Source organism: Schistocerca gregaria, chromosome 2 (genome assembly GCF_023897955.1).
Source record: "Schistocerca gregaria isolate iqSchGreg1 chromosome 2, iqSchGreg1.2, whole genome shotgun sequence".
NCBI classification, from domain to species: Eukaryota; Metazoa; Arthropoda; class Insecta; order Orthoptera; family Acrididae; genus Schistocerca; species Schistocerca gregaria.
The window spans coordinates 736,584,097-736,721,538 of NC_064921.1; the positions used below are offsets into that span (position 1 = coordinate 736,584,097).

The following is a 137,442-nucleotide window of genomic DNA, read 5'->3' on the forward strand; positions in this document are numbered from 1 at the left end:
ATTTGGACACAAAAAAATAGTTATCTTCATTTAAATGTATAAATTGAAACTCCCGGCACAAAATGATAATTCTAATATCTACACAACCATTGAATTCAAAAGTGAGGTGGTGGTGACAGGCACATAGAACCCACATAGAACCCCACAAAACAAATAGGGGAACAGCTGGCCACAACAACTCTCCTACAGTAATCATTTAGACATCCTTATCAATATTATTAAGGTCAGTTGAGCAGGGCTGTTCTCTTGTAATATGTAGGTTGTTACATGTGAAAGAGAGGTGGTATGAGTATAGGACAATGGAAATATGATGTAATGAAACTGTATTACACATTCAACTGCATACTGCTGTTTAAAAGAGGAGTTTAAACTGCTAGCTGTGCTTGGAAGCTCAAAAAGGCTTTAGTGAAGTTGCAAGGTATTGTATACATATTTGACCCTAAAAATATACACAAAATATTCAATCTACTCCTTTTTTTGTAAAATATTTTAGAAATATAATAAATGCAATCAAACAGAAAGCTGTAAGAAAAGGATTAAATTAATATAGTTTATCTTTAGTGCAACATGATCTTTATAAGTACTCACCATTGCTTATTCTCTTTCCCCTTCTACAGTGCTGAATAGTTCTCTCTATCTTTTTCTTTTATTAGTTAAAAAAAAATCACAGCTTAGCTCCAAGTTTGTACACACATGTGCTGGAGAGAGAGAGAGAGAGAGAGAGAGTGTGTGTGTGTGTGTGTGTGTGTGTGTGTGTGTGTGTGTGTCAGAGAGGAGCAGGCAGGGGTATTTATCTATCTGTTGTCCACTTTTTAAATAAAATAACTGTAATTACTGTGTGTTGTGTTGAACAGAAAACAAATTTGATGGAACTATACAGCCAAAGAACTAGAGAAATGAAAAAAGCACATACAGATGAGACTTGTAAATATTCAATACCTTATTTACTGTACCATTCATACTTTATAAAATGCATGCCACTTATAATGTGAAGGAGTTAAAGTAAAAATAATTATTAATATAAAGTAAGAATTTAAAAACATTATTAGTTACCCAGCCACCCATTGTTAAAACATACTTTGTTCACAAGGTAGGAAGCATCAAGACTAAAACATTTTTATAAAACAGCGTAAGGAAAGGCAAACAAGTCAAACATTAAAGCTCCAATGATTTATACAGAGCACTTCAGCAACACTAATAAACTTAAAATCTGCAAAATGGATAATAAACTTTGACATCTCAGAAAGTAGAAAATGGACAATCACAATGTTACTTCCAACTTCGACATTAAGTTTTGCATCTCTTGATCCACTTTTTAAACATACTTTTTGTTTAACTTCTAGCTCCCTTACATTACAAACTTCTTTTCTTTGTTTCTTATGGTTGTCTTGTCCTGGCAAACAAACTGTTATAGAAATTCCACCTTCCAGAGGTCTGTTTAGGTTATTAAATTTTATGTGTGTGTCAGCTGCACTACTGTTCTCTTTCAAAGATAGTATATGTACATTCATGATGGTTACCTCATACTTAACAATGGTTCTCTTTCTAAGGCAACAAAAACAGACATTGACAATGAAAATATGGGCATCTTTATTTTCTCAACTTAAAAGGAGACTCTGCAGAATACTTACAGTATGATATTCACTTAACTATGTTTCTTTCATAAAGTTTTGTGGTGCTAACTGAAAATCATAAGATCTAATAGTTTTAAATTATCTCTTGCCTGCAATAATGCACACAATTCAGAAAACACTTCACAACATGCTTCTCAAACATTCAGTTAAAAATTAAATAACATATTGCATAAATTTCTGTCAGTCATATGTTTTGTACAGAAATTTGTGTGGTAGTCTGAAGACATACTGAATCTTCAATAATACCTGTTGCAAGAACAAAACCTTTAGATCACAATGTGTACACATCTCTGCATTTTACAATTACTTTTATTACACTCAGCATCTCTGACAAATGAATCATTTCTTAAGATGCTAGACTATCTCATACTTTTCTGTGAAAAACACTGTTTCTGTTGAGAATTTCACTGGTGAGTTATCATCAACCAAGTGGACTTCAGTTATCTGAAAGAGAAACAAGATATTATAAATAAAGATATTATAAATATGTGAGAACACTACAACATAATAATAAAACTATGACTTATTGGTATTCACAACAGATCGTTGCCACAAGGTATGCAAAATAATTACAGAGATAAACATGACCTTCTCAAAGTATGAAAAAGAAAATTACTAAATGGGAAAAAAAGAATGAATGCATCCAGCTCACACGAAGTCAAGAGGTGATTCAAACATGGGAACAAAATAAAATAAATTTGTGAGAAGTAAATAGTAATTTGCACAGTAGATAGAAGTGTGTATCTTATGAAGCAAGTAAAATTTGAGCAGGCATCATCATCATCACCACTTAAGACTGATTATGCCTTTCAGTGTTCAGTCTGGAGCATAGCCCCGTTATAAAATTACTCCATGATCCACTACTCACTGCTAACATTTGTGCCTCTTCTGATGTTAAACCTATTACTTCAAAAAATCATTCTTAACCGAATACAGGTACCTTCTCCTTGGTCTGCCCCGACTCCACCTACCCTCTACTGCTGAACCCATGAGTCTCTTGGGTAACCTCGCTTCTCCCATGCGTATAACATGACCCCACCATCTAAGCCTGTTCACCCTGACTGCTACATCTATAGAGTTCATTCCCAGTTTTTCTTGGATTTCCTCATTGTGGACATGCTCCTGCCATTGTTCCCATCTACTAGTACCTGCAATCATCCTAGCTACTTTCATATCCGTGACCTCAACCTTTTTGATAAGGTAACCTGAATCCACCCAGCTTTCGCTCCCATACAACAAAGTTGGTCAAAAGATTGAATGGTGCACAGATAACTTAGTCTTGGTACTGACTTCCTTCTTGCAGAAGAGAGTAGATCGTAGCTGAGCGTTCACTGCATTAGCTTTGCTACACCTCGCTTCCAGTTCTTTCACTATGTTGCCATCCTGTGAGAATATGCATACTAAGTACTTGAAACCGTCCACCTGTTCTAACTTTGTTCCTCCTATTGGCACTCAATCCGTTTATATTTCTTTCCCACTGACATTACTTTCGTTTTGGACATGCTAATCATCATACCATAGTCCTTACATTTCTGATCTAGCTCTGAAATATTACTTTGCAAACTTTCAATCAAATCTGCGATCACAACTAAGTCATCCGCATATGCAAGACTGCTTATTTTGTGTTCACATATTGTGTTTTCAACATATGATCCATAAATAATATGAACAACAGTGGAGAGAGGTTGCAGCCTTGTCTTAACCCCGAAACTACTCTGAACCATGAACTCAATTTACCGTCAACTAACTGCTGCCTGACTATCCATGTAAAGACCTTTAATTGCTTGCAAAAGTTTGCCTCCAATTTCATAATCTCGTAGAACAGACAACAACTTCCTCCTAGGAACTCTGTCATATGCCTTTTCTATATCTATAAAGCATAGATACAATTCCCTGCTCCACTCATAACACTTCTCCATTATTTGCCGTAAGCTGAAGATCTGGTCCCGACAACCTCTAAGAGGCCTAAACCCACACTGATTTTCGTCCAATTGGTCCTCAACTAATACTTGCACTTTCCTTTCAACAATACCTGAGAAGATTTTACCCACAACGCTGATTAAAGATATACCTCTGTACTTGTTACAATCTTTTCTGTTTCCATGTTTAAAGATTGGTGTGATTACTGCTTTTGTCCAGTTTGATGGAACCTGTCCCAACTCCCAGGCCATTTCAATTATCCTGTGTAGCCATTTAAAACCTGACATTCCACTGTATTTGATGAGTTCCGGCTTAATTTCATCCACCCCAGCTGCTTTATTGCACTGCAATCTATTGACCATTTTCTCCACTTCCTAAAATGTGATCCTATTTCCATCATCATTCCTATCCCATTCTACCTCGAAATCTGAAACTTTACTGATCATATTTTCACCTACATTGAGCAACTCTTCAATATATTCCCTCCATCTGCCCAAGGCATCCACAGGATTCCCCAGCAGTTTTCCTGACCTGTCCAAAATACTTGTCATTTCCTTCTTACCTCCCTTTCGAAGACTGCTAATTACACTCCAGAATGGTTTTCCAGCAGCTTGACCCATGGTCTCCAACCTGTTTCCAAAGTCTTCCCAAGATTTCTTCTTGGATGCTGCAATTATCTGTTTGGCTTTGTTTCTTTCTTCAACATAACTTTCTCTGTCTACCCGAGTTCTAGTATGTAGCCATTTTTGATACGTCTTCTTTTTCCTTTTACAGGCTACCTTGACTGTGTCATTCCACCAAGGTGTTTGCTTCATCCTACTTTTACACACTACTGTTCCAAAACATTCTTTAGCCACTTCTAGTACTGTGTACCTGTACATTGTCCATTCCTTTTCCAATGACTGTAATTGACTACATTCAACTACCTGATACCTTTCTGAGACCGCTGTTATGTACTTGTGCCTGATTTCCTTATCCTGAAGTTTCTCCACTCTTATCCTCCCACATATGGATCTAACCTCCTGCACTTTCGGCCTCACAATCCCAATTTCACTGCAGGTTAGATAATGATCAGTGTCATCAAAGAATCCCCTGAATACACGCGTGTCCCTCACAGCCTTCCTGAATTCCTGATCTGTTATTATATAGGCAATGACAGATCTGGTTCCCCTGCCTTCCCAAGTATACCGGTGAATGTGCTTATGAAGTAGAATCTTGAGCAGGAAATAAATCACAAAACTAATACATAAATCATGGGGATTTGCAACATGTATGTGTAATTGTGGTCATTATTTTTACACCATTTTATTCCAATCATTGTATTTTATAAAAATGTGAAATACATTCTTAAACTAAAAACTTTTAATAACATATCAAGCTTCACAACCAGACAAAACAATCCCAATGTTTAGAGTTTTTTATTACTGTTTTATATAGACAACTGCTTATGTTGACTTCCTCTACACTACTGTTTTATGTTTGCTTTCTTCATAGGTCCCCTTTTTGAATACTTACATTATACTTTCTACCATATTTTCTCAGCTATTGGGAAATGCACTAAAACTGACATGAAGTAGAATCATTTGCAGTGCCATTTAGGAATATGATCTGTAAACGTTGTCATTAAAAACAAAATTTCATGCTAGACAAAAACTGAAACTGCAGTTTAGCCATTTAAAACTCAACTGTCTGTTCACTTCTTCAATTGAGAGTAATACTAATAACAATGATTATAAAAAATAATGTAAAAAAAAGTTGCACACAATTTTCAAGAATTCTACTGTATCAAGTCACAGTGCCACAGACTAGTACACAGTTCAGACCAAACAGGCGAGGAGTGGAAGTGAATGCCTCGAGTGTGCAATACAGTTTAAATAATTGATCTATTTTTATCAAAGACTGTATCCACTTGAATGTGACCAACAATTTCTTATGCCCTTATACAGGATGTCTTTTCTAAGAGTCATCAGTTGCTTTTTCTCCTATCACTGTCTGTTTTGGCAGATATTTGTGATTTATTTTTCGAGATATGTAGTTGGAGTCTGCCCAAACAAATACTGTTCATCAAGTCTTTCATAAAATGCCGCATGCTGACAAAACGTGTAGGTTTGTGCCCCATTACGAGCAAAATGATTTTTAAAGTGGGATTTTATGTGCCAATTTGATTGAGTGGTCTCAAAGTAGTCTAGTGCAACATCCGTTTTATCGATCTCTATTAAAAGCAACAGTAAAACAAGAAGAATAACCAGTCCTCCAGCAGCGACAGTACCACCCAGGCCCATACTTGCTAGTACTGCCACACAGCAATGCTGCTCAGACACTGCTGCTTGCTAGTACTGCCACACAGCAATGCTGCTCAGACACTGCTGCTGGAGTACCAATCATTCTTTGTGTTTTACTGCTCCTGTTAATACATATTCATAAAACAGATACAACGATAGCCTAATTTGAGACAGCTAAATTGAATGGGCACATAAAATTTCACTTTAAAAATCACTGTGCTGATAACAGAATGCAAACCGACACTTTCCATAGGCATGTGATGTAGTATGAAAGACTTTATATGCAGTATTTGTTTGGGGCAATTCCAGCTACACATTGCAAAAAAGAAATTGCAAATATCTGCCGAAACACCAGAGAAAGTGCACCTGACAACTCTTTGGAAAGACATTGTGTGTAATACTTCATTAAGTATCATGGAATAGTAAGCATGGGTATGCATGTGAGGGAGAGGCGGTGGGGGGGCATGTTAGTATTAAGAATGTACAAATACTAACAATTTCGTATATTATAAGGTGCAATAGGCAGGTATTTTTCTCCTTCTGCGATTATGAGGCTTCTATGGCATATTTATCTAGAAACAGTATTAAGGCCTCCACAAGTCAAAAGGAAGAATGGCAACACACTTTCATATTTTTGACTTCTATTCACCTTTACCTGAAATAAGCTGTAGCTTTTTATTTATTGTCCATTGAAACTTACAGCTTTTTTAATAGTTTTCACTGGGGGGTGGGGGGGGGGGGGAGGGGGGAGGTAGAATCATAAAATAAGGGCAGTAGGGGAGGATGCTCAAAAATTTTAATGTCATCTGCAGCTAAATTGTCAGTATAAATTTTATACCACTTATTGTGTGGCATTGACGGCTGAAACGCCCCATCTGGGGAAGTTCAGCCACTGAGTTGCATGTCTTATTTTATTGCAGTTGACGCTATATTGGATGATTTCTGTGTCAGTGATGATGAAATGATGGTGAGAACAAAACACCACACCCAGTTCACAAGCAGAGAAAATCTCCAACCTCGCAGGGGAATCGAACCTGGGCCCCACTGCATAGGAGGCAAACATGTTAGCCACTCAGCTAAACAGGCAGAGACTGACTCTTGAAGAAAGAGACAAGTTCTTATCTCTGACTCTTATGTTTTTAGTAAGCATTCCAACACGTCACTTTTCCTACGCTAAACGCAAAGAAAATAGCCACCTCTCTCTTCTTGATTGACAAGGATTTTTGTATGGGGAAGAAAGACTATGGTTTAATGTTCTGTTAAGATAATTAAAGATGGATCTGAAAGGAATCATTCTGGCATTCACATTAAGAGATTTTGGGAAATCATTAAAAGACCTTTATCTGCATGGCTGGACAGGAACGTGAACCCTGCCTCTCTCTAAAGCACGTCCACAGTGTCTTAAGCACTATGCCACCTTCTCACATCAGGAATCGCTTAAGATAGGTCTTCGACATTCAAACAACAGGGCATCAAGTTAAGTAATAAACTTGGCTCAAGACTGAATCTACATTGCAAGAATGCAGAAGCAGTTGGAATGCAAATGCCAATATTCTGCACTCCGCTCAGTTTTCTGGATTCTGCTGGTGAATACTGTGCTCCTGTGTGGGAAAACTGCAACCACACAACAAGGATTTATATGCAGCTAAATGAAGCCATGAGAGTTACTACTGGGACTGTTAGATCTACCCCCTGGAGTCACCTGTCCTAGTTGATATTGTTCCACAAGATCTAAGGACAAAAGTGGCTAAGATAAACTTGCTCAAAAGGTCACATCTCATAAAAACTCACATGATCCACCAACATCTTGTCTGACATCATGTAAACCACCTAGGGTTGATTCAGAAATGGCCACTTCTTTTGACGTGACCTCAAAGTGTCATCAATGGTGGAATGAATATCAACCCAGTAACGTTGACCGGCTTCAAGATCGAAGAATGATGGTTAAGAGATTTGAACTATAGTGCCAAAACTGATTGAGTGTGAACTGCATTAGGATTGGGTAAGAGAGGTGTGGTTACACCTTGAAGTTGGGTTACCGCTCATCTACTGACTGAGGGTTACCGCTCATCTACTGACTGACTGTGGAAGTGGAGTCAAAAATTATAAAATACATTTTTAAGAAATGCTCACTGCAAGCATTTGACAGTGATTTGGGGACTCTACACCATGTGACTCCTAGTCCTCTGGATAGGTTGTCCCATATGAACATTCTCATTTGGTCATAGATACTTATGTGCACTTGTAAAACAATACAATAAATAAATAAACATCAGGATTTTCAAGCTGCCAAGGTGAAACTCACTTTTGCACCTTTAGTCGTGTGCTTCCTGTTTATGGATTGTTGGGACATTTTAGCAATAAAGCCAGGGCTCATTATTTGTAACATTGCTAATTACATAGAAAAATGCAACTTATTCATCCACTTTGTGTTATGAGGTTACAAGTACCATATAATTTTCTTTGTTTTCAAAACAAGACTTTCACAGCTACACCACATTTTTATTTTGTTTATCTATCTTTCGTTCAGTGTGACAAGTTATGGAGGCAAAGAACATTTCTAGTGCAATCATCTCTACTGTCAGCATTGTTGTCAAGCTGCAATCCAGATCCTCGTTTTAGAATAGTGTCAGTTGCTGTTCTGTACAGAATGTTAATCAGTATTAAGGGATAAGTCATCTCATTCCTTATAACTCTCACTGGAGGCAATCATTATCATCTTCAGCTGAGCCAGTAGTATTACTTCTTAATTACAACTGGTGAACTTTTTATTCTGTTGAGTTGATTTGTTCTTCAATTTCTTGGTTTTATAAACTATCACATTTACCCACTGTATGGATGGGTAAACAGTCTTCACCTCATAATCCATCCAATCTAAAAATATTTTTAGTACATTTTGTTTCTTCTTCTTCTTATTATTATTATTATTATTATTATTATTATTATTATTATTATTATTATTATTATTGTTACAAAGTTATTGACAGTATGACTGTAAGTGAAACAGAAACAGTCTTAAACAATAAGAGAATAGAAGTTTTCGCAATATGGCGCTACAGAAGAATGCTCAAGATTAGATGGGTAGATTACGTAACTAATGAGGTGTGTTGAACAGAATTGGAGAGAAGAGAAATTTGTGGCACAACCTGACTAGGGATCGGTTGATAGGACACATTTTGCAGCATCAAGGGATCACCAATTTAGTACTGGAGGGAAGCGTGGGGGGGGGGGGGGGGGGGGGGGTAAAAATCGTAGAGTGAGACCAAGATATGACTACAGTAAGCAGGTTCAGAATGATGTAAGTTTTAGTAGTTACTCGGAGATGAAGAGGCCTCAGGATAGCTGCATCAAAGCAGCCTCTGGACTGAAGGCCACAACAACAATAACAACAACAACGACAACAACAAAAGTAGTCATCACACACCGGCTTTGTACGGGTCAACGTTTTTGCAATAAAAATAATATTTCTAATCTATAAATAACACCGAGATGAAATGACTGATTTTGCATTGAACAAGCTAGAAACAGCACAATTTCAATCTGTCTTTTCCATTTACAAATATTGATCTTTTCAAATTACTGTTATAACATTTAGGCTGGGTGAGGCTTTACAAAATATAGAGTGGTACCTCCCAAAAATGCACCAAAGATGCCAAAAAAGCTTTCTGGATTCTATAACCCACACCAAATAACAATTGATTATCCACATGTAAAAAGACATAAATAATATTTCTTTGGAACTTCTAAAATCACTGGGGGAAGTGGCTACCAAACAACTATCATGCACTCAGTCCCAAAAGAGAGCAAAGGGGAGGTAACTACAGAACTATCACACAATCAGCATAACAAATGATGCTTATAATTTGCTAATAATAATAATAATAATAATAATAATAATAATAATAATAATAATAATAATAATATGCAGAATACTGGAAAACAAAACTGAGCATGTGTTACTTGACTATTAGTTTTGCTACAGGAAGGTAAAGGCACGAGAGATGCAGTTCTGACATTGCACTTGATAATGGAAGCAAGAATTAAGAAAAAATTCTGTGTAAAGTCAGAAAAAAAAAACAACTTTTGAAAATGTAAAATGGTGCAAGATGTTCGATATTCTCAGGAAAGTAGGTGTAGGTTTTAGAAAACGACGAGTTATACACGCCCCAGTCACATTAATGTGACCATTGCCTATGTGTGAAGTCAGTATGCAATAAGCACCCACAGGCAGCGATGGTAGCAAGAGCAATGGAGGGTATATAAGGCGTGTTTGGGGGGGGGGGGGGGGGGGATGTGGAAAATAGAGCAGTCATTGTCGTAATACGGAAATAGAGTGATTCATCCGACATCCAAAATGTCATGGTCATTGACATTTGGAGCAAAAGTGGTAGGATTTTTGAAATGGCCACGTTTTTAAACTGTTCACATGACACCGTGGTTAAAGTACACTGTGCATGTCAAAATGTTGCTATCCAAAATCAACACTGATCCAACTGTGGTGCACCATAGGCCATGGATGACAATGGTGAAAGATGGCTGCGGAAATGTGTACAGGCGAACAGATTTGCAACTGTTGAGCAGCTGACCAACCGGTGAACCAAGGGGCTACAAACAATGTCTCCTCAATGACTGTTCAGCAAACATTTATGCATTAGGCCTGCACAGCAAGCACCTGGTTCATGTGTCCATGGGGACTGCTGTACATCAGCAATGATGGTTGGAATTTGCATGCCAATACTGCAGCTGGACATCCACTGAGTGGAAATAGGCGGCCTTTTCAGATTAATCATGTTTTATGCTGTGTACAGCAAGAAATGTCTGAAAGCAAGCACTGTGCAACATTTATCAGAAAGGTCCAGGCCATAGGAGGGAGCATTATGGTCTTGGGAATGTTTTCATAGCATTCCCTGGGTGATCTCGTCATTCTGGAAGGCACAATAGATCAACACAAGTATGCATCTATCCTTGGGGACCACATCCACTCCTACATAGCAGTTCGTTAGCCTCAGCACAATGGCATCTACCAGCAGGATGACACATTGTACCACACAGCTTGCAATGTACATGCATGGCTCGAAGAGCATCATGATGAGTTTAACATACTCCCGTGGCCACCAAACTCCAGCTGTTCATCCCATGGATTCTCAATGAAGAAACCTAGTGCTGCTGGTCATGGCAATGGTGTTGGCATGGATTCACAACTCTGCCAGTACTTTCCAGAATCTTACTGTTTCTCTTTATGCATGTTCTGCAGTGGTCTGTGCTACAAAAAGGTCTTTATTCAGGCTTCTGACAGGTGATCAGATTAATATGTGTGGACAGTGCAAATGACACGTACAAGAACTAAGAGGGGTAAGATAAGACCAAGAACAAAGTGCATGAACTGAGGGACAAAAGTAATGAGTAGTAGTAGATATGAGTTTAGCGATAAACTTAACATCAAAATGGGGGACCATAAAGTAGACGATTCTGTTATTTTGGAAGTAAAAAACCACATGATGGATGAATCAAGGACAGCAAAGGGCAAAGTAGTACAGGCAGGGAGGGCACTGGCCAAAAGAAGTTTACTACTACCAAACATGGCATTAATTTGAGGAATATATTTCTGAGAATATAAGTTTGGAACATGGCTTTGTATGGAAGTGAATCACGGGCCACGAGAAAACTGAAAAAGGAGAATCAAACTATTTGAAATGTGCAGGTATATATGGATGTTGAAAATCAGATGACTTGAAAAGATAAGAAATGAGGAGTTGGTATACCGAACAACACAAGGAAAAAATTAACAGAAAGAAGGCATATGACAGGATATGTTTTAAGATATCAAGAAATAACTACGACGGTACTAGAGAGAGCTGCAGAGGATAAAAACTGCAGGAGAAGATATAAAATACACATGTATCATTTAAATTCCTTTTTTACGTTTCTAATTATAAAACCAGCTCTGCAAACTGACCCTGACAGGTCGTTCATTATTGACTGACAGCTGCCTCTGCCAATGACACCATTTTGATGCGGCATGGTGTCAACATGCCACTCTCCTGGCTGTGAAAAGCAGTCAAATGCAAACAAGAAGACAAGAAGATGGAAAAAAGTAAATAAACTGCTTATTCAAAAGTAATCACCACAAGTGTTAATACAATAGAAAATTTATCCCACTGCGAGACAAGGTGGTCACTGCCTCCATGAGAAAACATTTTCTGTTGCCTATGGAACCATGATCCTCTTCATTCGAAGTGAATCAACAGCCACAAATGTCTTCATCTAGGGCTCCAAAAATATTGAAACCACATAGGGAGAGATCTGTGTGGACAGTATGGCATTTGATGTTCCTGTGGAAAAGTGTTTCACCATAATGGGGCTACAGCTTCTCATGTAGTTTTTGGGATACAATTGTCATTTATACCTTTTGCAGTGGATGCACTACCGGCTCACTGACCCCCATATCATCTATATCATTGTCAAATCAAATCTGTGGCATGAATCATGGTTTGTAAAAATTCTTGCCATGATCTGCTTATGTAGATTTTGATAATTCACTATGTTTTGCTTGTACCACTCTCCATACTAAGAGATTTTCAGGAGCTCTATCACAGCAAAGTCTTTACCATACTGTCCAATTTTCCTTAACAGAATGGCACTTAGTACTGCCACAAGCTATGTCGTATGCATTGTGTTGTTTGGTTAGCATCACTGGCTGGAATGTTGTGTGTCACCAGTTCAGATGTGATCACCAGCAATTATTTGCTATTTGCTGCGTATCATTTCTGAAAGTTTCTCAAAATTCTTCTGTGTTATGGACTATTCAATATTTGTATAAACAGCAGCACATACTGTCTGATTCAGTTCTGTTCCTATTGTGTGATAGTGCTTGTAATAAATGTGTTTTCACTGTGAAGTGCTGTACCTCACTGAGAACCCTGCAGCTTTAAGATTTACTGAATCTGTTTACGCCATGACAATACTACATCATGGCATTGACTGACTGTCATACTGAAAAAGGAAAGAGAGACAGGTAGAGTATGTCATAAATAAGTAATGACTGTAACACTTAGCCTCTTAATACATGATTGTTAAAGTTTAAAATGCACCTCCTATATGGGTAGCAACTTGGGATATCCTTGTGTCAGAAGCTTCATTTCCTCCACATTGGTTCTGTATCACTTTGGAATAAACAGCACTTTGAGAAAAATTTTCTGTTAATTACATTGTTGTGTCTTCTTTCTATCACAACAATAATATCCAAATAACTGGAGGAAGACCAAGTTTGGGCCGCTTTCTTTGGTAAAGATGGTGCTTTTGTATGTGAAATGATTATCTCTGTAGTATTTGACACTGACGACTTCTACTCTGCTCCTGTTTTTGGACTTAATCTTTCCCATACTACTGATTTTCACTGAATTTTTTTGATGAAGTTAGATTCTGAGACACTAACTCTGAGCTGTTTCTGAATCCAGCACATTGACTTTTGAATTGTTAGTTTGGTATTTTAAGCACAGGAAGAGAATGTGTGATGCCACTGACATGTGTAAAGACTTTCCAGTGGAAACATTCTTACACTACGGAACTGTTTGTATTGTCGTCATTCATTTCTACTTGTGTAAAGTTATTGGTCTTAAGCATTTGCTGTTTAATGAATGAAGGAAATCAGATGGCAAAAGACGGTGGGTGAAGTGCGTTAAAAGCCTTTTTGTCTTAGTGTAAGGGATCACTTTATTGACTTATTTCTTCAATTACTCATTAATATCTTCCACGTGCCAAATGGCACAGCTGCCAGAACAATTAACATGTGAGAGACTGTTGTTTTTATTATTCAAAGGGTGGCTCTGTCTATTTACTACAGAGTGGTTTACCTTTGTATGCTGAGATTACGTGGTCATAATTATGGCAGTCAAAACATCACATCCAATTTTTTTATATATGACTGCAATTTCAATGAAGATGAGTATTGTTTTCATATGCTTCAAGCAGCTCTTTATGAGTCTCAGACCCCTTTATGAAAAACATGCTAATGAATTATTTGAACAATAACCTCTTCAGTGTAGCATAATTCAGTTTCCAAAGTAGAAGTAGTACAGTATCAGTCATAGCAGAGTTTACGAATGTGATACTTGATGAACTACATGAGGATGTGTGTGTCACAGGTATATTTTTAGATCTATCAAAGACCTTTGAAGGTGTTGCCCATAAAACTGAGTAAAAATCAAGACTCATTAAGAGTAAGAGGAACTGCCAAGGACTGGTTCTGATCATGTCTGAGAAACAGCGTATGAAGTGCAGAAACTTTAAATTAAGCAACATTTACCAGGTCCCAAGTATACTAACAAAGGACGGGACAGCATCTCAGGACCAATTGTTTTTATATACACCACTGTCTATCTATAGAACATTAAAAAGGTGGGAGGGGGGTAATTAATTAGGAATTGATATTGACTATCAACTGATGTGCAATTAAAACACAGTCTTCAAGATGCAGAAAAGAGACATTAGAGTAATAACTACAAGTAGTAACAGAGCTCCCTGTGGCAGTCTGTTTAAATGGCTGAAGAATTTAGCTGCACTAAGTGAGTACATCTAGCAATCTGTTATGTACATAGAGAAGAACATCAGCAATTGTTTTGCGAACAGTAACATTCAGAGTCATAGAACAAGAGCATTTTCTACAAGAGAATAAAACTGTACAATAAACTTTCCACCGAGACTAAAAAGAAGACAACTAACATCCAAATATTTAAAAAGTCAGTTAAAGCATACCTCTTACATGATTCTTACTACGAAATCAAGGCCTATTTAACGAGACAGAGTAGGGAACTGCAAAAATTAACATTATTTTTAAAAATAAATGTCATTCTGCAGTAAAGCATCATAATCAAATAATTCTTGCTGTAAAATCCTATGACCATTATCTTTGATGGATAATTCTAACCTTTTCCCATTGTGTGTGTGTGTGTGTGTGTGTGTGTGTGTGTGTGTGTGTGTGTGTGTGTGTGTGTGTGTTACCCTTTCAAATTATGATGATAAATCTGGTATCATTTTGCAAGTGATCAATGGATGAATAAACTAACTAACTAGCTCTCACTCAGTCACTCCCACTGTGTGTCCTTGCTTGAAGAGAGAGTACTATGGAGCATGACTTTTGATGGACATACCTTCAATGAAGAGCACTGATGTTCATACAGTTTACGTACAGGAGCCATAAATGCCTAGGCAAGCCTACTCTAACTGAGGTGTAGCTGGTGCCACGGAAGTTAGTCTCTGTTGACTGCCACTTCCTGAAACCTGTCCAGTGCTACAACAATACAAGATTAGTAGCACTTTTCACCAACTGAATTACGAGAAGTGTTCACCACTTGGCATAAATCCACAAGCACACAGATATTACCTAAGGCTACAGATGTTGCAAGCACTTCTCACTCCATATGTGAAAAATTGTGGTTATGGCTGTCATCTTTTAGCCAAGATGTTTTCACACTGAAATATCCTGATCATAATGTAAATGTGATGAGGTTTCCAGATTGCAATATAAATGCAATGAATTAAACTTATCAATACACACTTTGTGCAAATGTCAATTTACATCTCATAAAACTGGTAGAAATTATTACAGGGGAACGGTACCTTGATATCAGCATATGGACGTTTTGACACAAAATTTATGGACAAGGGAAAGAAATCTCCAGGTGTAGCAGTAGCACTAAACTCAAGGAAACCGGATTTATTTGACGAGTCTATTATGGGAAGAGTCCACAACAGCACATTCTTTCGAGGATCATGAGTGTATTCACCATCACACTCGTTAACCACCGGGGTACACCCAATCCTGGAAGAAGTAAAAAAAGTATTATTCTAAAAGCAAAGCATTTTGCAGTAATTCAAAAAGTAAGCACATCATAAAATGAAAAATTTACGTACGGTAATGGAATGGTTATGCAGACATCATTCAACTCCTTGTCTTCTGATTCTAGTTCATACTCAATATTCACATCACAACCCCCTTGTCCATTTTCAGATGGCCAACAGTTAACTATAACACACAACAACTATTACAATAAATCTGACAAAGTTACACACACATTTGTTGAATTACAATATCAGCTACATAACTTTGTATAAACTCACTGTTGAAATTTTGATTACTATCATTGGTAGATAGAAATGAAAGGAACCATTAACTATAAAAATAAATAAATATAAAATGTGATCATAGAGCAATGAAACTCAAATTATCATGTGGAGCCACATATCAATATATTTATATTAAAGCACTTCACATCAAAATGACAAAAGAAACTGAAAATTAAAGCTAGAAATGCATTCTGCTGATATTCTCAGAAAAAATGCATACAAAATGTCTTCCTGATGAAGCTCTTACTAGCTACTGCCATCAGATGCACAGTAACACTATTCTGGCAACGTGACAAATTATTCTGAGACAATATCAACATATGAAAAGCCTGTGTTCATTTCAGGTACATGCACAACATAAAAATTCTTTATTAAGATACCCCCTAACAATTAATTCAGCTAAACATCAGCTGTTTTCCCTCTGTTTACTTGAAGCTCTGTTCCAACTTAAATGTGCACTGCAAGTACAATGCCCAGAACAAGAAACCTGATTAGGAAAAAAGGGCTGCAGTGATTGACAATAAGTGGTCGCACTGAAGTGCTGTTCTGTGCAGTTCATGGTAGTTTGTTGAAATTTGCAATTTATTTATGTCATGACGTTATCTGCTCATTACTGACACCCAAGAAAGTGTTCATGATTAACACTTTTCCCAGTTAAGTAACATCTTAAAAAATTAAAGAAAGAGTGGTGTGTGTGTGTGTGTGTTTGTTTTGTTATTTTTTATTTATTTTTTTAATTGGGGGGGGGGGGGGTAGAGTTTTGTCAGGACTGGCTCTCCCAAGGCCGTCAGTAGTTCTAATGGAATGTTGTCTACTCCCGGGGCCTTGTTTCGGCTCAGGTCTTTCAGTGCTCTGTCAAACTCTTCACGCAATATCATATCTCCCATTTCATCTTCATCTACATTCTCTTCCATTTCTATAATATTGTCCTCAAGTACATCGCCCTTGTCTAGACTCTTTATATACTCCTTCCACCTTTCTGCTTTCCCTTCTTTGGTTAGGACTGAGTTTCCATCTGAGCTCTTGATATTTCATACAAGTGGTTCTCTTTTCTCCAAAGGTCTCTAATTTTCCTGTAGGCAGTATCTATCTTACCCCCTAGTCAGATAAGCCTCTACATCCTTACATTTGTCCTCTAGCCATCCCTGCTTAGCCATTTTGCACTTCCTGTCAATCTCGTTTTTGAGATGTTTGTACTGCTTTTTGCCTGCTTCATTTACTGCGTTTTTATGTTTCCTCCTTACATCAATTAAATTCAATATTTCTTCTGTTACCCAAGGATTTCTACTAGCCCTCATCTTTTTACCTACTTGATCCTCTGCTGCCTTCCCTACTACATCCCTCAGACCTACTCATTCTTCTTCTACTGTACTTCTTTACCCCACTGCTGTCAACAGTTCCCTTATGCTCTCCCTGAAACTCTGTACAACATCTGGTTTAGTCAGTTTATCCAGGTCCCATCTCCTTAAATTCCCACCTTTTTGCAGTTTCTTCAATTTTAATCTGCAGTTCATAACCAATAGATTGTGGTCAGAGTCCACATCTGCCCCAGGAAATGTCTTACAATTTAAAACCTGGTTCCTAAATCTCTGTCTTACCATTATATAATCTATCTGATACCTTTTAGTATCTCCGGAATTCTTCCACGTATACAACCTTCTTTTATGATTCTTGAACCAAGTGTTAGCTATGATTAAGTTATGCTCTGTGCAAAATTCTAACGGACAGCTTCCTCTTTCGTTTCTTACCCCCAATCCATATTCACCTACTATGTTTCTTTCTCTCCCTTTAAAAGCTTCTGTATATGCTATAATTATTTTAATCTTGCCTTTGAAGACCTTATGGGAGCATTACATAAGTGGTTGCAACACATTTCTAGAGTCCTCACTTCACGCTGGTTCTTGAAACTTTGCAAGGGGGCTATTACAGTATAGTTGTTACACATCTTCAAGCACCTGCATTTAGATTTTTTATTTCTAAAACAGTCTCCCATGAGTCGAAATAAACCTATTACCATTCAAGCTGTTCTCCTCTATGCATGTTCAAAATTCTTATTAGTCATATTTTGTAAGGGCTCACATTTTAGTTACTTTTTAAGACGGCTCATGCAAAAGTTTCTTTAAGAATCTACTTAGTAGTCCAATTGCATTTTCCCAGTATTTTACTAAGTCTGCCACCTGCTTTACTCACAACTGGGCCTATATGATTCTTTCATTTGGCCTTAAATTGCAACATAAAGTTGTTGAACATATATTGGTCAGCTAATCCAGCTTTTCACATATCCTCATGGAATCTTTTGATCCTTCAGGGTTTATGATATATCCAATCAAGATGAAGCACCCTCCAGTTTTTAGCCTCTTGTGTTACTGACAGGATGTCAATGCCTTTATGGGCTCAGCCAAACCTGACACTGTTTTGTAATGTCAGCATGCTTTTCAATGTTTCACAAATACATGTAATTTCCCTGTAGTTATCTGTTCTGCAGTATAAGGCTCGTGAAGCATTAAGTCTCTTTTCATTATTGCTTAGTTTTCTCTTTGCATTTTAATAAATATTTTCATGTTCATGAATTTTATACTAATCTTGTTGGTGCAATGGTATGTAAGTCAATAAATATCACTCCAAGCCTTATGTCCTTCTTCCCATCCCAGTTCCCTCACCCAGATCACAGTTTCTGGTGCATTTTCATCTGTACACCCTCCTAACATGACACTGCAATAGTCTCATTTTTATCCTGCATACATGTGGTGCATTATCTAACAAAACTACAGTGGCTGTCCCCTCTGTAGTTTTCATTATAGGCTTAACGATGTCAGCATGTATTAATAATTTTTAAAGTGTACCTAAGAATTTTATATATTTCACGTAATTATTTCTTCTATAGTGTTAGATTTGACAATGCTCTACGTTACTGGCTCTCATCTGTATGAATTTCAATTGATTTGTGACTTCCCCAATATGCTCCCCAAGTCATCCCTTTCATACCCTTCCCATCAGCCCTCTAAATATTAATCACACAATTTATTAAATATTTTTCTAATACTATTTCTGTTATTAATATGTCCATCTACTTTTAATGCAGGCTTTTAATGAAACTACAGTTATACAACTACACTGCCTGGTGATATTGTCACAGAAGGAAGGAGCAATGTTGCAGAAGAAACCAAGCAGCACTGTGGTGTAGTGGGTATGATACTAAACTGTTGCATGAAGGGTCAAGAGTTCAAAACTCGCCTGAACTGTAAAATTTTAATATCTATATTTGGTTCAAGAACATTCTAGAAGTGTCCACAACTGGCAAGAATCATTTTACTGGAATGTTCTGTAGCTGTATATATACACTGTATGTTTTCTGGCCAGAGGCAGTTCGCTCCATACTACTGTATGTGCAAGTGCTGAATAAACCTTCATTAAGTGACGTTAGTGTTTGTCACTCACCTAATTAAGCCTTCTTCTACATGACATTATTCTGGTGAAGACGTTGGGTTATGGAACTTGTGATGGTGCACATTATCGATTACACAGTGGCTTCCATCAGGCTACGACAGAGCCGTCGTTTATGTGGCAAGAAACCCGAGTTCGAGTCATATTCAACAGATCGCAATCTATCGGAGACATAAGAAGAAGACGACGTTACAATGACAGCAATTGTGTGCCACCACATGAGACATCCTTCCGGGTTTTCTGGTGGTGATGGCCAAGATCCAAACAAGTGACTAAAGGTTTATGAGCGTATAGCCAAATTTAACAAATGGGATGACACCGTGTGTTTGGCTAATGTGTTTTTTTACTTGGAGGGCACTGCCAAGCAATGGTATGAGAAAAACGAGAAGTTCACAAGCTAGGAAGTATTCCAGGCGGAACTGCGCAAGAATTTCAATGACACACAACAACAGAAGTGCAAGGCTGAAGATAAACTAAAGTGCAGGGCACAGAGTCCAGGAGAAACTACCGCATCCTACATTCAAGACGTCTTGGAGCTGTGTAAAATAGTGAATCCTAAAACAAAGGAGGAAGATAAGGATTCACAGCTCATGAAGGGTGTTACTGAGGACATGTATCAAGCCCTTCCTGAAGGTGGTTTTGACAGCAGTTGTCTTCATAAAGTGGTGCCAGTATATCGAGACAATGCATCAAAAAAGAATTACATGCAACAAGTTTGAATGGCTTCCAAATGTCGTATCAATGCCTGTGATGGAGGAAGCAAATGATTTCACAAGTGTTCTTCATCAGATAGTGAGAGAGGAAGGTAAAAAGGCACTTGGATTGCACGGCGAGCAAAAAACCGAGACACTTCAAGAAGTCATAAGGGAGGAAGTGGTAAAGGTATTGAACCCAATTTCTCATCCTTCATTTCCCTTTAAAATGGTGGAAAAGTTGAGACCCACGCAGAGTTACGTTCCTACAATGGCTTTCCACTGTGGACGACTGGGACATATGGTGCACTACTGTCGAGAAAGGCGGCGGGTATTTAATGACGGTCGTGACAGAAGACAGCAGACCAATCTTAGCTGACGCCAAGTCTGGGACGACGAAGATGAACAAGAAGATGTGGGTGCCGGACGACATAGATCACTTGCCGCAAGCTAGCCACTGGAGCGTACGCTCCCCAACACATCAATCAAGGTCTCCATCGCTGTTTAGAAGCTCCCGCCAATCACCTAGCCACTACAACCCGGAAAATTTAAGGGTATGACCTTCCTTGGAGGTGAGGCCGCTGAAGAGAAAAATCCTCCGCCGTCGATCACTACAAAAATAATAGGAAACTATGTCGATATCATCATGGATGGCCAATCAGTCCAAGCTCTTGAGGACTCTGGAGCATCATATTCAGTCATTTCAGAGAAGTACCATTGCCAGTTGCAGAAAACCGAATTTGTCGACAACAAAACATCTCTGCTGAAGGCGGCTAATGGGAAATATGTAAAACCTACAGGAAGATGTGTCATTCATGTGGGTATAAGTGCCATACACAGCCCTTAGAATTCATCGTCTTACAAGAATGTAGTCATGACATCATTCTCAGATGCGACTTTTTGAAAGCTTCTCAGGCAATTACAGATTGCAGTCGCTCGAAGATTATGCTAGAAGAAATGAGATACTGTGGACAGGAAGCTGCGCATCCGAGTGTGTGGAGACCATGTGTGCTGGATAAAATGATCATTCCTGCAGTCAGTGCTTGAAAGGTAACGGTCACATGTCATGCCATGCATCAACCCATGGATCTTGTAGTGGAATGTAAGAGAAGCAAACCACTAAAGAATAACTTGGTCATCACAGCCTCTGATGTCTCATTTAAGAATGGATTCGGTGAACTGCTGAAAGTTAACTGTCGCCGAGTACCGCAGATCCTTCCAAGACGCGTGTGCGTAGGAAACACTGAGCCGTTAATTGAAGAACAGATGAGCGTCATAAATACCTCCCCTGTCTGGTCTGTGGGTGAAATTAGCGCTACCAATAAGAGACAAGATCTTCTAGCTCGACTGTCACCAGATCTCACTAAGGAACAACAGCAGAAGGTACTTGCCATTCTTCAAGATTTCTCTGAATGCACCGGATTAGTACTGGAGACCATCAACCAATAAGCCGGAGATCATACTGTGTGTCAGCAATGGAACATCAAATAATTTGCAACCAGGTGGAGAAAATGATGAAGAATGATATCATTCGGTCTTCGCAGAGCCCATGGTCGTCACTAGTGGTCCTCGTCAAGAAGAAGGATGGTGGTTGGCACTTTTGTGTTGATTACAGAAAGCTTAATAAGATAACTAAAAAGGACGTTTACCCTATTCCACGAATTGATGATACACTAGATTGTCTGAAGGGGGCTAAGTGTTTCTCAACCTTGGACATGTTCTCGGGATATTGGCAAATCAAAGTAGATGAGGCTGATCATGGGAAAACTGCATTCATCACCCCTGAGGGTCTGTATGAGTTTAAGGTAATGCTGTTTGGTTTGTCTAATGGCACCAGCAACTTTTGAATGGATGATGGATAATCTTCTGAGGCAACTGAAGTGGACAATGTGTGTGTGTTATTTAGATGAAATTATAGTGTTCTCAGACACATTTGATGAACATATAAAAAGACTGGAGGCCGTTCTTAAGTGTCTCCAACAAGGCAGACAAACTTAATCCAAGAAAGTCTCTCTTTGGAGCAAAAGAAATCAAAATACTTGAACACCCTGTATCAAACGAAGGTGTGCGGCCAGACCCAGAAAAGGTGAAATCTACAACGGAATCTCCTGTTCCTAAGAGTATTAGATATGTGAGAAGCTTCTACAGATTATGTTCTTATTACCGTCATTTCATCAAAGACTTCTGTATCAAAGCCAGGTCACTCAAAGAGTTGTTAAAAGCTGATGTTAAATTTATCTGCGGTGGTGCTCAATAAGATTCTTTCGATGTGGTGCGAAAAGCTCTGACAAATGACACTGTATTTGGTCTGTATAATGAGAGAGCACCTACAGAACTACACACAGATGCCAGCGGGTATGGGATCAGTGCTGTTCTGCTGCAAATTTCAGATGGAAAAGAGTAGGTTATAGCCTATGCTTGTAGGTCACTTACAAAAGCCAAGAGAAACTACTCAACTACAGAAAAAGAATGTCTTGGTGTGATCTTGGCCATGTGCAAGTTTCGACAGTACCTCTATGGAAGGCCATTCACAGTTGTTACACACCATCATTCACTTTGTTAGTTGACATGTGTTAAGGATCCAACAGGACAACTCGCCAGGTGGGCACTATGTCTTCAAGACATATACTGTACAAAAGTGGAAGAAAACACCAAGATGCCGACTGTCTCTAAAGAAACCCTGTGCAAGACCATCAAGACTTTGATGAAGATAATGTCTGTCTCACTGCACTCCAGGGTCTCTCTGCTGAGCAGGAGGAGGACACCAAGATATCTCAAATTGTACTTGCATTAAATTGGCCAGAGGATGTGAAAGGGCAATTTAAGGTACTTAATGGATTACTTTGCAAGAAAAACTTTGATCCATTTGGAAAGTGGTGGCTACCAGTGATCCCTATACACATGCACTTAGATATTCTACATAAATTCCATAACACACCTAAGGCCAGACATTTAGGATTTATTAAGACATATGATAGGATCCGCAAGAGATTTTTCTAGCCAGGTTTATTTAGGAGTGTCCATCACTATGTGTCGCACTGTCGAGAATGCCAGAAGAGAAAGGCAGTTCCTCAGAAACCACCTGGCCAACTCCTACCAACTCTACCAGCTGAAATGCCTTTCCAGCATGTTGGGATTGACCTTCTCAGACGATTTCCATCGTCTGCTAGTGGCAATAGATGGATTATTGTTAGCACTGATTATCTGACGCGCTATGCCATTACAAAAGCCTTGCAGACAGCCGAAGCATTCGGGGTAGCCAAATTCATCGTGGAAGACATTGTATTAAAACACGGTGCCCCAAGGTCGTTAATTACGGATTGAGGAAAAGTTTTTCAATCGAATCTTGTGACAGAGATAAACCATCGGTGCAACATTACTCATCACATGACTACTGCCTACCATCCGCGAACTAACGGGCTTATTGAACGCCTTAATAAGATCTTGGCCGACATCCTATCAATGTTGAGCAGAGCAACTGAGATGAGGTGCTGCCTTTCGTGACATTTGCCTACAACACCGAAAAACAAGACACCACAGGATTTACGCCATTTTTCCTGTTGCATGGGCGGGAGGCGACTAAGATGGTGGACAATGTGTTTCTGTTACATCCTGATGACGTGGATGATGACTACATTGGTCAGGTGTTAGCTCGACTCTGCACGCTGCAGGCTCAAGAAAACGATCGCCAAAGGTATGACGCGTGCCACAGCCCTGTTGTCTACCAACCTAATGACCTTGTCTGGATCTTCACTCCTGTTTGGAAGGTTGGTCTCTCTGAGAAGCTCCTCAGGCGATTGTAAGACAGCTGTCTGATGTTACTTATGAAGTTGAAGATTTCAACCCAGACACAAGGTGACGAAAGATCAGAGCTACGATCCATGTCCTTTGAATGAAGCCCTATAAGAGTCCTGCAACTCAGCGTAAATTTGAAGCACCAGTGACTGGCAACAAGTGGAAATGTGACGAAGAGCATAGTGGCAAAAGTAGTTGTAAGAAGATCACCACTAGGGTGAGAATCAATCATTGAGAGTCGGAGTATGCAGGACCGATGACTCGTTCTCACACTAAGAGAATGTAAAACTGAGACACTGTTCTCGTAAGGAGGGAGCAATGTTGCAGAAGAAGCTGAGTAGCACCGTGGTGTAGGGGGTATGATACTAAACTGTTGCATGAAGGATTGTGAGTTCAAAACTCACCTAGACTGTACAATTTAATTTCTATATTTGGTTTGAGTGCATTCTAGAAGTATCCACAAATGGCAAGAATAATTGTACTGAAATTTCTATAGCTGTGTATACAATGTATGTGTTCTTGCCAGAGGCAGTTCTCTCCGCACTCTTGTATTGCAAGTGCTGAATAAAATTCATCTAATTACACCTTCTTCTACAAGACCATATGTACCGGCAGTTATACTTTTTGAAACAGCCAAAGTTTATCAATAGTGTCCAGAATGTAATTATATGACAGAATACTATGCACTTAGGCATTTTGTACGGTATGTAAACTTAATTTCAAATGTTGTTGCTCTTAAATGCCATGTATATGTTGTGCTTGCACTTTTATGGCAATTATGTTTCATTTGGAATACGTTCTGACGATGGGCTACACCTGAAACCTGTCAGCAAATACAATTTTTAACAACAAGTGATCTGTTGATTTTAGCGACCTAAAAAAAAAAATAGTGATATGGACCACCCTTAGACACTCCATTTTATATCCCTGCAAATTGTTACACTCAGGTATTTGTATGAGTTGACTGATTCAACTTGTTACACATTACTATTGTAGTTAAAGGATACTACTACGCTGTATTTTGTGAATTGCACAATTTTTCAGTTCTGAATATTTACAGCATGGTTGCCAAGACTTCGGTTCTTTAGCCATGCCTTGGCCCGTGCGCCGTAGCACTTAGTTGAACAGCACGTTTCCCACTACTGGCACGCCGCACTGTCTGAGTGGGAAGATAGTGAAGAAGGGTGTATTTAACTACAATGCTGTTGTCCTGCGTATAGCTTTGTTTCATATTTCTCAACAACATACATCACAAATGAAACAAATTTTCAGTACTACTTCTTCGTTTGGCACACTGAAGATACCTCATAATTTTTATCTCATAAAAACAATAGGCATACAGATGGAGACAATTTCACAGGCTTTTGCACACAGGTTCCCATGCAATGGTGACTTATTTAGTTTCATAATCGAAAAAAGTCTTTCACACACATATTTTGATAGAAATATTTTATCCCATTTGCAAAATCATCGTGGAGATGTGGAAACTTTACCTGAGGAAAACAATGTAGTCACCCATGACAGTTTTAACATAATAGGACTTGTCTTTAAAGCAGGAATTACACTGCAAATCAGACAGTTATATGTGCCTGTGCATAGGGGCACTTTCAATTAAATCAGCAAACAGTTCGAAAACAGATGTAAGGTTGGTAGTGCCCTTAAAAACGGTTGGCCGTGTCCTTAAAAACATTTAGAAAACTATCCTCATAATTCTTTCAAACCTCGCATTTTCTTTCATGCGTATAAGCTTAGGGAACTGGATTGTGTTTTTTGTCAGAATTTCTCTCTTATACAAAACGATTTTCTTTTTAAATGCAAATGCATCAAATGACAAATAAGTTTATTTCACATCCCAATGTCTTACTATGGGCAGCATGAAGTCTTGTTTACTTAAAATGTGAGGTCTGCAATCCATTCCAGATGTTCTAACTCTTGTTTCTGCACTACTCCTTCCTTCATACATTCAACAGTAGCAGGCTTTAAATCGAAGAATCATTCCAGACACACCCCTCATTTTAACCAACATACTTTGCAGTGATATATAAAGTCTCCATACTTTTAATTCAGTTACATCAAAAACTGTTGCAACAGACAGTACAATAATGTGACTTTAGAAGTTCAATTTAATTTCTTCACCTGGCCCACACCTGCAAATTTGGCACAAAGTACTACAATGAATCCAGCCTGTTGATTGCTGTAATTTCTTTCTTTTTCATTGTCAAATAAGTGTTTTAATTCTTTCTGTACGGTTTTCTAATGTCCTTTGCAACTGCATAATAGATACTGGGAGTTGTTACCCCTCTTTTCTGTCCTTCACATTAATTTTTAATGATCTGTGTTGATATGTTGCTTGACTGCCTCTTTTCGTGCAGACACTGGACCTGTGAATGTCCATCATACCATCATGATACCATGAACAAACAGCAAAGGGTAAACAGTGCTGACACCATGATTCTGCTGAACTTAAGAGAATCGTGCCAGCCGAAAAATGTTGCACCGCAATACTAAATGAAATGTTGCGCTGTACTGGGTACTTCCCAGAAGGAACGAGCAAATCTGGGACAGGCCGGGCCTTGGCCTGCCCGTGCTCCCCACACACTATGTCCCTGTGAAGTTTAGCCCACCGAGACCGGCTCTCATTTAAAGGAAGTTGCCAATCTTGGATATTGGATTGCAGCTTTGCAGATTACTGTTGCTACCACCCTTCTTTTACACACTTGTGGCTAAAATGAGGCTCAATCTGCTGCAACTTTTCCATAGAATCTCATTGTTTCTATCGGTCTGTTGGCCTTGTTCAATTTTACCAATTTCAGTTTTTTCTTAACACCACTAATACTAATCTATATATTCCTCATATCTGCTGTGGTGTATTAACTAAAGTGGGGCAGTGCTCTTCTATCTTGAAAATGAAGTTCTGTCTTCCTTTTTAAATGAACATTTGAAAATACAGTTCTGCATTTGTTCTTTCACTTTGCTAATCTCAGTTCTGGTTCCTGTGTCATTCGCAAGTATATAGCGAGAATACAGTATCACTGATAGCCTTCAAACATAACCAGAACTTCTGTTTCTGATAAGGTTCCGATACTGAAATCACTGAAGCGTTCATGCATCACCCTTTGGCAACCAAGCACATTTCATTCAGTATCTCTTTATTTACAATTCTATGATTTGTTTTACACCTACTGTGCTAATTAATGTTTACAATGCCATGTTTTGCACAAAGTGCATTATACATATTTAATGTGAATGTCAAGGTTTGTGACACAGTGCAGAGTTCTCTCCAATATCTGCTGCCTAAATACATTTTTCTGACAATATCTGCGTCCTTTTTGATCATTTTCCAACCCCTTTTTAAGAAAAATTTCTCTCCAAATCTTAACATGAATCTCATTACTGCAATCTGTTTTTCAATAGCTCGAGTGATATAAAAAGAGGAACATTTTCATTACAAGAGAACTAGAAAAAAGATAGTTGCCACAACAGCTCATTGGTAAAAAGTTATGAGCATCGGATCGTACAGCAAGTTACTTGTTTCTTTGTATATTGTCTCTTGTCACAAACCACCTTTTCATATCCCAAGTTATTTGTGATCTGTCTAGGATGTCCATGTTTTTTATCAGGCATCTTGCATACAACTGAAGCATGTTTACAAGTTCAACAATCTTTTTTCCTTATATATTAGATATTATTCTCATTTCCAGAATGAAAAGAAATTGTTTTACAAATACTAAGCTAATGAGATATGCTAATAATCATGGGAGATCCATATCACATTTAATTTCAGAATCTCAACTCAACATTAAACTATAAGTGATACACGAAACATTAATAAATGTAAATACAGCAAATGCAACAACAAATTGATCCTTACTGGAGAGTGGTATGTTGCTTTCTTCCTGAGACTGGAATCTCCATTTGAGAACACCAACATCCGTATGCAAAGGAAAAGGCTTAGAGGGATTCTTTAGGCCAATCTGACACTTGTTCTTGAACAACTCTTTGTCCAAATTGGGATGAGTCTACAAGGAAAAAAAAGTAAGTTTCATCATCTTGTCATTAGAGACTTTTTTCATACATCTTAAATATCACTTTCTGCCTTGAAAGTAACTCTTCTGCCATGCATTAATGCAAGCACCACCTCACACATTCAAAATGCACAATTTCACTACATCATGTCCTTACTCAAGCAATGGAAAAAGTTCATGCTGCTACTTATGTCAAATATAGGTAGTTGAATTAAGGCCTCAATATCAATAAGCAACATGTAAATGTGTATGGAACAACATGATAAGAGTTTATCAGGTTGCCACCATGTGACATTTCACTTAAAATGTATTTAAAATATATCATCAGCCAACAAAGAGAAGAAACGCAAAGTAGTAAAAAGAAAAGGGAAGTTCAGCTGTTAATGCCCCAACAATGGCAAAGTCATTAGAGATGGAGCACACACTGATACTGGGGAATGTTAGGAAGAAAAATTACCGCCTTTTTTTCCTAAGGAACCATTTCGGCACTTACCTTAACACTGAAACTTGAACTTTTTGAATATCTATAACCGCAGTGGAGGCCAAATTAACTGTAGTGGCAGAGCTACCCTTTCTTCCATTTTAACACATTGTTACACTCTAAGAAAAACTTTATTTATAAAAAGAACATTCAAACTGACGTCATACGTTATTTTCATTTGTGACGGGATTTATTTTAGGATAACAATACCATAGAAAATAAAATTATGTTTTCTCATAACCACGATTGCCAAACACAAACAACGTGTTCATGTATATCAAATGCCCCCTTTTTGCATTCCGACACAATGCACTACTGTCTACATTTCTCACTCACTGGTTTGTTTTCATTATTTGACACACTGCTGATCACAGCACAGGAAACACATTTTTGCATGTATTATTCACTTGTTCATGTCTTAGACCCTGATTCAAATCTTGTAGAAACTACTTACAGCTGATAACTTTTCTTGTAATTGCTCTGAAGTGAATCTATGAATTTATTTCAACCAAGTCCAACATTTTGCAAAATACTTATACTGAAGCTGCTATCGTAGAGTATTTTCCAGCTATTTGGTCCAGTACATCCATTCCACATCTCATTTTATTAAAAATGTAGGCATCCCAAGTGTACTGAGAGCAAGAACATATTTATTTTTCTTTGCCTTGATAAAAAGACAATACTGCATCTCCATGATTGATCACAGCAGTTACGAACAGTGAAGCTTCTGACATGTTACTGATGTACCTCTCTTCTCAAACGTTTTACTGTATCCACTAGGCTTATACCCTTATCTTTCAATATTTCAGTCATGTGCAAAGACATGAAAAAAATTATCTGATCTTACATTCCTTCCACTTCTAAAGAATGGTGTCATAATCTTCAGGATGATGTATTCGGAAAGAGTTTGATTCAGTCATCAATATTCATCCTTTGCCAGACATGGAAATCAAATCACCAAATATATGGTGTTTACATCTGCTGCCAACAAAAAGCAATGCTAAATTTATCTGGATAACTAGCCATGTACTGTGTAAATTTTGAGGCTTTAGTGGGGAAAGAGCTGTTTATTAATTGTGATGTTCTGTCCTGGACTGTACTGCAGCATACAATTTTCAATTAAATGAGTCTTTACTTCAGACACCAAAGTAAACTTGTCAGTTATCGAAGCGCAAAAAATTCATACACTCACTCTCTCTCTCTCTCTCTCTCTCTCTCTCTCTCTCTCTCTCTCTCTCTCTACTGCATTGTGAAAGAACTGTTGTCCCCAGCCTTTTGACCATGTGACTTATCAATTTCTAGTTCCTCCACATAAAGAAACATAATACACCACCTGTTGTTTCCAAGTTGCCACTGGGCTCCTCTCTTTGTGCACAGCTTTATAGGTTTTAGCATAGTGTCACATTTGAACAGCTGGTAAGAACTAGCAGAGTTGTGAATTTTGATGTTTCTCTTCTAAAAGTGGTGTTGATCTGCTGTCTGTCACAAAACCTTTTGCTTTTGCAGCCTGTAAGGTGCATTCAAGATTCAATTCAAAGCCACCAATTCTGACTCGCCTCTTCCAAAAAGTCAACAGAAAATGGTATAGGTAACTGCCAACTACCTCTTCCACTGTTTTCCTCTGTTGTATTGATTAACACACCTTCTGAATGACATGCTGGTTTTGGCGAAGGTATTTGTCTTGCTTCTATAAAAGCACCATCTTAAATATCATTATCACTGCTAGTTTCTGCTTGCCTTTCAATTTCACCACCTTTCAACTACCTCTGATGCCAGCTGCAGCTGTTCTATGTATTTCATTCCTTCCTTATCTGACAACTTAAAAGCCATTTTCAATATGTGCTTCATGACTTGCACATGATCAAGCATTCAGGATGTAGCAAGACAGAATAATCAACTCAGAAGCTTCAGACTAACAAAATTCTAAAACTTTCAACTGAACAATTTCTGCATATCTAGTGTGAAGAGATTTCGGAAAACCTAAGCTTGTATGATCTGAACCATCATCCTCCCAGTGTAAGTCCAATATTTTCATCACTGCACTTCCACTCATTACACAGTAGGAGAGGGGGAGAGAGGGGGGAGGAGGGAGAGAGGGGGGAGGAGGGAGAGAGGGGGGAGGAGGGAGAGAGGGGGGAGGAGGGAGAGAGGGGGGAGGAGGGAGAGAGGGGGGAGGAGGGAGAGAGGGGGGAGGAGGGAGAGAGGGGGGAGGAGGGAGAGAGGGGGGAGGAGGGAGAGAGGGGGGAGGAGGGAGAGAGGGGGGAGGAGGGAGAGAGGGGGGAGGAGGGAGAGAGGGGGGAGGAGGGAGAGAGGGGGGGAGATAGATAGATAGATAGATAGATAGAGAGAGAGAGAGAGAGAGAGAGAGAGAGAGAATTTTTTCTCTCTTGTTCCTGCTTTTGTGCCACTACTGTGAATATGGGAAAGGCACAGCTTGGTTACAATTTGGACACTGATGTGACTTTCAAATACTAAAAGTTATTTATTCTCTACTATACACAATGTCAGTATTACAAGCTTTTGAAAACACTTGTTTCATTTGAACAATCTATAACACCACCATATTCACACTGCTAACAGAAGCAGAGTGTCCAAAATGCGAGTAATGGACCCACAAAAAATAATAATACAAAAATACTGGCAGAAGTAAAGCTGTGAGTACCGGGCATGAGTCGTTCTTCAGTAGCTCAGATGGTAGAGCACTTGCCCGCAAAAGGCAAAGTCCCGAGTTCGAGTCTCGGTCGGGCACACAGTTTTAATCTGCCAGTAAGTTTCATATCAGTGCACACTCCGCTGCAGAGTGAAAATCTCATTCTAATAATAATACAGTTTATTTGAACAGTAGCACACTGACGGAAGATACTCTAATTCTTTACACATTAATTCTGATCCAAGTTTTTACATCTCAAGTCAGCAATTGGAGTTTACCATTTTCAAAGCCCTTGCATCTGCATATTCATAAAAAACGGATTCTTTGAATTTTGCTGCAAAACAAGTTTTTTTTTAAATTTCAGCTTTTTAATACAAAGAAGATTCGCCCTTTCCTTACATATTATAGCTGATTACGAGTACAAAAAACTATTCTGGGGGAGAAAAAGCTACCAAAATTACTGTAAAGGGTAATGTGCATCCATACAGTTATGAACATTCGTTAAAACAAATCCCATTTATCAGCATATTCCTTTCCTCTGATTATTTTCCATTTTTATGAGTGAAGAATTTATCTATATGATTTGGTTTTAAAATGGTAATGATTCAGTTAATCTGCTATCAATAAGCGAATATGGAAAGATGTATTACATGCAAAAGCTGTACTGGTGGTAAAAATTAAGATTACCCCCCTTTGAAATGGATATTTTCTTCCCCCCAGTTTCAACACTTCGTTGACAGTGAACCTGCAACTTTATTAAATTACTTAAACTGTTTGTTAATGATTCTGTCAACAGTTGCAGTATTTATATTCAGTAACTATTTTCAAACCTTGGATTTTTCTTTTCAAGCCTCGCCTACTGAGGCTGCACTGACAGAGCTGCTGTTAATAATAATAATCATCAAACTGACGATATGAATATAATAGAGGGAAACATTCCACGTGGGAAAAATATATCTAAAAACAAAGATGATGTGTGTTACCAAACAAAAGCGCTGGCAGGTCGATAGACACACAAACAAACACAAACGAACACAAACATACACACAAAATTCAAGCTTTCGCAACCAACGGTTGCTTCTTCTTCTTCTTCTTCTTCTTCTTCTTCCCCCCCTCTCCTTCCCTCTTTCCTGAAGAAGCAACTGTTGGTTGTGTGTATGTTTGTGTTTGTATGTGTGTCTATCGACCTGCCAGCGCTTTTGTTTGGTAAGTCACATCATCTTTGTTTTTGGATACAATCATAAAATTGGCAACACATGCTTTATAAATGTTTGAGAATGAATGCCACGACCAACACATGCCTCTTAGCAAGTCAACATCAAACTAGAAATATTGTTTAAAATACAACAATAAAAACAAGAAATTAGAACAAAATGTTCAATTTACTGAATTAAATGGATGTTAAGACACAAATGCTTATTTCCCGGTGTACATCCACTACAATCGAAACAATAAAGGAAAATTTCTTACCTGTAACTGAATGCCATGTGTATCGTTGTTTTCTAATTGAACTCTTATGCGTCCATATTTTTCATCTACAATGCGCAGGGTTATCAGGCCATGAAGCTCAAAACTTTGCAGACCACCATCACGTCCTACCCTCAACAATAGTCGTTCCTCCTGTCGCATATGTACGCTGTAAATAATGCAGCAGATGGAATTTGAAAACTTAATTTTATTATTATTATTACTAAAACAACTTTCTTATTTACAGCTATTGTCTTTTTATTGGGCGGGGGAGGGGGGGGGGTTGCAGGTAAGGAGGAGGTTGAGGGTTCAGAATGTAATTCAATTGTAATCTATTGCTTTGTATGGCTCTGAGCACTATGGGATTTAACATCTATGCTCATCAGTCCCCTAGAACTTAGAATTACTTAAACCTAACTAACCTAAGGACATCACACAACACCCAGCCATCACGAAGCAGATAAAATCCCTGACCCCGCCGGGAATCTAACCTGGGCGTGGGAAGCGAGAACGCTACCGCACGACCACGAGATGCGGGCCATTCCTTTGTAGTTGCACTTATTAAATGTGTAGTATATCTGCAATTAAGAATGAGAGCTCTGCACTGGCATGAGGCAAATACTCTCAAATCAAACAATCACAACATAACTAAATGATAAATCTACGTAAAACTGTTAGCCTCTTGCAACATTTCAAGAAACTGTTTACTTGTCAGTTTCAAGTGCTGCTTTTTTTTTTTTTTTTTTTAAATATGCTAAATCCTTTTTCTGACACTATTATTTTAACTCACTTTCTTTCTGACGGATAATTCTGTGTGTGTCTGAGAATTATATTGGAAGTTACAGGTTTGCCATGAACAAATGTAAGATGAATGGAATCATTTTAGGCTAGAACAACAGTACAGGTGAATAAAATGAAATATTTTGAGGAGTTACCAATTTCTCATTCTGCTTGAAACACCTCTAGCATAAGAATGTGATGATTTCAGTTGGCCACTAACCCAATAAGTATTTACCTGACTCTTAGGTTTCTAGTTGGAAGGCTATTATTTCGAAGTTGAATTTAATTTGTTGTTACTTGCAGGTTACTTTAAGTACATCTACACTTACAACTACACAGAAGCTACACAAACCACCGTACGGTGTGTAGCAGAGGTTACTCTGTACAACTACTAATTTGCTTTCATGATCCACTCGCAAATAGAGTGAGGGAATAAGGACTGCCTATATGCCTCTGTGTCAGCCCTAATTTCTTGAATCTTATCTTCGTAGTCCGTATGTGCAATGTATGTTGGCAGCTGGAGAATCATTCGGATGTCAACTTCAAATGCTGGTTCTCTAAATTTTCTCAAAAGTGTTCTTCGAAAAGAGCATCACCTTCCCTCTAAGGATACCCACTTGGATTCCCTAAGCACCTCCGTAACGTGTTGTTTGAACCTTCTAGTAACAAATCTAGCAGCCCGCCTCTGAACTGCTCCAACGTCTTCCTTTAATCCAATTTGGTACGGATCCCAAACACTTGAGCAGTATTCAGGAATAGGTTGCACCAGCATCCTACTTGTGGCCTCCTTTACAGATGAACCACCTTTTCCTAAAATTCAACCAATAAACTAAAGTTGACCATTCGCCTTCCCTATCACAGTTCTCATGTGCTCATTCCATTTCATATAACTTTGAAATGTTACAGCCATATATTTTAACAACATGACTGTGTCCAGCAGTACACTACTAATGCTGTATCCGAACATTACAGATTTGTTTTTCCTACTCACCTGCATTAACTTACATTTTCCCACATTTAGAGCTAGCTGCGACACATCACACCAACTAGAAATTTTGTCTATGTCGTCTCGTATCTTCCTACAGTCACTCAAACTTACCATACACCACAGCATCGTCAGCAAACAACCACAGAATGATGTCTCCCCCCCCCCCCCCCCACACACACACACGCCAAAAGATTTATGTACATATGTGTGTAGAGGACAACAGCAGTCCTTTCACATTTCCCTGGGACACACCCGATGATATCCCTCTTTCTGATGAACACTGACTGCCGAGGACAATATACTGGGTTATATTGCTTACGAAGTCTTTGAGGCACTCATTAACTTACCTGAGAATTTATTCTATATGCTCATACCTTCATTAACACCCTGCACTGGGGCACTGTATCAAATGCTTTCCCAAAATCTAGAAATATGGAATCTGCATGTTGCCCTTCATCTATAGTTCACAGTATAACATGAGAGAAGGGCTAGCTGAGTTTTGCACGAGCGATGCTTTCTAAAACAATGTTGACTCATGGAAATAAGCTTCTCAGTCTCAAGAAAATTTATTATACTTAAACTGAGAATATGTTCAAGGATTCTGTAACAAATCCAAGCTACGGAAATTGGTCTATAATTTTGGGGTTCTTGTATACAGGAGTCACCTGCACTTTTTTCCAGTCATTTGAGACTTTGCATTGGGTGAGGGATTCACAATAAATGCAAGCTAGATAAGGGGCCAATGCCTTAGTGTACTCTTTGTAAAACTGAATTAGGATTCCTTCCAAACTTCTTGACTTATTTGCTTTCAAATCTTTTAGTCGTTTCTCTATGCCAGGGAAACTTATTACTATGTCATCCATACATAAGCCTGTCTGATGGTCTAAATGACAATACGTTTGTACAACTCTCCTGTGTGTGCGATTTCTTGAATGTGAAATTTAAAACTTCAGCTTTCCTTTTGCTATCTTCAACTGTCACACCAGACTGTTCAACAAGGGTCTAAATGGAAACCCTAGACCCACTTAGCGATTTTACATAGGACCATAATTTTCTCGAATTCTCTGCCAGAATTTGCTAAGCTATGACTGTGGTGGTAGTTGTGTGCTTCACACATAGATCTGTTCACCAATGCATATCTACTAACCTTAGCGTGTTGAATTTTGTGTATTCCCTTTCGAATCAACACTGCAACAGCCTCTGCTTCCTCAGCATCTTCCAGATTTCATTATTAAACCATGGGTGGTGGTCATTTCAATCCTTTATCCATTTACTGGCAGATAACTCTCCAGACCACAATTTAAATCTACTTGAACTTTGCCCATAATCCCTTTATGTCTATCTTGCTTGAACTCTCTAAGAGAGATACTAACAATTACTTATCTGTTCTACCTAGAAGAAACACTCTCCTAGCGTTCTTACTGATTTATTAACTTTTGTAACCACAGTTGCTATAATGATATCATGATCGCTAATCCCCATTTCAACACTGACATTGTTGATAGGATAGGGCCTATTTGTAGTTACAATGTCTACGATATTTTCACTGCATGTGGGCTGCTGAGCTAGCTGCTTAAGATAGTTTTCAGAAAAAGTGTTCAAAAGTATTTCACATGACTGCGTCTGCACCCCTACAATTAATCCAAAGACATCCCACTCTACCCTTGGTAGGTTAAAGTCACCTCCAACTAGTATTGCATGATCTGGTTATTTAATTGCTACTGACCGTAGACTCTCTTTGAATGACTCAGCAGAACTGGGCGGCCGCTAAAAATATCCAGCAATTAACTTGGTTTCACCTACACCTGTTATACGCTGAAGCACCAAAGAAACTGGTATAGGCACGCGTATTCCAATACAAAAAATGGCTCTGAGCACTATGGGACTCAACTGCTGTGGTCATTAGTCCCCTAGAACTTAGAACTACTTAAACCTAACTAACCTAAAGACATCACACACATCCATGCCCGAGGCAGGATTCGAACCTGCGACCGTAGCAGTCGCACTATTCCAATACAGAAATATGTAAACAAGCAGAATATGACACTGCGGTCTGCAATGCCTATATAAGATGACAAGTGTCTGGCACAGTTGTTAGATTTGTTACTGCTGCTACAATGGCAGGTTATCAAGAGTTGAACATGCACGAGCGATGGGACACAGTATCTCTGAGGTAGCAATGAAGTGGGTATTTTCCTGTATGACCCTTTCATGAGTGCACCATTAATACCAGGAATCTGGTACAACATTAAATCTCTGTCATCGCTGTGACCAGAAAAATATCCTGCAAGAATGGGACCAACAATGACTGAGAGAATCGTTTAACGTGACAGAAGTGCAATCCTTCTGAAAATTGCTGCAGATTTCAATACTGGGCCATCAACAAGTCAACGTGCAAACCAGTCAACGAAACATCATCAATATGGGCTTATGGGGCCAAAGGCCCATTCGTGTACCCTTGATGACTGCATAACACAAAGCTTTTTGCCATGCCTAGACCCATCAAAACTGACATTGGATTGTTGATAACAGCAAACATGTTGCCTGGTCAGATGAGTATCATTTCAAATTGTATTGAGCGGGTGGACATGTACGGGTACAGTGACAGCCTCATGAATCCATGGACCCTGAATGTCTGTTTGAGCTGGTTGAGGCTCTGTAATGGTGTGGGGCTTGTGCACCTGCAGTGATATGGGACCCCTGATATGTTTAGGTTCGATTCTGACAGGTGACACGTATGTAAGCATCCTGTCTGATCAGCTGCATCAATTCATATCTATGGTGCATTCCGACGGACTTGGGAAATTCCAGCAGGACAATGCGACACCCCAGACATCCAAAACTGCTACAGAGTGGCTCCAGAAACGCTGTTCCAAGTTTAAACACTTCCACTGGCCACCAAATTCCCCAGGCATTAACATTATTGAGCATATCTGGGAAGCCTTGCAATGTGCTGTTCAGAAGAGATCTCCACCCCCTAGTACTCTTAAGGATTTATGGACAGCCCTGCAGGATTCATGATGTCAGTTCCCTCCAGCACTACTTCAAACATTAGTCAAGTCCATGCCACGTTATGTCGCAGCACTCCTGTAGCTCATGGGGGCCCTACAGGATATTAAGCGGGTGTGCCGGTTTCTTGGGCTTTTCAGTATAAGTGACCAGATAACTTCACTGTCGCACCCTACTTCGACCTCAATAGGGACAATATTTTTGTCAGCTGCAATGAACACTCCCCCCTCCTATGGCCTCTAATCTTTCTTTCTGACATATGTTCCACAACTCGATAAATATTCAGGGCTTTCCACTTCAGGTTTCAGCCAAAAATAATTTGAGTGCGAGAGTTTTCCTGGAAGGCAGTAAATTCAGGAACTTTGCTACGAATACTTCGACAAAAAGAAAGGATCTACTCAGAACTACACTTTGTTGTTTAAGCCTGTATGCATGTGAATGTGTACTAAAGTTTAACATTCCATCACATCAATGACTTCATTTGACATTCTTAAATGTAGATTCCTTACAAAGTGTGGAGCTGGTGATCTTGTGTGCATGACGTGTGCTTGCTTGTGTGTACGAATGGTGTGTGTTTCTCTTTAGCTGATGAAGGCTCTGGCTGAAAGCTTTATGGAAGTCTCCTTTAATTGTGCCTGTCTGCAACTTAATTTTAACGATAAGTAGCAGCCTATCTTTTTCTATATTTGTGTCACCATTAATTTTTTTATGATGATGATGTGGACCTAACAATGAGCAATAATATCAGACTGAAAAAGCATACAAGTCAGATTTTTCCCCACACAATTCACTGAACAGCAATGAAATTATGGTGAATAAATAAAGCAGAAATAGAGAAAGAGAGAATTTAAGCTGTGTTCGGTGTGTGCCATGCTCATGGAGTGCAACAGATTTCATAATGAAATTATGTTCACTCAGCAGTGTGTCGAATCTATGGTGGTGTAAATGGAGTAATACTGGAAAAAAGGTGAATAATTTGAAGATGTGTTCAGCAAATGTCTTACTAATATAGTGCTAATAATAGTTTGAAGATTTGACATCTCCTATAGATTTGGTTTCCTAAGGTGACAGAGGCATTATCATTCACAAGACCCACCACAACACTTAAAATGAAAACTGTTTATGTTGAAAAGTGTTACAATAATACATCCACCTTTCGCTTCAAATGTTTGAAATTTCCTGGAAGATTAAAACTGTATACTGGACTGGGACTCAAACTTGGGACTTCTGCCTTTCAGGGGGCATGTGTTTTACCAACTGAGCTATTCAAGCATGACTCACAACCAGCACTCACAGCATTACTTCCATCAGTACCTCTGTCTTACCCCCCACCCATCCTCCCCCCAAAACTTCGCTCAAGTTCTCTTGCATTCCCTGTTGAACTACACTCCAAGATTAAAGGACACAACGAAACAATGGCTTATCCACAGCCCGGGACATTGTTTACAGAAGATTCGAAACTTTGGGGCAAGTTAAAATTGTATGCCAGACTAGTATTCAAAACTGAGACCTTCGCCTTTCACGGGAAATTGCCCTACAGGCAGAAATATCCAACCACGACTCATGACCATCTGCACAGTTTTAATCTGTCACAAAGTTTAAAATCACCAAACATTATGCTGTACAGTGAAAATTCATTCTTTAAACAATAACATAGCCTGTGGCTAAGCCTTTTCCCCACTATACCCTTCCTTCCAGCAGTGTGAGTCCTACAAGTCACACATATGAACTTATGTGGAGTTTGGAAGGTAGGAGGTGACGAACTGACAGAAGTAAAGCTGTGAGGATGGGTTGTGAGTCATGCTTGTATAGCTCGGTTACTAGAGCACTCGACTGCGAGAGGGAAATGTTGCCAGACCTGAGTTCCCAACTGGCATATAGTTTTAATTTGCTGATAAGTTTCAAATATGTGCACACTCCGTAGCAGAGAATCACAGTGAAAAATTCACTCTGTAATTTAATCTTTAGTTTGTAAATAATCTTATTATATACCATGTCAGAATAGTTATTAATACTATTCTGTTATCACTCCCACCAACATAATTCCAGAATATTTGGTTGCAAAATTTGGGATTCGATTTTACACTACTGACTCTTGTATGGCTTCTTTCACATCGTAATTACAAACACAATGTATTGAGGTTGTGCACTCATTAGTCCACAAAAAATTACACATCATGAAAGGGCAGCATAGCAAAAATATTTACTATGTTTGAGGGTACTGTACAGTTTCGATTACATAGGGGCACAAAGAAATAAAATTTATTTCAAATAACTACGAATTTTGATGCAACCCATATGTTCCACATTTTCTTTGGACTGGTGGGGAGAGAGAGAGAGAGAGAGAGAGAGAGAGAGAGAGAGAGAGAGAGAGAGAGAGAGAGAGAGAGGAGGAGGAGGAGGAGGCTATTACTTAAATTAGAAATACTTAAACCACTTTGACAGAGAGGATATTGAATGTGTAGATAAAGCTAAACCAAGAAGAGGAGAGAAATCAGCCATCCACAAATAAAACAGAATCCTGGAATGAGACTTATGAAACTTCCTGGCAGATTAAAACTCTGTGCTGGACCTAGACTCGACCTCAGAACCTTTGCCTTTTGCGGCAAGAGCAGGAGAGCTTCTGTGAAGTTTGAAAGGTAGGAGATGAGGTACTGGCAGAATTAAAGCTGTGAGGACGGATCGTGAGTTGTGCTTGGGTAGCTCAGTTGGCAGAGCACTTACCAGCAAAAGGCAAAGGTCCCAAGTTCAAGTCTCGGTCCAGCACACACTTTTAATCTGCCAGGAAGCTTCAAAACAGAACCCTGTTTATCCAGTCTTCAGTCTTCCATATGCCGTATGCTCAATTAATACAATTTTTTTATAGTACAACAACTGCAGTGTATCTAACATTTCAGAAGTTATAGTGGCAATAAATATTGTGTTGTACAGTAATATATTGTAGCATTTGTCGAAAGTGAAAAATAATATTAAATAGATGTCCACAGGGCAATAGGGTAGCTTTGAGAGATTGAACAGTGAAGGCAGCAGAGGATCAAGTAGGTAAAAAGATGAGGGCTAGTAGAAATCCTTGGGTAACAGAAGAAATATTGAATTTAAATGATGAAAGGAGAAACTAAAAAATAGCAGTATATGAAGCAGGCAAAAATGAATACAAACGTCTTAAAAATGAGATCAACAGAATGTGCAAAATGGCTAAGCAGGGATGGCTAGAGGACAAATGTAAGGATGTAGAGACATATCTCACTAGGGGTAAGATAGATACTGCCTACAGGAAAATTAAGAGAGGCCTTTGGAGAAAAGAGAACCACTTGTACGAATATCAAGAGCTCAGATGGAAAACCAGTTCTAAGCAAAGAAGGGAAAGCAGAAAAGTGGAAGAAGTATATAGAGGGTCTATACAAGGGCGATGTTCTTGAGGACAATATTATGGAAATGGAAGAGGATGTAGATGGAGATTAAACAGGAGATATGATACTGCGTGAAGAGTTTGACAGAGCACTGCAAGACCTGAGTCGAAACAAGGTCCCGGGAGTAGACAATATTCCATTAGAACTACTGGCAGCCTTGGGAGGACCAGCCCTGACAAAACTCTACCATCTGGTGAGCAAGATGTACGAGACAGGCGAAATACCCTCAAACTTTAAGCAGAATACAATAATTCCAATCCCAAAGAAAGCAGGTATTGACAGGAGTGAAAATTACCTAACTATCAGTTTGATAAGTCACGGATGCAAAATGCTAACCTGGATTCTTTACAGACGAATGGAAAAACTGGTAGAATCCGACCTCAGGGAAGATCAGTTTGGATTCTGTAGAAATGTTGGAACACGTGAGGCAATACTGACCCTACAACTTATCTTAGAAGATAGATTAAGGAAAGGCAAACCTATGTTTCTAGTGTTTGTAGACTTTTGGCAATGTTGACTGAAATACTCTCGTTCAAATTCTGAAGGTGGCAGGGGTAAACTACAGAGAGTGAAAGGATACTTACAATTTTTACAGAAACCATATGGTAGTTATAAAAGGCAAGGGGCATGAAAGCGAAGCAGTGGTTGGGAAGGGAGTGAGACAGGGTTGTAGCCTATCCTCGATGTTATTCAATCTGTATATTGAGCAAGTAGCAAAGAAAAATTAGGAATATGAATTAAAATTCATGGAGAAGAAATAAAAACTTTGAGGTTCACCGATGACACTGTAATTCTGACAGAGACAGCAAAGGACCTGGAAGAGCAGTTGAATGGAATGGACAGTGTCTTGAAAGGAGGATATAAGATGAACAAAAGCAAAACAAGGGTAACGGCATATAGTCAAATTAAATCGGGTGATGCTGAGGGAACTAGATTAGGAAATGAGACACTTAATGTAGTAAGTGAGTTTTGCTATTTGGGGAGCAAAGTAACTGATGATGGTTGACATGGAGAGGATATAAAATATAGACTGGCAATGGCATTTCTGAAAAAGAGAAATTTGTTAACATCGAGTATAGATTTAAGTGTCAGGAAGTTGTTTCTGAAAGTATTTGTGTGGAGTGTAGCCATGTATAGAAGTGAAACATGGACGATAAATAGTTTAGACAAGAAGAGAATAGAAGCTTTCAAAATGTGGTGCTACAGAAAAATGCTAAAGATTAGATAGGTAGACCACATAACTAATGAGGAGGTATTGAATAGAATGGGGGAGAAGAGAAATATGTGGCACAACTTGACTAGAAGAAGGGATCGGTTGGTAGGACATGTTCTGAAGCATCAAGGGATCACCAATTTTGTATTGGAAGGCAGCATGGAGGGTAAAAATTGTAGAGGGAGACCAAGAGATGATTACACTAAACAGATTCAGAAGGATGTAGGTTGCAGTACGTACAGGGAGATGATGAAGCTTGCACAGGATAGAGTAGTATGGAGAGCTGCACCAAACCGGTCTCTGGACTAAAGACGACGACGACGACGACAACAACAACAGTAGGGCAACAAGTTTGATGCACTGCTTACAATAGATAAGGTAGAATTGTTGAAAAAATTGCTGCTGAGTTTGGTGCTAGAACTTCAACTGTGTCTGACTGGAACAATAGCTGTAAATAAAATAAAGACTCTTGTTTCAAAATGACGACACGGAACAGTATAGAGAGTTGCAGGACAACCAAATAAGCAATTTGTGGAACAACAAAAATAAATGAATAAATAAATAAAAATAAGTAAAAGAAATGAGTTGCTAGATGACAAACTTTCCATGTGGTGAAGTAAAGAGAGGAAGAGCAACGTTCTGATTTCAGGCCAAATATTGCATGAAAAGGTGATAAGTTTTAAAAAGTAGCTTTCCAGTCATGATCCTAACTTCACAACCAGCAGGGTTGGTTAGTAGGGTGGAAAGGCTGACACAGAGTATGTCAGCTGTCAGTGACTGACGAAGTTGATGTATAATCTATAGACATTGTGACACAGTCAGAGGTAACAACAAAACTGGAAAAACAATGGTCCATTTGACTGGCAGGATGGAACAACTTTGGCCTAACCAATGCTGGTGAAATACCTGTGAGATTGTGCTGTACATAAACACCACCCAAATCTGATTGAAAAGAAACTTACTGATTATTTCAGTGTGTAAAACTCCCCTTTTTCTCAATATCTGCTCAAAATTTACATTAAAATTATGTATAATTTGTGTGTTTATGCTTAAAAAATACAGCATTTAGTCTATGTCATTCCATTTTTTCTTGATTTCCAGATCATCCGGATTTTTGATAATCCAGATTACTTAAGGTTCCACCTAGTCTGGATAAAAAAGGTTCCACTAAACTTCCTCGACAATGATGGGTCAGGTGTGCATGTGCCTGAGTCTACATACAGCATGTTTTGTTGCAAACAGGCTTACATCCATGGGAGTAACTGTCACCTCCAGCAGAAAATGTTTCGCATGTAATACGAATGTACAAAATGCAGGCAGCAGTCAGTTCAGTAGTAAGCAATGAGAACTGTAGTACAGCAGTTAGAAAATACACAGATAACTGTAAATGAATACCAAAATATTTTTTTATATATATATATATATTTTAATTTTCTTAAACAGTTCCAATATTAAATCTGTGTGTTGTGGCTCAGGGTTGCTGAGAAATTTTTCTTCTCTCATTATATTCACACTAAAATGTATTATTTACACAAAGCTATTAATAACTACTTCCATTAGTTCTCACTGGTACCTTATATACTAACTATAAACAATCTCTTTTCTCCTAATTACAATGTCAACTACCATAAGAAACTTCCTGGCAGATTAAAACTGTGTGCCCGACCGAGATTCGAACTTGGGACCTTTGCCTTTCGCGGGCAAGTGCTCTACCATCTGAGCTACTGAAGCACGACTCACGCCCGGTACTCACAGCTTTGCTTCTGTCAGTACCTAGTCATATCAGCGCACACTACGCTGCAGAGCGAAAATCTCATTCTGGTCAACTACCATATTTTGCAATATCTCTCTAGCGACACGCGTGACAGAAGAAAAGCATTCATCAATCAGCTGCCGAAACAGGAAGAAAGCAAGAGTTCCAAGTGGCTTGTTATTGGGATTTCATCAAGGCCTACACTAAGTGTGTGCACAGGATGAGTATGTCATACTTCTTACGGCATGGCATTATGTCAAAGATGTACAATGAGTGCCTAGATTTAGGAAACTGCTGTCACAAAAGTCAACTGCCATAAAAAATAACATGTTGATTACAGAGGTTACCACCAACTATTGTGGAGTATCACAGTGAAAAGAAGGACTGTGCAGTGTTTACTGACCCGTACAATTGCACATCCAAGATAAGGGCGTGTAACCAGAAGAAACGCCACAGAATTCGACAGACACACCCAGAAATTTGACAATCATCTGAGGTCATCACTTGGGGATGCATGTGCAGCCTCTTGTCTGTTCATCTACCAGCCAATTGATAGCTTTGAGAGATGGACCCGGCCAGCTCCAACTCAGTTACATGTTTACCTCAGTACATGTATTCCCGGACTGCTATTGTGAACCACTCCATAGCTAGTTTACTCAAGTTGTTTTCTAGACTTAATCCAGTTTGTTGTGTCAGTCATCACATGGTTTTCTTTTGTAGGTGAGGAGTAGGATTGTATCTTCATGCAGATTTTGTTGTGCAGTTGGATTTTGGATTTAGTCACGCCACTGAGACCTTGATTCACACATTTGTATGGTACCAGGTGAACCTCATTATGGTCATGCAACAGGCTTTACCAGCATTGCTCTCCAAAAATTCATCTCCGGCTCCATTTCCTGCTCAGTTCTCGCTGTTCAATGTACTGTGCTTGGGCCACAACCCTCCATGGCCTTAGTCACAAGTGCCATTTTGTCACGAACAAATCAAAAGAGTCATATGCAGATGTCATGGTTTGTGACGTTATCATCTGCTCCACCCTGGATAAGGAAGTCTGGCAATGGGCCCTCCTGTTAGATAACATCCCCCTCAAAGAGGTTATATCAATTTCCCACTTGTATGAGCCGCTGGTCAGCAGCTTGAGGCCTGGTGCTATGTCATGGCTGTACAGCGTGGCCTGGCTGCACCCACTGCATCTGGCGATGACGTCGCGGCACAGCAAGCCAGCTGATCCAGCAGCTACTGCACAGTGCATATAAAGCATTACAGCCACTGTTCCCTGTTGCCATTGTGTTACTCCATATCTGACAGATCAAGGAGTCTCCAGTGTTATGCCATCTGTCATAAGCGTCGGAAGAATGGGCAGCACATGCAATAATCTGCCGCTCAACTGCACAGAATGCAGCATCAGAGACCATGTTCAGGAAGTGTCTTCGTCAGAGCTGATTCCCGATGATGATTTCAACAAGCTTTTTATCGCGGTTTTAGTTCTTTTTTGACAGTTGCATCTGGAGGTGGATATCACTTTGGCAGTTTCCCTGCCTAATGCCCAAACATATTACGACCTCGGCTCTCTGCAGTTGTTGCAGGTAATGAGGTGCCTCAGGGGATATGATAAATAGCAAATCCCCTTGCTTGAGCAGTTCACGAAGGGAGTCATCTATAAAAACCAGCGACTCAATCTATTACCTTCACTATCGTCCACAACACTAGTGCAGCAACTTTTTGGGTTGGATGTCTTTCAGGCCTTTGGCGTTTTGGTCACTGACTCTATACAGTTGGTATCTACCAAGGTCCCCTATCAGTCTCTGGAATCTCTGTGCTCAGAATTTCAGGATATCTTTATGGAAGGCATAGGGTGCGCCGCAGACCTTTGAGCCCACATAATCTTGAAGCAGTGGGTTCACCCTAGATTTTTCATGCTAGGAAAATTGCCTTGGCTCTCCGCTCCAAAGTCAAGACAGGGATGGACAGGTTCACCTCTCTTGTGGTTGTGGTTCCCATTTCCTCTAGTTTATGGGCCACATCCCCTGTCATCATTAAGAAACTCTCTGGTAAACTGCGCCTTTGTGGTGATTTTAAGGCCTCCATGAATTCAGTCCATGCTCAACATGTACCTAATGGCACTTCCTTACAAACTCTTCACATGCTTAGTATGGGAACAATTCTTCTCCAAATCTGATCTTTCGAAAGCACATCACCAGTTACACCTGGATAAATTGAGTCCAAGTGTATCATAGCCATTAACACATAATTCGGCCTTTATCAGTGCCTACAGTTAATTTTGCTCCCACAATTTTTCAGCACTATTTGGAAAAAGTCATGTGTAATACTGTGCACCGCTTCAATTACCAGTATGACATTGTCGCATGAGCGACCACTTGCACAACCTTCAGGCCCTTTCTCAAAAACTCCAGTTCTGTCTATGTTGTTATCTGCAGAAGTCAAAATTTTTCCCATCTAGTGAGTTATCTGGGCCATGTCTTCTCGAGGCAAGACTTGTGACCCACGGAGAGCTTTGTCAGGGCCATCACGGACATGCCACATCCCTTGTTGTTTTTAGGCAAAATCGCCAATTAGCACTTTTTCATTCCCAGGGCATCCACCATCACACATCAACTGCATCTCCTTCTATGCAAAGATGCTCCCTTTGTCTGGTTTCCAGCATGCAACCAGTCCTTGAGCACACTAAAGTAACGTCTTCTATCGCACTGTGTCTAGCTACTTTTGATACCAACAAACCATTGGTTTTGGCTATGGACGCTTCGCAAGATGGCGTGAGATCAGTCCTTGCCCATCAGAATCCAGATGGCTCCAAGCAGTCACTGGCATTTACATCCAAACTCTCAGTCCAGCACAGGCCGAGTACCCTCAGGTCACGAAGGAAGCTCTGACCATTTTGTATGTGGTCATCAAATTTCACGTTTTCTGGTATGGCATCAAATTCCAACTACTTACTTACCGTGAGCCATTAATTTGGTTATTTAGTATGTCCGCTTGCATCCCCAATAAGGTGGCCCATAGGCTGCAGTGGTGGACCTTGCTCCTCTCCAAATACAACTATGACATTCATTTTCCCCTCGTGGGACACCACGCCAATGTGGGCGCCTTATCTCAGCTGCTTGTTGGCACGGACCCCAAGTTCAATCGGGAGGAGCTAACTTGGTTGTTTTCACCTAGATGTTTCCTCCCAACAAGTGGTAGATGTTTTCTAATTGCTAGATGACTAGTATTCATGTCACAAAGAGCGGCTGACCCCATCCTCAGGTAGGTAGACAGCCTTGTCCTCTGGGTCACTCGTCCAATTCACTTTGTGACTACTTTGTCTTGCCTCATCGTCTCTCTGTCTTAGATGAGGTTCCCCTTATCTCCATGGATGAAGTAGCTCCCAGAGTGGTCATTACTGGGAGTTTGGGGCAGGATGTTTTACAGCTGTTACATGAAGAGCACAAGGGTGCTTTCTGCACTGAAGTCTACGCTCATAAATTGGCCCAGCCTCGACCAAGAGCTGGAACACTTGCATTCTGTGTGTCCCCAGTGTGCTAGCCAACACTTGGCTCCCACATTCTCGTTTTCTCCATGGCCTTCAGCAACACAGCAATGGGAACGCACCTATAGCAATTTTGTGGGTCCGTTTCTGAATGAGTTCTGGCTGATAGTCACCGACACATTTTTGTGCTTTTCAGTGGTCCAGTGCCCTTTAGCACTATTCAAGCACTCTCCAATTTTTTTCTGAGGAAGTCCTTCCTATTACCCTCATTTCTGACAATGGACTCCAATTCCTGTATCAGGCTTTTTTTTATTTCTGTCTATGGTTAGGCATTTGTCATGTTCGCTCCCCTCTCTTTCAGCCACAATCTAATGTGGAAGCAGAGCGCATGGTTCGCACCATTAAGACCCAAATGAAAAAATATCTGCAGGACTTCGATGCCAAACAGGCATTTAATTTTTTTTTTTGTGACGGCCTACCAGATGACTCCTATTTGTACCTGTGGTCCAGTGGAACTTGTCCATGGGTGCCAGCCATCCCCGTCCTGCATCTAATCCGCAATCGCATTCCAGCCTACTGGGTTTCACACTGGTGACAGCAGTCTCGGAACATGGTTTTGGTTGGAGCCCCAGCTGGACACTGGCAGTTGTCCAGCACCAGCACAGTCACTGCATCTACACTAAATGAACAGGGAACCAGGAGGTCTGATGCCACTGAAATCAATTCCGCATCTGGATGATTAGCGTCCCTCCCCAGTCATAGCCATAACACTGCATTCACCAGTACCCCAGCAGCTGGGTGCCGCCTAACTGCTCTTCCACTGACAGCAGCACCTCCATCCAAAGAGCTTACACCTCTGCAGACTCCAGTACAGTGGTGCTCCAGCTGGAGTGCATACCCCTTGTTGGTTCAATATCACAGGAGCAGTCTCAGACTGTGCTGGTGGCACCTACACAGTCCACACTGCTGGCAGATGTCACCATGGATACTAACTTGGATTGCCAATTACCAGTTTTCTTGTGCTGCAACAGGGGCATTGGGGCTCTCCTTGTGCTGGCCAATTTCGCTCATAACCCCAGGTATCTGGCAACCGAGGGTTGCATGCTCCTCTCAACTTTGGGGCCTCCATGGACATGGATGTCATATTCACATCACGGCCATTCACAACTCGCCCTGGGGATTAGCAATGACCCCCCCCCCCTCCCCAAGGGAGGAGGGGTGTAGTGCCACCCATAGATCCACATCCACATCCACACACGAGATCCAGGCATGCAGTTTTAAGGCACACCACATATGTCGGCAGACGCAGCTAAAAGTTCAACAACTGCCAAGGCTGCCACTTATGGATGTGCACACAGCCTCTTGTCCACACACACTATTGGCCGGCCAACAGCTTTTGGAGGTGAGTCCAGCCAGCTCTAACCCCACAACACATTTACCTGTGCATATATGTTATCAAGCTGTTATTCTGAGCTAGCATACCCATTATCAAACATTGTTTCTAGACTTAATACAGTTTGTTGTGTGAGGCACCAAAAAGTGTTTGTGGGATTAGAACAAAGGCATTGCTCAACTGACTAAGATGATGCCAGGATCGTTTGGACGTAAGACATCAAGGTCTTTAGCTACCGTATTAAAATATGATGAGACAAATGTGACTAAAATGGTTTGAAGTTAAAAATAAACTTGTATGGAAATAAAAAGTAAACAATGGGAATGTCTCTACTGTCGATAACCTTTTAAGAACTGACACATTAAGAAAAAGAGATAAAAAAAATAATGGCAGACATACGCAGCTGCCAATCTGTAGCATACTAAAACCTCCAACCTCAGGCTGGAGTCGGAACGATGCATAAAATTATAAAAGATTATAACAATCATCACACAATTAGTTAAAACAGAGGGCTGGTCCCCATTTACATTAGCTTCTGCCCTTTGGTTCGAATATAAAATGCCCTCTTAACAGAATCTGGCTTACACTGAGTCATTCGTCACAGGCATCACAGGCTAAGGGGAACGGGGGTGTCTTCTCATCAGAGTAGGAAGCAATGCATTAAAGGATAGTGTCCTATGTGAAGGTAGGGCAGATGACAACTGGTAACCAGCCGTATCACCCAGAAACACCACCTTACTATATGGTGCAGAAGCCATCACATCCCATGTCCACCTCTGCTCACGACACATCATGGGGCACAAATATTTATACAAGTACAGAAATATTATCACTGGACACTCTATAAAAACTGAATCAGGATGCCTGAGCTGAGGAGCTGTAGTACATGTTGGTACATTCCAACAGCAAGATATAAGTACAGCATATGTGTACTACACCTGAGTCACCATATTACAATTGATGACACAGAACTGATCAGGTAGATGGTGGAGGCATTTAAACTGTGCCTCTTATACGACAGCCATCATCTCTAACCAGCCAAGAATACAAGAATCTACTCTCCAAGCTTAAACATCCAGTTATTTGCCTAACCACCAAAGTAACTACAGTAACACAATGCACAGTACCACGGCATTTCATCAGTCACATATCAGGATGGTTTACCGAAACCTTCATTGTCTTATGATACATTGCTGTTGTTGTCAAGATTAAGACAGGTGCTACCCCTACCATTTTCTTTATTCTACATCATTCTGTGATCCCATTAAAATCCTGGTAATGTATTCTAGATACTTGACATTTTCATTCATTTGCTACAAAAGTGGGAAGGAACACCACCTACAATTTTTGTCCAGTGGAAACCCAAGTCAACCATTACAAATTTGTAACAATAGGCTTGAGAAAAGAAACTCAAAGCCTTAAGAATGAAAGGGTCAGGCAGTGGCAGGCATCTACATGATTTGTGCAGACTGAGACTTACTATCATTTTACAAAACTATGTACCATTCCTGAACGGCTACTGCTCTTTAACATCTCAATTCTTAAAATGCAATACTTTTTAAAAAAATATTCTACACTTTAAATGCAAAAATGTCAGCTAAAACCAAAGTGCTAAATTGTAGCTCTACTAAAAACAAACATAAAAAGTTATACAACCTGAAATGACAACAAATTCTACCAATATCAGAGGGAAATGGAATACAAAGAAAGAAGTACTTATATCAGATGAAACTGAAAACAAAGTACAAACCTTGAAAAAATGACATCCTTCAATGAGTTACAGCTGAAAAATACAAAACCAGATGCCTAATACTGTCACATATCCAAAATAAATATCACACAGATACCAAGTAATTGATAACAAACAAATTGCAATAAACTATATCACACATGCATTCCAAATGCACCATATACATATGTCGACAATATAAAGTCAATACAAAACAGAGAAATTAAGTGAAAGCAAGCTATTCAATACAGAGAAGTTTGTAGTTTTCGGATGCAGAAATAGGATTAAGTTGACTTTTAAAATCATAAGGAGAGAGATGGACTGCACCGTGGTTACTTTCAGAAGGAACAGCTCACATTAAAGCTGACACAAACATTAAAATTGGTAGTATTCCTAGCTTTTGCAATGACAGGTCCCTTCTTGAGGAAGTAAGAAAAATGAGCAAAATCTCAGTTACACACGGCACCTCAGCCCTCGAACACTACTACTATGAATCTCCATAAGAAGGGTCCCAAAAATATTTTTCTCTGTCACCATAGCCTATTTCATCCTTAGCCATAGCTACTTAGGGCCAGATACAAAAACAAAACAGGAAGACATCTATAGGAAGCATGATAGCCTGTCCAGCACCAACTTTTTCACTGGCTGCATGTATGAACCTTCATTCAGTTCCCAGAGGCCCTAGATAAGCAAATATGAATTGATGATATTTGCCTGGACTTGAATCATGATGAAGAAGAATTAAAACACTTTCTTCAACAGTTCTATTTCTCAAAAATTCATCTGTTCTTCATCAAACCCCAAGTCACTTTCCTGGACACTAATTGTCTCACTGAAGATCACATCCAAACTTCAGTTAACATCCAACTAACAAACAAACATTCTGATAGCTGCCACCCCTTCTGTGTCAAACATGTCCTTCCCTACAAACTAAGCTTGCCTTGTAAATGCATGTGGTTGAAAACCAAATCTCTGAACATCTATACCAATAACCTCTGAATGACTTTCCCATTCTTCAATTGGCACCCCTTACCTCTTTCACAAATAAACTGAGAACAGAAACAAGATAATTTTGCCCTGATACACTGCCCTTGATCCAAACTACATCCAACCAGTCATCTTCAGTCACCCCTTCAATGTTCTCACCAAACTCCATGACATTCACAGACTACCATCCCTATCCCAAGAACCCACTTCTGTGATCGTCTCTTTTCACTCAAGTAAATACAAGCAAAATGCCTTGTCCTTCACGCACTGTACTTTCTTAGGAAGAGTTTGTAGGGCTTATAGGGGAATCTAAACAGGCAATACACGTTCCATGAAACCTCCCTCCCCCTTTCAACCTACTGACACCCAATACAGCTTCAGCACAGTGAAAATGTGTTACAGTAGAGCCAGTCCTCAAGCAGAGCTGCTCAAGTCATTTACTTGAATAGGAAAGCTGTAGGTGAATGTCTAAAATCAATCATTTGTGCTTCCCCCTTCCCTCATCCTACCACCTTGGAAGTTCTTTCACTTACAAGTTGCTCAGCTTTATTCAGTGTGGTAACAATGAAGACTTCCTGTAATTGCTGAGTGGCCATTAACTTATTTGTAAAGCAAAGTTTTGCACATAGTGATGACTTATCCCTTTCCTCTCCCACAGTGAGTGGCTCTCAACACAGCAAGTTTTGTTTTCCAGTCTGATGTTGAGCCTCGATCAACATGATTTTATGTAGCTCACACATTCCCCATTCTTGAATCTGACTGGACTAGGCATGCTGCATAATAATGCCATCTAGAAAAGCCTGTGTTAACTCTTTTCGAACTGTAGCAGTCGTGTTGGGAGAAAGGTTCTAATTATAATATTCAAGTTAGAGTGGAGAGCAGCTATGAAGGGGGTCAGAGTCGGATATGCAGAAGCATGCGGAAGTGTACCATGTGACTCACAGCCAATTGCACGCCAGTGACATTCTTGTCTTCGTTCTGTGCGGGTTGTGCTGTGTTCAGAAGTTCTAACTGTGTATTTCAGTCATAGTGTTCCATGCTGAGTGCTGACTGCCTTCAAAGCATTCATTATGAGTGATGGTAAGCAATCACGCCAAGTGCTACACAAACAGGCACAAGGAATAGTGTTCCATGTGTGCAAATACTTTAGAGAGACAATCTTCCACTGAATCCACATTGGCACAAGGCACGGATCATACCGTTGCCAAATGCCATGAGCAGACAGTTGAAGCCTGTGATGTTGGTTTGAGGGCTGTTCAGAGAATATTCAGCGAAGCTAAGATGCCTATCCAAGCCCACGGCTCAGATGTTTTCAAAGCACCAGTGAAACAACACAACTGCAAAAAAGAAGTGGGCGAGCTAGAAAATTTCATGAAATTTTTTTTTCCACGCATAGTGTTCAGCATGTATGCTGAAGGGGAATATCCAACAACAGAAAAACTAGTTTCTCATATGAAAGAAGCTTAAAATTTTAACAGAAACGAATGGACCATGTCGAGTATACTGAAATACATGGGGTTCAGGTATCAGAAAACGAATGATAGTAGGAAATTATTAATGGTATAAAGCAATATTGTAGCAGCAAGGACTGTGTTTTTGAGAACAATGCAGGAGATCAGAGAAGCTGGCACATCTTGAATTTATTGCTTAGATGAAGCCATGTAAGGGACATGTGCTGGGAAATGAGTGATGGGTACTGTGGATTAAAAATTGCTGTTGGTACGAGTAACAGAATTATAGTGCTTCATGTCAGATCAGCAGATACTGGCTTTATTCACCAGAGCAAGCTGTTTTTTAAGGCGTTAAAAGCTAAGAATTCTGAAGATTGCCACTCTGAAATGATGTCTTCAAAAGGTGGTTTACACAACAATTATTGCCGCATATTCCTGTGTCTTCAGTTATAGTCAAGGAGAATGCGAGCATCCACTCAGTCCAAGTGAACAAAGCTCCAAATACAAACCCCAAATAGGCAGACATTATCGCATGGCTGTCATCTAATGGACTACCTCCTAACTCATCACATACCAGAGCAGACTTGCTGGTTCTTGTCAATCAACACAAGCCTGCATACAGAAATTATGAAATAGTATGGACACCGTATCATTAGATTACACCCATACCATTGCCATTACAACCCAGTCGAACTGGTATGGGCTCAGGTGAAAGAATATATTGCAGAGAAGAACAATACATTCCAAATTGCAGATGTTGAGAGGCAACTGACAGCATCTCAACTTCCGCAAGGGCGGTTTGCATAAGGCACGCAGAAAAACTGCAAGATGAAGATAACAACAGGGAAATTGGCAGGGACACGGTTATTAAACCATTCATCATAAATCTTGCAGAGTCTGATTCATCTGTATCAGACAGCAAAGATGATGGTGTGGATTTCTTGCTGTGAAATATATAAGTACCAATTACTGCTTCTTAGACTTCATTTGTGTGATTGTGCCTGCAGCTGCATAAAAAATTAATAGTAGCTCAAGTTTCATCTTTGACCTCGTAACAATGCTGTTTTCATCATAAAGCATATTTCGTTCAATAAAGTACACGTACTATAACGCCATAGCAGGTTCCATAATGAAAGAAAATTAGCTTTTAGTAACACATTAAACAATCTGTTGCTGATATCCTTACGGTCACAAATTATTAAAATCTGAAAATGCTTTAAATGTATTCGATCACTGAGGATGCCTAATGTAAGCAATGGAAAAATTCATTTGATTAATGAAACAAACCGTTGTCATTCAAAGGACGGAACATTAAACATTGACATTATTTAAAGAAAGACTGAAGCTACATCATGATTACTGGCAAAATAGTGTGATAGTGTATGTATCAGCTTGAGGTTGAAGCTCTTCTGTCTGTGTTTGCTTTACAAATAAACTGGTCTTTTGGAAGGGATCCGCCTTGAGCAAAAAACAATTGACAATTGTTTCTTTTTGTGCTTTCATCCGGAGATGTTTTGTTGAGGTTTCAGCATCATCACTGGGCTTTCATTTGCTTTCTGTTATACAACAGGAAAAGTATTCATTATTGCTTACATACATATAAATTAGAGTTTTTAAGAAAGTTTTTACGAATCTGAAAACAGCATAAAGTTTTGCATATATACCTTGTTACCAAATGCAGTGGTTTTCCTGGTTTTTTATGTTTTTCTTTACACCTGTTTTACTTTCAGAGACTGTTGTCTTCAACTATATAGAAAAATTATTTATCCCGATATTTTATACGACCGGGAATGTTGTGATTTAGTTCAACATCAATTAATCCTTTGTGGAAGGTTGTGGTTTTGTGTGTGTGTGTGTGGGGGGGGGGGGGGGGGGCGGGAACGCGCGTGCGCAAGGATTCTCGTTACTAAGACTGCAGTTCTTTAAAGTTCACTGTGGAAAGATGTTTATGCTAGCACGCCGTCAGTTGTCTCAGAGTTTGAACTGATAGAAGGAAATTGGCAGCATCGCAACTTATCTTCCCTCTCTCCGTGTGCAGAACATGCAATGAACCCACCTTCGTAGCTGCTCTCCATTCTAGTAGGCATGAAATGCCTAATTCTTCATGCATAGTCCGTTCTGAGGAAGGGATTGCAGGGCTTTTAGGTGAATGTTTAAGTACAAACACAAGTGACAATGATTTTTATCACAATGATTTTGTTGGTTACACAGATTAATTTCTAAGCAGTTTGAGTTAAATATGATGGAAACAGTCCACCCTGAAGAGTTTCAACAAATATCACAAAATGGAAAGTCAACCAATGGAAAGCCCAGGTTGTATCAATAATATTATGATAAGGACAGATTGCTATTTACCATAAACATGACATGCTGAGTTGCAGACAAGCATGATGAAAAGACTGTTAATATTAGCTTTCTCTGACCACTCCATTCAGAATACAACAGAAATGCATTGAATGGAAGCAACAATCTGGATCCGGGGGGGGGGGGGGGGGGGGGGGGACAGAAGGGTACAAGTTGGGGAAGAGGCATCGGCAATACCTGGCAAAGCTTGCAGGGGCTAGAGGTGGCAGGACAGGGCTGACACATACAGTGTCAGGAGTTGTGGGGAAGGGAGAGGGGCAGGGAAAGAGGGAGCAGAAAGGAGAGGAGCAGAGATGGGGTGGATGCACAAGCAAAGAGCAGTGTACAATAAGAGTGTGCAAGCGAATTAAATGCGATGAGGTGAGATGACAGGACAGAGGGGGCAGAAAGTGTTAAGTACAGGGTACGAGTATGGCAGGTTAGCATAGATTGGTTCCAGGAGTGGAGAATGTGTTGTAAGGACAACTCCCACCTGTACAGTTCAGAAGGGAGGGGAGGATCCAGATGGCCTTGTGTTGTGAAGTAGCCACTGAAATTAAGTACACTATGTATAGCTGTTTCTTGTTGCACAGGGTGGTTTACTTTGCTCTTGGCCACTGTTTGGCAATGGTTCTTCATCCTTGTGGACAGCTGGTTGGTAATCATACCAATATAAAAAGACGAACAATGATTGCAGCAGAGTTGGTATATAACATGGCTGCTTCCACATGTGGCCAGCCGCTGATGGGCTAGGATAAGCCCATGATAGGACTGAAATAAAAAATGCTGGGTGGTTGAGTTGGGCAGGTCTTGTGGCCTGGTCTTCCACAAGGATATGATCCCTGTGGCATGTGATTGGGGCTGGGAGTGGCATAGGGACCATCTAGGATGTTGTGAACATTAGGTGAATAATGTAACAACACTTTTGGAGGGGTGGGATGGATCTTGGATTGGATGTCCCTTATTTCAGGGCAAAATGATAAAATAATCAAAGCGTTGATGAAGGATGTGATTCAGCTGTTCCAGTCAAGGTGGTAGTGGGCGACAAAGAGGGCGCTCCTATGTAGCTAGTTCTGGGGAAAAAGGGGGGGGGGGGGTGGTATGCCATAACAGACTAGGTCTGAGGTTAGTGTCTGGCTCTGAAAGCCTTGTGAGACCTTTAACATACTATACAAGGGAGCAGCTCCTGTCACTGCAGATCTACCATCCCCAGGCGGCCAGGCTGCCGATGCAGAGTGTCAGCCCACCCCTGCCACCTCTACTCCCTGCATGCACCCCGAGGCATCACTCATTCCTTTCCACCCACCTGTACACTGCTATCCCTGCCCCTTCCTCACCCTGCTCCGGATTGTTGCTCCCATTCAACAAGTTTCTGTTACAGTCTGGTCAGAGTGGCCAGAGGTAGCAGTCGTGTGTGTGAGGTCTGCTTGCTTGAGTGAATGTGTGTGAGGTTCTGTTTTCTGAAGAAGTCTTCGGCTGAAGGCTAATATGTAACGGTGTTTTCACCATGCCTGTCTGCAATCCAATGTGTAATTTTTACAGTGAATAGCAGTCTATTGTTTTCATAACACAATGAAAAGTTTTAAGTTGTAATGCCTATGTAAATATAGCTGAATGAAAGCACAGTTTGATTTAATGTATGCACTAATTGTTGGTCAGTTTGTTTCTGCAAAGAGATTCGAGCATTTCTCTGTGGCACACTCGCCGCCCAAGTGGCAGTGATTTAAATAAGATTGCATTGAGAAACTCTGCATCTGCCTTAAGGAGTATGACTGTTTATTGCCTTGAAATGATCATTCCGTACAACTATTAATGAAATAGGGGAAGTCAACCACTTACCAGAAAATTACTGATGTTTAGTGTACACACACACACACACACACACACACACACACACACACACACACCTCTCTCTCTCTCTCTCTCTCTCTCTCTCTCTCTCTCTACTAGCTTTCAAGCAACCACTCTTTTCTAATGTATGTAGATACTCTTCCACACATAATTACACATTAACCCAAACATTTTAATGCGCCTGGGCATGTACTTCAACACTATTACATTTATTTGTCTCTGTCCCATCAGTCAGCTACACGTGAGACGCTGCCTTTCCTAATTTTTGTTTGTTTTGTCTTCTCTACCAGAATTTCCATAACTGCAGCCACACAGAACTAAAACACTTACGGTCTTTACTGACAAATATGCAATGTAGACGTCCGTCATTGGAATTCATGCATCAAAGACAATTTGTAACGTCAAATTAAATCTAATCCAACTGACATCAGAGTACAAAACATTATTCCACAGGATTCTGGAATGAAACAGGCAGGGCAGGAAGATGTATATAAAATTAAACAGAATAGAAAAGCAAGAGGTAAGACATAATAAATGTGGGATACAATCAAACAAGCAATAATGTTGGAATAAAATACCAAGAGACAACTCATTCAATAAAGAAAGTTAGAGTTATCACGAAAACACACTAGATGTACGTGAATCTTTTCCCATATCTGTTATCCCATAGATCTGTCTTCTTTTTCAGTCTTTTGTACACTACCAAAGAAACACTTGACTCATAAATTACAAGAAGAAATCTGTCAATATTGTTGGCAGTCTGAAGGAAAGTGAAGCTGAAGCCATTGACATAGTTACTGAAGTCAAAATAGGTAGTTGATATCAGATGCATTAGCATGTCAAGGTTAAAACTATTATTTACAAAATATTTCACTAGTTCGAAGTTCAAAATGTTTCACCAAGTGTATCAACCCTATATTACAGATCACGGAGTACATCACTGATGCAAGAGCTTTGCTGAACTGGCACACAGCAAAAGTTCCTACACAACGTCTTGACATTTAGTGCTGCTAGAGGTCACTTTTGTAATCATCCCATCGCCGATTGCAGTTATGAATACATAATTTTAATAAAAACATGATTACTGGTACACAATTATGAAATTATTTTGGTAGCAGGTAGATTCTAAAATATTTTCTAAAAACAGGAGGAAGTATGTAACTATGTAGAAGTAAAACCGTAAGCCGAAGAAGACAACTTGTTGTTGAGATTAAAACCTAAGTCATACTCCAAAACTCTGTTTTTGGAACATATCAGATACTAGAAAAATAAACACACAGTTAATGAACCCTCTGCCAGGCACTTAAGTGTGATTTGCAGAGTATGCATGTAGATGTAGATTCACTAACAACATGCTTGCACAGTGGAAAACTAGTTGATGACGGGATTGCCCAGTATAGAGCCCCATATATACTGGTAGCTTATTATATAGGTCATAAAGAGGCAATCCTGCACTAAGCAGTTTTAAAATCAATGCCCTCAGCACACACCTGCAGAGGCAAATACATCACAGAAGGTCACTGACGCAACAACATATGCTCAATTTACCATGATACGTAGCCCGAGGGCTACATATGATTTTGGACTCTCAACAACCATTACAAAGGGAGAACATTAAAATCTCAAAACCACAAAGATAATATGACACCAGTGACAAAAAAAATTCACTAAGGCCTAAAAGATTTTGATAAAACAGGGATATAATCATAAGTCTGATGTGAAATTAAGCAGTATGTTGTCCTTGGGTATAAGCAAGGACAAAGGTATGATGCGGGTAAGAGGTCATGGCAAAATAAATAGCCTATGCATATTCCAGCATAAGACGGGTGAGACAAGATGATGATCAGTTCTGACGTGACGTTAAATGTCGAATATTTAACCCAATTCATTGCTCATGGTCTGCTTCTGATGACACTTGAAACCAGAGAAATGATATGTATACAACAGCATTTCATTAATATTTTTAGCAATATTATCTGTAAAACATAATAAAAGGAGCTAAAACCAAAAAATTGCAACTACAGTACATTGTGAGACATTTTAAAGAAGTTGTTATGTGTAAAATCTATCTGGTTGTTAAGGACATTATTGCTGTTTTCGTTCTGATGACTATTTATTTGTAAACTTTCAAGAATATCAAACTTCTTGCCTTTAGGTGTGTTGTGAAGAATCTTCACACTGTGGTTGATGCTGGTAATGTTGTGCTCATTAGAGTCTTGCAGACGATAACCGAATACTGTGTCTTTATGTTTCCCAATATGTTCTCTGTATCTGGCAAAAGAAGATCATCATGTTTGACCTATATAGAATCCTTTGCATAGTCCACATTCCAGCTTATACATACCAATTTTTTTTTTTTTACATCTGTCATTATTTTCTCCAATTGTCATGATTTATGATTATTAAGTGTTGTTGGCTTGAAAAGCTACTGAAATATAAAATTTATAGAACTGCCATTCAAATTTGTCATAAATATTTTTGTTTATAGGCCACTTTTATTAACCCTTTGACTACTGGGGATGTGTAAACTCGTCATGCCTCGCCCTTCCCCTGGCACGGCTGACTTGTATACACACGGCCTTGGGTCTTCCCTACAGTGCTAAGGACGAGTTTATGCGTGCCATGCCACCGGCCTTCCCACTGCTAGGGACGAGTTTGGGTGTGCTGAGTCACAGCTAAATGAGCACTACAGACGTGTAAACACACAGAGCTCTCTTTCCGCCCTGCTCTTCCACTAGCTGTTCAGTGGTCCGACTGTATAGTTAAAGAGTGTATATAGGTTTGTTGCTGTGTTCCCTCTTTGCAGAATTCGACTTCGATCCCTGTTTTTGTCAGTTTTCTTGTTTTCTATGTGATAAATGTTACTTTGCCATGGTTGCACAGATAAAGAAATCCTGGATGTGCTCACTAAGAGCGACAGTGAGTGTGAATTATCTGAGGTTTCTAACAGTGATGAGTCTTCAACAGAATCTTGAAGCTGTAGTCCTCAGCCCTTTACATCAGAGGGGAGAGCAAGAATTACAGTCAGCAGTTCTTCTGAATCCTAAGTGAAATGGTTCGGAAAAGAGCGCGCTTAAGTGATAAATTTGACTGGAAAGAAACCGATTTCCAGCCTTTAAACCATTACTTTGATGACTCAAGTTCGACACAAATGTCAGTCAGATACTGACCCAAGCATTCTTTCATTTTTTGTGATATTTATGTCTCAAGAACTGTTGCAATTTATTGCAGACAAAACAAATCATTTTTACATTTACACCAGAGAAATTACTACAGAATCTGTGAATTCTCGACTGTCAAAGTGGAAAGACACTGTATTTGAGGAAATGTATTGTTTTATTGCTGTTTGCCTTTTAACGGCACAAGTTAAGAAGTTAAAATTAAGTCAGTATTGGTCCAGAGATACAGTTTTGAACACAATAGTTTTCAGCGAAATTATATCCTGAGATCGTTTTTGTCTACTTCTGAGAATGTTACACTTCAGTGATAACTCTGCAAGTACAGTCTATTTAAAATTAGACGATTGTTGACAAAATTCGAAAGACGTTTCTTAATTCATTTCACTCACATCACTAGCATTGTACACATGAAAGTCTCTTGCTGTTCAAAGGACGATTATCTTTTAAGTAATTTATTCCAACCAAGTGAAGTAGATTTGGAATAAAGACATTTGTATTGTGTGACTGTCAGAGTGGGTATATTTTAGATTTTATTGTATATACAGGCACAACAACAAAAATTGGGTTCCACAGTTTGGGAAAAAGTGGCGACGTAGTGGCAACTCTTAGGACCATATTTGGAACAGAGTCATATTCTATATGTCAATAATTGGCACTCCAGCCCGAACCTGTTCCTCTGGCTTCATAACTGTGGAACAACCGCATGTGGCACTGTTTGTAAGAACAGGTGCAACATGCTAAAACTGCAGAAGAAATTAAAACAAGGAGGAACTGAGTTTAGGTCCACTGACAAGGTACTCGCAATCATGTTGACCACAAGTCACACAACACAAATGACTGAAACAGAGAAGACTGACAGAAACACTGGCGAAAAAATAAAGAAACCGCAATGTATTGTCGATTACAATCAGAGTATGGGTGCACTTGACCATTGTGACATGTCACTGAGCTCAGTGGGATCAGTGCAAAAGACTGTGAAATGGTATAAGAATTATATTTTTCACATTCTGGATTTATGCATTCTAAATGCTCATGCTCTCCACCAGTTGGTAACAGCGCGAAAAATGGCACTCACAGAGTTTCACCTTTCTCTCGTGAGAGAGATTGTAGAAAAATAAGTTACAGAACGGAAAAAAGCTGGTAGGGGAAGGCACTACGATGACGACAATCCTCTGCGATTCACAGGGAGACATTTTCCAGCTGTTATTGTGAGTGAACATTCGCAGAAAATCACGCTAATGCGCAGATGTGTGGTATGCATGAAACAGAAAGTGCGCCGGGAAACTAGATACCAATGCAAAACTTGCAACGTTCCATTATATGTTGCACACTGCTTTGAGACTTAACATAAAAAGAAGCATTATTAATCATTGGGAACTATATTGTATCTATTATTGATGCTTCTGAATGAATTACCAAAAAAAGGAAAAATGTAAAATTATTTTTAACTTTGCCAGTGCAGGCCCAAAGCCCGGATTGAAAAAGAAGGATGGGAAATAGATGCAACAGGTGTAAAACTATTCAAACGAAGCCCGACTTCTTCATATGTAGCAGTTTACTGGCAAATGAACGGACTTTGTGATTGAGGTGGCGCAGTACCTGTACTGTGGCAAATGTGATTACGCCGAGTACATTGTGACAGTATAACAAAACCCATATATTAATCTGCAGACAATACATTTAAATTATTAACACATAAGAGTTATATTCTTTTACTCTTAGTAGTACAAGTGTAGATCACATTAGGTCTACTTGTACAAAGCATGTTTTCCATACCTGATTTAAACGTCTTTGATCAACAAGAAACAACATGCCAAAGTTAAAACTCTTTTCTCAGTACGATTTTTCTTGCTACTTTGCTTCTGTTGCTAGCCAATATTGAAAATTAAACTCTGTTCTGGGGAGGGTGGGGGGCTTAAAATTTGTTGTTTGAATGAGACTGGCTTTGAAGCATTAATAGAAAACAGTATTTGAAAAAGAAGTATCGAATACACCCTGCTTTCATCTTTTCATAAAAATCAACAGCTTTTCGACTAATTTGTAGATTATTGGAAAATAAAAGAGGAAGAAATTTTTTTATTCCTTATTGTTGTGCAGTCAATCTATTGCACTCTACATTTCATTTTCATCATGTGTTCACACTACTAGATATGCTAACCCAAAGTTTACATTGTTTTTGGTCCTGATTTTCATGCCCAACTTACATTCCAGTTGTACAGCTTGGTATGTTTTACAGAGCATTGTTTTTTAGCAAAATCAGAATGAAAATGCCGCATTTTTGACGTTTTTACAAAATGTTCAATTTTGCTCTTCATTCATTCAGTACTGAAAAGTGCTAGGGAAATGAAACTTTATATTTAAGAACCTTGTGTTGTTAGATTACTACATGCCAAGTTTCACGTTTGTCACAGCATTAGTTCAGGAGATGCAAGAAGCCAAACACTGAAATTTTTTCAGGTGCCTATTTTTTTGGCCAATTTACCTACAATTTTCAGGCTCAATATGGCTCGTAAAATTCTTTTAATTATTATTCTTAAGAGAATGCATAAAGTTTCACAAGATGGCCAAATTTTATTTCTTTACAAAAACTATTGCCCAAAATATTACAGCTCAAACTCACCAAAAATTCATGCTGACTCTGTGCGAGTCGTATTCAGCCAAGAATTATTCAGCACAAGGCGGGTTGGCAGCGCTGGCCAATCCGGTCCCAGCGGCAGCTCTGAGGGACAGGCACGCAGCGCAGGAAGCCAAATTACGCCACAGGCCAGGGCACCTCAGTGCGCCAAGCAGGTGGCGTAGCTCCAGCAGTCAAAGGCAGTTAAAGGGTGCAGAATCTTACTGCTATTCTTGTTCAGTTTATTTTTCAATTTTTTTTATGGAAGTCTCGACTAGTTGGCTATTATATCTGTTGTTTACAGCAATCTGCTTCAAGGTGACTGAAATCTTGTTCTAGTGATACGACCTATGATTTATGGAGTTGAAAAATGCATGTTTATATTGCAATGGGTGACAGGAATCTGCCTTTATAATGGAATCTGTACATGTTGGTGCGCGGAAAATGCTGGCCTTATGCTTGCTATTTACTCTTTTAATAGTAAGATCTAGATAATTAATAATTCCTTCTTTTTCTATTTCCTCAGTAAATTGAATATTCTTATGAATCCTGTTTAAAGCCATTAGGTAATCTAGCACTGCCTCTTTGTCACCTTTAATGAGGGCAATCACATCATCTGTGTGTCTCATACATATACAGTTTTATCTTCACAACTTGTATTGTTATTAAAAAATTTACTTTCTAAATTTTTAACAAAAATGTCAACCATGGTGCCTGCTAGGCTATTTTCCACGATCAGGCCTTCATCAAATGAAAAATAAATATAATTCCAATAATTCAATCAGTTCCTTAACTTCAGCCTGGCTCAATTTTTGGTGAGTTAAATTTTTGTTAATAATTTCTAGGCATTCCTTAAGAGGAATGCTGTTATATACATTCTTAATGTCGGATGATACCTATGTGGAGTCATTAGGAATGTCAATGTTTTGTAAAAATGATGCAAGTTCCACATTGGTTTTTATACTGAGTGAATTTTCAAAAACATAAATTTCTTTTAATTTCTGACATAAAAATTTCTTCAGTTTGTAGTTAGGCACAAATCTCTCGTCAACGATCGGTCTAATGACCTTTCACATTTACATGCCTCGACATGGGAGCATAAGGCAGGAAGAGCTAAGTTCATCACCTTCAAACCATGTTTTCCTTTACCATCCAGGATTAAATTGCAAGCATCTATTTTCTTTTTTTAAATTTAATTGAATTTATTGGTTGATTTTTAGCAATGCTAGCAATACTATTTGCAGTAAAGAATTTTTCAGTTTTTAAAATGTAATCTTGATCGTGTACTACCATGACAGTAGTGCTTTTGTCCGCCCTGATCGCAATAGCTTGATTACCATGCAATTCTTTGTTAATAGAATTCGAGACGATTCTTTCATTAAAAGTTTGTGATAATACATCAAGTTCATTACTTATATCATCAGCTGAATTAACTGCCACTGTTACGATCTTTCTTTAGTTCATAACAGAGGAATGTACATAATTGTGGTATTAGTTATTATTTCTTCCACATCTTCCACTTTACATTTATTTAATATACTATAGTGCAAGCTCTTTTCTCATAATTTTTCTTCTGCACCAGTGAAACTGAATATTACAAAGATTTTTAATTTGATTGGCAAAAATGAGTACATCATCTGGAGTAAATGCATTAGTTCTAAAGGCATATGACACCAACTATTTCAAGATTTTACTGTGTCTACTCTTAACTTGATCTAACAATATTTTTAATTTACTTTGGAAAAATTTAACGCATCCTCAAATTGTGTTTTGGTAAGCTTATTTTTAAAAATACCTTCTACCTTAACTACCTTAGTTTGACACAAGTGAATCATTTTATAGAAATCTCTTGCCTACATTTTGACCCACATAATCTGAGACTTACTTGCAATTTTAAAAGAGCTCTTTATAAAAATTATCTGTTGAAGAGGACAGAAAGGCTAAATTTTGTAATTTTCTTCTTGTATACATGACATTTCACACTACCTCAGAGCTAAATGTCATCTTGTTTCACCTATCTTTAGCAGGATCATGTATGGGCTATTTATTTCTCTATGACCTCTATGTAGCTGCATTGTGGATTTGTTATTGTTTATACCCATGGGCAACACACTGCTTAATTACACCTCAAACTTACAATTACATCCCTATCATATCCAAATATTTTAGTGTCTTAGAGAATTTTCTTTGTCATCATTGTAATATTACTGTTGTGGTTGTGAGATTTTAATGTTTTCCCCTTATAATGGTTGCTGAGAGTCCAAAATCATATGTAGACCTCGGGCTACGTATCATGGTATACTGAGCAGGTGATGTGTCAATGATCTCCTGTGATGTGTTTGCCTCTGCATGTGTGTGCTGTGGACATTGACCTTAAAACTGCTTAGTGCAAGAATGTCTCTTTTTCACCTGTATAATAAGCTACCAGTACATATGGGGTTCTATGCTGTGCAAACTTAATCATCAATTACGTTTCCACTGTGCTAGCATATTGTCAATAAATGCTACTATGTGATTATTTTTCTTGTATCAGACATGTTGCAAAGAAAGATTTTGGATTAAAACTTTGTAGTCTTAACAAGTTGTCTTCTTCAGCTTACTGTTTTACTTCCACATGGTTACATACTTCATTCTATTTTTAGAAAATATTTTAGCTCCTATCTGCTAATGAAATAATTTTATGATTGTATACCAGTTATCAAACAATGGAAAATCAAGGACGGAATGTAACAATATTATAAAAAGGATGGTTGCTTCTCACCACATAGCAGAGATGTGGAGTCTCAGAAAGGCACAACAAAAAGACTAAGTTCTGACAGTTCTTGTTGTGCCAGTCTGCAATTCAACATATACCAGCTATCACATTTTTATTAAAATTACATATTTAGATTTTCAACTGATGAAGAACTGAATACACAAGTGACCTGTAGCGGCACTAAATGTCAAAATGTTCTCTAGTAACTTTCGCCATGTGTCAGTTCAGTGGTGCTTTTGCATCAGTAATGTACTCTGTGATGTGTAATACAGGATGGATGCACTTGGTGAAACGTTTTGTAAATACTGGTTTTAACTTTGAGCATACTGTGTACATAGGTTTTAACTTTCATATGTCAATATATCTTATGTCAAGTGTCCAGCTAATTAAGATACAGAGTAAATTTATAGCTCAAATTGGCCACATGTATTAACCTTCCCTGGCATATGTGCAATAATAATAAATCTGTATTATATTAATAACATGTATGCCAGTTTTCATAATGTAATACATTTTACATCTGATGCATACTATTCACAGATCAGTTGGTGGTATCGCTGCTTGCCGAAACCAGTCATCATAAATAAAACTTTTACAAATGTGATCTTGGCTGACAAAAATCATCTTTCTTCATATTTCATTTTGGCAATTACAGTTGCATTAAGTTTAAAACATTAGGTAGCCACTAGTCACTGTCAGTTAACTCTTGGATATGTTTATAATATAGCTGTAAGATACTCACTCTTCTGTTGGCTCGGTCGAGGCATGTGGTAGTTTTGTGTTGGCAACAGACTTGTTGATAGTTGGTGAGACAACCTTCTCTCCCTCTGATTTTAGCTGATCCACAAATGATTCCACATCCCTTGATTTACTGCCCAATTTCATTGCCTTTGCTGGAACTGTTGGCTTTCTGTTGAAAGTAGAGTTAAAAATGATAAATAAAACCTGAGACACGTCACTATTAGATACCATATAAATAGCCTCATATGTGAAACACACACTAACAATAGGTTACAAAAACTTTAGAAATGTAGGCTGACAAACAGATTTGCATTCAATGAACACTAAATTGCAAACAAAACATCTGCTAAACATCCTAGACTTTTATACCACAATAACACATAGCCGATGCAGGGTTTATTTTCGTATGCTATTGCTGTAGAAGCAGTGAAATCTAAAGCTGGTCTGAAGGCAGTGGGTATAAGGTAAATATGAAGAAATGGGATCTGGTTCCACATTTTATGGAAACCTGGGATCACCGCTGAAGCAAAAATATAAGAGAAGAGATGTTCAACACATTAAAATTTAGAAGAGTGTTTGTTATTAGATAACTTCTCATTGCATCTACTTCTTTTATAAACTTATTGAGTACTTTTCAGTTACTCTCTGCAAAATTAAACCCTTGCCAAAATATACAATGTGATGCAGATCACTTACAATGTGACACTCTCCCAGACCTTTGATCAAACTTATAATGTCAGCATATCAATTATGTTATTATAGCCTTCACAGATTTTTAGAAATTAAAAAAAATCTAAGTGATCTGTTCACTGATTTTACAGGTCTTGAGCTTCCAAGGATTTTATGGCACAAATTTTTTGCCCAGATCTGACTGTGCACATTATTGTATGCTTCATACAGAGCTGTTCTTAGAGATGTACGAGTTGATATTAAGTTGTAAACTCTGGGTTTCCTTGGTTTGACTGACTAATGCTATGTTTCTGGGTGTTCTGTTACGCTGTTGTTTCCATTTTATGCACGATAAGTTTTCACTATCCGTTTCTCTGCAGTTTCTTTTGTGGCAAGAGTATAGTAGCTCCTACCACTGCAACATTCCCAGTATGGTAACATTAAACTGCTTTATTACTTTACTTATTGTGTATTTACTTAGATTATAGTTTATAACGTAACCCAGCTTCTGTCACAATTGTTGTGAATCTATTGGAATTGACACTGACAACATTTCATCTGAGAAGCAAGCCCATCTACCACTTACCTCAAACACAAGGTGAATACAAGTAACTTAGGAATAAAGAAGAGTACTCATCAAATAGCAGCAGCATTGAGTCATCGAAAGGCACACACAAAAGAATAAACACTTTGCTAGCCTTTGGATGAAATCTTTGATGAGGTAGCGTACAAATACACATCCAAAAATTCTGTCCGAAAATTTTGTGTCATATTCTCGAAGAGAATACAGCACTAATATCTGGCACAACAGAGGATGCACTTCAATGGAATGGACCAAGGTGCTTCTGAGCTTACCATACAAAACTATACAGTTTTAGTAAAATGATCTTAGAGAAAATGTAGGCATTTTAAGCACTAGAAATGTTAAAAGTAATTTTCAAAAGTTTCACTAGCTGGGTTATTTACTGATCTCTACACACTGCATTTACAATAGCAGTCAGTTCGACAGAGCTGTGTGAGAAGCAACTAATGTGCAATGAGCTAGGAACAGCCAGTTACATTTAGCAACATGGTCCATACAGAGCAAGCAAAGACTCATTATCTGATATCATAAAGCATATTCATTTTCCACTGTGAGCTATGGCTGAGTGTGAACTAATTATATTTGCAAGAATCAGTAGGAAATTGAAAAGAAGCCATTTCTGTGCATCACTGGAAACAAACGAGGATACCAATCCATATAGGTAAAAAAAAAAAAAAAAGCCAAATAGCATCCTTTTAAAGGTCATGAAAAAACAACCCCATTGCTGCATTAGTTATTAGAAAAATTACAGAAAATATAAACTCTGCTGATTAAAAAATACAATAATTTTAATATTAGTTCTATTAGTAAATGCAACATGAGAAAATCACAATGTAGGTGTTATATTACAGCCACTAACGAATGCTATTGTTTGGTACAGCTACAAGCACAGTAATGGTCAAATGCTGCACTAAAAGTGTGGAAATCAGCAGAACGAATGTAATCAATTTATTTATATTTAAATAACTGAATTGCATGAACACAACACCATATGACAGAACTAAGTAATACATATAAATACATCACATAAGCAGACACATTTTCTAGATTTTGTTTGTATACTAATTACTATTAAGGAACTTAGTAATTAAGTTTTCGCATAATTTGTGCACAGTACAGTATATATTCATAAACACCAAATGAAAAACAATGTAAAGTGAGTTCCGAATTCTGAATCAAACCTAGGATAAACATTCGTTTTTAGAACGTTAAATAGTTGCATGATACCAACATTTTATACATGTAATTTTATGAATTAACGTTCATAACTGTACCTTGTGGTGAAATTGACAGTAAGAAATATGTTAAATTGGAAGAGAGCAGCCTGGAAGTGCATAGGAACATAGCTTTTCAGTAGTTTTTCTGTAGCTCTGTAGATGGAGATTCTGCCACACAGGTTGTTAAGACTCTTATGATTTTCAATTTCAGTTTTATAACAATCATGGAAATTCCTGGATGAAGCAATTTCAATTTCAATACGCTTGAAACATTCAGAAGGTGGAGTGTATGGTTTCAACACAAGCAATGTTGTATAAGAGACTCAAATTAGGACTTTTAATATTTTCAACATCATCTTGGGGAACATGAGCTGCCGGATTTCAAAATTTCACCACACTCAGCCGTAGGAATAAGCTGATTCATGGTCATAGATTTGACATATGGTGCCTCAAACATGATTTGGGGAAATACTGATTCACAATTCCAAGTTTTAGTTAGTTTTACCTAATGCTACTTCCTACTGGTTTTCTTGTCACTACTTAAGAAGAACTATGATAACAAGTTGCTGTTGTTGTTGTTGTTGCTGTTGTTGTCGTCGTCTTCTTCAGTCCTGACACTGGTTTGATGCAGCTCTCCATTCTACCCTATCCTGTGCAAACTACTTCATCTCCCAGTACCTACTGCAACCTACATCCTTCTGAATCTGTTTAGTGCATTCATCTCTTGGTCTCCCTCTACTATTTTTACCCTCCACACTGCCCTCCAATACTAAATTGGTGATCCCGTGATGCCTCAGAATATGCCCTACCAACCGATCCCTTCTTCTACTCAAGTTGTGCCACAAATTTCTCTTCTCTCCAATTCTATTCAAAAGCTCCTCACTAGGCTTGGGATCTACCCATCTAATCTTCAGCATTTTTCTGTAGCACCACATTTCTAAAGCTTCTATTCTCTTCTTGTCTAAACTATTTATCGTCCATGTTTCACTTCCATACATAGCTAAACTCCATACAAATACTTTCAGAAACGACTTCCTGCCACTTAAATCTATACTCGATGGTAATGAATTTCTCTTCTTCAGAAACGCTTTCCTTGCCATTGTAAGTCTCTAACTTAACTTAACCTAACCTAACCTAACCTTACCTTACATTTTACATCCTCTCTACTTCGACCATCATCAGTTATTTTGCTTCCCAAATAGCAAAACTCATTTACTACTTTAAGCGTCTCATTTCCTAATCTAATTCCTGCAGCATCACCCGATTTAACTCGACTATTTTCCATTATTCTTGTTTTGCTTTTGTTGATGTCCATCTTATATCATACTTTCCAGACACTGTCCATTCTGTACAGCTGCTCTTCCAGGTCCTTTGCTGTCTCCGACAGAATTATGATGTCATCGGCCAACCTCAAAGATTTTATTTCTTCTCCATGGATTTTAATTCCAACTCTGAATTTTTTCTTTTGTTTCCTTTACTGCTTGCTCAATATACAGATTGAATAACATCAGGGATAGGCTACAACCCTGTCTCACTCCCTTCCCAACCTCTGCTTCCCTTTCGTGCCCCTAAACTCTTATAACTGAGATCTGGTTTCTGTTTCTGTTCTGGTTCTTTTTCAGTTCTTGTTTCCATCTGAGCTCTTGATATTCATACAATTGTAAATAGCCTTTTGCTCCCTGTATTTTACCCCTGCCACCTTCAGAATTTGAAAGAGAGTATTCCAGTCAGCACTGTCGAAAGCTTTCTCTCAGTCTGCAAATGCTAGAAACATAAGTTTGCTTTTCCTTAATCTATTTTCTAAGCTAAGTCATAGGGTCATTATTGCCTCACATGTTCCAACATTTCTGCGGAACCCAAACTGATCTTCCCCAAGGTCGGCTTCTACCAGTTTTTCCATTCGTCTGTAAAGAATTCGTGTTAGTATTTTGGAGCCATGGCTTATTAAACTGATAGTTCGGTAATTTTCACATAGGAATTATTATATTCTTCTTGAAATCTGAGAGTATTTCGCCTGTCTCATACATCTTGCTCACCAGATGGTAGAGTTTTGTTAGGCCTGGCTCTCCCAAGGCTGTCAGTAGTTCCAATGGAATGTTGTCTACTCCGGGGGCCTTGTTTCGACTCAGGTCTTTCAGTGCTCTGTCAAACTCTTCATGCAGTATCATATCACCTATTCCATCTTCATCTACATTCTCTTCCATTTCTATAATATTGTCCTCAAGAATATTGTCCTTGAATAGACCCTCTACATATTACTTCCACCTTTCTGCTTTCCCTTCTTTGCTTAGAACTGGGCTTCCATCTGAGCTCTTGATATTCATACAAGTGGTTCTCTTTTCTCCAAAGATCTATTTAATTTTCCTGTAGGCAGCATCTATCTTACGCCCTAGTGATATGTGCCTCTACATCCTTACATTTGTCCTCTAGCCATCCCTGCTTAGCCATTTTGCACTTCCTGTCGATCTCATTTTTGAGACGTTTGTATTCCTGTTTGCCTGCTTCATTTACTGCATTTTTATATTTTCTCCTATCATCAATTCAATATCTCTTCTGTTACCCAAGGATTTCTATTAGTCCTCATCTTTTTACCTACTTGATCCTCTACTGCCTTCACTATTTCATTCCTCAAAGGTACCCATTCCTCTTCTACTGTATTTCTTTCCCCCATTCCTGTCAATTGTTCCCTTATGCGCTCCCTGAAACTCTGTACAACCTCTGGTTCTTTCAGTTTATCCATGTCCCATCTCCTTAAATTCCCCCCTTTTTGCAGTTTCTTCAGTTTTAATCTACAGTTCATAACCAATAGATTGTGGTCAGAGCCCACATCTGCCCCTGGAAATGTCTTACAATTCAAAACCTGGCTCCTAAATCTCTGTCTTACCATTATATAATCTGATACCTTTTAGTATCTCGGGTTCTTCCACGTATACAACCTTCTTTCACGATTCTTAAGCCAAGTGTTAGCTATGATTAAGTTATGCTCTGTGCGAAATTCTACCAGGCGGCCTCCTCTTTCATTTCTTCCCCCAATCCATATTCACCTACTACGTTTCCTTCTCTCCATTTTCCTACTATCGAATTGCAGTCACCCATGACTATTAAATTTTCGCCTCCCTTCACTATCTGAATAATTTCTTTTATCTCATCACACATTTCATCAATCTCTTTGTCATCTGCGGAGCTAGTTGGCATGTAAACTTTTACTACTGTGGTAGCCGTGGGTCTCATATCTATCTTGGTCACAATAAAGCGTTCACTGTGCTGTTTGTAGAAGCTTACCCACATTCCTATTTTCCTATTCATCATTAAACCTACTCCTGCATTACCCCTATTTGATTTTGTATTTATAACCCTGTATTCACCTGACCAGAAGTCTTGTTCCTTCTGCCACCAAACTTTGCTAATTCCCACTATATCTAACTTTAACCTATCCATTTCCCTTTTTAAATTTTCTAACCTACCTCCCAGATTAAAGGATCTGATATTCCACACTCCGACCCGTAGAATGCCAGTTTTCTTTCTCCTGATAACAACATCCTCCTGAATAGGCCCCACCCGGAGATCCGAGTGGGGGACTATTTTACCTCTGGAATATTTTACCCAAGAGGTAGCCATCTTCAATTAACCATACAGTAAAGCTTCATGCCCTCAGGAAAAATTACGGTTGCAGTTTCCCTTGCTTTCAGTTGTTCACAGTACCAGCACAGCAAGGCTGTTTTTGGTTAGTGTTACAAGGTCAGATCAGTCAATTATCCACACTGTTGCCCTGCAACTACTGAAAAGGCTGCTGCCCCTCTTCAGGAACCACATGTTTGTCTGGCCTCTCAACAGATACTCTCCATTGTGGTTACACCTATGGTACGGCTATCTGCAACACTGACGCATGCAAGCCTCCCCACCAATGGCAAGGTCCATGGTTCATGTGTGTGTGGGGGGGGGGGGGGGGGGGGGGATGATAAACATAGGTGAACTATACTGCAATATGGATTATAATCAAACTGTATGCTGCCATGTTCTTTAGCTGGTTCATCCATTTTCTGGCCTACTAGTCCAAACACGATTTAGTTATTTTAATTTTTAATTACTTTTTGGAACATAATGTAAGAGTGTATAGTCTCCGTTAGACAACCATGAGCTGATGTAGGTCACATACCGTATCTTCTGCAGGGCCATTGCTATATGTTCTCTTGACATTGACAAGAACTGAAAAATGATGCCCTCTATTTTTTACTACCATTGGTCTCCACGATATCCCCACCCCCCTCCACATCTGCCACCATCCAATGGCACAACAATGCAAATCTATTATACTTTTAATCATTAAACTTACATGACCAGAAGTCTTCATTTTCTGGGACAGTCCTCAATTTTCATGTTTTGTTCACCATTCCTTTAAAACTGCCAAAACTGACTGAGGACAACAAAGGTCATCAGTGGCTTGTTTTTTGTCCTCAATTTGTAAAAGTTCCCAAAATAATTGAAACAGGAGGAATGTGCTGAACATTTTCAACTAGAAATTAGCTGAATATATTTATTTTCTTTAATCACAAAAATACATGTTCCCCTTTGTACTCAGTAGCAACTGCATTAGTTTTGAGGTTGGTAGAGGCAATTGTTTACTTTTGTCAAAGTAAGTAAATACTTATAGCTAATGCTCCATGTTGTTGTTGTTGTGGTCTTCGGTCCTGAGACTGGTTTGACGCAGCTCTCCATGCTACTCTATCCTGTGCAAGCTTCTTCATCTCCCAGTACCTACTACAGCCTACATCCTCCTGACTCTGCTTTGTGTATTCAACTCTTGGTCTCCCTCTATGATTTTTACCCTCCACACTGCCCTCCAATACTAAACTGGTGATCCCTCGATGCTCCATATGCTTCTGAAAACAATTTGGTGTTTTAATTTTTCCTTTTTTTCCATTTTTTCTTATTTGCTTTTTTTTTCTTTTCTGTTTGATTTTAAATTAATTTTTTCTGCTCTTTGCTGCCCCCAAAACTTGCTACCTAGTCTTGCATACTGATAGAAACAACCCTGATCTTCTGTTAGTGACAGAATTGTTTGTCAATATAAGAAGTGTATCATTTTTCAACAGTGCAATTTGCAAACAGTCAACTCAAAACTATGAGCTACAGAATAAAAACAAATCACATACTACACACAAACACGCCAACAGGAAGTTCACTATCTACCTGTGTATTAATACGACATTGGCCTCAACTTTCTGTTGCTGTGTTTATGTTAAGTATGTGATCTGTTTGTACCCTGTACAATGAGATTATTCACTGCACATGTCAATATTACGTTAGAATGTCTTCAACAGGCCAAGCATGCATATTTTGAGTGATCACCAAAAGCAGTGACACAACGCTCCAATAATTTTAAGGAAGTACATCACAGTATTTTCATTAGTTGTAACCGATTCTCAAGTAGTGTATTAATACAAGGCCCACCATATTTTTTGGGTCCAAACAAGGACATATTTTTGAAATTACTTTAAAGTCTTGCCAGCTTACTGAAACATTAAACATTACTAACCCCCCTCCCCCCCCCCCAGAAATCGTTAATGTACAATGTGAGCAGAGCAACCAATTACTTAAACACGTCTGTCTAAATCACTCTGAACTACTCTCAAAATATTTTCATTCCCCTTTCTCTTCACACTACCTAAATTACTGTAGAGTTCTCAGCAGTATAACAAACCAACTTTTCTTCACGTTTTCATTTTTCCACACACTGCAAAAGATAGTGTGTCAAAATTTGAGCAGTTTCACTTCCACTTCATTGAAACTTGGAAAGTGTAACTTGAATTCCCTCCTTCAGATTGAAATATCAAGTTTTACTTAACTTCTATCTGAGCTATCCATCATTATTGTTGCACAATGCCACAGAATGCAACATATTATCAAACATAAAGGGAAAAAAAGGTGATTACAATAATTACCTCCATTTTAGTTCAAACAGCTGAAAAATTTGAATCATATAACTATTTACCAGTTTAGATGTGCAGTTTTGAAACTAAGTTCATATCTAGCAGTATGGAATGAAACTGTAGCATCTTTAGCAGCACACTCCAGATCACAGTCACACCTTTGGCTTAAAATTCTCTAGTACATATTGGGCAATACACATGTTCACATCAAACTCTTTTTTTGTAATTTTAGCCTTACATGTTGTACACCACTTTTTAAACATTTTGTCACAACCATTCCTCTGTCAATTGACCTCGGAGCAAGTGCTGACATCAAAGGGGAGACGTGCCTAATGGTTCTGCCGCAACTTTTCACTTATTGCTAGTTGTTTGGGGATACAACAGGGACAATGTGTTTGTTGCTTTCATGTGTGAAGTTAGACAATAGTTCATTAGGACTTATTAGTTAGTAAATTATTTTGCTATGCTAATTCAAATGGACCATTCAGTTTAAATGAAACCCTTTCTTTTAAGAGAAATTGGTAATTGACTACCGACATATCGATGGTAGGCAATGAAAACCTCATAGCTCCCTCTGCCTGTGAAAACTCTTAATTCCAGTAGCCAGTAACTCCACAACCAAAGAAAGTTTTGGAAGTGTGTTGATTTTTCTAATTTGTCAATAACTACGCTTCTACTATACAATTACACATGTAGCAATTTTCTGTATCACTTTAGATTATTTTTTAACAAACTGTTTTTGCTTCACCTACAAAATTTAACTAAATGGAGTTACAAGATTTTCAATGCCTACCATTGACGTGCCATGTGCAAATCACCCAATGTGGCGTCAACTGAAAAGACTTTCAATTCTGCAGCCAAACTTCCCCAGGTGGTGACTCCCAGCCGTAATTGCCATATGATCATTTCATTGGTTCATTAGAATGCCATTAGTGCTACATTTGACATTTGTATCATTATAAATTAATACATAGTTAATGATTTCACCAATTATCCTTAAGCTTGTTTATCATGGAAAATAGGCCTGGGCGTTTGTGCCTGCCAGCCACACTGTCTACATCTCTGGGTATACACCTGTCATAAAATCTGTGTAAGAGTCAGCACCTAGTAATTGTTCTGGTAACATATCAGTTTGTTACTGACTCACTAAGTATGCCATCATCAAGAACTGGCAAATCATGAATTGTGGAAATACGAGGGTTGGAACTTAAATAGTGGCAACTATTTATTCACAAATGATACAAAAGAGTTACATTTTTGCACATGTTACTGTCCTTCAGAGTAGTCAACAGTGTTGTGTAGAGCCAGTTGCCAGCGATGTGGAAGGCGTAGTATACTGTTAGAGCCAGTTCTGTTGACAGTGAAAATGGAACGGTCTACTGCCTGTTGAATCTCTGGAACAGTTCTGTGAGTGCCATGAAGTGGTTCCTTCATCTTCAGAACCAAGACAAAGTCACAAGGACTTAAGTCATATTACTGTTTGTTTTTGGAGCATCACCTGTGGCCAGCTTTGCGAAAGAAGCGGTGGCGCTTTCTGCACAACCAACCCATCATTTTGCACGATAATGTGCGGCACATACAGGGCAAGCTGTGGCTGCTTTGTTTGGTTGATGGGACTGGAAAGAACTGTACCATCCACCATACTCCCCGGACTTGATTTGATTCCGAAGATGAAGACACCACGTCGTGGCATTTGCTTCAGAACTGTTCCCGAGATACGACAGGCAGTAGACCGCTCCTTTCGTACCACAACAGAACAGGCTCTACTAACGGTGTATTACACTTTCCACATCACTGGAAACGGGTCCTACACAACGTGGTGACTACTTTGATGGACAGGAACAGGTGCTAACATGTAACTCTTTTGTATTGGTTGTGAATAAATAGTTGCCACTATTTAAGTTCCAAACCTCATATAATGTGTAGAGATACAAGCAATGAGTTTGTTAGGGAACTGTTTACAAAATATGTTGTCACCTTTTATAGAGCTGATCCAGTGTGATTAGTAGTCTGGTCTTTGTGAAATATTAACAGAAATGATAGGGGGAACTAATGATGATGATGATGATGATGTGTTTTGAAGCTAGAAAATGTCAAATAACCTCAAGATTAAATCAATGGTGTTGCATCTGTTATTGAGCTTTGAGAATTATCAATTGAAACAATTTCAAAAAATGAGACTTCAAATCATCCAGCATCACTGAGGACTTGTGGCAGTACAACCAAGATAGTAACTTTATACACTGTGGGGCTATTAGATACTTGTGACCTGCTCATACAATGCAGAAATTTCTGATTACTTACTGAATGGCAGTGAAGCTGGGTTTGCTAATTTCAGGTGACAAATTTGCTGAATCCCCAACAATTGGTGAAGGTGTGAATCCTGCACCACTACCAAAGCCACCTCCCCCATACCCTGGACTCTTTATGCCCTTTTTGGAGGCCTCCATCCTCTGTCGTTGCAATTCTTTCGCCTTTTCTCTCATCTTATTCTTTGCTTCTCTTTCTTGAGTCTGAAATGGAGGAATGTTAACATAACACATTGGTATATTCATTACTTATAGAATTGCTGCAAAACTTCGTGAAACAGAAAGTGAACATGGTATGTCAGCATAGTCAACATCACTAAAATGACAATAAAAAAATTCTCAAATGCAAATGAATCCTTATTCCTATTTCAAGGCTTATTAGAGCTACAATTTGAGAAATGCAACAGTGAAAAGCAAATATCTGAAATTGATTGCAGTTTAACAATATGTGTGACACAACACTAGCATTATTAGTGAGGCAGGTTTCACACACAATAATTTAAAATAAGAACAGTGGTAACAGCAAAAATAATGGAAAAATTAAGAGATGATGTCATAAAACACGAGAACACAAAATCTGTTTAAAAGATACCCAAACTTTGCTTAGCAAAAGATGGCACACATTATGTGTATGCTCCTTCAAATTCCACAATTTTAGCTTATCAGTCCTTCCACTGACATTGCTTTCCACCTTCTGTGCTCCTCACTCTCTAAATGTTTTCTATGGTGTGTTTAGTTTAGGAAACAACAGAAACCACAAAGAACAAATTCTGAAGAGTGGAGAGAGTGATAAATAATGAAAGTTTTCTTTTTATTTTGGTGAAGAAAATATGAGTTGTGTGTAATGAATCACCTGTAGTTAACACTGTCAGTGAATTTATTCAATAATAAACTGACTACAATGTAAAAGTTGCTTATCTGTCATCTGTCCCCCAGTTGTTTCTGCTTGTGTTTGATAAGTAAATGCTTCTCTTTTAAGGATCAAAGGACATTAATTTCAGTACAACAATTGGGGATTATACGCCCTTTGCCAGAAAAGTTTCATAATTGCACTTACCAAGTATGATCCTAGTTCCTATCAAAGTAGTCTCCTTGGCTATCTATACACAGTTACCAAAGTTTCTGGGGATCTTGGAAGAAAGCAGGGAGATTTTCAAGTACGATGCTCGTAAGCTTATTTTTCATAGCCCATTGGATGCCTACAATATCTTGATTAAGCTTTCCTTTCTGTCACCTTTCCACTCATGGAAAAAGAAAAAATCGTAAGGTGAGAGGTCAGGCAAACGTGGCAGATGTGGGATGGCAATAACAGAATGTCTGGCCAGATACTTGGTAACAGATAAAGCAGAATGGGCCTTGCATTGTCGTGCAGTAAGAACCAGTCCTGAGAATGTCACAAATCAGGGCGGCAAAATCGAATTCCTTGTCACAAATGTTTCAAGACTTTGATTAAAGAGTTTGGTTCACTTTTTGACCTGGAAGAACATACTCATGGTTAACTAATCCTTAACTATCAAAGAATGCAATCAACAGAGCCTCTATTCTTGCAGGTTGCCACTTGATTTTTTTTAGGCTCGTGATCCAGGACTCGCCATTTGGCACTTTGACGCTGTGTGTGAGGGTCACACTGGTAGCACCAACTTTCATCCCCAGCTGTAATCTTTGACAGATATGTAGGATCACATTTGGCTCTGTTCAATAATTCAGCAGGAATTCTTTATCTTTCCTCTTTCTGTTTATCTGTTAGTGCTTAGGAATGAGTTTTGCACAAAGTTTGTGTTTCCCTAAATCTTTGCATAAAATCTTATGACAAACATCATAATCCAGATTAAGTTGTTTTGATATCACACACACAGTTACATAATTGTCTTCTTGTAATAACTGCTTTACATGCTCCATGTTTGCACTGGTATGTGCTGTAGATAGGCGACCAGCTCTTGCATTGTCTTGCAGTGAATCTCTGCCTTCGCAGAACCTTTTGTGCCAGTCAAAAACATGACTTCTTGAAAGTGACTAACCTGCATTGTGCATGTTTTACTAGGAGTTTTCCCAAGCTTAACACAAACTTCACAATGTTCAGTCTTTGTTCACAATCAGCATCCATGTGCCACTATAACCATTGCACCAATAACTCAAACAGTGTGTTGCTAAGCACAAGCTGCCACATGGTGAGTTTGCGTAGGAACATGGAAAAGGTCATTTGAAGGATGTGCACATACCAGGTCACAAAAACAATGTTTGTTCTTTCTTATTATTGAAAACTCAGAAATAAAAATAACACTGCCTATAACTTATCTGACAAAGGAAGTGTGGTAATCTAGAGCTCTCTGTTGACAATGCACCCACAGAGGGTGGGCACAAAATTTGCTAATATGGCTACGAAGTCCTTTGCAATGGAATCCTAGAATAAATAGTTCTCAGTAAACTTCTGTGTCAAAATCGGATAAAATCTCAATCTGAATTTGACATAGTAGGTACTTTTCATCCCGAAAAAGTCGTCATCTCTATAGTTGAATGGCAACTTCAAAACACACCAACCACAACATAGCTAATAGATTATCTTCTTTGACAACTACGGCATTCAAGCTATTACCTACATCAAATGCACATTTGAGAATTCCACACATGAAATTGAAATACTAATGGCTAGCAATATGAAACAATCAAAACATGGACAATGCAAATCTGATGAGGTGCCTGTAGGTAGCACTTCCCCCTTACAAAACAAGTATAGAAATGAACAGAATGAGTTCTAAAATGGTGCCACACAACACCTGTTAAATGTATATACATCCCCAACTCATTCACCCCCAAGGGACTGCTGTGGATGGTATCAGAGGTCAGAAGTAGTTGTCTAACAGGCAGGAATAGGAAAGTCTGAATAATCTAAATAATATTTCATGAAACAACTGACAAGTACTTTGTATACAACCCTGAGTGTTATCTGCTGTTATGGCGAAACATCACCTTGTTGTGACGGTTAGCTTTCTTCCCCTCTCATTCCTGTACAGAAACCTAATAACTTTTTACATTCACTGGAATCTTATGAAAAATTAAGTACAGTGAAAAAAGGGATTCTGGACACTGAAAATTGCTAATATATGTAATGTCTGTTATACCTGTCTCACAGCTTGGTAAACCTTTTCTTCATGGGAGTCCATTTCCACAAAGGTGCGAATTTGTGCTAGGTTTACACTTTCCCGGTAGCCCAAAGCTACAATTTCATCAAATGCAAAAATGAGATTAAATGCATTATCAGCAATTTCCGCTTCATCCATGCTTCGGCAGTACTCTGGGATCTGCAAGTACAACAAGAATAATTTTGGAAATATGTGAGAATTTAATTACACTTCAAAATAAGTTTTCTTGTCTGTTTTACAAATTAATCATACAATTGTACTGTATCTTTGTCAATCCACTCAATCATTCAATGTACAGAACTGTAAAACATAATATGGGACAAGTCAAGCAGATTACGAAAAATACACACGCGTACAAAATTGTTACACATAGTATACATCACACAGAAGATATATTACACATGTATTCTTACTCAGTCATTCAATATACAGAAGTGTACAACATAATAAAGAACATGTACACACCCAACAATGGTTCACTTAGTATACATCACATTGGTTTATAGATCACACTGAAGAGACTTTTGTACATTGTAGAAGCAATGATTTGTTAACATTGGTCTTGAAGTTAGTTTTTTTTTTTCCTTTTCTTTTCTTTAAGTTGCATCTTGAATAATTTATATTTCTTCCAGAAGATGGTTATAAAGTTTGGTTCCCATACACATAACACTGTTATTGTACAGTTTAGTTGAATGGGGAACGTACCTTTCTATCTCTTTGGCCTTGTGTCACGGTGGTGAGTATCCAGGTTCTAGTCCAGTCTATTGATATTTTGTTTAAAAAAGCAGAGCAGTTGAAAAATATATTGACTAGGGAGAAGCAGTATGTTTTTAAAGAGTGGTTTACAGGTTTGCCTTTGATGCTTGTGCAAGACTGTTCTCACTGCTTTTTTGGCAGTTTGAATAATTTCACTGATTTGGTACGGTGACCCCAAAAAATGATTCCGTAACTTAGTACTGAATGGAAAAGAGAATGACACATGTAACTCAATGTGCTGGTATTTAGCTCATCCCTCACTAATTAGCCTGGAACTAATAATGACAACATGTTTTTTCCCATGTGAATGTGTCCACGATGTGAATCCCAAAGAATTTTGTGCCATTGGGAAATTCAATGTTGCTCTCACTTAATGTTACTGTTGCAATATGGATAGTTCTGTTCTGAATTATGTGAAAAGTTAGGCATATGTCTTTTATTGTACTGAGGAGCAGTCTGTTTGGTGCTAGCCATGAGTGTATTCGGGCTGTATTTCTGTTGATTGCCGACTGGAGAGATTTAGTTGTATTTTAGATAAGGACATTTGTGTCATCGGTGGACAAAAATGCCTTACCAGTGGATAGGATGGAGGGGAGGTTGTTTATATAAAGAACAAAGGACATAAAACTGAGCCCTGTGGCACACCATGTTTTATGGCTTTTGTAGATGAGTGCACCACATTTAGAATACCTGACTCATTTACTTTATTTATATGAACATATTGTGCTCCATCTTTAATATAACTACTGATCCAGCAACGGGCAGTTTGCTTTATACCATACCAATCCAACTTTTGCAAAAGTATGTTGTGGTTCATCATGTTAAAAGCCTTTGTGAGGTTAAGAAAGAACCCAATAGCATTTCTTGTCAACCAAGTGTGGTGTAGAGTCAAGGAACTGCATCAGTCTTCTTCTTTTAGTGTCCAACCCTGAGGTTTGTTTGCAGCAAAGTGCCATTCCTCTCTTCTGTTCGCCTTCCTCTTCATTTTCACGTATGTCTTACATCCAACATCATTCATGATCTGTTGCATGTATGATATCCTTGGTTGCCTCAGCCGAATCCTTCCCTCAATAGCTCCTTCTGCTATTCTTCCAATGATGTTGTTGTGTCGTAGGATGTGCCCTACAAGTTTGTCTCTTCTTGTTTGGATGTACCTCCACAGAGATCTGGTTTCCTGTACTCTTCTAAGCCCCTCTTCATTTGTTACTTTGTCTCTCCAGCTGATCTTCTTCTTCCTTTTATAGCACCACACCTCCAGAGCCTCTAGCCATCTTCTCTCTTCTCTTCCAATTGTCCAAGTTTCACATCCGTATAGGGCCACACTCCAAACGAAAGCTTTCATGACATGTTTCCTTATTTTCAGACTGATGTTGTTGCTGGTGAGTAAGTTCCCTCTCTGATTAAATGCAATTTTTACCTTTTGTATTCTGGTCATAATGTCTTTCTGGCTTCTACCATCTCATGATATTGCTTCCCAGGTAAGTAAATTCCTCTATCACTTCCAGCTCCTCTCTTCCAATTCATATTATGCTCATGTACTGCTTACTATCACTTTAGTCTTTTTCTTGTTTATTCTCATTCCATACTGATAGCATAGAATTTTTTCCACTGGTCTGAGTACTTCCTCTAGATCATCTTTTGTATCCGTGACTATAGCAATATCATCTGCATAACGTAGCATGTTTATCTTCTGCCCATTAATTTTGATCCCACCTCAGTACTTTCTCGAACTTGGTCTATAGCTTCCTGAATGTAAGCATTGAATATAAGAGGGGAGAGAGCACATCCTTGCCTTACCCCGCTTCTAATATTTGCTTCTTGTTCCTGGTGACAGTTCCTATTCACTGCCATCTCATTCTTATAGAAACTGAGTATCACACGGATGTCTGTGCTGTATTCCACTTTTCCTCAGAACTCTGAACATCTCTTGCTAGAAAAAGTTATCAAATGCCTTTTCCATGTCTATAAAGGCAATATAAGTTGTTTTTTTTTTTTTTTTTTTTTTTTTTTTTTTTTTTTTTTTTTTTTTTTTTTTTTTTTATTTATAATGAGTCTCGGTGCCAGAATCACCTCTCTTGTTCCCAATCCCCTTCTGAAACCAAACTGATCTTCACTCAGCATATCCTCCACCTTATCTTCAATTCTCTTCAGAACTATTTTTATGAGAATTTTTGATGCAGGCTTAGAGTTTGGTATTGTTCGCATTTTTTAGCTTCTGCCTTATTTGGTATAGGAACAATGATACATTTCTGGAAGTCTGTCGGTGTCTCTCCTGTGTTATACATGGACCTAATAAGTAAGCAGCATCATTTTCATGCCGTCACCAGCATTCTTTATTAGTTCTGCGAGGATGTCATCAATACCCATTGCTTTTTTGTCCTATAGTGCTTTTAGGGCTCTGTCAAATTCTTCTTGCAGAATGTCATCTCCATTGTCATCTTTGTCTACCTACTCTCCTCTTCATATTACTTCCTCCAAAAGAGGTGTTCCAGCATACAACTCCTCTATGTATTCTTTCCATTTCTTCACCATGTCTTCATCCAAGAGCGTTTTACCCTCTTTATTTTCTATTGTGCCTGAGGGTGTTGTTTTATGTTCGTTAAAGAATTGATTTGCTGTTCTGCAGGCTAAATCAGTTCTTCCGATTTGCGTAATTTCTTCCACTTCTCTGCACATTTCTTCAAGAAAATTTTCTTTTGCTTTCCTTGCTTCTTTGTTAACTAAATTCCTTAGTCTTCTGTATTCAGCTTTTCCTTGTTCATCAGTTGCATTTTTATATAATCTCCTGTTCTCTATAAGCTCAATAATATCTGCTGTAATCCATTTCCTCTTGTTTTTGGGCTCAGTTCTTCCAATTATCTTTTCTGCTGCTTTGTATATACCAGATTTAATTTGATCCCAGTATTCATTTACTCCACCATGTTGAAAATTCTTAGCTAGGTTGTCTGTTTCATGAGCATAGCACTTTGCCAGTCCCTCAGTTTTCAGTTTTTCTAGTTCCCATTTAAGTTTTACTGGCTGTTTCTTTAACCGTTTGGATCTCAGTGAACTTTTCATCAGGACCAGGTTATGATCACTGCCTATGTCTGCAGATAGATGGCTCCTGCAATCTTTTATCTGGTTCCTAAAACGGGCTTTCACTAGAATGTAATCAATCTGTTGTCTCCCCAGGTCTCCAGGGGCCTTCAATGTGTATCTTCTTTGTTTGTGATGTTGGAAAAGTGTGTTTGCAACAACTAATTGGTTCCTCGAGCAGAACTCGATTAGTCAATCTCCTCTTTCATTTCTTCTTCCAAGTCCATATTTGCCAACAATTCCTTCCTCCAGTTCTTCACCCACATAGTTCTTCCTTGAAATTATTCCAACTCCTCACATTCCTGGTCTATTTTGGTCAGTTCTGGTGTGAATGACTCTGTATTCTCCAGACCAGAAATCATCCTGGTTGGGGCCATCTCATCTCCGGTATGCCTAGGATATCGATTTCCAGTCGTTCCATTTCAAGTTTCACATTTGCTAGCTTGCTACACTGAAGCAGTGTTCTCACATTGCAACTGGCTATGTTAAAATTGGGATTCTTTTCCTTCACATTGTATGTATCTTTTGCAGTCCCCAACCGGAGATCTGATTGGGGGACTATTTTATCTCCGGAAAATTTTACAGATGATACTGACATGGTTTACTGCCAATGCTTGGGATAACCGTAGTTCTTTAATGTGGTGGTTTCCAGTTGCCTTCCACATCCTATGCCATTGACCATCAGCTGGTTCTTCCACCTTTGGAAATCATTTCTCATTTCCAGGGCAAGAAGGTGCCCTGTCCCGCAAATGCTGGGGTGACAACTTATCCCTGTCATCCCTCGGACCCTGTCTATGTTAGCCATCACATGAAGTGATGTTGCCCACACTCTACTGCATGGAGGTGTAGATAAGGAGTTTCCCTTCATCGGGTCTAGGACCTTAATGGCATTTCTTAGTCCCCTCCAGTACTTTAGATTTATTTTCTTAGAAACGATACTGGGCAGAAGAAATTAGTTTCTTCCTAAGAAACGAGTTTTGTCTGGCAGCCCTCCCATGCTCAAATATTTTACTGGATACTGAGAACATTGCAGCTGGTCAGTAGTTGCCAGGATCTTCTTCAGATCCCTTTTTATGTATTGGTATGATTTTTGTCATTTTAAATTTTCTTGGAAATTTTGCATCAAAAAATAAAGCATTTACTATGTGAGAGTGGCTTACTAATAAGTTTACTACATCTATGGAGAAGCTAGGGATCATGTCTTCTCCTGCTGATGATTTTTTCTCTATTTTACTAGTTATTATCCTTTCTATCTCTGCTCCAGCTGTAGGTGATACAAAATTGTGCTTCTAGATGTTACAGGTAAACTAGGGAACTATCAACTGGATATGGTTTCTTTTTATATGTTCAATGATAAAATAAATAATAAATAAAAAGCCTGTGAGGGAGGAAAAACTTTTCCATACACCACACTACAAAAACATGATTTCTTTTTTAAATTCATGTAGGAATGTAAACAATGGAATGAGTAAAGACAATTACTGTATTGGGAAGTGTGCAGTCAGGTGGGCAGATCGAATGAAACTGGAAGTAGTGTGGGATTGGGAGCAGCAGGAGTTAGGAAAAGGGACGGACAGATGGGGAAGATAGGAATACATTACCACAAGAAGCTTGTCCTGGAGAAGTCAGGGGCAGTTGCTTTGTATTTAGTTCTAGGAGGGAGAGAGGAAGGGAGCAGGAGAAATGGAGTTAACACGAATGGGGAAAAGTGTAGGACAATGTCTAGTGGTAACTGAAGTCAGCAGGACTGCACAAGCAAAGTATGTATTGAAGAGTATTAGCAAACAAACTGCAGTCTATACAGGGTGATACAGCTGCCCCCTTCCAGTGTCATTTTATGCAACCTGCAATGTTATATCTGGCCTTCAAAAATCACATGCAAGATTTTAATATTCTCTCACTTATTACATACATGCAAACTATTAGTGCTGGAGATAAAATGAATGGGACCTTTATCATAGGAAATTTAATGTTGTTACATTTTGTACTGGTATATGTTTTGACTGCAGGCCACAGTTTTCGAATTATACAAGAAAAACGTACAAAGGTGACCTTCAAACATGACTCCATTCCCACACTCATCCCTCACCAGTCAGAATTCCTAGTATGTTGTTCATGGCACTCCCTTCTAACGCTGCACAAAGATTTCCAATTACACAAGCTATTCTCCATATTCGATCTTTTTCGGTCTCTTCTAATTGGGCTGTTACACCACCAACATAGTTGGCGATTTTGTTAACATCATTAAACATGCCCACGAGGATCACAAAAGAAAAACCACTTTTATATACATTTTGTGAAAACTAATTACATTGACCATTTGATTCAAACTTATTCCTTAGAAGCACATTAGTTTCGTAGTCAGAAGGCCTTACGACTATAACAAAGTAATTGTTTATTTTATGCTGTTAAAATTCACAAAACTGTTACATAAAGTATACACAAACATCAATTTTACAATTTGTAAGTGCTCGGCAAAAATGGTGGTGTAACAACGGGTTTCAATGAAGACTAAAAAATGTTGAATGTGGAAAATATTTTGTGAAATCCCAAACTTTTGTACAGTTGCTGGTGGGAGTGTCATGAATAATATGCTAGAAATCCTTAGCAGTGGTGGCTGAGTAGGTATGCATTTGAAGGTCATTTTTGTACATTTTTCTTAATAAACATGTCAACTATGGCCTCTTTTCTAAAGTATCCCCTTTAGCCACATTAAATTTCCCCTAGAATGTCCTGCTGTTTTTAAGGCTAGATATAACATTGCGTGTTGCATAAAATGACATCAGTAGGGGCAGCTGGATCAACCAGTACAACATAAACACAGGTTGATACAGGGCGTGTTCATAGACAAGGAAAAAATATTCCCGGATTTCCCAGTTAAAAACACACTTTCTCCCAGATGAAAACACACTTTTTCTGTGTTAGTAAGTGGCAGTATATTTTCCCTCGAAACAGTAAAACTTATCAATCTTTTGAATGGTTATGTTTTTATACGTGGGCGTAGAATTTCCCAGCACTTTAGAAAATGAAACTCAGGGCAGAAAACCCCCGTTGGAAAGATTTTTGATACGCAGCAACATGTACTTTGCATATTTTCGTACTGCGAAAGTATAAATTCGAATTCCACCAAACACCACATGTTACTTTCCGAACCACTGAAATCGAGATTGCGATGCGCTTTTGTAAGCCAGTCATAGCTCATATCACATGATCCTGCCAGCCGATGCATAGGACATGTGATGTAGTCAGCTAATAGCAACATCACTGCTAAGTAGCACGGACACACAAACAGGAAAAGTTAATGTTTTAAATTAATATACATAGCGTTACTACAATAAAAGCAAAGCTTTCTAGTATAATACTGGTCTCTAAGGTTTATCAGCTGCAAGAGAAGCTAAGCCTTCACATATAATGTTGATCTTTTCTTACACATGTTACACTTTAATAAATATCACACAAATGTGCCAGTAAAATATTTAGCAGAGTCCAGTGACTTGTCCTCAGATTTTTCCTCAAATAAATTAGCTACTGCACATGAGAGAAAGCTTCCCATAGCACTACATCAATTTGCTCATAATAACGTCATGAATGTCTAATCTTCTGAGCTCGAAATACTTCTAAAAGGCTCGTCATCAACTGCTCTGTGATTTAAGAAATTCATCATACATTCTAGCACATAATTCAACTTGCGTAAAAGGAAATTTTCTTTGAAAGTAACGCTTTTCAAATCACCATTCAAAATAGTTTCCCGTGTCCTGTTAGAAATAGGTTCGTTACAGTAGTTATCAGAGAGCGCCAGATAACAGGCGTCACCACGCTTTGGCAGCCACTATGATGCAGGAAGCCATATGTTCGTAAGTGTAAAACATTAAAAGATTTTACATTATGTCATAAAAGAAAAAAAGACACCAGAGAATACTCCAAGAGCATCGGAATTTCGTGAACTATACTAAAATGGCACATTTAAAGTGCATACTTAAAGAGCACATTCTTATGTCCAGATTCCCAATGAAGTGGGCCTCGACCTGATATTAATCTTTTCAGTGTGGGTATTGGGATGCAAATTTTCTTGGAGTACCAGTAGAAGATAAAAACATGCATTTGAAACGCAGCAAGCAGTTGAAATTAGCCAATAGTGTGGAACTAAGCACTTCGTTTCAAATACATTGACTGCCTCAAAGTAAAACACTAAAAAAAGAAAAAATTTCTTTAGCAAACCGATGAAAATAACTTCATTGTTCTACAAGGCGATAAATGCATGACTGACAGAAAAGTGGAAATAAAATAAAATCTGAAACTAATAACATATAGTAGCCTTCCATAATTATGTATTTTAATTCACTTGATAGCTCCCAGCTACAGATATCCATCTTGTTTTCATTTCACGTGAAAGCAGTAAATGAAGAGGAAACAGCAAAATCTATTAAATGTAAACAGGGGTCATGTGGAGACTACAAACTTCCCCACTATAACTCAGATGCTCTGCGCTTCAGTCCTGGATCTACGATATTTCCAAACTATGGCAATCCTAGGTAGTGGTGGCAACCCCCCCCCCCCCCCCAATCGAGCATATGCGATACGTAGTCAAAAATTTAAAAAAAAAAAATCAAATTTTCAAAAATATTTTCATTTTGTAGCGTATATCTTCTATATTCAGGACAATGGAAATTAAAATGTCCTGTGCTGCCTCTACTGCTCCCAGTCACCTGGTTTGTGGTTTGACATCCTGCCACCTTTAAAAAAAAAAAAAAAAAAAACCACTATTAATACTGGATGGGGTTATTTGTAATCGGGAGAACAAGAACTCTTCAGAAAATTTGCACTCTTTATTGCCTGTTAGCTAATAACTTTCTGCTTTGGGCGACATAACATATAGGATACATAAAACCAGTAGAGACAAGAGACAAGCAAGACAGTAAACTTTCTGTTTTTTGTGTATCTATCTGCTGTACTGAGCTGAGGTAAGTACTGGCCAGCCCCAGTTTTACATAGCGTGCTTTCCTTTCTCTGAAAAAAAAAAAAATACCTCATCAAAGTTCGTCAGCGTGTCACTGTCTGCTAGATAAAACAAAATGGGCCTTTCTAACATTGCAGCAATTTTAATACACACCAAATAAACGAGATTGTTTTGGCACAAATGGTCATTTTTATAACACGACAGAATATAATTCACGAAGACCAACATAAAATACCTATTACGCCTACTACAAGCAAACAGCTGTATGTTAGAAAATAGTTTCACATTTCAATCACAGGCTCCAGTTTCCCGAGCATGAAAACGAGTAGTAGTAGTAGCAGTAGTAGTACAAGATTTCTATATAAATTTGGAATCGTCATATTCTTCCATAATTTGTGTGATGTCACCGTTTCTTCTCCTTCCTCGTTCTAAGAAACAATCTTGTCATGACTAATTCTGGAACTATTCCTGCCTTTGTCAAAACTTATTCGCCGTTTAACTTCACTAACCCTGCCAGAATCACCAGTTTAGATATCCCTGATTATTCTCTGGTTAGGCATTGTTATGTTCATACCAGCCATTTTTCGCACTACTTCCACAAAAGAACTAGATGGGGCCTGTAAAACTGGCCCTTACTAGTGTAGTGATCTGGCGAAAAATTTTATGACAAAGTTTCATTTTCATGGGTACACCAAGAAGATAAATACGTAATTTTCATTCCTGTTAGTCATTTATTTCCACTCTGGTAGTCTAAATCTATGGATATTGCTAGTAATTATAACAACGCTGATCATTTGCAAACATAATCAACCACATACTCAGACATTGATTGGCGTTCATTCGTTCGGCTTTACTCCGCTCATCTCGTATGGCCCAGTTCCATTTTGCCTACAGGGAAGTTTACTTCTAGATGTGTCGAGGATTCTCCTGACAGAGACATCACGTACACTATGCATGCATTCAAAAATCAACTTATGATTCATTCAGAAATTAATTTACAGAGGGTGTTCAAAAAGTAACAGAGGTGCGTTTCAAAATCATATGAGTAACCGATAGACCAACGTGTGCTAGGTGCTAGGCGTTTTGTGAAACAAGGTTTTTTCTCCTCAAGAATATGAATTTGACGCCCCCCTCCTCCTCCCGCTTAATTGCAACCCCCCCCCCCCCCCCCACCCTCACTCACAGATCTGGTGGGCCAGCTGCACATGCAAGAATCTGGCAGTAAAATTTTTCCCGGGTGCATCTAGCTGCTTGCTGAGACTGCTTACACAGCCAACAGCCAGATTTCTGAAGCCAGAAGCGGGAGAAGGTACTACTCATACGCGACTCAACTGCACATGCGCAAGGGCTCGCTCGTAACTGCTGAAATGAATCTGATGTAAACAGTTGTGACGTCACGCTCATCAGAGGCAATTTCTTGTTATGAAGCATTGCACAGTCTTTCTAAAGCCTTTGACACATTTAGCAGCTGGCAGACGCTTGTACGAGCACAGTGCTTTGTTGTATATGGCACATTTCCTTTGCAATTTATGTTTTTTTTTTTTCCCTTCCTCATTCATGTTTTATTGTTGCGACATTATTCTGCAGTAGCGGGATGCACTAATATAATTTGTTACAATATTGTTTTTTACCAGTCAAAATTACAAAAATTTAACTGAAACCAAGACAACGAAAAATTCCCCGAGTTCTAAAAAATTCCCAGGTTTTTCCCGGTTTTCTCCTGGATGAAAAACTTCCAGGGTTTTTCGGGGTCTCCCGGGTCATATACACCCTGTGATAACATATAAACTAGTTCATATATGTGAGGTTAACCAGGTATAGATTACTTAAATAAGGCACCCTTTTCATCATTATCATCAACGAATTAGTGACAAAACTTGTGTTAACATGTTAAAACTTGCTGGCTGAATTAAAGAACTTTTAACATTTTTTGGGTAAAAACTGTAGCAAAAAAAGTTCCGAAATTAATCAAATCAGTTGGGTGGCTGTGACGTCATTGCCACGATAAACATACTCTGGTTACTGTAAGCGGACAGCGCACAGCTGGAACTGTTATTAGTGTCACAGAAACTGGCTCTTATTAACAACTTTTTGCATGACAAAGATACTGAGACTGGCTGCATTAGAAGAAATCACTTTTCCCCCTTGAATTAATTGCAAACTGACAGAAACAGCACAGGAGACATCAAGAGTGATAGTAATTTTTATGGGGTATGCTGAGCTACTGAGACACAAGAGAGAAACATTTCTAAAGGTTTTGCACTTGGCATATAATATTTATCTATTTTTTATGGCGGTATTCAATAAAACCGAGTTTATGTCTTTTAAGTGAACAAACATTTCCCTTCATGGAGAGAAAAAAGTACTTCTTTATTGGCCCCAGTATAATCTATTACAATGTGGAAACTGCAATGTATACAAGTAAGGAAAGTACACTTTAGTTGAAGACAGGAATCTGAAAACAATTAAATTACTCGGCAATATCAGCAACTTAGCTAAGAGCAGTTCACATCTGTGCAATTTAGAATCCTGATCCGTGAAGGGGGGATTCGGATGGTACAGGACATTAATCAGTCGCTGAAGCGAACTCTCTTGTATGCAGCAGCATTCTCTGCTACTGGGTGGTGAAACATCTACACTTCACAAGCAATGGCACAGTGCTTGGCAGAGGTCACTGGCCTCAGTTTTGTGGTCATGTCTACACAACTACCATGCATTATTTACAACAGTGTTAATATGTGATGTATCTGCTTCGACACATAGCCCTTGTTCTAATGAAATATGATATATTGATGACACAACTGGGACAGAATGTAACAAGAATGTGGTCTAGGTCTCTCTCATGGCTATAACCAATTTGACAGGGATCTGAAGGAGGGCTGACAAAAGTAAAAAAGAAATTTTGTAAGTTGTGAGGTAGAATATTACATTTTTGAGATACAAGATTTTGGTAAGGATGTTCTTCATTTCTGGGCACAAGTAGGATTGTCCTTGAGGAGGTTGTGCTTTGCTGTTCCTGTTTGGGTGGTACTGGGAAACAAACCGAGAAAGTGGAGCTTCACAGATGGTCACTGACTGGGAGGAAGAGATGGTAGCTATAGAAGTGCAAGTACTGTTGATAGATAGTGGTTTTAATGTGGGTGTAGCTAGTTGTGTAACTGTCACAAAGAGGGAAGTCAGTGTCCAGAAAAGTGGCTCATTACACTGAAGATGATTAACTGAAATAGATTTGAGAGGCACTGAATATGTGGATGGAGTGAGGTCTCGCCTTGGCCTTGGGTCCAGATCCTGAAGATACTATCACAGAATATAACAGGTGGGGTGTTTTCGGATTTTAAGTGGCTGAGAAGTACTCCTCCAGGTTGCCCATAAACAGATTTGTACATGAGGTGGTTGTGTATGTCCTTACGGATATGCCATGGGTGTTTTTTTGTTTTTTTTGTTTGTGTGTGTGTGTGTGTGTGTGTGTGTGTGTGTGTGTGTGTGCGCGCGCATCTTCCACTCAAAGGAATATCAGTGTTGGCTGAAGATAAAGCTTTCTGCAAGTGGCAGTGATAAAGATCGGTTGGAGAAAAATTACATACACATGCTATTTTAAAAGGTGCTCCTGCTTTTCAAATTCTACTACATTTGTGCTGCTCATATGATCTAAATTCAGAGACCTAAACAAATAAAATGACTAAATGACAGTTGCTTAAAGGCAGAAGTTACTTTAAATTACGCAAATGGAGGCTTTGGAGTCTTATTTACAATGAACATTGAATTCTGCAAACACAGAAGCCAAATAGTCAGGTAATGTATACAAGGAGCAGCTAATGAGATAGACAAAATTTACCTGTGAACTGTTTAAGGACAAAAATATCACAGACTACATTTATTCATTACTATTTATTGCAAACTTGTTGCTACAAGGTAAAAGTTAACTAGCACTGCAATTTAGCAGTGGTCTAATAAGGCAAAAACTTCTTCATGACAGATAAATATTGGCAAAACACATTTCCGAGTTTTGCCCTTGAGTATGAAACTTATACCATGAACCGACAGAGTAATTCATTAACATATAGTTTTAATTTTCTTCAGATCTGTAATACCATGTTTCATAAAAAACATTTTATTCTCATTGTGGCGTAGTCATCAGTCCGAAGACAGGTTTGATGCAGCACTGTGCAGTAGTCTGTTCATTTCTGCATAATTCATGGAACCTACATCCATTTGAACATTCATACAGCAGTCAAACCTTGTCTCACTTTACAGTTCTACACTCATACTCACACTCATTCACTCTTTGTCAAGTTGTGCCTCGAGTTTCTCTTCTCTCTAGTTTAATACCTTATAGTTCAATGTCTTATCTACCAACTTAATACTCAGCATTCACATTTAAAATGCTTCTATTTCATTTTTGTCGGTACTTTTTATCATTCATATTTTATGTTCATTAAGGGCTACACTCCAGACCAACACTTTTAAAAAGAGACTTCCTAATACTCTAATTTAACATATTTATCTTACTCAGGAATTTTATTCTGCCTATTTGCAGGCTAAATTTTGTGTCCTCTTTACTTCTAACATCATCAGTTATTTTGATGCTCAGAAGAGAAAATTTGTCTTCTACTACTACAACTGTTGTTGTTGTTGTTGTTGTTGCTGTCTTCAGTCTTGACACTGGTTTGATGCAGCTCTCCATTCTACCCTATCCTGTGCAAACTACTTCATCTCCCAGTACCTACAGCAACCTACATCCTTCTGAATCTGCTTAGTGTATTCATCTCTTGGTCGCCCTCTACGATTTTTATCCTCCACGCTGCCCTCCAGTACCAAATTGGTGATCCCTTGATGCCTCAGAACATGTCCTACCAACCGATCCCTTCTTCTAATCAAGTTGTGCCACAAACTCCTCTTCTCCCCCATTCTATTCAATACCTCCTCATTAGTTATGTGATCTACCCATCTTATCTTCAGCATTCTTCTGTAGCACCACATTTCAAAAGCTTCTATTCTCTTCTTGTCTAAACTATTTATCGTCCATGATTCACTTCCATACACGGCTACACTCCATACAAATACTTTAAGAAACCACTTCCTCACACTCAAATCAATACTCGTTAACAAAAACACTTTCCTTGCCATTGACAGTCTATATTTTAAATCTTCTCTACTTCGACCATCATCAGTTATTTTGCTCCCCAAATAGCAAAACTCCTTTACTACTTGAAGTATCTCATTCCCTAATCTAATTCCCTCAGCATCACCCGATTTAATTCGACTACATTCCATTATCCTCATTTTGCTTTTGTTGATGTTCATCTTATACCCTACTTTCAAGACACTGTCCATTCTGCTCAAGTGCTCTTCCAAATCCTTTGCTGTCTCTGACAGAATTACAATGTCATCGACAAACCTCAACATTGTTATTTTAATACCTACTCCGAACTTTTGCTCAATATACAGATTGAACAGTGTCGGGGAGAGGTTACAACCCTAGCTCACTCCCTTCCCAACCACTACTTCCCTTTCACGTCCCTCGATTCTTATAACTGCCATCTGGTTCCTGTACAAATTGTAAATAGCCTTTCGCTCCCTGTATTTTACCCCTGCCACCTTCAGAATTTGAAAGAGAGTATTCTAGTCAGCATTGTCAAAAGCTGTCTCTAAGTCTACAAATGCTAGAAATGTAGGTTTGCCTTTCCTTAATCTTTCTTCTAAGATAAGTCGTAGGGTAAGTATTGCCTCACGTGTTCCAACATTTCTACGGAATCCAAACTGATCCTCCCAAAGGTCAACTTCTACAGTTTTTCCATTCGTCTGTAAAGAATCCAAGTTAGCATTTTGCAGCCGTGACTTATTAAACTGATAGTTCAGTAATTCTCACACCTGTCAACACCTGCTTTTTTGGGATTGGAATTATTGTATTCTTCTTAAAGTCTGAGGGAATTTCACCTGTCTCATACATCTTGCTCACCAGATGGTAGAGTTTTGTTAGGCCTGGCTCTCCCAAGGCTGTCAGTAGTTCTAAAGGAATGTTGTCAACTCCGGGGGCCTTGTTTCGAGTCAGGTCTTTCAGTGCTCTGTCAAACTCTTCATGCAGTATCATATCCCCCATTTCATCTTCATCTACATTCTCTTCCATTTTCATAATATTGTCCTCAAGAACATTGCTCCTGTATAGACTCTCTATATACTCCTTCCACCTTTCTGCTTTCCCATCTTTGCTTAGAACTGGGTTTCCATCTGCGCTCTTGATATTCATGCAAGTGGTTCTCTTTTCTCCAAAGGTCTCTTTTAATTTTCCTGTAGGCAGCATCTATCTTACGCCCTAGTGATATGTGCCTCTACATCCTTACATTTGTCCTCTAGCCATCCCTGCTTAGCCATTTTGCACTTCCTGTCGATCTCATTTTTGAGACGTTTGTATTCCTGTTTGCCTGCTTCATTTACTGCATTTTTATATTTTCTCCTATCATCAATTCAATATCTCTTCTGTTACCCAAGGATTTCTATTAGTCCTCATCTTTTTACCTACTTGATCCTCTACTGCCTTCACTATTTCATTCCTCAAAGGTACCCATTCCTCTTCTACTGTATTTCTTTCCCCCATTCCTGTCAATTGTCCCCTTATGCGCTCCCTGAAACTCTGTACAACCTCTGGTTCTTTCAGTTTATCCATGTCCCATCTCCTTAAATTCCCCCCTTTTTGCAGTTTCTTCAGTTTTAATCTACAGTTCATAACCAATAGATTGTGGTCAGAGCCCACATCTGCCCCTGGAAATGTCTTACAATTCAAAACCTGGCTCCTAAATCTCTGTCTTACCATTATATAATCCGATACCTTTTAGTATCTCGGGTTCTTCCACGTATACAACCTTCTTTCACGATTCTTAAGCCAAGTGTTAGCTATGATTAAGTTATCCTCTGCACACAATTCTACCAAGCAACTTCCTCTTTCATTTATTAGCCCCAATCCATATTCACGTACTATGTTTCCTTCTCTCCCTTTTCCTACTCCTGAATTCCAGTCACCCATGACTATTAAATTTTCGTCTCCCTTCGCTGCCTGAATAATTTCTTTTATCTCATCATACATTTCATCAATTTCTTCGTCATCTGCAGAGCTAGTTGGTATACAAACTTTTACTACTGTAGTAGGCGTGAGTTTCGTGTCTATCTTGGCCACAATAATGCGTTCACTATGCTGTTTGTAGAAGCTTAAACGTACAGCCCTTTTTTTTTTTTTTTATACCTACTCCTGCATTACCCCTATTTGATTTTGTATTTATAACCCTGTATTCACCTGACCAGAAGTCTTCTTCCTCCTGCCACCGAACTTTGCTAATTCCTACTATATCTAACTTTAACCTATCCATTTCCCTTTTTAAATTTTCTAACCTACGTGCCCGATTAAGGGATCTGACATTCCACGCTCCGATCCGTAGGACGGCAGTTTTCTTTCTCCTGATAACGACATCCTCCTGAGTAGTCCCCACCCGGAGATCTGAATGGGGGACTATTTTACCTCCGGAATATTTTACCCAATAGGACGCCATCATCATTTAATCATACAGTAAAGCTGCATGCCCTCGGGAAAAATTACGGCTGTAGTTTCCCGTTGCTTTCAGCCGTTCACAGTACCACAACAGCAAGGCTGTTTTGGTTAGTGTTACAGGGCCATATCAGTCAACCATCCAGACTGCTGCCCCTGTAACTACTGAAAAGGCTACTGCCCCTCTTCAGCAACCACACATTTGTCTGGCCTCTGAACAGATACCCCTGCGTTGTGGTTGCACCTACGGTACGGCTATCTGTATCGTTGAGGCATGCAAGCCTTCCCACCAATGGCAAGGTCCATGGTTCATGGGGCCTACTACTACTACTATTACTACTACTACTACTACTAGTAGTGGTGGTAGTAGTAGTAGTAGTAGTAGTAGTAGTAAGAATACTTGCAAATTAAAAGGTCACAATGACAACTAAAAGGGATGCTCTGGTACACAGTGGTAATCTGCCCCAACATACAGGGTAAACCAGAAGTCCAGTGACAAACTTTCAGAGGTCGTTTAGGGATTTCCTCTCAGTATTTCAGTATAAGGGTCCGATGGTCTCCGGCAGATTGTTACAGGTTCATTGCATTTAGTTTGTTTTCTTGTCCCAATTGCCTTTTATCTGAACTGTACGGAAAACAGTGCAAATGTCAACAGTATAAGCATGTGTCTTTTGTTTGGTAAGACACTTTCCTTCTCATCCTGTCTGGTAAGTCTCCCATGACCATGAGTTCTGGGCAACATTTTCGAACTCTCCATTTCCTAAACATTGCCAGTCCTTTTCCTTTGCCCCCTCTTCCTTCCCTTTCAAGACGTCCTACCAGAAGAAGCCACTGGCTCTGAAAGCTTGCAAATTTCAATACCTTTACGTGTATGCTCTGCTGCTGTTTCTTGGTGAGTAGATTTTTTTACTTATTCAATTACATTATACATATTTTAGCAGTAATTTATCTTTGATATAATTACATTGTTTTGCAGAAAACTAGCTCATCAAATCCCCTTTGTTTTGAGGGTGATGGTGATCTCAGCCAGTCCACCCAGACCTTTAAAACAGTGTTGCTTTGATGTCGGGACCCATAACTGTACCAATGAGGAGCTATGGTAAGACACTTCTACCTAAACAGAGTCTTACTTGTATGGGAAAGCCTGATACTTAAAGTGGTGTTGCAGGTGCACCAGAGGTTGCCCATTATCATCATCCCATCAGTGTCCAACGTGTGCAGTTAGTCCAGTCCTTATGATCCACATGGTTAAGCCAAGTCCCTGTTTCCATACACACCCATTGGTGATTGCTGAAACATTTCCAGATCTTACAGAACTACAGTACTGGCATTGCTGACTTAACCTCAGCTTGGGGTCTCAGGTGTTGACATGTCTGTACCCAACCATTACTGGCTGAGTACCCTGGGCACTGATGGGTTGTGATTTACAGATATTTTACTCCAAGTTTATTTCTTTCATGGCAGTAATATACGACATTTTGCTTGGTAGCTCCTGTATAGATTTCCATTAATACACCGCCACCTCTCTTCAGGCTTTCTTATAAAAGAATAAAAAGTAGCTATTGAATTTTCAAACTCCCCTAACGACACAGATAAAAACAAATACTGACCACCCTGGAGAATAGACGAAGTGTCTCGAGGTCTTCCAGGATGTTACTGGCTTTTGTGGTAATGAGCAGCATGTAGAGCTTTTCCAAGGGTTGGTACACATATCGTACTGACTCAGTTTCAACAAAGGTGTGTTGCTTGCCCGTTGACATCAACTTCGGAAATGCTGATAATAGGCCTTCAATACGTGCTTTAGTCATTTCCACAAACTGCCGGGATACCAGAGCTGAAAAATGGAAATATCAAAATATGTGTTAGTACGCAAAAAGTACCTACGGAAATTATAGTTTTATTAGAGCATCAGTGATATACAAGTATTAGCTGCATATCACAACATCTTACAGTATCATACATCACATGCCAATAATTACAGGAATGGAAGTGCACCTATTCTGTTATACCTTTATAGGCATTTCATTAAAAAATAAATAAAATAAAATAAATCCATTTTAAATATTATAAGAAGAGTGTTTATGTTGTTTAGTGTTTTATTTAAATAAACTATCAAAGCATATAAGCACTTATAAGATAGGATTAAATTCTGAAGACAAATGGTGTGTGTGTGTGGGAGGGGGGTCATTGTTTAGTCAGATCTCTACCAATCCACATTAGCAAAACAATGGGCAAAAGACATATACACCAGTACACCCTCTTTTCTGGCAATAGCTTGTATGCAACACAAACTAAATACAATGATACACCAGTTGCCACTGACATTAGACAAGTCTTAAAACTGCAGATGAGACAAGAATGTTGAGGATATGCAGAAAGAAGGAGTAAATTGAATAATAGCAAAAGGAAACGAAAAAGAAAATAGTGACAGTAGGTTGCATACATCACACATTTCAGAAGAGCTGGATACCATATGGTAAGAACAAGGGCTAAGGAATAGTTCATGAGATAATAAGGATTGTTCTGTGCTGCCAAGAGAACATCTGGGCCAGCATGGGATGACTTGTCTGTTGGGGCTGTGACCTATCGTCTTGAAAGATCGAGACAAGTGCAGAGTCCTTGGGCACTCCAATGTCAGGCAGTAGATGGTGCCCCACTGAAATGGCAGGCAGGTTGTAAGGAAGGCCAATGTACACTTGGAAGGTTTGCTGGTTGGGTTTCACTGGAGATGTGGAACTGATAGTGATCCTCTGATTTGAGAGCATAAAACAGAAAAACCGATGATTCTTTAAAGATCTAGGATGCAGATAAGTCAATCTACACTTTTAGTTGGATAACTGTAGGACACCCTCCCATACAACATCAGGCATGCACTACACACAGAAAGCAACTACAAGATAGCAGAATACATGTGGTGTGTACATGGTTTTTTTATGTAGAGTAACCTTTGACCTTTGCGCAGAGACAATTAATTATTCACTGATTTGTAAAATAAGTCAACGACAGGATGGCGTGATCATGAAAGGGTGCAACACTGACATAACTGAATAAAATGATAAGGACACCCTGTAAGAGTCAGAGATGAGTGTCCTAGGCACCTGCAGGCGTGATACACAGCTGCTCTTCCATCTGCTAGTAGGCCATCTGGAATCAGAGAAGTCTTAAATGGGTTGCTCATCTGCAAGTGCCTATGACTTTGTCACAGGTCAACTCTGTACAAACACATTTTTAAAGAGTTCAATATATTTGACCAGGTGGCACAAAGGGTCCCTCTTCCATTTTATTCATGCATGTGTAAATGTTACATCCCTCTGTAATCAGACAACAGGAGGGCATGAAACAAGTGGGCTAAAAAAGCGTAAGCACAGTTTGCTGCATTAGACCGGATTCAAATTTTGTAGAATGGTTTTGAATAGTCCCTAGAGGTTCCACCTTGTGAACCAGAGCAAAACTTGTGGCTGCACTGCACTCCAAATGGGCATGATCACATTCAAAGGAGTTGCTGCCTGACGGCGTACTAGGAGAAAGGTTGAGTCATCGGGCAGGTGTCAGTAGCAAACATTGTCAAGAATGCCATCCTGTTGTTCACCGCAGTGCATACTGTTGTTTTTGATTGAAAATGTTTGGAATTGGTGCCCCAAGGAAAAGTTTGGTATCAATGATGCCCTTTATGCCACCTCCTGTGTTTTTTTTTTTGGAACGGTAATATGTCTGACACCTTTTACTTGGTCACCCATAAGAAAACTCTGTGAATCCAACACTGGGAATCTCAGTTATGACCTCCATCGCAAAGGCATCAAAAGAAGGAATGTGGGGAACAAGGGGTGTGACAACCTTCCCATTGTTTGACAAATCTATGATGGTACTGTACAGAATTATGGTGAAATTTGGTGCCAATGTGACATCATTAACCCATCATACACATCACATGTACTTCTGAGCTGTGGTCATTTTCACATGTGTCAGCACTGTACTGTTTGAACCATCGCCAAGCCCAAGTGTTGCATCACGGGGCACCACACTTTTGTACCATTACGCAGGAATGTTGAACCAAATTTCACTGATGTGTCACACGGGCAAACAATTATGGGATTTCAAAAAAGTGATCCTTCAACTGCGTTGCACAGTGTAGCATCACTGTGTGTGTCAGTAGTAGTGTTGAGAAAAATGGGAAGATATTTCATCTTAGAAAATGAAACAAACAGTTTTCAGTCAACATCAAACATTGACCTCTGACAATAAAAATGTTGATTACATCTGTGCAAAATTCAAGACAATATGTCTCAGAGGAGGTATTTGCTAAGCAACATTGTGAGGGATGGGAAAATGCACAATGGTTAAACAGCCGTATTTAGAATGTTGCTCCAAGAGCAAAAATAACTTCAACACCAATTTAAAATAGCCAAAGCCTTTTTGACAAAGAAAATGAAGTGAACATGATAATGAACAATAATGTATGAAGTGTTCAATGAATTCTAAAATAAAATTCCTTTCAATCTCACAAAAAACTTCTATTAAGTTGTGTTGTTCTGTTAAGTTAGGAAATTGAGCAAATCTATTTATCCCATCAGTAAGTTATCACACTGGCATAGGAAAAGAGGATGACACAGACAAGACAGAAATACTTAATTCTATTTTCCAAAATTATTTACCTGAGAAAAACTACATTACAATTTCTTCTTTTAATTGTCTATTGAGATAAGTGACGGCGAGACAGAAAATCAATTAAAATTACTCAATAGAGAGAAGACTGGGCTTTATGGTTAACTATATCATTCTCATGGCATGTGCAAGAGCACCTGCTTCTCTTGTATCAACAGTCTATCATGGGTCACTGGAGGAATGCAGTGTTCCATCCAAATGACTGGAAAAGTGTGCAGGCCATTCCAGCTTCCAAAACAGTGGATGAACAGACACACATTAGGGCAGTAACAGACCAAAAAAAAATTGCAATACCAATAAAGAGTTGTGCAACATCAATGACAGGTGGTAGGTGTGTTTCTAACTCTGAAAGGTGATGGCTACTAAAATTTTTCACCATTTGCATATGATTGTGCTAGTAGTGCCATTATGAGGATGAAAATCAGGGTTTGCTAGAAATACACATTGTAATGGTTGTAAGCATTAGTTACCTTTGATGTTGGACATTGAGAGTTGATGTTAGTCAAAAATGCCTTTAAGGTGACAAATACACTATTACCAACATCTCACTTGAGTTTGAATGATGCCATGTAATAGAGCTAAGAGGAGCTGGATGTTCCTTCTACAATACAGCAGAAAGACTTGTCAGGAATGTAGCCACTGCACACGACTGCTGGCAGCGGCGCTCAGGAGAATGTACAGTCATAAGACGACCAGGCTCCTGACGGCCATGTGGGACTACTGTGAGGGAAGACCACCTTGTTCAGTGAGTGGCTCTGGTGCACTGTACTGCAGGAGCAGCAGCAGCAATTTGAGCAGCAGTTGACACCACAGTGACACAACAAACTGTTCCAGATCTGTTACTTTAAGGGTAGCTCTGAGCCAGATGCCCCTCTGCGGGTATTCCACTGACCCCAAAGCATCGCCATTTGCAACTACAGGGATGTCAAGTGAGAGCTCGCTGGAGGAGAGAGTGGAGGTATGTTGTGTTGTCTGATGAAAGCTGATTCTGCCTCGGGTGCCAGTGATGGTCCTGTGTTGGTTAGGAGCAAGCCAGTTGTGTACCTGCAACCAACCTGTCTGCATGATACACACACTGGACCTACACCTAGAGTTATGGTCTGGAATGTCATTTCGCATGACAGCAGGAAAACTCTTGAGGTTATCCCACACACCCTGATTGCAAATCTGTACATAAATCTGGCGATTCAACCTGTTGTGCTGCCATTCACAAACAGCACTCCATGAGTTATTTTCTAAAAGGATAATGCTCAAACCAAGGACTGCTGTTGTAGCCTAACATGCTCCACAGGGTGTCAACATGTTGCCTTGGCCTGCTTGATCACAAAATATGTCTCCAATCGACCACATATGAAACATTATCAGATGACAACTTCAGTGTCATCCACAACCAGCATCCCTGTGTTGATCGATCAGGTGCAACAGGCATCGAGCTCCACCCCACTAACTAACATCTGGCACCTGTACAACACAGTGTGTGCACATTTGTATGCTTGCATTCACCATTCTGGCAGTTACACCAATTTTAACGAACCAACATTTGACATTTGCAATGGCTTACCTCGCACATACATTAACCTGTGATCTTGCAATGTTAATCACTCAAATATGTTCCTAAAGAAATGTATTCTCGAAATTTATTTTTTGGTGTTGCGATTTTTTTCTTCTGTCAATGTATTTGCCTGCACTGCTTATGTTACTCTGTCGCCACATTTTGTAATATGTTTTATGATTTTAGTGGTAACTGAATCTCTGCTCTCCAAGAATCAACATGAATTCCACAAACAACAGTCTTGGAAGCCCTAGTTTGTTCTATTCTGCCATGAGACCCAATCGGCAATAGATGTTCTTGCAAAGGTTGATGCAATATTCTTTACCTTCCGGAAGGCATTCGACGCAGTTTTGCACTATCTCTTGACAAGGAAAAACCGAAGGACATAACATCAGACTAGCTATGTTATGATTAGATTAAAGTGTCTAAAAAATTGCATACAAAGAAGTTCAACACTGGAAAAGTTTAGAAATATGCAGGTAGACTTACAGAGGATTGACAATTGGTGCAGTGGCTGACAGATGAATCTCAATATACACAAATATAACATGAAGTGCATAAATAGGTAGAGACACCAATTTTTGTTTAATTACTAAATTGTCAAACATAAATGGAAAGAGTCACATCCATTCAATATCTGAAAGTACATATTTAGAGCACTTTAAAGTGGAAGAACTATATCTAACTAGTCATTGGAGTTTCACTCAAGGAACCATTAGGAAGCGAAATCCATCCATGAAAGAGGTACCTTACAAAACAGTTGTCTGACAATACTTGAGTATTGCTCTTCAGTCTAGAATGCTTACAAGGTGGGATCCTAAGAAGAGCAGTGCTGATCATAGGTTCATTTAGTACACAGGACAGCATCACATAGATGCTCGTCAAATTTCAGTAGCCGATGCTACGAGATAGATCTTTTCACTGTGCATTATAGGCCCTACTACTAAAATTCTTATAAAATTCTGAAAGTGTGTGTTACTAAAAAAAATCAGCTAACATTTTCTCCTTCCCATATACACTGCCTGACAAAAACAGTTAAGCTCCCAGAAAACATGGTCAGATAACAATGTAACATCATACAAATACCCATCATTGGGCAGTATTTAGAGTTGCACTTCTCTGTGACAGGTAGAACGACCACTAGAATACATGAATTCATTCGACCACTAGAATATATGAATGCATCAGTGATGTTCATGTTTGGTGTTGTTAACAGGCCTGGCCATTTATTTTACAAGGGATGTGAACTGCATCAGCTCTTGAGTTTTCACTGTGAAGGACACAGTGATGCTGCATGCTTCTGTGAGAAAGCATTATCAGCATTTGATAGGTCTCCATTTGGCCAGCTGATCGAGTGATGCAATGTCCAGATTTGTGGAGCATCCAAGAACAAGTATTCGACTCCCTGCTACATGCTCCATCATCCCTCACCATTGGTCAGACATTAGCAGCAACCAGTAAAGGAGTTACCACCTCATGTGTAGGCTGCTGCTGTTAACACCATAACACAAATGGCTGCATTCAGATTAGTGCCGTGGCCAGAAAACACAGACTGCTGATGAATGGCATCACTGTATTCAGTGATTAACAGTAGTTCCACACTACATCTGATCACCATTGCTGGCGAGAGGTTCTACTCTTCCGATGTGTACGAAAAGCACAGCAGAATTACTCCTGGCATCATGGTGTGGAGAGACATTGGGTATGCCTTTAGGTCACAACTGATAGTGACTGGGGGAACTCTGATGGTATAACAGTATGTCATGGCCTGCATCCTCATATGTTACCTCTCATGGAGCAGTAATGTGGTGCCGTTTTCAACAGGACAACGATTGTCCACACATTTTATGTGCCTCTATGAACTGTTGGCATGATGTTTATATACTCCTGTGGCCAGCAAGATCTGCAGATCTGTTCCTGATACAACATGTGTGGAACCAGCTTGTATGTCATCTCTATCCCACTGCCAGAATGCAGAATATGAAGGACAAGCTGTCAGGCAGCTTGCCTCAAGAGAGAATAAAATAACTATCACACTCTTGCCAGATGAGTCCACACTTGCATAATGGTATGTGAACTCTTACTACCAAGCTCTACGTAAATCTGACTTAATTTTGTAATTACTGAAATAACATCACATACTCTTTCATCCTGTGAAGTTTAATTTTATTTCTTCCTGCCCGTCTGGATGCTTCACTTCTTTCTGTTGGGCAGTGTGTATCTTACAGAAAAACCATGAAGGTAAAATTACAGAGATTTACACTTCTTGAAAGCTTACCAAAAATCTTTCTACTCACCAACCATGGCGAACAGGAATGATGGGAAGTGACAGTAGTACATGCAGTACCCTCCACCATACACAATAAGGTAGTCTACAGAGTATAGATGTAGCTGTAATTTTGTTTCCTGAATGCTCTATTATGCTTTCCTATTTCGTCTTTATTACTGATTTGGAGTACTCAATGACTTCTTAACTAATACTTAGCAGTCTCACTTCCTCGAATGCTTTCCCCACTAATTCCATCAGTTATTACATGTGCCTATCAATGTCTCCCTCTCCGCAACTCCATTCCCAGGTATACATAACACTGCATCCAGACAAACATAAAACAGGAAATACTACTTAACATTTATCAATTCTGAGAGGAAAAGTAAAAACATGTTGTTGAGTGATAAAAAAATCTAAAATCTACATCTATACGTTGCAAGCACTGAAATGCATGACAGAGAGTGCTTCAAATTTTATCATGTATTAGGGTTTCTTTACTGTTTCATTCACCTTAGGCCCACAATGTTGGAAGAATGACAGCTTAAACGTCTCCATGTGTGCTGTGATTAGTCTAATATTGTCTTTATTGTTCCTAGTGTGGCAATATAAACACAGTTGTAGTATACTTCTACATTCCTCATTTAACCCTAGTTCTTGAACCTTTCTAAATACATGCTTTTAAAGAGTAATTGGCATCCTTCTTCAGGACTGTCAGCACCTTTATGACGTTCTCCAAAGGATAAAAAAACTGTAGCCGTTCATGTTACCCTTCTTCAAATACATCCAATATCCGCTGTTTGTCCTCTTTGGTATAGGATTCACACACTTTACCAATATTCTAGAGTAGGTTGCACAAATTTTTTGCAAGCAATCTCCTGTGTCACAATGTTACACACGAGATCATCATCTTCCTTATACTGTTTGACACCAGAATGATTGGGGCTGCTTGTGTTACCAAAGATTATTGTCATGTTATACATTGGTGGGAAAAAAATCACAACACCAAAAAATAATTAATGTAGTTAAAGAAATTTCAAGAAAATATTTGTCTATATAACATTTGTAAGTGACTATCAATGAGAAATGGTGTACATTAATAACCAGTGTACCGCCAGAATGTTGAATGCAAGCATGCAACCATGCATACATTGTGTTATACAGGTGCCGGATGTCAGTCTGTGGGACGGAGTTCCATACCTGTTACACCTGGTTGGTCAGTACAGAGAAGGTTAACATGGTTGAGGATGACACTGGAGTTGTCATCCAATGATGTCCCATATGGGCTCACTTGGAGACAGATCTGGTGATTGAGCAGGCAAAGGCAACATGTCAACACTTTGTAGAGCATGTTGTGTCACAGGTTACAACAGCAGTGTGGGTGTTATCCTGTTGGAAATCTCCCCCTGGAATACTGTTCATGAATGGCAACACAGAAGGTTGAATCACCTGATTTATGCACCCAAGGGGATAGTTTGAAAAGTTCTTGGAATTGAATAAAAAAAAAGTACTTACATCAGTGAAACTTTTTTGATTTTCAGTATAGACTAACACACTTGGTCTAATGATGTTCCAGTGCCTTGATCCCATCCCGAAAATGAGTTTCCTCCAAGCCTGCAAAATTATTGTCAACTCCGGCTATCGATTCTTTGTTTGAAGTGAATCTTCATCCACCAAGAAAAATTTTCAGTTTTGGAAAGAGATGGAAGTCTGACAGAGCCATATCAGGTGAATAAGACTGATGTGGCAACAATTCATACCTTAGTTCATTAGTTCCGATATGTCAATTCTTATGCATTTTTGATCCAGCATTAAGTCATGGCAACCATCTTGCAGATAATTTTTTCATTTATAATTCTTCAGTTAAAATGTGATATACCCTTTCAGATGACATGTGGCAAGCGTGAGCAATTTCACGCACTTTCAATCAGCAATCCACCATGACCATTTTGTGCATTTTCACAATGATTTCTGGAGTAGTGACACATCTTGGCTGATCACTGCACAGATCATCATCTAAGCACTGCAGACCAAATTTAAATTCATTTGTCTACTTGACAACAGTTGAACATGAAGCAGAGTCCCCCAGTGTATTCCGGAGATAGGCATGAATGTCCTTTGCTTTCATACCTTTCTTTACAAAGCACTTAGTAACAGCTCGAATCTCGATTTTTCCATCTTTGCTAATCAATACGCGGGAACAACAACAGAACCATGTCTCTGCCACAGCTCTCTTCCAAGAACACTGACATGGTACTTGTTTACAGGCAACAGTCCAATGAATATCACGTGAACAACTCGTTGCACTAGCACTGACCTCTCGTGGTCATTCCGAGAACTATTCAAACCACCCTCACATTTGCAGTCAGGGTGTGTGGGATAACCACGAGAGTGCTCCTCCATTCATACGAAATTGCAACTCGGACCATAACTTTAGGTATACGTCCAGTGCACCTAGCAAGTAGGCAGGTTGGTTGCAGGCCCTCAACTGGCGTCTTACTAAGCAGCACACAGCCATCATTGGCACTGTGGCAGAACAGCTTTCATCAGACAACATACCTCCACCCTGTCCTCCAATCATCCCTCACTTGACACCAGTGAAGTCGCAAATGGCAGTGGTTTGGGATCAGTAGAATGCACACTGCTGGCACTCTGGCTCATAGCTGCCCCTGGAGTAACCAATTTGCAACAGTTTGTTGTGTCACTGTAGTGCCAACCACTGCTCAAATTGCTGCTACAGATGCAGTACGATGCACCGGAGCCATACACCTCTCAGTAAAGCCATGTGCCTTCTTGCGACCACACAGTCTCGTGACCACCGCTGCCAGCAGACACGTACAATGGTTACATTCCTGTCAATTCTTTCTGCAATATTGCAGAAGAAACATCCATCTTCTAGTAGCCCTATTACACAACCTGATTCAAACTCTGAGAGGTGTTGATAAATGTGTCTTTGTCTCCTTAAAGGCATTCTTCACTAACCTCAACGCACAATGTCCAATCTCAAAGTAAACTAACACTCATGACCGTTATAGTGTGTATTTAAAGCAAACCCATTTGTATCCCATAGTGACACTACTAACACCACTCTTATGCGAATGGTATGAAATTTTAACAGATATCTTTCTGATGTACAAACATGTCTACCAACTTTAGTTTATGTTGCACAGCTCCTTCTTGGTGCTGTGATTCTTTTCTCCATCAGTGTATAAGTATGTAGCCTTCTTTTACATTGAATTGCGCCCTTTGCTATGTCAAGTTTCATTGAAATGTCAACATTGACAGTGGATGAACAGCATATTACACTTGTGTCCTTGCATTCCAAAGGAAGGCAAGAATGTCAGGAAAAAGCATGAAAAAGTGTTTCCAAGCAGCAGAAGGAAAGAATACAGATGTCTGTGTATTCAAATGGATCCCATCTGGAATAAGTATGATACTTAGCAAGCATAAAAAATTTGCAGCAACAGGCCTTTTTATTTGGTGTAAAACAACAATGAAAACAAATCACAACACTTATTACTGGCCACAAGAATCATCTGCAACGGACTGTGATAACCAGCACCTGAGATATCTGAATTATATGAAAATTGTGAAGCGAACAGGGTGTAGAACAAGGTGCATTAAGTGATTGGATTTTACTATGCCAAACGCCCTACAAACAACTTGCTGTCAATCACTTTGTTGTTCTGAGCCATGTACACATCAAGCTGAATAACGTTTGCTGCATCAAAATTATTAATTCTGTGTACAAGCCACCAAACACATTTCTTCACTAGTTATATGTATAAATATCACCATATTGAATTTGCAACACCAAGCTGAAAATGAGCAATCATAACTACAGACCACAGAAAACAATTATTTAGCAACATTTTCATTTAGCTGTAGGAGACACAAATACTTTATATCAAAATATGATGATGAAAAATAAAATTCTATTGGATGTATTAATGGTATGTTCTTGCCTTCTTCCAACTTGTGATAAAGCTTAACCTTTGAACTGTAAGGGAAATGCACTTTTAACACTGAACCCAAACTGCTACACAATTTGGCATTTTTGCTTACACAAGTTATTGCCAATGGTAAAAATGACAAACCATTTAAAATCCTACATGATTCAAACTGCAATCTTTTGAACTTTAAGCCTAAAACTCCTGGCAACAAGTAAACCATTAGAACCCAAACAGGGAATACGCATATTACCAAGAAATTAAACACTACGACTCAGCTTCCAAACTTACATTCTACAAGGGCAACTCCTACGCTGTAATTCTTACAAGCTGATCTAGGGATCTACGGCAGGAGCAATCAAATACAAATGTAGAAGACACTGAAGTTGACCATACTGTGCTGGTAACAAGCTCTGAAACTGGTTAGTCTAGCATTTCATGTACAAAGATCCTGCAAAATTGGCACTGCTTCCATAGGTGGTTTTGTCTATAATGAAACAGGACATATTGTAACAGAGCCAGAATGTAGTAGGTGCATTAGTGGGACATATTTTGCACCAATGTATTTTACACAGATATTAACAGTACAGCAAGTCCCTTTTGCAGTAATTAACAATTGTTAGCAACATTTATTACACTCACAAGAAGTTGTGAAAACAGATGATACAATTCAACATAAATTTTGCTCCAATATTTACTCATTATAAAGTGTTCTAAGTATTGTGACAAGGTAAGTAGTGAAGAATAAGAAACAACCTGTTAGCTTTAACTAGTGGCGGAAACAACAACTCATCACCACAGCAGGACCTACATAAACATTATGGCAACCAAGACGTCATACAACCAAGAGTATCTTCACTATCACAGTAAGGGAATATGGAGGTCATATGGGAGGACATTCTTATTATTGTCTTCAAGAATATTAACAACTTGAAAATATCATGCCAAGCGAGAAAATATGGATTTCCAGCAGAGATATAACTACAGGATGCGCACCGTATAAAAGAGAAAAAGATTATTTACATGACACATTCACTGGCTTCACCAATTGACAACCACAATGTCTCTTTACAAACAAACCTAGACCTCAGATCGTGCTTCAGATATGGTTGTCACTGATGACAGTGACATCACTAGTCACATCAGAATGGTAATACTGTGAATTTCACCCCACACTCATAGCAGTGTAGCTTAGAAAGCTTGCAGTAGGAACTGTGGTAGAGACTAGATGTCACATTTTAAAATCACCATAACATTGGGTGTCGCTAGATACTAGTCATAAGGGTAATCAGAAGAATTCAAATCCAGTTCACAAACAGTTGACTGGCACATGAAAAGTAATTCTTGCAAGACACAAAATTTTTGCTTTATCCTCCTGATATTATATCCCTCTTCCTCCTGTATAAGTCACATGGCCCTCTTCTGGTCAAATAGTTCTATAGCATATTCTTGTTACTTATCGGACATTAGTTACCACCTATATTTTCCTTATATACATTACAGCAGTCTAATACAATTAATAAAGTGTGAGGCTTCATTACTACTGTACAAGTAAGGAGTATTAAATAAATCTCAAACTGAAGCAAAGTGTTGGCAATTCATTACAAGGGTTGTACTCAAAGAGAAAGAGAAAGAGAAAGAGAGAGAGAGAGAAACTGCACACATACTTACTCTTCCCCGCTTTTGTGCAAACTGCTGCTGCTATGAGTACCTACAACAAAGAGTTCAACAAACATTCAAATATTCCATTGATAAATAAAAATAGTTTAAATTTAATACAAACATACAGTTTTGGTGAGGAAGGAAATAAAATTACTTGTGAAAAGAAACCAAATGTCAATTTCAGAAAATTTTAATTTTCCGACAATACTCAGATTAAAAAGTGATTACAGCTCAAAAATGCTATTACCACTAGTGGCAGTTACATGTTTTTACAAATATACCAGTGTTCACAATATTGCATATTTTACCTTCACTAAAACAGAACTTAAATCCAAAATTTTGATTGCTAACTGAAAAAAAAACACTTATGTACACTCTAATCAGAGTGAATAACCTGCAGGGAATGGGGCAAGATGAGTTAACATTGTCACTGATGCAACCAATTACATGCACACCTGTATGCAAGCAGTGCAGTCACTCTCTGTAGGAGTGTCAAGCTGCACCTTGAGTTTGCTACCTTACAATGGAAAAGCTAAACATGAATAATCAGAAGGCAAAATATACTTTACTACTTTTAAACTCCTCATAAAGTCAAACATTCTGTCACTAGCATTTGCAGTAAATATATGATATTTGAGTTGTGTGTGCTACCTATTGCTGGAATGGTCGCTATAAAGTTTTACTAACCATATCACTCTACACTGTTTCCCATAATTCAGTTTTATTCGTAATCCTATTGCATGTAGTGTGTGAGGAGCAACTTTTTGGGGAGAGTTCTATCCTTCGCTATATTCAATGTAACTCTCACCTCAAGGGCATAAAAAAATAAACATCTTAGATGATCTATTGTTACTGACAATCCATTGCACTTCTCATCACTTCTATCAGACTATTTAACACTACGAAATATGAAACAAATAGACAACACTGCGTTGGCGAATCTAAAAAATTAACTTACATAATGAACGATCTCTTACGTTGGGTACAGGCACTATGATGTAGTATTACTGTTGTTATATATTTTTACAGGCTGCTGGGCTTCAGGTCACACTCCGTAAATAAACAACACAATACCACCGACAATTTGTTATTTCTTTCTGATGTACAGCTCTGCCATAAATTCCCCATGTGCACAGAGTTACTTTCGTAGTAATTCATGCTGAATATAAAACTGTCTGACAAACTACGGTATAGCTATACAATACCAGTAAACACATACACACATAACCTTACTTCACAATGTACAGTTCCCCGTTTCATGAACTACGTTATTTTAATTTGTTCGCAAACACAGCACAAAAGTAACTTCAGTTTGTTTTTTAAAAGTATTCTTTTAAACAGAGTTACACGGAATATTTTTTTAACAACTATACTTGTAACTTAGGTTAACCCTGCTTTTGTATCACACATCACTCCACAGAAGAAATTGTTGTGAATTCAAAAAAACCATATTTACCATTGTAAAAATTAGTATTGATGGCGTAAACAAATTTAATCACGCCTGTTTCCGACTCTCAGCAAAACACCGCCACCAACATGCCAGCTGGTGACGTGGGACTGAAGTTGTCAGCAGAGACTCGAGCGTTCAAAACAATGTGTTCTCGCTAAACTTAATTTTCAGGTGGGGCACTTGCAAAACAAAACATAATATATTTACAGCAACTACATATTTATTCTCGTTCTAAAAGTCCCAGGACAGCATGAATTGCTTCCAGTAAATAATGAGAAATCGTTACACGTTAGTTAATTGCTATCATCGTCCTTCCGTACTGTCGCTCATATTGAATACCTACAAATATCGTCTGTCTTTTCCATATTTTGCTTATTTGCACGTGTTAAATCGGATGAATTGTGGTTTCTATTGGAAGCAAACAAATATCGGCATGTGTCAGCCAGCAACCGGCCAACTGAACCAGTTCGTCGAATAAATTTGTCTTCTCCCGTTAAGTTCATCATCTCGTTTCGAAATTGAGTTATTAGGAAAAACATCCAGATGTTGCACAGACGGCGATGGAGGATGTTGCTTGAAGCGTTCGTAATCGGTCTCCTACCACATCCGTGCAAAAATAAACGTAGATTTGACAAAATATTTGTTTATTGTTGTTTTTTTAGTAACGTATTTAAGTTTAGGAATGAATTTTGGTAGCAGCGTTTCCCGCTAGCTGGCAAACTGATTCTGAAATTTGTCTTTTGAGCCGCTTTGTGGAAACCTCTAAGTAAGCGTTTCCGTCCCCTTATGTAACGCGCTACGTCTCCTTGCCTCCTTGTGCCCACCAACATTCTTCATCAAACTGATTAGACAAGTTCTTGATTTTCTGGGAATATATTGGAACTGTTCACTTAAGGAAATTTATTGTATTCATTTCATGCATATTAATCGATGCGATCAATTCTTTTTGTTTGTCTGTGGAATGCATTAAGTGTGATGAGACTATAAAACCCAGCTGCGGATACTATAGTGCCTGCAATCTCAACGAATTCAAAAATGGCTGTGAGACAAAATAAATGCTGTAAGCCATCGAAGCTATTGAAACAACTACCGCACATAGACGTGTGATATTAATTTCTGTCACTATTGTTCTAAATGCACCGTGTCCAAGCTTTAAGATGTACAATAATTTAACTAACTTTACATGGGCTTTACAGAACAAAAGTAACTTTATTTACGAGCAAAAGCGTACGGTTCACTCATTAAAATGTCATGGGAGTAGCAGCCCACATTGTAGCTCTTAATCTGCTGGTTTTTGTTTGCTGGGAAAAAGGAGGAGTAAGGGAGATTATTGAACTCAATAGCTTCTGTTAGTCTTCGGCTAGGATTGTCCATTCTGATATTCAAATTCTTGCTCCTTGTCAGCCTAGAGTTTCAGTATTTCTGCTACGAAGTTGCGAAAGGGAGGTTGTGTTTTGTTGTCCTACTGACAGCAACATCGTTGGTCAGTTCAGCAAGAACAGGACCTTATCAGACTGCCCCAAGGTGAATTAGGGAAACAAAAAAAAAAAAAAAACATAATAGTCAGATGGGAACTTGAATTTTACTTCTCTTAAATGTATGTCCAGTGTTGTGCAAAGACTTTTTATTGTTTGTTTATTGGCCTGCAGATAACTTTCAAGCAGCATAAGATATCGTCCACAGTTAAATACATACAGTATAATACGTTGTTATCTGTTTAATTACTCTTACATAATGGCATAATCACACATTTATGCAGGGCTAGACACTCCTCAACTAAATATATAGCACATAAATTTGGCTATATGTTAAATTGAGTTACACTGTTTTTAATTACTGTACATGCATTCTCAAAAACAACTGGGACAGAAACTTTGTGATTAAATTAGTAGACCACTTACATTACTGTTTACAAATTCATCCACAGGATAGAACTTACTAATATCCCACTTATTAACATCCCACTGACTCATCCCGTTTGGTACTTTATTAATAAAAGATTTTCCTAAATGCAGCTTTTTCTTTTCAGTTGTGTTAGCCTAGTCCAGGGAATATAACAAGAATTCCTCTCCCTCGGTCAATAAAAGTTTGTATGTGATCTTATATTGTCTTCATTCCAATCATCTTGGCGTGCATTTTGGTGTGAAATATGTATAGACTCAGGCTAGTCAAAATTTTGCTTTCAATGGTATACATTTCGTAGGGAACATTGGCTCTCAGACAATTTATGAAACTGACAACTAATTATCTGTTAAAGAAATATTATTCTAGATCCATCAGAATTATCTCAAACCACTATACCACAGTTTAGGTGTGTTTGGTAAAGGACATAGTAGAGATTAGATTAGATTTGATTAGCACTTGTTCCATTGATCATGAATATGACTCTTCATAATGATGTGGAACATGTCAGGTTAATAAAAGGTGTCTATACAAGATATTGTATTACACAAAATGTTACATGACACTTAATATTTTTTTTATTTTTGCGGGGGTTCGGGAAATTACCCACTAACTACATCCAAAAATTCATCTAATGCGTAGAAGGGGTTGCCATTAAGAAATTTTTTAATTTCCTTTTAAATGCTGTATGGCTATCTGTCAGACTTTTGATGCTACTAGGTAAGTTACCAAAGACTTTTGTGGCAGCATAATTTACCCCCTTCTGAGTCAAAGTTAGATTTAACCTTGAGTAGTGAAGATCAACCTTTCTCCTAGTGTTGTAGCTATGTACACTGCTATTACTTTTGAATTCGTTCAGATTGTTAATAACAAATTTCATAAGTGAATATATATATTGTGAGGCTACAGTGATGATCTCTAGCTCTTTAAATAAATATCTCCATGATCATCTTGGATGAGCTCCAGCAATTATTCTGATTACATGCTTTTATGCAATGAACACACTTTTACTCAACGATGAGTTACCCCAGAATATGATGCCATACAAAAGCAGAAAATGAAAATAGCCGTGGTAAATTAATTTACTCAAATGTATATCGCCAAAATTTGCAATAACGCTAATAGCATAAGTAGCTGAACTCAAACGTTTCAGCAGATCCTCAGTGTGTTTTTTCCTTGTTCAACCCCTCGTCAATGCATACACCTAGAAATTTTGAATTTTCTACCTTAGCTACCGATGTCTGATCGAAGCCTATATTTATTAATTATGTCATTCCATTTACTGTATGGAACTTTATATACTGTGTTTTGTCAAAGTTTAATGAGGGCCCATTTAGAGAGAACCACTTAATGATTTTCTGAAAGACATCGTTTACAATTTCACCAGTTAATTCTTGTCTGTTGGGTATGATAGCTATACTTGTATCATCGGCGAAAAGTAGCAGCTTTGCATCTTCGTGAATATGGAATGGCAAGTCATTAATATATATTAAGAACAGGAGAGGACCCTAGACCGAATCTTGCGGCACCCCATTCTTGATTGTTCCCCAGTTTGAGAAATCACCAGTTTTTTGCATATTATGTGAACTTCTTATTTCAACTTTCTGCACTCTTCCAGTTAGGTATGCTTTAAACCATTTGAGCACTGTCCCATTCATACCACAGTACTTGAGCTTATCTAGAAGTATTCCATGATTTACACAACAAAAAGGAGTAGTTGTTTTGTGCTATGCAGGTTTCAACTTTCTAATGAGATATAACATACCGAATAGTTTGTATTGTAAGTTACCTTTGTGAGTATTCCAGCTCGTTTTGGTGTTATTGTGTATACCAGTAACTTGACAGTCTTTGCCATGACAGTCATTAACTGCATCTTTTAGAGAGAGTAGTTTTGCTGTAGTTTAATGTTAATCCATTTGCTTGAAAATAGGAAGATACTTTCATCATCAGAGGTAAAAGTTATATATTCAGCATACATGATGCTTTGAAAAGTAGCAAGCTAAGCAGCTCATTAACATAAACAATGATCAGAATCGGACCGAGCTCCAATCCCTGAGGTACTCCTCTAATGACATTTAGTTTGTAGCCTTTCGGCTTTTACTCCCCTGTGTACGTGTGTGTATTTCTATACTTTTTTGGTGTCTGTGATATGTGATGACTGTTCTGTATGTGTCTGGTATTTTCCTGGGGTTGGCGAGATGTTTGGTGTTATATGGGCAAGGAGCAGGATTTGGGGTTTCGTATTGGGATTTTCTCTTCGACTTAATCGTCAAAGATCGTCATAGGGCGCTTGTGCTTGTCGCGAGACATGTCACACCAACCTAGGGAGTGGATGAGGGCGTTTCCCAATCTGGAAGAACCCTCATAGAAGGCCCTTGCAGATCTTGGAAACGCTCTCTCAGGAGTAGGATTTCGGCTGTGGCGTGAGGATCGTCTATGGGGAATCCCAGAGGTAAATGCAGTGTCCTCCTGAGGGTGGAGTTCTGCAGCCTCTGGAGTTTTTCCAGTTGCTGATTTGTCGCGTATCCCCAAACAGGGCACGCATATTCCATTACTGGCCGGATCAGGGCCTGGTTTACATTTACTGCTACTGGGCAGGGAAAGGAGCTGGTTGAGTTCAGTATAGGGTATAGGATGGACATTCTGGCGCCGACCTTCCTGTGGACCTCGTCTATGTGGGTTTTCCACGTAAGACAAGAGTCCAGTTGCTGATTTGCCGCGTATCCCCAAACAGGGCACGCATACTCCATTACTGGCCGGATCAGGGCCTGGTTTACATTTACTGCTACTGGGCAGGGAAAGGAGCTGGTTGAGTTCAGTATAGGGTATAGGATGGACATTCTGGCGCCGACCTTCCTGTGGACCTCGTCTATGTGGGTTTCCCACGTAAGACAAGAGTCCAAGGTTACACCAAGGTACTTGGCGGTTCTACGCCAGGGGAGTAGGGTTCCATTTAGGTGAAGGTGAAGGGGGGACGTTGAGGAGGTTCGCGCCTTCCGAGCCTACGGGCCAGCATAGTCTGCGTCTTTTCGTAGTTGATGGTGATTCGCCAGCAATGCGCCCAAGTTTCTGTGTCATCTAAAACCCTTTGTAGCCTACGGATGACCAGGTCCTTGTTCGCATTTCTTGTGTAGAAGGCTGTATCGTCAGCGTACTGTGCGGTGTGCACCAGGGAGGCTGTTGGTGTGTCCGCAGTGTACAGACTGAACAAAACGGGCCCCAGGACCGATCCCTGCGGCACCCCAGCATGAATACACCTCTTGGTCGAGGTGTCTGTTTCTACTTTGACAGAGGAAGTTCTATTCGAGAGATAGCTTTTGATCTGCTTAACTATGCTCCCGGGGAACCCTTGTGTGTACAACTTGTAGAATAGCCCTGTATGCCATACTGAGTCAAAGGCTTTGGCTACGTCTAGTAGCACTATCCCGCAGTAGCCTCTGTGGCTGAAGCCCTCTGTGGCTGCTTCAACCACTCTCATGATCTGTTGTGGGGCAGAGTGGTTCTGCCGGAATCCGAATTGGAAATCCGGCAGAAGTTGCTCTCTGGTAATATGCTCTTGTATGGGTCTAAGCAAGAGGCGCTCATAGATCTTGCTGAGAGTTGGAAAGAGGCTAATCGGCCTGTAGTGCTGCGGGAATAGAGGGTCTTTCCCTGGTTATTATCGCGACCACTTCCGCCTGTTTCCAGCAAGCTGGGAACTCGCGGGTGCAAGTAATCTCGTTGAAGACGTGCGAGGTGTTCGATCGCCGTGGGTGGGAGGTTCTTGACCAACTGGTTGGTGACACTGTCATTACCTGTCGTCTTTTTGGAGGGGAGAGACCTAATTACTTTTCCCACGTCTTCAGAGGCAAAAACTGTGGGTTCGTCTTCTGGGTCCTCCTCAGCATTGAGGAAGACAGCCAGTTGACGACTCACTACCTCTTCATGCTCTTCATCGTGGGGTTCTGCTGCTTGAAACTGCTTCTCGTAGGAGTCGGTGAGGGCGTTGGCCTTCCCAACATGGCTGTAGACTAGTCCCCGCTCGCTGTGCAGTGGTGGCATCCTAGCGCGTGTTTTTGTGAACTGTTTGGTTGCTTGCCATAGTGATCGTCTACTTTGAGAGCTGTGATACGGTTTTGCTACTGCTGGTTTCTGTGCTCATTGAGCGCTACCTTCTGTAGACGATTGAGCAGCCTCCTGGTGGCCTGATTTCTGGTGATCTTCCACTCTTTTGCCAATCTGTTCTTATGTCGGATTTGAGCTAGCAAGTGTTCCAGCAGCTGTATTTGTGGATGCGGGCCATCCCTTCGTGGAGGGGGTGGCCTCTTCTGCTGCCTGAAGGATGGTACCTGTTAGGTCTTGTAGCGCTTGTTCTACTGTTTCGGCAGTAGGTGGCGGAGCGCGAGCGATATCAGAGGCGACAGTTTCTCGGTATCGCTCCCAGTCTGTACGTTTGTAAGACGTCTGGTACCGTGGGAGTGGAGTGCTACCCATTCTCCCACGTCGACCTCTAGAATCACTGGGTTGTGGTCGGAGGACATTCTGTTGATTGTCCTCGCGGTCACAAACACCGTAATCTTGGTGAGAGCTATGTCTAACACGTCGGGCCTGCCTCCATTTTTTGGAATATGTGTGGGCTCGACTGGACCCCATGTTTCGAAATGGTGGTTGCGCGCTAGTTGTTGCAATCTGGCGCCTGCTCTGGAGGTTAGTCTAGAATTCCAATCAGAATGTTTGGCATTGAAGTCACCCCCTATTACGAGTTTGCCTTCAATTTGTCCTAGAGTAGCTATGTCTCCCTCATCTATCTGGTCTTGTGGGGGTCGGTAGATTGCAGCGATTGTTAGGGGGCCAGTGGTAGTGGCTACTTCCACCGCCACTGCTTCGATTTTATTGGTAGCTGGTAAGAATACCTGGTGGTGGGGGAACCCTCTTCTTATGTATATGGCCACTGCTCCACCTTGCGTTTGGCCTGTCTTTGCGGTAGCTAACGTAGTTGGGAACTGTCGCTTTAATTCCCGGTTTTTATTGGGTTTCCCCCATCATGCATATGTCGATGCAGAACTCCTTCATGAGTCTCTGAACTCGACCTCTTGATTAACAATGCCGTCTGCGTTAAAGACGCACATTGTCAGGCCTTGGATGTTTGGTCGTCTATCCATGATGGGGTTTTGAAACTACCGAGGAAGTCGCATAGGGGAGCGACTGCTGGACTGCTACCTGAAGGGCAACGAGGATCTGTGTGTTCTGCTTCTGGGCTTCCCTGAAATCCTTCATCATTTCCATAACGAGGTTCATGGTCTGCACCATAGCGCCTAACAGCTGATCCGTGGGGGGGGGGGGGGGGAGGACTGTGTGTGGGGTTCCTTAGAGCTTCGTCTGTCATGGTGGACCTGGTCGTTGTTATTGTGTGTTTCCTGGTGTTGCTCTTGTGACTGTGATTGGTGTTGTGGTGACAGCGCCACGCTTTCATGGTTTCTCGGGGGGGAAACCACTTCTGCATATGTTGCCCTGGGTGTGTTCAGTCTTGGTTTTACCCAGGCCTTGTCTGTGTGTGTTGTTGTATTTTGTTTTCTTGTGTGACTGTTTGGGATTGTCGTGTTTTGTTTACGTGTGTGGGGGGGCAGCCTTTGCGCCCTTTGCCTGCTGCGAGTGTCTTTTGTGGACTTCACAACCTTGGTAACCTACTGTGTGGTTTTTGCCACACAGCGCGCACCTTATTTGTGGGTCCGTGTGTTTTAGTGTGCATGTCCTAGTGTCGTAGGCCTCGGCGCACTTCCTGCATCTCACTGGCATGGTGCAGTGCGCAGCGATGTGGTTCAGGCCCTGACACCTGGAGCACTGCACCGTCTTGTTTTTACGGCGCAGCTGTTCCGTGGTGACAGGCACAGCCAGGACCATCTTAATCTCCCTCTTGTTTTGCGGTATGTCAGGGAGTGTTACCTGGTACAGCGGCCACTTGCTGTCTATGCTGCCCATCTGCTGGACCACCTTGACGACGTACCCCTGGGCAGTCAAGTCTGTTTTGAATGCCTGGGGGGACATTCGTCGTGGGAGGTCTCTAATAACTATGTTTCTGTTTCGTGTTTTTGTTGTGGGGAATGTGTAGTGAGGTATGTTTTTTGTGTTGAATAGTGTTTTGACTGTGTTGTAGTGTTCGAGTGTGTATACTGTGACTTTTATTTTGTCTCCACCGGCGGGTTTTGCCTAGAAACTGCCTCCCCCGATTTCTGTCTTGAGCAACTCGAAGAGCTTCTTGTAGTTTTGAGGAAACTCTGCGACAATCGGGAGGAGGTGGTGGGTGGCTTGTTTTGTGTGTGTGTTGTGTCTCGTGTTGTCCCCGGTTCATCAGCCACCGCCTGGAATCTGTTTGGGGTGGGTTCCACTCCCCGGGCCGCCGGTAGCCTTGGCTGGCGAAAGGTATTTTTCGCCAGCACGAAACCGTCCGAGTCCTGTCCGGTTACGCGGTTCCCTTTCAGGTCAGTTTATTCCTGGTCCCCTCCCAGAGCGACAACAGGTGCTGTCGAGGGCGCAGGTTCCTCAGAGGGTGAGGGAGTGGTTGGAGCAAGGGTGGTGGAGTGCTTCTTGTTCTTTATGTGCCTCTCCTTGTGGTCCTTCCTTGCACGTCGCTGCTTGGGTGAGTTGGACTTGTGTGGGGGGGATTTTAAGTATTTGGTTCGGGTGGAGGGCTGGGTCGAGGTGGTGGGTTTGGGGAGGATTGCGATCGGCTGACGGGTCGTCTGCTTGCCTTTGTCCAGGCAAGCAATGTATGTGGAAGGGTTGTTGGTGGCATTAGCAAGCAGGAGCGGGTTTAGGAGACGGGAGGGAGGGGTGGGATTACAAGTACTGACGATATATGAGGTTGTTGGTGTTCTGTGTAGGATGGCATTATTTGCTGTGTTATTTGCCATGTCCGGAGCGGAGAGGGGGGGCGCTGCCAGGGGGTGCCAGTTACAGCCTTCGTTGACACCGTTAGGTTTCCCGGCTGCATTGCTAGCCCTATTGTATTCGTGGACGCGGAGGTCTGGACGGCGGAAACCTTTTCTGCGGTTCCGCGGCCGGCTTCCAGGTTCTGGCCCACAATTTCCCTACTCTTGGGGGGAGCAGAGCCTGGCTCTGCGGCAGCTGGAGCGCTCGAGACGGCCGACGACGCGGCCCGCGGCAACAACAAGACGCGCTTTTTGTCGACAGCGGTTGACCGCTTCGACCCCAAAGCACCATTGGAGCTCGACATCTCGCAGAACGATAAGAAACACGACAATTGTGCTGCAGGACGTCGCAAAGTTATGAATCCTGCCCGCCGTTGCTTGCTGTAGACCTGTACGCGAGTTACCGCCAATGCTTTAATAAAAGCAGAGTCGAATAAACTCCTGTTTTGTCACCCGTGCAAGTGGGGGCCTATGACTGACAGTAAGCGAGTGAGAGGAGCGGTGCTCAATCCTTGACTGCTACTCAGCGAGTGGGCTATCGTGCTGCTCACATCAATTACTTTCCCCTCTTTGGGGAAGTGTGAGGGGGAGTTTGTAGTCTTGAGGCTTTTACTCCCCCGTGTACTAGTGTGTGTGATTATGTCTGTACTTTTTGGTGTCTGTGAAATGTGATGATTGTTCTGTGTGTGTATGGTACTTGCCTGAGGTTTGGCGAGATAAATGTGACTATTTGGGTAGGAGCAGGATTTGGGAAAGGATGTTGGGATTTTCTCTTCGACTTAGTCGTCGAAGATCGTCATGGAGTGGGCTATCGTCGGTCGCGAGCTTATATCTATGCTAGACCGCTCTCCACTTCCCGCGGCCAGCCAATCACGGGCCTGCGGAATCGCCCGATGTGCCTGGATCGGCCGGCAGTGGGGTGGACGTGTGCACGGGTTTCGAGTCCCAGCGTCCGTCTGTGTCTGCTCCGTCCGCGGCCCTTGGTGGAACGGAACATTCTTCTCTTATTTTCCTGATTGCATGCTCTCAGGCTGTGCTGAAATGGTAGCCACTGTCACGGTTGATTGGGTTGTCGTGTAACCGCATTTATATGGACTCTTTGATTACTGAGTCCCAAAATCCGTTTGTACTCACTCTGTATTGCACCTGATTTAAGAGGTGATCGTTCTCAACACATTCATTTAATTGTTTTTTGTTTATCACCTCAGTGATTTTAAATAGCATTGGTACTATAGTCTGATTCAGACTAGATTTCAATGGAATGAGACATTACGCCACATCACATCGATGTCAGGAAGTATTCACACTAGATGTAACACCATAACATGTCAATTAACTTCACCAGTATCAAACGAAGAAAGTGAGGAGACACTAACTGTGATACAAAAAGTAGGAGTATATTATAGAATTGAGAAACTAACAATGACAAAGTTTATTAATGACCAAGTCATACTTCATAATGGATATTACAGCCAGTTCGTTGACATGAACCATCAGCATGGTCTGAGAGTGCCAGTGGTGTATGACAGAGAGTGCACACACACACACACACACACACACACACACACACACACACACACACACACACACACACACACACACACACACACACACATACACACCCACTTCATAAACATCGGCCAATGTTGTCAAAGATGGCAGATGCTTGCCTGCCTAGTGAGTGAGAGTTTGTCAGTGGCCACTCGGATGTAATTTGCTTGTTCATAGTCACGCAGATATTATATGTTTGCATGCACTTCCACGCCACTTCCTTACCACTAGAGTTAGTCAAAATTTATTTGAATTGTGTATAACGAATACATCTAAAATTATTATTCATTATATGTGAATGACAAATAATAACATTTATTCGAAACATTATTCATTCACATGAATAGAAACATTCATTCATTATCTGTGAATAAAAAGCATTATGAATAATAGATAAATTTGAAATCCACTGACATTTATTGTTACAGTTCTTTGCCTTTTATTGAACAAATGTATATTTTGTTGCTTTTAAATTAGTTTTCAGAACAACCCTATTTTCAAATATTTCGTCAAAAAGCTTACATGACTTTCGAAGATTTGCCATTGTGAAACACGAAAGAAAATATGGTCTACATATTAAAAAGAATATCAGTATGTTATATCTTCTGAAATCGTCTTTATTTCAGGATAACAATACAGGACTTTCAATTCACAATGTTCTTCAGCAAAAATTAAGAAATTATGGCTTTCACCATAGTTTCAGCAACCTGCTTCGATGTTATCTTCAGCTCCCAAATCACGTTCAAAATAAATGTTCGTTTCACGTTTTCTTCGACTGTTCTTTGGCTATTATAAGGCTATAGCTTGTTGTAAGCCTCCCTTGTTCATTGACAGCAATACAAAGGATCTATTTGATTTAAATCATGGGTAAGGTGTTGCTACAATAATTCCAGTTCGTAAAGAAAGACGAAAAAGTCTTCCAGTCGTCTTCTGGTTAAAAAGTTGAGAGTGTGCTGCAATGTTACAGACTCTTTTTTGCACTCATATCCAACGTCTCTTCCGAAACTTTTCAATTTCAAAACTCTATGTTCTAGCGCATGTCGCATCAAAAAATACTCCATCTTCTAACAAAAAGCTTTCTCAGAGTTTGCCCTTAATATTTTCTGACAAAGCAGCATTCCACAAACGTTTTGGAGAAATTTATATTTAACGCATGTTGATGTTAATCATAATCAACCACTGAGTTTGTACTTCGTTGATTCTTTATTGACACTGTATTTACAAACTAATTAGCTAACTGTGTCAAGAGACATCCATATCCAATAATGACAGAAATCTTGGTACACTGGAGGAAGGTGTTGTTTATTAAGAATCTGTTGGCTTTATTCTCAGTTTTAACTATTTACATAGACAACTTTCACATGTTACAGGGAGAGGGGAAGAACTGGCAAGTGCAAAATCGGTAAAATTGAGGCTCATCGGAAGTGTAACTGCTCAGGAATATTTTTATGTTGCATTTTTTTTACACTGAGGAGCAGGTAAAGCAGTGCTCTACCTCTTGTTTGGTTTGAACACTGCATTACTTTACTAGGCATGGTAGTGTATCCTTGATTTCTTCCCATCACTTAACTTGTACAGGTAGTTAGAGGGGGACCTACAGTTCAAATTGTACTCTGAAACATGGTGCAGCTTGACTTGGCACTTTCATCATTGTTACGTATGTAAGAAACGGTAATTAACAGAGACTAGACGAAAAATCAATGGACAATCGAACCATTTCTACTTACTGTTTGGAACATAACTCATTGAGCAACCAAGCCACATTTCTGAACAAATTACCAATCAAATATTTATCAAACAGAAACCGCAACGAGCAAAGAAAACTAACACTGGTTGTGGAATTCTACAAGTGAAGTAAACAGAGAAAATAGGAATAACTTATTCACAAAGGAATTTATCTGAATTATCTACTCATTGGGATATTTACGTAAATAGAAATTTATTCTAATAATACCCATTTCTGCTTACCACTAAACATTGCAGTTCTTTTCTCTTTCTGGGCCGTGCAGATAATATTATCAACTGTCACAAGACCTATTAGTTGATTTGCTAGATTAATCCAAGATAACAAATCTACAGTGTAGCTAGATTGAAGTTTTTCTTAATTATAAACAAAGCTGACAATTATAATAAGTTCTCTTGCTCCTCAATATGAACGTTCATTTGTTCTGTTCAAAATATGTCCCAGTGTCAGCACAGTTTTAGCTACATTATTTCATCAGCTATTCATTCACAAAAATTTACAGTTTCACAGCTAAATCAATAACCTTTACTTTCATTCAGTATTCGGTCATTTATTTAATTTTCGTGATACATTATCATACTCAGTCACTGCGGTAATATCTGATGAATCTTAGATGTACAGTACACATTTTGTTCAAAGCAAACATGGAAAATCGACAGCTACAAAAAAATTCCAACACTTACCAGGACTTTTAGTGCCACTATATTGAGACATCTTTATTGAGTCCATGTTCCCTTAGCCACATGGGAAGGCCACTCAGTGAGTGTGTGCCACTCAGCAAATGTGGCTCCATATGATAGCATATGGGGAAACTGCTAGCCATGTGCTTCCACAACGAGTGCGAAGAGAACGATGTAACATGCTATCACCATACAGTTACAGTACTCTAATTCTTGATTAATTTTGAATTGCAAATATGTTGGGGATATGTGAACAAACATTTTCGAGTGTGTATAGTGGCGCACAAGATATGATGTCAGAGCGCATTATAGTCTATGGAATATACATTTTCTGTGTTTGTTGATGGGGGAATGTAATATAATTTGTTAGTCAGATGTATTAATATGTGTTGTGTGAATAAAGCATAATTTTGTTTTGTCCCTTAAATCGTGTTACCTGTCATTTAGCTCCGTTAACCTGCATAACTGCAACAGGTTATGGACCCAGGTACTGGATTAAAGTGAACTAATAAGCTGTAAGGTGACCTGGATTTGCGCAAAAGGTGCGCGGAAGTTTGTATAAACTTGGATTGTGTACGCTACATGAAGAAGAAAATAACTGTAAAATGAGTACAACACAGATACCGCAAATGGAGCGTCTTGTAGGGCGCGAAAATTACGCGACCTGGAAATTTGCCATTAAGACGTATTTGCACTTTGATGACTTATGGGACGTCGTAAACGGTAAATTGGCACCTACGGAATCAAGTTTTGCTACTAATGATCGGAAGGCGAAATCAAAACTAATCCTTTTGATTGATCTAGTGAATTATGTTCACATAGAAAAGGCTTCGTCAGCAAAGGAGGTGTGGGACAAACTGAAAAACGCATTTGAAGATTGTGGTTTAACCAGAAAAGTAGGATTACTTAGTGAGTTGATAACCACAAGATTGAATAAGTGTAAAAGCGTTGATGAATTTCAATCCCCAATCGTCTGAGGAATATTGGTTTTGATATTGAGGATGAACGGATTGGAACTTTATTGTTAGCTGGACTGCCAGAGAAATATTCGTCAATGATTATGGGTTTGGAAAGTTCGGGAATACCAATTACAGTTAGTGTTAAAGCAAAAATTCTACAGGATGTGAAGAATGAACCACAAATTCTAATGTTTCAGAAAAAGAAACAGCTTTATACTCTATGTACAAGAAGAAGAAACCAATACAATGTTTCAGATGCCAGCAAGTTGGACATATTGCTTCAAAGTGTAACGAAAATTTAAGTATAAAAGAAAAAAAGAAGCATGTTAATTCTAGTAGTCCTGAGAGAAAGACTACCAATAAAGGTAAGGCATTTTCTGTTTTTACTCCTTTAATGAAGCGAGTGACGATCATGCAGAATGGTTCCTAGATTCAGGAGCATCTGTGCATATTACCAAAGCTCCGTCAGGTTTGTATGATGTCAGTCAAGGACTGACATTGGAATTTCTACAGTTGACGGATGTAAGTTAAGGTGTGAATTCACAGAAAAAGTGGATCTTAATTTGCTTGTGAATGGGGAAAAGGAAATTGTTACTCCTCATGATGTACATTATGTAAAGAATATTGCAACTAATTTGTTATCAGTAAGCGAAATAGCGAAGAAGGGTAATAAAGTTATCTTCGATATAGAGGGAGCCAAAGTGATAGGCTCTTGTGGTGATATTGTAGCTACTGCACGTAATGTAAGAGGTATTTACAAAGTGAATACAGTTCAAAATACTGCTGAAAGAGGAAATCACTCTGTTTATGCTGTAAAAGGTTTCTTGTGGCATAGGAGACTTGGACATTTGAATAGGAAAAGTATGACTTTACTGAAGAATATGGCAACTGGGATGGAAAATTATGGAATGAATAATGTTCAGTGCGAGGTGTGTTTCAAAGGGAAGCAGGCTAGATTGCCATCGAGTCAGAGCAGATCTACCGAAGTCTTGCAACTCATACATTCAGATCTCTGTGGACCTATGGAGAATGAATCCTTAGGAGGTAGCTTCTATTTCCTGACATTCATAGATGATTTTTCTAGATACATGCATGTTTATTTTATAAGTAGCAAGGATCAAGTGAATGATGTATTTGTTGTTTATTGCAAAATGGTCGAAAGACAGGTCGGGAAGAAAATTAAAATCATTAGATCAGACAATGGATCAGCATATGTAAACAGACGGTTTAAGGAACAGTTGAATGGAATGGGTGTTAGGCATCAGACTACCATTCGCTACAGTCCTTCTCAAAATGGAGTTGCAGTACGAGTCAACAGAACCATTGCAGAAAAGGCAAGATGTATGTTAAACGATGCTTAACTACCTAAGTGTTTTTGGGCAATATCTGTGTCAATAGCAGTGTATTTAATTAACAGATCACCTACCAAAGCTGTTAGAAATAAGACACCTTATGAAGTATGGACTGGAGAAAAACCGGATGTAAAGCCCTTGAAAGTCTTTGGATGTGAAGCCATGGTTCAGATTCCAAAACCATTAAGAGGAAAGTGGGATGCAAAATCTCAAAAATATATTTTTGTTGGCTGCTGTGAGGATTCAAAAGGCTACATATTTTATAATCCTGTGAATAGTAAGATAATAAGTATTAGAGATGTAGTATTTCTGGAGGATTATAGACCTAAAATAAAGGTAAGTAGTCAAAATCACACAGTAATGCAACCAATCGTGCTGAAACAGAGATGGAAACTGAAACAGAGGGAGACGAGAATAAAGAGGAAGTTGATGTGCTACTCGAGAATCAAATTGAGGAAGAAGATTCAACAAAGGAAGTCTGTTTAAGGCGGTCTTCACGAATAGCAAAACCAAAAGAATGTCCAGATTATGAAATGTATGCTGCCCAAACAATCAACAATGAACCAATCACAGTTGATGAAGCTTTAGCAAGTTCATATGCTCAATATGTGAAAAAGTCTATTGACAAGGAGCTGCAATCTTTTGTGGATAATGATACATATGAATGAGTTGACATGCCTGATAATAAAAAGCCACTAAGAACAAGATGGGTGTTTGGTATTAAATATCCTGAGAGTGCAATACCAAAATTCAAAGCCAGATTGGTTTTTAAAGGATATTCCCAGAAAGAAGGAATAGATTACAATGAAACTTTCTCACCATTGGTGAAGTATTCATCATTAAGATACCTTTTAGCTCTGGCCATAAAGGAAGACTTCTTAATTCATCAGATGGATGTGAAAACAGCCTACCTGAAGGGAAGACTGGAAGAGGAAATATATGTGATTCCACCTGGTGAAGTTAGCGACCTTATAAGGGGAAAAGGAGAATTTATCATTTGAACAAAGACATATATGGATTAAAGCAAAGCGGCCCTTGATGGAATAAATGTTTGCATAAAAGTCTGATGAAACCAGGCATGTTACAATCAATGGCAGATCCCAGTATATATCATAAAAGGAGTAATGAAGAAATTGCAATCATGGCCATATGGGTAGATGTTTTTTTTTAAATTTTAACCAATAGTGAAAGCCAGATGGACTTTTCTAAAAGAACTGTTGCAGTCAGGATTTAAGATGCATGATTTAGGGGAAATTAATCAATACTTTGGCATGAAGATTCTAAGAAGTGCCAACAAAGAAGAATTATGTAGTGATCAATCTCTATACACAAGAAAGATCTTAGAAAATTTCAATATGGATAATTGTAAACCTATTTCTACTCCTATGGAAAACAATCCAAAACTACTAATAACTGATGATGACAAGAAATGTAAGGAAAGTGTGCCCTATTTGGAAGCTGTAGGAACTCTACTATACTTAGCATAGACTTCCAGACCAGATATTGCGTTTGCCACAAACGCAGTAAGCAAGCTTTGCAGTGATCCAATAGAAAACCACTGGATGGCAGTCAAGAGAATATTCAGATATTTAAATGGAACTGCTGTTATGAGTTAAAATATTCGAAAACTGGAAATGTAAATTTGGAAGGATACAGTGATGCAGACTGGGGAAATGAATTGGAAAGCAGACACTACATCACTAGAAGTTGTTTTAGACTAATGAGAGGATTGATACCATGGTCTTGTAAGAGACAAAGAACTGTTGCTTTGAGTACTGTAGAAACTGAATATATGGCCTTCTCCTCCACTATCCAAGAATCTATTTTGATCCATACACTGATGAGTGAAATAGAATCTCCTCCAACATTAAAACCAACTGTGATATTTTATGACAATACGAGAGCTATTAAACTTGCAAAAAATAATGTCACCAGTGTAAGATCCAAACATATTAACATAAGTGGCGCACAAGATATGATGTCAGAGTGCATTAGACTCTATGGAATATACATGTTCCATGTTTGTTGATGGGGCAATGTAATATAATTTGTTAGTCAGATGTGGTAATATGTGTTGTGCGAATAAAGCATAAGTTTATTTTGTCCCTTAAATCGTGTTACCTGTCACTTAGCAGTGTTAACCTGCATAAACTACAACAAAATAGTTAAGAAGCAAAAAAATTCAAAATACGACATTTATTTCCTAGTGAAAATGATATTTATTGGGGAATACTCCATGCAGCCTGTTTACCTTATCCATTACATTTTTCCCTGTGTAGCATGTATTATAAGCAACTGTACGTTTGCCTTTCAATGGAAGTAACAATTTTACTGAAGAAAAGGTTATTTAATGAAAATTGTTTCATCAATTTATGTTCTTATTTAAACACTTATAGGCTTCAGCTTTGTTCAGTTAGTGTAAAACCTAAATAATTTTTCGCTTTCAGATAGCTGGCTTCTCTAATGGCAGAACACTCAGGGGAAAAAAATAATCCAAGTCGTCATAGAGCATTTGCTAGTTGTCATGAAAACAAAACTAAATGTTAAAAAGAGGCAAAAGCATTAAATCCACTGCTACTGCTAAGTGAGTGGATGAGGCGAAAATATGTTAACTTACGATGTTAGCAGATGAAACCACAGTTTTCTCCCCAACCAGTGCCAACGTCAAAACTTTCTTCCTAAGAAACCTTGACAGTGATGTCCTGTTTTGTGTTGTCCTGTTCCATGCCTTTGACAGCATGTGTGACTGCACCCATTTGAAACAGATTGTGGAATGTTTTGAAATTATGTTCCATGCAATTAAATGTTATCGGTATTTATTATGTATGTGATATGTTTTATAATAAATATGGAAATGCCACAATAGTCTTTAGTTCCTGAGTCGTGAAGATTTTCTACTGCAGTAGTATATCCTTAGGGGATTTTCTGTGGCTGTTACTCAGCTAGCCTTGTGTGTTCTACTATGGAAGCTGAGTTTTCCAATATTGATATGTTGATACTGTGATATAATTTTACTCATTGGATTGGAATATTTTCTTTAGTCAAATGATTTAAAATATCTGTTCTGCTACAATATCTGGTACATCTATTTCAGAGCCTATGTGTAAATACTTCAGTTTCCTTACTTAGGACTCGTTAGCTGTCTGCTGGGAGCAATTAACAACTGAAAACAAATATACTCCTTAGTATTTCTTGCTTATAATGCGGCTTGAGTAAGTCCATGAGCCATAGTTGACTGGCAACATAAATAATGATAATTTAGGAATTTCTCAGATGATGTGAACGCTACAGTTCATGTATTTGTCTACCTACCTTTAAAGCCTATTTGACACTAGTTGGTAATGAGTTGCACCTATATTGAGCCTATTGCCACTGGTTTCTCACTAATATACATAAGGTTTGAAGCAGTTCTGTTAAAGTACAAAGCACATTAGAAGGATACATCAGAACTGTGCTGCAATCATTTATATGTAGTATACTATCTTAAATGCGGATACTATTACTGACTATGGCGAACCACAATATGAAAATTAATAAAATGTTCTGGGCTACTATTTCATAGTCAAATGATTTGCACATTTAAAAGCAATGTTTTGTCCCTATCTATGGAGGACATTTTCAGGGGGCATTGTAGCTTCTCTGAGCGTCCAATTCACACCCTGTTTCGCTTTTGACGTAGCAAAATTCTGTTCATGCATGGTTCCATACAGTGATGTAACGTCATATGCTTTGAATACCTAAGCACAAATGACTGTTGTCGCTTATTGTCATCTGCTGTTGCTGTCACCCCTTGATGGAAGACTCGTGGACACTTACTTCAGCACTGGGATCCCAATGTCATTCAGTTTCACGCCCTCCTCCTTCCTACTGAAATTCTTGGGGTGTTTTACAACCTCTATGGCCTCTCTGTATAGCTTTTAATGGTATCCACTTATGGCTCCAGTGGTGAAGTCCTATCAAATGAATGTGGCGGTCTCCCGGCTGCAAAGCATTTTCCACAACAGTTGATATGTCTATCACCCCCTTCTACAATAGCCTTTATGCTCTTCTACTCGTCTTTGTCCGTTCTTTTTGTAGTACTCACATGCATCTCCACACAGCTACACGGGATCATATACATTCCGAATTTTTCAAGAATCCTTTTTCAATGTTGGGTGATCCTATATCTTCCAGGTGGGTTTTTGTTTTACCTCTACATTCCGTTTTTCACGATTTTTTCCTATACGGTCAGTAGCGTCCTTAATGAAATGCAGGAAAACTTTCGAATTCACAGTCGCTTGTGTAACACTAAGCTTTTTGCCCAATGATCTTGATGTTCTTTTAACTTTCGGCGACGAATAACCATTCTTGAGCATTGGTGAGATGTTTTAATTCCACATCACCCAGTCCTGGTTTACAGATGTTCCTTCTCTATGCGCCAACGTTTTTACGGTTGGGTTGTTTGGGGAGGAGGCCAATCAGCGAGGTAATCGGTCTCATTGGGTTAAGGAAGGACGGGGAAGGAAGTCGACTGTGCCATTTCAAAGGAACCATTCCAGTATTAGCCTAGAGTGATTTAGAGAAATCATGGAAAACATAAATCAGGATGGCCCAATACAGGATTGAACCGTCATCCTCCCGAATCCGAGTAAAGTGTGCTAGCTACTGCACCACCTCGCTTTGTATGTTTTTATGACACCTTGCTTTTGTTGTGGGTGGTGTTTAGAAACCCCACGTAGGTCTGTGTGTGTGGGTTTTAGGTAAACTGTGTGGCCTTGGCTACCATCTTCTTTCTTGAGAAGTAGTATATCAAGAAAATTTAATCTTCTGTGTGCCTCCTCCTCCATGGTAAACTGAATCTTCGAGTTAATCCCAATGACATGCTTGTGAAAACTGCCTAGTTTTCCTCTACCAAACCTCCACAAAATAAATCAAACTTCTATGGATAGCGGAACCAAATATTCGGTTTTTTGTTGGCAGTATCCAGTGCCAGCTCCTCGAATTTTTCCATAAAGAAATTCGTTATAACTGGATTTATGGAGCTCCCCATGTCCATGCCATCTGCCTGCTTGTGTAACTCATCGTCCTATTTTTCATACATAGTCGTGAAGCAATATTTTAACAGTTCTGCAATAACAGGAGGAAAAATCCGATTCAGATGTAGCAACACATCATTTAGCAGAATCATAGTAAATATACCACATTAAAAGTAACTAAAATATCCTCCAGCTGGACCACTTCATTATTTAATATACTGATAAAACATACTGAATTCTTGATACAGGAATCAGATTGGCCTGCATATGGTACTATTAATATTGGGAACTTGTCAATTGCATAGGTGGGTGAGCTAATGGCACTCACTATAGGTCTTACAGGAACATGTTCTTTATCATCTTTGGCAATCTATAGATCCTTGGTGGTAGCACAAATGAACTGAACAGACTTTTCTCAGGGCTCTGTCTGAAAGAGGACTTTTCTATCAACCACATAAGAGTTACAAGAACTTTGGCAGTGGTGATTTTGCGCAGTTCCCTATAAGTCTGTGGATTTAATGAGTAGTTCATCTTAGTATGATAGTCGATCACGTTCAAAACAACCGCGGCATTTCGCTTGTCAGTGGGGAGAATGTTAATATTATTGTCCTCAATCAGGAATTTTCTAGCATTCCTTTCACCAAACAGTTAAATTAGTTTTTGGAGGCTTTGAGTGACGCAATACTCCTACAGCTCCTACATGGATTTCTTCAGCTGTTACTGTGTCCACACTATGAATGCCTGCATCTAAATGGGCTATTATTCCCTCTGTGGGCACAACTCACGGACTAATGGCAAAATTTCCACCCCTGACACGCACAGATATCTCATCGTCAAATAATGAATGTCCAGATAAGTTAATAATCACGTAAGATGCATCCCAATGCTGGATCTTCTATTCGGGGTTGAAAATTATCACATTCCTTCTTCTGTATACTAGAAGTTGTTAACATACGCTTCCTAATAGTATCATGCAATAGTCTGTCAAATCTGTCCGAGCCACCACCACACAGTTTATTACTGATAGTAATATCAAGAGACATTAACTTACAGCCTGTGCTTGTCAGGTCCCAGAGGGTCTGTTGGACCTGGTCTCAAAACAAGGCCTTTTCCATTATTTTGAAAATGCACAGCGCCTTAATTCTCAAAAATTTCGAAATAACACTGACCGCATTGCAACGAGACAGAAACGAGAGGGAATACAAAAGCTGCACTCTCTTCTTCTGGAGATATTCCATGCATTGCACATTTCTTGACATCACCTCCCCACAGAGGCGTTTAACTGTAAAATATAAACTTTCATGGCCAGAAATGTTACAATAAATAAAATACACTGGGCTGTTATTCCGTGGTCGACTGAATTTCACATTTAAACGCAACATTTCATCCCCATCTGCGGAAGATCTTTCCAAAGGCCATGCAGCTTCTTTGAGTGTCAGATTCACATCCTGGCTCGCTACTGACTGCAGCAAATTTCAGTTTACTCGTTCTCCTGTGCAATGGCGTGATGTCACATGTTTTGTATACTCGAGCACATTTGGCTATTGTCAACTGCTACAGCTGTTGCTGTCGCCCCATGGTCGAAGACTGATGCTCATCTGCTTCAGCACGAGGATGGAAAACGAACAGTCGAAAAACGATTGGAACAGCACAAGGACAATTGTAGAAGATAGACAGATCAGCTGTTGTGGAACATGCTTTGAGGCTAGGAACCACCTGATTCACTTTCATAGGATCCAAGTGATAGCAACCACAAGCGGATACCATGAAAGGCTGTACAGAGAGGCCTTAGAAATTGTTAAACACAATAGGAATTTCAATAGAAAGAAGGAGGCCATGAAACTGATTGAGATTTGGATCCCAGGGCTGAAGAAGATGTGTAGAAGCCTTTCAGCATGGGGTGATAGCAACAGTGGACAATGGCCACTGACACTAGCTAATAGCACTCAGGCATTCAAAGCATGAGATATTACGCCACTGCATGCATTAGCGGAATTTTGCTGCAGTCAGTAGCAAGACTGGTTGTTAATCTGACACTCAAAGAAACTAAGATCCCCCTTGGAAATGTCCTATGCAAATGAGGATGAAACATTGGGTTTCAAACGGAAAAGTCATTCGACTAGATATAATAGCCTGGAACATTTTATTAAGTGTGACATTTCTCATCATAATAGTTTACATTATAAGCTTATTTCATTGGACAGTGCAGAATGGCAGAATGCCAGTCATCAGCACCAGAGCGTTTTGTACAATTAGATGAACCTCATACCCCTACATACTGTCTGGAAAATACTAAAAAGAACACTTGCACAAAATGAATGCATGACACTGGATGTGAGTGCAACTTTTTACAAGGAAATAGCTAAACGAGAATACTACATTCATGCACTTTTGTATTCATTCGCTGAAATCTCATGGTGTAAGAGTACAAAATATCATATGTATAAACAATAATTATTCTTATTGCAAGTAAGTATGTAGTAAAAAGATATATAAACACTCTCTCAAACATTTGCTAAATATAAAACTCTCAAAACACCAGAACATTTACTTGCACAGAAGATATGAAATTGAAGTATCTCCTTTTGCCACAATAATACACATTGTAAAGCTATACTGCATTCTCAAATCTCCTATAGAAAGCCATTTTTAGTCAGAGAAACGATTGTATCTCCTCAAAACTTTTTGACCTATTTAATGGATAGCACAATGTTAATGAAGGTAAACTATTATTGTTAAATATTGCTTACAAATTTTTAAATTCACAATACAAAAGTCAGTTATAATGAACAGAAAATGCTGTGTGCCAACTACAATAACTAAAGAAAAAATTAGAAATCACTTGAAAGAAATCATTTATTTCAGTAAATAAAAAAGTACTGTGGCTAAAAGAAAATGGTTCCATTATAGTTTAGCTACAAAACAATTTTCTTGCTGTTCAGCAACAAACAAAAGGAGAAAGAATATGACATAATTTAACAGTGAAATGAACATGGAAGAAGCAACAACTGTAAAAAATTTTGTCTTACATTAGACATTAACTATAATCAAAAGTAAAAATAGATAATAACTACTGTGAATAAAGCAATGACATATTTAAAAAGTCCTACAATGTATCTACTTACAACTTCTATCATAAAGGCTTATGGTTCTTTGAACCACACTTGCCATGTCTCATTACAGCATGGCAAAACCCTGACAGCAGTAAAACAAAAAGATGTTTTACCAGAGAAGATTAAACCAGTAAACACACGACACAATAAGTAAACACAAGCTCAGTAGTCTAGCACATAGCTTGAGAATTTCTAAAAAAGAAAGCCTTCAGTGCTCAGATGCATAATTAATATTTAATATGCTGAAGGGACCACATGACTGTTGAAACCTCCAGTGAGACTACTTAGTGCAATGTGAATTCTGCAGTGTAGATTATAATGTATCTTTATAAAGTGTTTTGGGATTACTCTCGTATTCAGCAAACAAAACTGAATTTTTCGTTTCTTACAGTCTGACTTCACAGCTTGATAATGAACTTGGTTTCTTTTCATTATTGGTCATAGTCATTGTGGTGCTTTGAAGTGAAGTGAAACAGCGGACATATTTTGACAAGTTTCGAGTAAAAAAAATTCAGTTGCTGGGACAGTTTATGTTTGGTATGTTATATGGCATGTATTACTGTATATGAAATGTAGCTAACATATCGAAATCGTTTTAATGGCGGAAGGATAGCCAGGCCCCTTTTCATTCTGGAGAAAATGCTTGAGATTTATTGGAGGTTGTCTGTGATATGGCTGGTAGCTACATATCAAATGTGACACTATTGGTGCTTCCTGTGGTCTTCTTCACAGAGCTGCCTGGTGGTTCTTTTTTTTGTATGCTGCAGATAGAATCTGTAGCTGGAAACCAAAGAAACTAAATGATATGAAAAGACACTGGTACTCATCAGCTGACGATGCTGACTGGATGTTTTTTTTTCAGTCTATGCTCCCTAATTTTAGAAAACTTTATGATAGGCATAAAAGAGATCTGCAAGCCAAATTTTTGTTACTTCTGAATGGACAGATGGGCGAAAGCGAGGAGGACATATTGGGATTTTTCTAATCATCATCAGCTTATTCCATTTCTTCAAACACTTTCTCCAACCCTATGCAGATTTCAGCACCCACTGCTATACAATTAATGGTGGTTGATCTCTCTTTAAATTCAGCAATGTTTCAAATTGAATCATATACTATGCGAAACTGAGCAGTTGTAGAAATCCTTTTAGCTTTATTAATTTGTAAACGTTATTTACATATATGTGCCACATCAAATTAAGCACCATACTTGTGGTCTTACTAAATACAAGACTTTTCATAATGACATTTCTAACATCACTTGAACTCCTCCACCAAGTCAGCTTACTTTAATCAGCAGCTTTCCAGCAGAAGAAGTAGCAAGTCGGAAACATGTGCCATGCTCTGTCAATGTAGCTGACACTGGTTGCTCCAAAAAGTGCAAACTGTCTGGACTCGTCCATTAGAGTTTACAGAATTTATGTGTGTGATGGGAGAGCTCATGAGAAACCACAGCCAAACTACGTTTGATGTTAATAGGATTCCGGGGGGGGGGGGGGGGTGCACCCAGTATTTCCTTTTCTTTTTCACTTTTTTGAACTTGGGGCGATGGTAAGCCACACGAACATCTTCTTCATAACAGCTCATGATTGCAGCTGAATCTGAAACAGGACATGGTGCTGCTATCTGGTTGCTTGTCGCATCATGTATCATATCGCATATCGCATCACTCCACATAATTGTTACACTGATGCGCATTCTATCAGTGATCTTTATTGTAACAGTCTTGCTTATGAGATGAAGGTAGAGCTCACCATCTGCAGCATCGTTGACAGAACCGACTGCGGACCTTTGGTGCAGAGCCAGGTAGAGGGTCTGAATCAGAGGCTCAGACGGTTTTGCGACTGTGTTGGCTGCAGATTCCTTCACTTGCCCCATAGGGTGGTGGGGTTTCGGGTTCCGCTGAATAGGTCAGGAGTTCACTACACTCAGCTGGCGGCTACACGGGTAACGGAGGTTGTTTGGCGTGGACCAGGCGTTTTTTTAGTTTGGAAGGCCTCGGGAAAGTGCAGGGTGGGCTACAATCTCAAAGGATGCATGGCAAATACATGACGTGCTTGGATCAAGGAACAGTCGGAATTGTAGTTGTAAATTGTTGTAGTTTTGCTGGGAAAGTCCCTGAGCTACAAGCGCTAATAGAAAGCATAGAAGCTGAAATCGTTATAGGTACATAAAGCTGGCTAAAGCCTGAAATAAGTTCTGCAGAAATTTTTACGAAGTCTCATATGGTGTTCAGGAAAGATAGATTAGGCAGGATTGGTGGTGGAGTGTTTGTGTCTGTCAGTAGTGGTTTATCTTGTAGTAA

The 137,442-nt window shown here is 39.2% G+C and overlaps 1 protein-coding gene across 2 annotated transcripts; it reads right to left on the reverse strand.

The window, feature by feature from the left end:
• Positions 1-1,566: 1,566 nt before the first annotated feature.
• Positions 1,567-112,389, reverse strand: LOC126334888 (coatomer subunit delta). 2 transcript variants are annotated; one of them, XM_049997587.1, is made up of 12 exons: positions 111,920-112,056; positions 110,473-110,512; positions 97,982-98,205; positions 80,026-80,205; positions 76,902-77,110; positions 66,200-66,367; positions 50,299-50,331; positions 32,519-32,684; positions 27,764-27,911; positions 15,749-15,860; positions 15,455-15,656; positions 1,567-2,078 (listed from the first exon to the last, which is right to left on the reverse strand). In XM_049997587.1, the coding sequence occupies exons 1-12, from the start codon at positions 111,920-111,922 to the stop codon at positions 1,989-1,991; spliced, it is 1,575 nt and encodes a 524-aa protein (XP_049853544.1). In that variant the 5' UTR covers positions 111,923-112,056; the 3' UTR covers positions 1,567-1,988. The 2 variants fall into 2 exon arrangements, with proteins under 2 accessions (XP_049853544.1, XP_049853545.1); XM_049997588.1 differs by lacking the exon at positions 50,299-50,331 and having other exon boundaries at positions 111,920-112,389.
• Between the last annotated feature and the right edge of the window lie 25,053 nt (positions 112,390-137,442).

Coding starts and splice junctions, on each gene's coding strand:
- LOC126334888 (XM_049997587.1), bottom strand. Junction 50,332..66,199: donor TCGACCGAGCCAACAGAAGA/GTGAGTATCTTA, acceptor TGTATTTTTCAG/CTGTAACTCATTGAAGGATG. Junction 15,861..27,763: donor AAGCAACATACCACTCTCCA/GTAAGGATCAAT, acceptor TGTGTGTTATAG/TTAACTGTTGGCCATCTGAA.